The 140,856-nt window shown below is 46.7% G+C and overlaps 6 protein-coding genes and 3 long non-coding RNA genes across 15 annotated transcripts in view; 4 read left to right on the top strand and 5 right to left on the bottom strand.

Moving 5' to 3' along the window:
• Nucleotides 1-21,063: 21,063 nt before the first annotated feature.
• Nucleotides 21,064-29,166, bottom strand: S1PR4 (sphingosine-1-phosphate receptor 4). Of its 3 annotated transcripts, XM_083594748.1 has the most exons (3): nt 29,049-29,166; nt 27,104-27,195; nt 21,064-23,639 (listed from the first exon to the last, which is right to left on the bottom strand). In XM_083594748.1, the coding sequence occupies exon 3, from the start codon at nt 23,279-23,281 to the stop codon at nt 22,040-22,042; it is 1,242 nt and encodes a 413-aa protein (XP_083450874.1). In that variant the 5' UTR covers nt 23,282-23,639; nt 27,104-27,195; nt 29,049-29,166; the 3' UTR covers nt 21,064-22,039. The 3 variants fall into 3 exon arrangements, with proteins under 3 accessions (XP_083450874.1, XP_083450873.1, XP_083450872.1); XM_083594747.1 differs by lacking the exon at nt 27,104-27,195 and having other exon boundaries at nt 29,049-29,161; XM_083594746.1 differs by lacking the exons at nt 27,104-27,195; nt 29,049-29,166 and adding an exon at nt 26,662-26,757.
• A 68-nt stretch (nt 29,167-29,234) lies between these two features.
• Nucleotides 29,235-32,744, top strand: LOC310753610. The gene is made up of 2 exons (XR_014543378.1): nt 29,235-29,368; nt 32,158-32,744. It is a non-coding gene; the product is annotated as an uncharacterized lncRNA (long non-coding RNA).
• A 4,704-nt stretch (nt 32,745-37,448) lies between these two features.
• LOC310753606 lies at nt 37,449-40,117 on the bottom strand. Of its 2 annotated transcripts, XR_014543374.1 has the most exons (3): nt 39,684-39,698; nt 38,910-39,577; nt 37,449-37,995 (listed from the first exon to the last, which is right to left on the bottom strand). It is a non-coding gene; the product is annotated as an uncharacterized lncRNA (long non-coding RNA). The 2 variants fall into 2 exon arrangements; XR_014543373.1 differs by having other exon boundaries at nt 38,910-40,117.
• An 8,815-nt stretch (nt 40,118-48,932) lies between these two features.
• On the top strand, nt 48,933-55,890 carry LOC310753509 (mast cell protease 1A-like). Its single transcript, XM_083594884.1, has 5 exons — nt 48,933-49,226; nt 49,867-50,014; nt 50,603-50,744; nt 53,237-53,491; nt 55,519-55,890. Exons 1-5 carry the CDS (start codon nt 49,112-49,114, stop codon nt 55,654-55,656), a joined length of 798 nt encoding a protein of 265 aa, XP_083451010.1. The 5' UTR covers nt 48,933-49,111; the 3' UTR covers nt 55,657-55,890.
• A 2,205-nt stretch (nt 55,891-58,095) lies between these two features.
• LOC310753231 lies at nt 58,096-60,170 on the bottom strand. Its single transcript, XR_014543294.1, has 2 exons — nt 59,950-60,170; nt 58,096-58,818 (listed from the first exon to the last, which is right to left on the bottom strand). It is a non-coding gene; the product is annotated as an uncharacterized lncRNA (long non-coding RNA).
• A 3,836-nt stretch (nt 60,171-64,006) lies between these two features.
• Nucleotides 64,007-70,212, top strand: LOC310753663 (granzyme-like protein 1). 2 transcript variants are annotated; one of them, XM_083595024.1, is made up of 5 exons: nt 64,007-64,673; nt 65,464-65,620; nt 65,886-65,988; nt 67,289-67,540; nt 68,821-70,212. In XM_083595024.1, exons 1-5 carry the CDS (start codon nt 64,613-64,615, stop codon nt 68,956-68,958), a joined length of 711 nt encoding a protein of 236 aa, XP_083451150.1. In that variant the 5' UTR covers nt 64,007-64,612; the 3' UTR covers nt 68,959-70,212. The 2 variants fall into 2 exon arrangements, with proteins under 2 accessions (XP_083451150.1, XP_083451149.1); XM_083595023.1 differs by having other exon boundaries at nt 64,014-64,673; nt 65,886-66,021.
• Nucleotides 70,213-82,357: 12,145 nt separating this feature from the next.
• On the top strand, nt 82,358-119,827 carry UPF1 (UPF1 RNA helicase and ATPase). 2 transcript variants are annotated; one of them, XM_083594395.1, is made up of 24 exons: nt 82,358-82,883; nt 100,191-100,333; nt 101,244-101,333; nt 102,384-102,551; nt 102,717-102,897; nt 103,697-103,858; nt 104,240-104,324; nt 104,462-104,560; nt 105,104-105,212; nt 105,311-105,470; nt 105,580-105,698; nt 106,322-106,486; nt 106,877-106,991; nt 107,593-107,736; nt 108,267-108,480; nt 109,482-109,599; nt 110,548-110,704; nt 111,312-111,454; nt 112,468-112,642; nt 113,422-113,503; nt 113,713-113,874; nt 115,362-115,579; nt 115,921-116,040; nt 117,301-119,827. In XM_083594395.1, the coding sequence occupies exons 1-23, from the start codon at nt 82,617-82,619 to the stop codon at nt 116,035-116,037; spliced, it is 3,393 nt and encodes a 1,130-aa protein (XP_083450521.1). In that variant the 5' UTR covers nt 82,358-82,616; the 3' UTR covers nt 116,038-116,040; nt 117,301-119,827. The 2 variants fall into 2 exon arrangements, with proteins under 2 accessions (XP_083450521.1, XP_083450520.1); XM_083594394.1 differs by having other exon boundaries at nt 82,374-82,883; nt 105,101-105,212.
• Nucleotides 119,828-124,214: 4,387 nt separating this feature from the next.
• On the bottom strand, nt 124,215-130,549 carry GDF1 (growth differentiation factor 1). Its single transcript, XM_083594809.1, has 2 exons — nt 129,792-130,549; nt 124,215-125,411 (listed from the first exon to the last, which is right to left on the bottom strand). Exons 1-2 carry the CDS (start codon nt 130,075-130,077, stop codon nt 124,618-124,620), a joined length of 1,080 nt encoding a protein of 359 aa, XP_083450935.1. The 5' UTR covers nt 130,078-130,549; the 3' UTR covers nt 124,215-124,617.
• A 764-nt stretch (nt 130,550-131,313) lies between these two features.
• CERS1 (ceramide synthase 1) overlaps nt 131,314-140,856 on the bottom strand; it is a 31,738-nt gene continuing 22,195 nt past the window's right edge. Inside the window, exons 5-8 of one of the 2 annotated variants that reach the window (XR_014543356.1) lie at nt 138,201-138,348; nt 136,955-137,088; nt 132,981-135,660; nt 131,314-132,877 (exon numbers count right to left, since the gene is read on the bottom strand). Coding sequence is in view for 1 of the 2 variants with exons in the window: in XM_083594819.1 (XP_083450945.1) it covers nt 135,618-135,660; nt 136,955-137,088; nt 138,201-138,348 (325 nt within the window). In the remaining variant the exon portion in view is untranslated. Of the gene's footprint in view, nt 135,661-136,954; nt 137,089-138,200; nt 138,349-140,856 lie in introns of both variants that reach the window. The other variant, XM_083594819.1, reaches the window with a different exon arrangement.

Here is a 140,856-nt window from a genome sequence, read left to right on the forward strand (position 1 = left end):
CAGCTCTAAAATGCTCTGTTCTCAAGGGGTGTGTGTGTGTGTGTTTCTAATTCCTTGTGAGTTGGGCAAGGAAACATCCCCAAGAAACAGTCACTGATAGCACAGGTAGTGTGGCATTGGTAAGATAATGGACACCATTTGCTAATTAACACAAAATGCTAATCAACATTTTTATTTAACTCAAAGTCATGGCATGCTATATGGTTCCTTTGATGTTCCTTTGTTCTATGTAATGGGCAACCTTAAGGGCAGTTTCAGAGTCCTCTCTGCTTGATGGATCTTGCCAGTTGTTTTTGTGCTGGCAGTACCAACTTTTCCCCTAGAGTAAAAGCACTGGCTGTTGCCATTCCTGCTGCCAGATCCCGGGTCATTTGCTCTTTTGCATAGGGACTGACCCGTCTTGCCCATGAGAAGGCAGAAGGGCATCTGACAAAGTGGGCTTGACTCCACGAAAGCTTCTGCCATGATGCATTTGTTAGCCGTCCAGGTGCCACAAGACCCTTTGATCGCTTTTGCTTCAAATAGAGCTACTCCAGGATAATGGAGCAGGAAAGAGAAGGAAGATTTCAATGACGCCTTTCCTCTTTCTTATGGTGTAGGGGAGATGTGGGGGCTGCTGCTTTGGATGTTGGGCATGCAGACAGCACAACAACTATTTGTGGCCCAGGACTGAGGCTTCTCCCGTCCCAGGCTGGGGTGTTTGTCGTCTCCCTCCCAAGCTATTTTTGCCACCTTTGTTCCATGTTTTCTCGGGCATCTCGTGGGGGGGGGGTCTGTTCCCTCTGTTTGTCCTGTGTTCTGGTGCAATATATTTCCTCCCTTCCTCTTCACCACGATGGTGTTGCCTTTGCATTAAACTCCTCCACCCGCACGGCCCTGTCTGTCCCTTCTTCACTGAGAGGGCCTCTTTCCCTGTGAGGAGGGGAATGGAGCCCAGGGTGGGGGGGGGTCCCCAGGTGAGCCTCTGGTCTTTCCAGCTAACAAGGATCAGTTGGCAGGGGGGTGGAAGCCCTCCTCTCTGCTTGAGATCCTGGGGAGCTGCTGCCAGTCAGAGCAGGCAGGACTGAGGGGGTGCACAAATAGTTGCCCTGGGGTGAGGCATAGATAGCTCAGCAGTTTGTGCATTCAGACTGTACATCTGCACTGTGCATTGAAAGCACTTTAAACAGTCCTGGCTTCGCTCAAAGAATCCTGGGAACCACAGTTTGCTAAGAGTGTTGAGAATGGTTAGGAGGCGTCTTCCCAGAGCTACAGTTCCCAGAGCTCCCTGGGAAGAGAGAATGACTGTTAAACCACCCTGGGAATTGTAGTAGTGCCTTTAACAAACTGCAGTTCAAAGCAACTAGCAGTTGTAAAATTAAAGCAAGCAAGCAAACAAACAAACAAACAAACCCGGAGACGTACTGTACATTCATGCTCCATGCAGCGTTGATATCTGGTGCTTCAGTGACACTGGGCAGACCCAGTGCACATTTAAAACACATGACGTCCCCCAAAGCATCCCAGGAGCTATAGTTTAGACCTCACAGAGCTGTAATTCTCAGAGCCTGTAACAAAACCAGAGTTCCCCAGATTATTTGGGAGAGATGACAAGTGCATTGGAAATGCTTTAAATGTGTGGTGAGTTTTTTTAGAGTCAATCCTCTGCCTGCCTACCAGATGCTGGGGATTTTAGAGTGAGGTGGGGATATTCCCATCATGCCTTGGTCCTTCTGGGTAAGTTCTATTCAGAGCTAAGTGGACCAATATTCTGAGCCAATTCTTAAAAAGAAACAGTCATTTTGATGTCTCTGGCTCTGGTTTTTTATGTTTAGAAAACCTCTTTCTGTCAGCTTTTTAAGGAGGAACCAGGTTGGTTGGTTGGTTGGTTGATTTTACTTATATTCTGCTTTCCCAGAATGAGCTGAGCCCAAAGAGGCTCACAGCAAACATTCAAAACATCCAAGTTGGGAGCTCTGGAAATAGAAATGTACAAAATGAAGAGCCTGCCAGCAAATCTACAAACAACAAAAAACAACTATTTAGCAAATGCAGAATAAATTCAGTATTATAAAAATAAAAGGTACACCACTATTATAAAAATAAAAGGTACACCACTATTATAACAATAAAAGGTACACCAATGCAAAGCAAAAACGACAATATAGGCAGTTCATCCCAGCTTCAGGAACCACAGATTTAACTGCAGTTGGTGCAGCGGGGGGGGGGGGGGAGTGAATGCATGTACAATAATTTCTACGCAGTCTGCAGCTCCCTTTTGGCATCTGAAACAGGTGCTGCGTTACTGGAACAAATCCCTGACTGCAGTTGGCAAAACAAAAAGGAGGATAATGTGCCAGCTGTGCCAAGCGCACCCCACTTTGACCCAAGACCAGCTGTTTGCCTCACCACGTCTCTCTCCCCCCCCCCTGCAATTCAGCCGGGCTCCATCCCATCGCCTGGAGGACCCTCGTCTCCATAGAAACCAGAGCATTGCGCCAAGAAGGCTTCCTGTCACTTCAAGGTGAAAAGAGGCAGAGATCAGAATTATGGCCCCCTGGATGGCCCTTCGGTGGCTGCAACTGCAAAAGCGGCTTCTTGCTTATATGGGGAGTCGGGGGGGGCTGCCTGGGCACCCAGCCTTTTATTTCACCTCACCCCACCCTTCACCCCAAAACCCGTTTTGCAAAATGTGGTGTGTCCCCCCCCCCCGGCAAGCAACAAAATTCTGCCACTTCCTACTAGCCTCTAGGCTGGGAGAAAGACGCTGTCACTGGACAGATCCAAGGCCTAGTCTTAGTTATTGCATTTAGAGAATCACAGAATTGTGAGTTGAAAGAGTTCCCCAAGGGTCATCTAGCCCAACCCGCAGACAGGCGGCCAGCAGACCTGTTTAAAGATCTCTGCCTCATCCTTTTCTCCGAGGAGCTCAAGGCAACATGGGGCGCTGTTCTCCCCTTATTTCATCCCCAAAGCAAAGGTGGTCAGAAAGGCATCCCAGCGACATCGCTATAACGTTTTGGACTCCACGTGGGTTCCAGCACTCACAACTGACAATAGTGCAGTATTGTTTATTTTATTATTTTATTTACTGCATTTATTCCCCATCTTTGTCTCAAGGTGGGATACGCTGGTTCTCATTTAACCCTCACAACAACCCTGCGAGGGAGGGGAGGCTGAGAGGCAGGGGTCAGTCCCACACTGGCTCTGTATTAGGACTGTATTTTATATATCTTTATATCCCAATTTTTTCTCCCCGAAGCTCAAGGTGGTGTTCAGGGTTCTCTCCCTCCTCACCAGATATCAGAGCCCCTCTCATGACGCCACTGAGAGGACGGAGGAATAGCGTTTAAGTGACCTCCTGTCTGACTGGAATCCCCAGGTCACCAGAAATGTCAAAGAAAGAAAAGGTGACCCTGCTCCACAAATAGTCATACTCTGACACAGCTCACAGTCAAATTCTTCTATTTTTAAAAAACTTTTAATGGACTTTATATTTCCTTGGATACATATTTTAAATTTATAGTTAGTATATTGATTGTTAAATTTCACCGTTTTAATGTTTTTGTAAAAATTATGCTGAATTTTACTATGCTGGCTGTTTAGCCGTCATAATAAACATGCATTCATTCTCCCTCCTCACTGAATCCCCACAACAACCCTGTGAGCTGGGCAGGATTTGAACCCTGGTCCCTCCCAGGTCCTATTCCGTCCCTCTCTGCACACTGGCAAGAGTGCCATTAGGCATGTGCAGAGTGCATCCTGCCCACCCCCAGCACTAAACACAGCTCTCTGCAATAGAACGGAGGGTAAGAAGAAATGCCTCTTAAAATATGAAATAAACTGTAACCAGCTGCAGGCACCAGACGGAGACGGGGAGAGTCAGCAGAAGAAAAGGCCAGGCCAAGTTACGTCTCTCCCGAGACTCGGCTAAGTGAGGGGCAGCGAGGGAGAAGCGCCAGAGGCAGCCCCATTGATCTGCTAGGGCAAGAAATACGCTTTCCATAAGTCCAGGCAGCCTGACTCAGGCCTTTTCCTGGTCTGGATGCCTGGACTGTAAGGGAGAACTGGGGGTGGGTGGGCAGGTCGGGGCTGCGGGGGGAGGAAACCCAGGCGAGAGGCAGCGTGGTGCAGTGGTTGGAGCGCTGGACTGGGACCTGGGAGACCGAGGTTCAGAGTCCCACTCAAGCTCGTGGGTGAAGCTCAGCCAAACCTACACCAGAGGGCTGTTGTTACTTTCGTTGTTACTACTGTTGCTGTTGCTATTATTATTATTATTATTATTATTATTATTATTATTAAATTAGTACACTGCCCTACACCTGTAGATCTCAGGGTGCTGCACAACATAAAATTGCGGTTGTTGGTACTGTGAGGATTACGAGAGAGCAAGAACCTTTGAGCTCCCTGGAGAAAAAGTTGAGCTGCAAACGCAATAAATACGCAATAATAAACCAAAGAGGGAAAGCCCAAAATTCTAGCTGGAGGAAGAGGGATGTGCTCGGTTGTATTGTATCTCTCACATAAAAATAATAGTATCAACAAGAACACCAAACAGTAATCATAACAGTAATGATTAATTGAATAATTACTTCCGTAGCAGGTCCCAGGGCAGGTTGTGATGATTCAAAATTCAGAATTAAAAACAGTTAAGACAAAGAACACTCACAGGAATTGGGTGAGACCTGAAGACACACAGACCTACTTTTACCCATTGTGCCAGGTTTCGTGCAGAGAGCTAAACCCCACGTGATCAAATACTCTCCTCCATGATATGGCTGATCGATCAATCAATCAATCATATTGATTTTCCGGCCTTTTCCTCCCCAAGGAGCTCCTGGGCGGGGAGGGGGCAGGGTTTGCCCCCACCCGCCTCATTTATTCCCCACAACACCCTACAAGGCAGGTGAAGGCCGAGAGGCAAGCAGCAGGGGTGCAAAAGCCATTTTTATTTACTTTAAGTCTTGGTGAGAGCAAAAGGAAGATGGTCCTTGCCCTCCGATTTAAATCTTTAAAAAGACATGGCACAAAAGGAGGATAGAATAGGAGGGAGGAGAAAATAATCAAACTTGGGCAGCAGGTTTTTGACTCGGGGGGCAGACTTTGGTAATATGGTGCCCTGAGTGAGGGCAAAATTTGGTGCCCCTGCCCCTCAATATTTATTATTTTCATATTAATTCCTTTTGGTGCAGTCACTGTTTTTCTGACCAGGACCTAACTTTGAGTAGGTACCCGTATAAATATAGGTGGTGGTGTTATTTTGCACCCCCTCAGCTCGGCGCCCTGTGCAGAAGACCCCCCCCCCTGCCCTAAATCCAGTGCTGCTTGACTCCCAAGTTCCTCTCCCTGCTGGCCCCTTGCAGCACTCTGAGCTAAGAACCGGCCCCCGAGTTTGCTTCTTTCCTCCTCCCTCCTGCTCCGTTTTCCTTTAGCGCTGTGCCTTTTCGGTTCTAAGCCTGAGGACAGGGGCGCAGCGAGTGCCCCGCATCCTTTCCCTTCCCTCATTATGGTGGGCTTTGGGGTGAAGGGCTTCCCCCAAAGATTTCCCCCCTGCCCAATTCAGGAGGCAGGGAAGTGGGGGCTGCAGAGCGACCACCACCTCTTCCTCCTCCTCCTGCTGCCATCAAGGAGGCGTCTGTTAGCCCCCTGCGCCCCCCACACCTGCTCACCTCCCTCAGCCACCCCAAGGTGCCCCCCGTGACCCCCCTCCGGTCGCCTCGGGTCGGCTAATTGGAGCTGAAAAGGCACCCACAGTGCCCAGCGCCAGGACAGAGGGCTCAGGCCCAGCGCCCTGCCTGCGAGGAGGCGGCCGAGGGCCCCAGCTGCCTGATCCATTATTAATCCAACATGCTCCAGCACTTCTCTGGGCTGAATTATTGATAGGCTGGGGGGGCTCATCTGTCTGTAACAATTAGCCTTTTTCGGCTCACAAGTCTTGCAGGGGGGTCTCCTAGGGCTCTTCCCCTCCCCTCCCTTTCCTCCCATCCTTCGCAGAATCCTCTCCAATCACCACCTACATTCTCTGCTCTCTCTCTCTCTCTTATTCTGGTACCTAGAATTTCTTCTCATCTTTGCAAATTTATTTATTTGCTTATTTCACCCAGCAATCACATACGGAGCAGAGGGAACAATTATAATAAGCGATGAAAACGGAAAGGTGGAAAACAATGGCGCCTAAATTTCTGATCCAAAAAGCAAGTTAACCAACAAGCAACCCAAGAACACCATCTGGCCTTTTTAAAATCCCTTTGCACGTGGGGCCAGATCTCTGTGTCACTTGTTTGTTTTTTTTAAATAGCAATTATGGTCAGATGTAGATTTACCGTTCAAACCAATCGCTGTGTTGCAACGAGGCCAGCTCTGAGATTTATCTTTTTTTTTCGCTGTGCATTTTCTTATTTTTAAATATCCTGCTTGATCGTTAAAAACCTCTCAGTGGTTTATGGGGTGGGGATAGAAAATGCAAACAATACTACAACCGGCGATAAAAGACAAAGTTAAAAAGAGGTTTGTTTGGGGGGGGTGTAATTTTTTTAAAAGCAAAATATGAATGGTCTTCTGGGGGACAAATGGGCAGGATCAGAAGCCAAAGGGGGCAGAAAAAGGACTGTGTGGTTTCATTTCTGCAGCAGCCTAGTTTCTGCACACACCCACAGCTCTGTCCACACCAAGGACACATTTCACCCAGGTGAAAATATTTGGGGTGTGATGCAGCCTGGAGAGTCCTGTGCTGCTAGTGAAAGGTGCCTCTGAGCATGTAAGAACAGAAAGAGAGGCTGGATGTCAGCAGCGGGACAGGAATAAATCACACAGAGTAAGTTAAGTTAATTATTTACTAGAAGAAATGGTATGCACAGAAGTGTGAGGCCTAGTGAGCACAGGAACTCGTTTTGGCAGTTGTGGAGTCCAAAGGTCCCAGCCTCCTCACAACGGACCAAATAATTTGCTGACCAAATAATTTGCCCGTCTGTGTACACAGAAAATAGTAGATCAAATCAAAAGGAAAAAAAACAGGGAGATCTACACTGCTTGTTGCAATGCACCCCTGATTATTATAGCTCTATAACAACAACAACAACAATTTATTTATACCCTGCCCTCCCCGGCGGCTAACACCAATAAAATCACAGTAAAAACATAATAGGGGGGGGGAAACCAATTTAAAATACAGGTTAAAATGCAATTTAAAATGCAGCCTCATTTGAAAAGTAGCCCATAGATCAAAACTGTAAGGGGAGGGAAACATAAGGGCCAAACTGAGTCCAGACCAAAGGCCAGGCGGAACAGCTCTGTCTTGCAGGCCCTGCGGAAAGAGGTCAAGTCCCGCAGGGCCCTAGTCTCTTGGGACAGAGCATTCCACCAAGTCGGGGCCAGTACTGAAAAGGCCCTGGCCCTAGTTGATACCAACCTTGAGACTTGGGACCTCCAGAGTGTTGTCATTTGTGGACCTTAAGGTCCTCCGCGGGGCATACCAGGAGATACTGATGGACTCCAACTCCCATCATCCCTCTGGGCGGTCCCGTAGGTGCAAGGGTCCTAGGATTCTTAGCATCATAGGATCGTAGAATCAAAGAGTTGGAAGGGACCCCAACCCCCTGCAATGCAGGAATCTCAACTGAAGCATCCATGGCAGACAGCCATCCAAACTCTGCTTAAAAACCTCAACATCCTTTTATTGCGGCACCCAAAACTGGACTCAGTATAATCTTAGAAGTTTAGTACTTTGAATACCTAAGCTGAGAAGGGGGTGTGCCTGTGAGGGCATGAAGGAACTCTGCACTCCTGTTCAGAAGCACTCTTGCCTCTGACAGTGTGCAAACCTCAGCAATCCCAAGTTGAATTCTTCATAACGTGTTCGGGAGTTCAGTGCAAAGGGCCCCTGGAATGGAAGCGGAGACCCCCCCAACACTTCTTTGTTGCTTTTCAAAAGAGAAAAGGATGTGATGTGAGCCGACTGGGCTGGTGAGAGCCTGCTCTCGGCTTGCCAATTCCCATCGCGGAGGGTTCTGTTCAGGCACGCCTTACAACTGCCACCTCCTTTGGTGGAGAAGATGGTGCCAGAGCCCAGCAGGAGAGAGGATGGGATGGCAGAGAGATTTGTTGGAGAGAGAGAAGAGCGAAAAGAATTAATCATGCAAAAACTGGCATCTGTTTGGGGCCTCTGGGGGAGACTGTGAGGAAATGTCTCTGCAGGGGGCCTTTGAAAGCAATTCATTAACTGGGAAGCCAAAGTCCCCTTTTGCTCAGACTTCATTTTTTAAGGGAAGGGGGGGGAGAAGGGACCCCTCCTCCACCGCCCCAACTTTTCCATTCCGATCTGTTAGCAAATCAAAGGGATGGGACTGTAATCATCTGATGTCGGAACTGCAACGAAGGATAAAGGGGTGGGGAGAGAGAGGGGGGGTTGGCATTGTCAGAAACACAAAACGCCATCCGACCCCTCCTGGGACTCAATCTGCTATTGAGCAGCTGGTCTAATCAAAATTGTCCTGAAAGTGGCGTTTGAAGCTGATATATACGTTTCGTTCTGAAGGAAACGGCCCTTCAGAGTCTTTGATGGCTGGTCGGGTCTGGAAACAATTTTTGCAACTGACTGTGTGCTGCTTCATTTGTTCCAAACCTCATCAAGCCTCTGAGAGGGAACCCTTTACAGAATCCAGGCGGGGAGTGGGTGCATTTGTGCAGATTTGTGGGAGAGCGAGATTCTCCGCAAAGGTGCAGAAGGAGACTGACCACCTTCTCTCAGGGCAGCTGTAGAAAAGGCAAATTCCATACAATTAGGAAAGGAATGGGAAATAAAGCTGTCGGTTCCATTAATGCTGTTATACAAATCTCCAGTGAGACTGCATTTGGAATGCTGCCTGCAGTTCTGGTGGCCTCACCTCAAAAGGGATATTTTTGTGCTGGAAAGGGGTCAGAAAAGGGTGACCAGGAAGGTCCATGGGATGGAGCCACTCCCTTAGGAGGAAAGGTTGCAGCAGTTGGGACTTTATGGAAATGGTGTGAAAGAGGTGTGATAGGAATTTTATGGTCTTAGATATATGGTAATATTCATAACCGCACGTACAGGAAGGCCAACCTGGAACCATTTTGATTCCTAAACTGAGCAAATGTTTTCTCTGCAAGGTCAAACTGGAAAAGCCTCCCCATTGTCTTTTCCTTCACAAATCCTGTCTTAAGGGTATGTCTGTGTTTGAATAAGTATTTATCACTACAAAAGACTGGCCAGGCTCCCCAAGAAATCCAATCAAGGAACCTGCCAGACAGGAGATAAACAAGGAGAGGAGAAAAACAACATTCAAATTTCTGTTTTAAGACCGCCTTTTTGTGATGTTTCAGATAGGTAGCCGTGTTGGTCTGCCATAGTCAAAACAAAAAAATATTTTTTTCCTTCCAGTAGCACCTTAAAGACCAACTAAGTTAGTTCTTGGTATGAGCTTTCGTGTGCATGCACACTTCTTCAGATGCCAACATTTAATACCTGAAGGAGCGTCTCCACCCCCATCGTTCTGCCCGGACACTGAGGTCCAGCTCCAAGGGCCTTCTGGCGGTTCCCTCACTGCGAGAAGCAAAGCTACAGGGAACCAAGCAGAGGGCCTTCTCTGTGGTGGCTCCCGCCCTGTGGAACACCCTCCCACCAGATGTCAAAGAGAACAACAGCTACCAGACTTTTAGAAGACATCTGAAGGCAGCCCTGTTCAGGGAAGCTTTTAATGTTTAACAGACTATTGTATTTTAATGTTTTGTTGGAAGCCGCCCAGAGTGGCTAAGGAAACCCAGCCAGATGGGTGGGATATAAATAAATTAATAATAATAATAATAATAATAATAATAAATAGGAAGTTGCCATATATCCCATCAGATATATTGTTCCATCTAGCTCAGTACTGTCTACACGGACTGGCAGCAGCTCTCCAGGGTTTCAGAAGAGGGCTCATGCTGGGGATTGAACCTGTGACCTTCTGCACATAAACAGATGCTCTGATCCCTATCACTTCTCAGTCCTTTTCTGGGTTTGCCAACTTCACTTGGGCCAGGGCGGTGGGATCTCTGCAGCAAGACAGCACTGGATCTCTCTCTTTGACAGCAGAGAGGGTAAGCTGCTATCTCCCCCAAGGCCCTGAGACCCTCTCTCTGGAGTCGGAGTGTTGCAGCCCAGATGTAACAAATGGCATTTATGAAAAGCCAGAAGACCCCCAGTGCAGGGAACAGAAGAGTCCCCTGCATTCCCTGTTCATCAGAGATAACAGCAAAGTCTGCAAATCCCTTTGTCATTTGAGTTTCAGTTTCTCTCCTTGTCTGTCTCCCTGCCTGGAAACCTCCGCTCCTCTGACCTCACAGCCCTCCCCCCAAACCCTGAAGCTAGATGTCACGCAAGCTCATAATGAAGTTTCCCCATTAATTACCACCATTAAGCATCCAATTAGTGTTTTAGAACCACTGGCAGGCAAGAGAAATGGGGGGGAGTTGGCACAGAAAAGGGGAAGGGGGGGCACCACAGAAAAAAGCTTCTTTCATTCTGCAGCTCAATGCGCCAGCTTCTCATATCACTCATCCCACCAGCCCCCAAACGCAGCTGGCGAGTCTTCAGCACAAGGAATCAGAAATTGATTGACATAAAAGGAGACGGAAGCAGGACTGCTGTGGACCTGCCTGTGGCTGGCGCGAGAACTTTTCTTCCCAGGCTCTCCCTTGGAGCAGGTGCGGCAAATTAAAAGATATGCACCCTGAGCATGTGCAGAGTGCCGCTTCTTGCACATGGCCACTGGTGAATTGCCACAAACCTCTGACTCGTCTGGGTTTAGGAGACCCTTTCCAAGGGTCCGAAGACACCTTCAAGAGAGTGAGCCTGAAGACAAACTTGGAATTGTTCAAAGCTCAAACGGAAACCAACTTAATTCATGTTCAGTTAACTGGGCAACCCTGGGAGCTACATTCAGGTGTAGTTCAGAAGAGCCAGGCTGCTGGATCAGGCCTGGGGTCCCTCTAGCCCAGCCAACCAGATGCCCCAATGGGAAGCTCTAAAAGCAGGATCCGAGCCCCAGAGCAACACTCTCCTCTGGGGGCCTCAAGCAACTGGGATTCAGAAGCCATTGAGACATGAAGGCAATGCAGGAAAAGACGCCCAGTGACTTATTAGGCCCATGACTCTTTATCCCATTATGAGTCAGGGGGCCATGCATGACCTTAACAGGGCTTTTTAAAAAGCTGCTATTTTGTTAATGTAATGACTTTTGCTGTAATTGTGACATTCAGCTTAGTTTTGGTTGTCGTTTTTTTAATAGTGATTTATAGGTTGTGATAGTTTTATTGATGATTGGTTAATTATTTTATATGAGTTATGCTGCATTGCATTGTTCTGGTATGTTTTATGATGCTACTATTATTCACTGCTTGTAAGGCGCTTGAGGTTCCTCTGAATGAAAAGCAGCATAGAAATGGAATCAATCAATGTAGTCATAGAATCATAGAACTGGAAGGGACCCCAAGGGTCATCTAGTCCAGCCCCCTGCAATGCAGGGGTCTTTTGCTCAAACCCACAGTCCTGAGATTAAGAATCTCATGCTCTAACAACTGAGATACCCACCACCCCAGATGTCCCAGTGAGAAACCGACAAGCAGGTCCTAAAGAGCAACACTCTCCCCTCTTGTGGTTTCCAGCAACGGATATTCAGAATTCAGAAGCATCGCTGCCTCCAATTGTGGAGGCTGGGAGCCATTGACAGCCTTCTCTGAATTTGTCTAATCCTCTTTTAAAGCCATCTCTGCTTCTTGTAGGAGTGAGTTCCATAGTTTAACTATGCACTGCTTGAAGAAGTCCTTCCATTTTTCTGCCCTAAATCTTTTTTTTAATACATTTTTATTAGTTTTTTAAACATATCATTTCCAACAATCATATAACTACTTATCTTTTACAATATTTTAGACTTCCGTCAACACCTCTGATGATTTTCTGTTCTTTATCACTTATTCTGCATTTCTGTATCACTCTTAATTATCATTAACTAATAATTCTCCACATAGTCTTTCTTGCAGTATTTCAAATAGTCCTCCTTACAGAACTTCTTGCAGTCCTACTAGCATAATCTGTTGCCCTAAATCTTATTTTTGAAGCAATTCACTGAAAAACTGAACTGATTTGCTCCAAGCACTACACTCGGCCAACAGCTTTCTCTGCAGCTCAGATGCCGGTCCTCTTGCCAGCCCCTCAACCAGTTCTGCAATCGATTCGAGAGGTTTGAAAAATGAACGCCAAATGGTCCGCTAATCAAGATAAATGAAGCCTGAAGGCAGCCACTGTCTCTTCTGGTTACACAGAGAAGCAAGAGCCCCCCTCTGGCTTGCAGAAGGAGGCTTGGGCGACCTTGGCTTGGAACGTCCTTTGGCAGGAAAAACCCTGCACCACAGGCAATGGAAGCAGACAGGCACTGCGGAAATGGCATCTGAACCACAGAGACCTGGAGACCAGGTTTGCTTATTAATCATAGAATTGTAAGGGGGACCCCAGGGCCATCTAGTCCAACCCCCTGCAATGCAGGAATCTCAGCTAAAGCATCCCTGACAGACACCATCCAACCTCTGCGTAAAAAACTCCAAGGAAGGAGATTCTGCCACCTCTTGTGGGAGTCTGTTCCACAGTCTAACAGCTCTCCCTGCCAGAAAGTTTTTCCTGATGTTTAATCGGAATTTTCTTTAACTTGAAGCCATTGATTCAGGCCCTGCCCTCCGGAGCAGGAGAAAACAAGCTTGATTGTGGCAGCACTTTTGATATCTGAAGATGGCTATCATATTTCCCCTCAGCCTCCTCTTTTCCAGGCTAAACATACCCAACTCCTTCAACCATTCCTCATAAGGCTTGCTTTCCACACCCTTGACCGTCCTGGTCACCTTGTTCCAGTTTGTCAATATCCACCTTAAATTGTGGCACCCAGAACTGGACATGGTATTCCAGGTGTGGTCTGGCCAAGGCAGAACAGAGAAGTACTATTACAGCAGGAAACTAATTCTGTGGATGCAGCCTAGAATGGCATTGGCTTGTCTGCTGCTGCATCACACTGCTGGCTGATGGTTTGCCCATGATATTTATATGACACCCAGGAACCCCCAGGCTGACTTAGGAGGCATCAAAATCACCACGAAAGCCCTTTAAAAATAGTGCCATTTGAAAGAGCTTAAAAAATTCAGTTTTTGCAAATTCTGACCCAATTGGCACCTCCTGGCCTGACATAGGAGGCTGCTTTCTACTGAGCTAGACAACTGGCGACCATTGGCCCATCAAGTTCAGTGTTGTCAACACGGACTGGCAGCAGCTTTTCAGGATTTACAAACAGGATCCCGCCCTGCCCTATCCATGGATGTCAGGAATGGAACTGGGACCTCCTGCATGCAAGGCAGATGTTCTGCTGTTGAGCTATTGCCCTCCCCACTCCACACAGCTGCCTGCAGTCCAGCCCTGACACCCTCCCAGGAACTCCCTGTTTATTATATAATGCATTTATATCCCACCTTTTCCTCCAAGGAGCTCATGGCCCTCCCTGCTCCCAATTCAGTCCCCACAACAACCCTGTGAGGTAGGTCAGGCTGAGAGCTGGTGACTGGTCCAAGGTCACCCAGTGAGCTTCAGGGCTGAGTGGGAATTTGAACCTAGTCTTTCCCGGGTCCTAGTCCAACACTCTAACCACTGCACCACACTGCCTCCATGCCTCATCTGGGAATGGGACAGCCGTGTTAGCCATGATGACTCCTCCGCCTCAGCTGACTATAACCAGCCTGTTAGCTTGAGCCTGGCAGTTGCATTCATCAGTAGAGTGTGAGATTCGTGGGTTTGAGCCCCATGTGGGGCAAACAATCCCTGCATTGCAGGGGGTTGGGCTACATGACCCTGGTGGTCCCTTCCAGCTCCACAATTATTTAACTCTGTCTGCTCTGGTTTGTTTGGAAAGATGGATTTGCCTGCTTTGCAAGACAGACCCGGGAAGTGGGCAGCCAGCTCTCCCTGCAAACGAGAGAAGTGCCTTTTCTGTGCCTGGGTGATTCTGAGAATGAGCCAAGTGCGAGCTCAGGAGGCTTTCCTGCATGGGCGAGTTTAAAGCGCCCCCCTGTGGCCAAACGGGGGCTTGCAAGTAAGCAAAGATGCACACGGGCTGATTCCGTGCGAACATTTCCCTCGGAGTAAATACAGTGCCCTGGGTCGTACCGCAATCCATAGCAAATTCGTTCGCCAGATGTGGAGCCCCACACAAGAGGGTGTATTAATTTAAGGCAATCCAACTAGGAAGCTGATTTATACTGAGTCCACCTGGCTGAATATTGTCTGCTCTGAAGTGGTACAGAAATACCTTTAAACCATTTTAAAAATAAAAACATTTAGAATCATGTGTGCCTCTTTCCATGAGGGTGATCCCCAACAGCCAGCCACAAGCCTGCAAACAGCAGCTGTGGAGAAATTAGAGTAACGCTTGAGACTGAAGTAGACCCTGTGCGTGTGAGCTGCATCTGTAATGCAAAGGTTTTTCAAGGTTTGTTTTGACGCCACGTGGACGACTGCGCACAAGGCTTAGCATCTATACATGCATTTGTCTTGGAGGAGAATGCTTTTAGTTTGGTTATTGTTATTAAATTCTTCAGTAAAGTCTGTGAAGAAAGAGGCGAGAGCTTGGAAGCAGCCATTGCTAACCCTAGTGGGGGAGTCCATCATGCAAAATCTGTGGATAATTGCTGCAATGATATATGCCTGTTTGTGCTCATGTTTTGGAGAAAGCAATATCCTGTGACTGAACTTTAAAGGTTTGGGGACTTGTACTGTCAATGAAGCTCGCAGCCTGCTTTGGTGACAGGTTGTGATGGAGGAGAGAGAGAGAAAGGACCACTTTGAAATTTTATTAGGTGGGGCCTGGATCAGTTAAATTCAGTCTGATTGGTCTGGGTAGATGGACAGCAGGGGGGGCCACTAGGTGGCGCATCGGAAGATGGCTGACAATAACATCTCTCCGACCCACACGAGGTAATTTGGAGGCTATGATGGGGGTAATTAGCCTCCTTAACCCCCCCAGGATTATGGGGGGGACGGCCCTTGCCTGCTGTGCCCTATACCACCCCCGAATTTGTGGGGGTGGGGGCGCTAGGCACAAAGCCCTCCTGTGGGATTCCGGCACTCCTTGACGCCGTCTCTGATCCGCGCCTCTAGTTTGCAAGAATCTTCAAAAGAAACAATTTGGACGAGATAAATTGCACATACTTCAAGGAAAAAGGGGGAGTAAAGACTGCTGACAGAAGAGATCTCTGATAACAAGGCAAGAATAAAATATGAGAAGATACGACAAGATACGGTATTGCAAATGACTGAGGGGGGAGGGGGGAAAAACCTTCCATTCCTTTTTACGTGACTTAACAAGAATCCCCTCCCCTAATAAGTCAGAACTTTAAGGACTTAAGCTGTGATTTAAGGCTGTGTGGAGATAAACTTTCGAACCAAAGCAATGTTTCAAGACGAAGCTGGAAAGTTAAGAGTTTTGGAATGACGCAGTTAAAAATGCCGTCGCCATCTTGGGAGGCATTGTTGGAGCTCTTGGGTCTGGGAGGAGAAAGAGAGAAATAGTGCTGTTTACATATCGTGGATAAACTCCTCTGTGGGATTTAAGAGCGAAAAAAATGCCTGATTTATGATGGAAAGAGTGATGTTATCTACGAAGGAGATATATGGAAACCATCTGGACTTAGATTGGAAGAACGGGAAATTCACACAGGATTATTATATTTGCTTATCGGCTTAAGGAGACTAATAGAAGAGATCGTAAAAGAAAAAGAGAAATTTTATGAACAAGATATGATGTGGAAACACCAAGATAAGACTGGATAGAATTATGAACTTTGTCTGGACTGATTGAGACTGATTTGGACACTAACGCAGTAATAAGAAGATGATTTGAATCCCCCTTTGGATCTTGAAGTATGGGTTCCCCCAACAAAATTTAAAAATTTGGCTTTGTAATTTGGAATTTATGTGATGTGATTTAATTTGATGTGATTGGCCAGTTAATAAAAATTATTTAAAAAAAAAATAGATGGACAGCAGACTCTGATTGGCTGGAGGTTCCAGTCAGTCAGTTGGCAGTGAAGTGTCAGGGGGAATAGTTTGGATTTAAGAATCATAGAACTGTAAAGTTGGAAGGGACCCCAAGGGTCATCTAGTCCAACCCCATGTAGTGCCTACCTGGGATGTCTCACTGAACTATGATAATGCCTTTTGCTGGCCTGGATGGCAAGGGTTGTGTAAGTGTCATGTGGTTGAAACGTAGCCAACCACAGGAGCCAACCTCTGGGGACCAGGATCCCTTTGCCCCCCCTAAAATATTTGAGAGGGCCGCCCCCCCCAGTCGATTGGCATTGCCATTCAAATGGTGTGTATATGCCACATCTTGTGATCCATTATGTGGGACAGGGCTTACCTGGGTTGGCCCAATATTTTATTCAAATTGGCACCCCTGTAGCCAAACTTGCTGCCTCTGGGTCTCACCCAAAGCCCAAGCATGCACTCGCCCCCCCCCCCCCGGGGTTGTAATTGCTCCCTGTTCCTTCCTTACAGGGAGCCTGTCTCTATTTTCTGAGTCTTAAAGGAGAGCAGGGAGAAGTGAATTTTGTCAAACGCCCCCTTCCTCTTGCAGCTCCCCACTCATATCTGCTCCAGATATGAGGAACTCTAATGCCATGGACAGAGAGGAGTGGTAGGAGGTGCACCCACCCCCCCCCAGAAAACCCCAGAGGAAGGCTCAGAGCCAGAGGACTGGCGGTGGGACACCAAGGAGAGGTCAGAGGGGAGGAGCAACAGGGTTTAGTGAGCAGGAGGAGTCTGCGACAGGGAGCAGTTCAGACTCTGAGGCTGATGCAGAGGAGGGAGGGGTCAAGAGGCTGCTGAAGAAGCAAGGGAGTCTCCCCGTCTTGGTGCAACAAGCTCCCCTGTGCCCTGGTCTCCTAGAATGCTCAGAATAATGAGGAAGGTAGAACAGAGGCCAGAGATGCACAGACGCAGTTTGAGACTCCTTGGGAAACATCTGGGAGAAGAGAAGCCTTAGAGAGGGACCTTCACTCCTGGCAAATGGCTTCATGGGGCAAGAGTTGTGTGCTGTTTCCTTGAACTTCACTGGAAACTGAGCCTTGCATCTTTCCTGCTGACCTGTATCTGATTCCAGCCCTGACACTCCATTAAAAACAAAACAAAATTGGAATCCCTGTGACTGGTGCAGCAATAAAACTACTCACACATTTGCAAAGCTAAGCAGGTCTGGTATGGTTTCACATTGGACCGGGGACCACATGTGCATTGCAGGGGGCTGGACTAGATTGACCCTTCAGGGTCCTTCCAAGTCTGTGGGGACCTGTGAAAATTACCCCCCATCCGCTCGCAGAATCCAATTGAAAGGGAATTCAAAGGGAGGGATTCCTCCTTGCCTGCAGAAAAAGAATCGTGGATCGGAGCCCTCTTTGGGTGTGCTGCTGGTATGTGTGTAAATGCTACACGTGAGTAGGGACCATCATGCTAAGCTCCTGTGCTGCAATGCCTGTGGCCTTCCTTGAGTTGGAGAGCACAGCGTCACGTTGCACAGTTCGGGTGCTCCAGCCTCCATTAGATGTGAGCAGCATCGTGTTAGATCTTATAACAAACCCGGCCAGCGTGCTCTTTCTGGCTTCCTCCTCTCCCAGGTTTCAGGTGAGGGTCTTCCCCAGCCCTGGCCTGAGTAGCTCAGTCGGTTAGAGCTGGTGCTGAGAATGCCACGGTCTGGCACCTGTATAGGGCAGCTGCCTGTTCCTACATTGCAGGAGGTTGGGCTAGATGATGCTCAGGGTCCCTTCCAACTCTACCTGTCTGGGGTTGAACCTGGGATCTGTTTATTGGGAAAGAGGAACTTTGCCACGGAGCTACAGCCCTAAAATGTAATGTTAATCGTAATTCAGAACCCAAGAGATGGTTTAAGCATCCAAGCACACAGACAACCTTGCTGTTAAGGCTGCCTTTGTTCCCCCTTGTTCAGCCCCCCTGTCCTGAGGGTGAGGGGCCTCAGCAGCTGCAGCGTTGCTGACCACCATGGTTTGCCCATAGTGGGCACAATCGGTGGCTAACAGCCTCTGTTCAGAACCTCTGCATTCCAATGCAGCTCAGCAGTGCCCCCTAGAGGGTCTTGGGTTTCTTGCCCCTGCAGTTTAACTATCTTCTGTGTTGGCTAAGCTTTACTATAAAATGGCTCAGGGCTGAGAAATTCAGCTGGACAGTCCACTAAAGAGTGTCAGGAGGTTCATCCTGCTTGGTGGCCGATTGCAATAATATTCAAGGGGCCCTGTCAGTCCACCCCACAAACCCCATCACATCATAGGGTTTGTATGCCACCAAGGTATACTCAGAGTAGACCCATTAAAATTAAGTATAAGTAAGTAAAGTATGTTTGACCAAACTGCGGGAGGCAGTGGAAGACAGGAGTGCCTGGCGTGCTCTGGTCCAGGGGGTCACGAAGAGTCGGACACGACTAAACAACTAAACAACAACAAGCAAAGTATAAGTATACTACGTCCTTTAATTTCAATGGGTAGGGGTAAAATGGAAATAGCCCACCATTTCTGATTGGCTGATTGCAAAGAAGAATTAGCAATTCACACATCAATCCAATGGTGTTAAAAATTCCACCCTTGGTGGAAAAATCTGGATCAAATAGTTTTCTTGTTCAGACTTGCATATATGTATTTTTAAAAATATACAACAGTGAGACAAAATACACATCCAGGGGATACATTGCAGCAACAGGAATGGCGCTGTCGTTGTAGTGAAGTTGGGAAAGCTTGGTATGTTAAACACTGGTTTGTGCCGGAGTGAGGCATTGTGGGAGAGTTAAAACTGTGGCCTTGTGGGGAATGGATGTCTGGTCTTTTTAAGTATAAAACTCCCTGTTGAAAAATATGGAATATATGGAACTGGGGAATGATTTCTTTAATGGAATTAAGGCAATATATACTGAACAAAAGGCGAAATTGATAGTGAATAATGTGATAACAGAAGAAATCAAAATATCAAAAGGCACTAGACAGGGCTGTCCGCTCTCACCTTTGCTGTTCATAATGGTCTTGGAGGTTTTTCTGAGTTCAGTTAGGAAAAATGAAAGAATAAAGGGGGTGACAGTAGGCCAAAATGAATATAAAGTTAAGGCCTTTGCCGACGATTTGGTAATAATGGTGGAAGACCCGATGAATAGTGCATTTGAAGTGCTAGAGGAGATCGAAAAGTTTGGTGACGTGGCAGGCTTTAGATTAAATAGGAAAAAAACTAAAATTATAATCAAGAATATGGATCAAATAATGATTGAAGTGCTGCAGCAACAAATGGGTATTGAAATCGTCAAAAAGGTCAAATATTTGGGAATATGGCTAACCCCCAAAAATATTGATTTGTTCCAAAATAATTATGTCCCGGTGTGGAATCAAATTAAGAAAGACCTGGAGGGATGGGGAAGGCTAAAATTATCCTTTTGGGGTAGGATATCAATGATCAAGATGAACGTGCTCCCAAAGATGCTATTCTTATTTCAAATGATCCCAATATTAAAAGGAGTAAGGATATTTGAGGAATGGCAAAGAATGATCTCAAGATATATCTGGCAGGGCAAAAAGCCGAGAATCAAATATAAATTACTAACAGATGCAAAAGAAAGAGGAGGCTTTGCCCTGCCAGATTTAAAACTGTACTATGAGGCATCATGTCTTTGCTGGATAAAAGAATGGATAAAACTAAAAAACACTAAACTATTGGATTTAGAGGGCTTTGATGTTAGATTTGGGTGGCATGCTCACTTATGGCAAGGGAAGAAAATGGGTTATAAATCGTTTGAAAACCACATCTTCAGGAAACCGCTAATGGAAGTGTGGGACAGATATAAGAATATATTAGAAATGGGGGTTCCACATTGGTTATCCCCATTAGAGGTTATGGGAGTCAAAAAAATTAATATGAGAAGTAATTGGATTACTTACGGAGACTTAGTGGTAAAAGAAGATGGGAAATGGAGACTGAAACCATATGAGCAAGTAAAAGAACATGTATTTGATTGGTTACACTATTATCAGATAAGTGATATGTTTAAAAAGGAGGTGAAAGAAAGAGGGTATAAAGAAAAGGATTCGAAATTTCAAACAGAAATTATTAATAATGATCATAAGATAATCTCCAAAATGTATAAAATCTTACTGGAATGGCATACGTTGGACGAGGAAGTCAAAGCAGTAATGATTCACTGGGCCAAAGATTTAGGGTATAGTATAGATTTGGAAGATTGGCAAAAAATATGGAATGAAAACTTGAAGTTTACAGCATGTACCACGTTGAAAGAGAATACTATGAAGATGGTATATAGATGGCATATGACCCCAACTAAATTGGCAAAAATGTATAAAATTTGTAACAAATGCTGGAAATGTGGGGAAAAGGAAGGTACATTTATACATATGTGGTGGGAGTGCAAAAAAGTGAAGAGATTCTGGGAAATGATTTACAATGAGTTAAAGAAAATACTGAAATATAGCTTTGTAAAGAAACCAGAATCCTTCCTTTTGGGAATAACTAAAAATGACATAAATAAGAGGGACTGTAAACTCTTCCAATACGCAATAACAGCTGCGAGAACATTGATGGCCCAAAAGTGGAAGCAGGAAGAACTTCCAACCTTGGAAGAATGGAGAGTAAAACTAACAAATTTTGCAGAACTTGATAAACTAACTGGGAAAGTTAGATTTCAGAGAGATAATAAGTTTTTAGAGGACTGGGGAAAATTTAGAGAATATTTGAAAACTGTATGTGAAGAAAATATAACGCTAGTGTGTTTCAAAGAAGCTTTGTGAAAAAATAAGGAATATCGTAAAAATGTAAAAGAGGATGGAAAAATGTATTAAAAGGCGATACTATACTAAGGAATGTGTGGATAGGATGTAAGCATGAATGATTGTCAGAGGAGTCGAGGGAGGTCCACTAAGCTAAAATATGTGATGTTAAAAAATTGTATGATTGGAGATATTACGGAAAAACCTAATAAAATATTTTTTTTTAAAAAAAAAACAACTCCCTGTCTCTAGAAGTGTGAGTTAAATTGCATCCTGACTCTGGGCAGGTTGAGATGTTATCTGATTTGCAGATCCGGGCAGCTGGGGGCTTGAATGTGGATTGGGGGTGAAAAGGTGCAGGAGGCTGGCCAGTAATTTACAACTCAAGAGGCTGGCACTTGTCAGAGAAGGAAGGAGGGGAGAGCCTTTTGATCTCAAGGTCCCTGAGCATAAACAAAGTTCAGCTGTGCTGGACTCCCAACAATCAGGAGATATAGTCTCATCATACAGCCATTGGCAAATTGGTAATTAACCTAAAGAAATGATCCTCTTCGTGGGGTGTTCAAGGATAAAGGGTTTGGGGAATTCAGATGCAAATTGCAGAACATCTTGCCCTGGTGTTTTGCCTGAGAGCGTTTGACCAGTAAAGGGACTTTGACTATTTGCTGTGCTCTGAGCTGTTATTGCATGAGTATGGTTTTTAGTTAGCTATATTTTATAACGTTTTTATTTTCTGTTTATAAACTTTCAAGAACTGTGCCAACTTTTTGAGTGGCCTTTTCAATAAACTTGGAAAAGGACTTTTGCCCAGAGAAGCTAAACCGGTGCCTGGCCATTTAGGACACCTACCTGTTGAATTTCTGTCTGCGTCACGGTATAGTGACACAGGGCTGGGCAACCTGGTAAATATCGAAGGAGGGTTCTCCTCCTGGAGCCCCATCTGAGGGTGGCCCAGGAAAGGAGGTGGCGGCAGCTTTACCCTTTGGCTTGTGACTTGCAACACCTAGTGACCTCTCCCTCTTCCTGCCAGGTCCTGCCAGGGTTAGGAGGACTGGTCAGGGGGTGGGGTGGATAGTCCCCACTATTACTACAGTCGTCTTTGAGGCTTCTGGTCTTCCTCTGAACCACCTGAAGACATGCACAACAGAATCTTTTAGACAAGTTCTGAGGGTTCTCCTCCTCATGGTCTGGAAGAGTGGAGTTTCTAGTCCTGGGTGTGGTGCAGCCCTGAAGTGTCATTGCTCAGCACACTTGAATTGCTGGAGAGAGGTTCCCTGGTTCTCCTGCTGAAGGCTACTGGGCTACGGAAGCTGCCACGCCCTCTCAAGGAGCCTGTGGAAGAGCTGGCATGGATATCGCTGGCAACGAGGCAATTTCGGGGGCCGCGCACCCCAGCCCAGATGCAGCAGCAGCAGAGAAGCTCCACGACAGCCCTCCTCACCTCCTTGCTCCCCAAGGCGTAGATGATGGGATTGATGAATGAGTTGGTCACGGCCAAGGTCAAGATCCAGCCAAAGAGTTTAGGGGGAGCCCAGGCTGTGTTCCCCCAAAAGGTATCTATCAGGAGGAGGATGAAGAGAGGGGTCCAGCAGATGAGGAAGGTGCAGAGGATCACCAGCACCGTCTTCAGCAGCCGCAGAGACCTCTTCCGGCTGCCCCGAGAAAAGGTCTGCTGGGCGCTTTTCTGCACCCAGCAGTAGATGGAGGCGTAGAGGCCCACAACGCCCACCAGGATGATGCTGAAGACGATCACAGTGAACAGGATGTAGTTCTTGTCGTAGAGAGGCAGGAGCGTGGAGCAGCGGGAGACATGGCAGATGCAGTTCCAGCCCAGCAAGGGGAGGAGGCCAATGAGGATGGCCAGGCTCCAGCAGAAGGCGAAGAGGGCCCTCAGGCGGGTGGTCTTGCTGGACGCCTTCTCGGCGATGGGCTTCACCATGGCGCTGTAGCGCTCCACGGCTGTCACCAGCAGACTGAAGGTGGAGGCTGCCAGGGCAACAAAGAGGACCCCCTCGCGGAGGAACCACATGGTGGGCGACAGCTGGAAGGTCCGGCTCCCCGACAACCAGAGGTTGATCAAGTAGGCTGTGCCGGCTAAGAGGTCGCTGAGGGTGATGCTGGCCAGGCAAGAGTAGACCCACCGGCGGGTGCGCACTTTGCGGATGATGGCCAGCAGCACCACCAGGTTCTCCAGGATGATGAGGCAGCTGGCAGCAATAATGACCATCTTCAGGACACTCATCTGGTCTTCCTGGGGGCGGCGATTCTGCATCCTCCCTGTGAAGTTGTAATGGTACAGGATGATGTTGACGTGGTTTGTGTCCGTCGTTGGGTAACAGAGTTCTGGGCGATGGGCCGAAGCAAGTCGGGGGTCTGGGACAGACGTGGGGAGGGCTGTCCAAGAAGAGGGCGAGGAGGTGGAGTTGAAGAGCTCCATGTCAGTCATCTTCTAGATTGCTTGATGGATCAGTACGGAAACAAAACTGGGCCTATTCTTGGGAAGACTTGTTTGAGACAACACAGGAGCACTCTTGGCCTTTGATGGAGGCAAAGCGATGTCCACTGCTTAGGATCTCGCAATAATGGACACAAGGTGTGGTGCTGGTGAAAGTCAGAAGTCTGTGCGTCTTCTTGAGCTGATGGTTGTCAAACAAGGTCTCAAACATGAGAAGAACCAGCAGCTCACTCAGTCTCTGCACCCAGTTGGGAAGCAAGCAGGGGTGACCTCACTATGGCTGCCACAATTTCACCAGAGCCCCACCCGTGGTCCATGGCCGGTCCAGAGTTCCATCTTGGCCAAATTTCTGCAAAATTAAGAGAAGAAAGGAGAGTCAATGAGGAGAGGTTGTTGAAATGAGAAAGAGGTCACCTGAGGTCATGTTTCCTGTTTTTTAAGGATGTGCTCCCTCTTTTCAGCAGTTCCTGGTATTGCCTTTTTTGGGGGGGGTGTTCCGGTGGCATCATTTCAGAGCAGAGCACAACACGTTTTCTGTTCTTACTCATCCGTCAATCACTGCATGACGCTGGATGAAGAGGAATAAGTACTGAGGAACCGCAAGTTCCTTGGCTGCTGCGGAAGGGGTGTGGGAGAAAGGATATTGCTTTGCTGAAAGGAGTGCATACCAAAAAAACCAGCTGTGGGGAAGCAACAACGGCTCACCTGACCTTTCGTTCCCCATGCATTTTGATATTTTATTGATTTACGGAGCAAGATCTATCTATTAATCAAATAAATCTCAAAGTGGCTTACATAAAACGGTATACAATATTCATTTTTTTTACTTATTTCCTTGACGTAGGCTTACATGGCTTTTGTTGCTTTAAGTAGATCCGTTCAGCTAAGTCTTGCTCAGAGTATACCTATTGAAATGAATAGAACATGGTCATATTCATTAATGGGCAGACTAAGTGAAAGGCGGTCAAGTACCACCTGTGGTGTGTAAGCAGATGCCACGCGCTGCAACATTCAACATTTCTCTGCAGATGCCACTCGCATTATTGTTCCTGCCTTACATTGTTCTCTTGGTGCTGCAGTTATTTGCTAAATGCAGTTGCTTAAATGGTAAATTCAGACTGAAAGGCAGCCTGGTCTATTTTTTTATGTCCAAATTGTTTAATTAAAACAAAGCCCCACCCACGGAAAGAGAGTGTGTTTGAGTGTGCATGAGAGACCAGACGGAAGTGGGACCAGGCAGCTTCCTGCGTCCTTAATCTGCCCTCACAAACACCCAGAACTGTGGAGGCACGTGCCTCTTTCCGCTCCTGGGTTCCGGTCGCCACAGAGGAATGTCTAGGCACCATATTCTTCACAGTGAATATTATTATTCATTTCAGAATAATTGGAGGGGGCCATGGGCTCAACGCTTGCTGGGTGACCGTGGGCCAGCAGCACCCTTGGCCTGGCCTGCCCCACAGGGTTGTTGTGAAGATAAAAGCAAAGGGAAGGAATCACGGCACGTGCATGTTCTATACGCCGGCCTAAGCTCCTTGGAGAAATTGCAGGATTTTATTTGTTAAAAAAGAAGTCATGTCCTGTTTCTCAACATCTGCAGAGGCTTGCATTGCAATGTTCTTTTACGATTTGCGCATTGCAACTTTTGCAAGTCTTAATTGAGGCTCTAGGTGCCGGGAAGGAAAAAAACACCACAGCAGCAACCCCCGTGCGTCACCCCAGTTCTCGGATCAAAGTGTTGAAATGAAGAAGAAAAGGCATTAAGCAAAGTAACGCATTGCAGGTGGATGTGGAAAGCCTGGAACCCCAGCAGAGAGACAGAGAGACGTGGGCACGTGAAGAGGGAAATAGATCTGAATGGACCACAGAAGGAGGGAGATGAATGCAGGCGAGGAACCCTGGAATATAGGGAACTGCCTTGCAGTGGGTCAGACTGAGCGATGCTCCTTCTCCTGAAGAGCGGCTCTCAAACTTTTCCAGCCTCCTTGGTCCCATAAACTCACCCCCAGCGCCCACAACCCCTCCCTATAAAAGAGCAGTCAACACAACCCACGAAGGAGCATAATCTCATAGAATCGTAAGGTTGGAAGGGACCCTGAGGGTCATCTAGCCCAACCCCTGCAATGCAGGAATATGCAGCGGTCCCATTTGGGGATCAAACCGGCAACCTTGCCTTTACCCGCACCATGCTGTAGCCAACTGAGCTAACACAATGACATTCGGAACAGTTACAATTAAGTGCACATTGATTCAAAACCCAGTTTACTTGGTTTCATTAATTCGACAAAGCTGATTCAGAGACCAGCTTTTCAAAGTCGGATAGACATTTATTAAAACTTCCAACCCTCCATGCTGCTCCCCCCCCCCCCGGACAGTACCACCCTCCTTGGGCACCTCTGCCCTAAAGTGAGACTCTAATCCTTGTGATTCTAGAAGAAGGACGGTTTCAGACTGGGATACAGGAAGCTGCCCTGTTCTGAGTCCCTCATTGGACCATTTCACTCAGCGTTGTCTAGAGAATCTGCTGTGTCTCTGCAGAGCTTCAGGCAGGGGACATTCCCAGCCCTTCCTGGAGATGACCAGGATTGAACCTGGGACCTTCTGCATGCAAAGCAGGTGCTCTGCCACGGAGCCCAGTGCAAGAGCAGGTGTCCTGCATGCAGAAGGTCCCAGGTTCTCCCTTTATCAAAGAATCACTTAGCAGGAGATGGCAAAGAAGCAGTCAGTGGAGATAAGACAGAAGGATATTATCTGAGCCATTGTAAGGCAGATTTCTGCATTTCCTATTTTAATAGGACCATGAGGACTAGGAGCCCTATCAGGGAAAGGAATCATAGAACTGTAGAGTTGGGAGGGACCCCAAGGATAATCTCGTCCAACATCCTGCAACACAGGAACATTTCCCCCAGTGTGGGGCTCAAACCCAAACCTACTGAGCTGTAGCCCTTGCATAAATCCACCCCCCCCATCCCATCCCTGGCAACTCCAGGATCAAACAGCAAATAAATCTCCTCAACCAGAGGAGAGCCACTGCCAGTCTGAGTAAGCAATACTGGTCTAGATGCAGAATCTGTTGTGAAAGAAGGCATCCTCCGAAGTCACCAGGACTGCAAGAGAGGGACTGCAGAAACACCATGCATTCAAAGCACGCCCCCCTGGAAGAATCCTGGGAACTGTTGTTTGGTTAAGAGTGTTGGGAACAGTAACTCCGTGAAGGCGAGACTGCAGTTCTTGGCTGGACGGAATGTGCTTTAAATGCATGATGTGTGCAATTGTGAAAGCGGGAGCTTATGTAGACAGGTGGATAATTATGAATGGAAAGATGGACAGGAGGAAAGTTAAATAGCTGCCACTCCCCTCTCTTCCAGGCTCACCTGCTCTGATGGATTTGGCCCCTAAGCGCTGGTGGCTGCAGCATCCAGTTCTCTCCCGGCAAAAGTGAGGTGACCAAATTGTTGTGGTTGCTTTTTGTATTTTTGCTGAAAAAAACATGGTGGCATGTGCCCTACCCAGCAAAACAAGAGGAAGGGGATGTTGCTACACACCCAGAACCGAGAAACCACATTTTGGCTGCTGCAGGATGGACCCACCCTAGCGAAAAACAGGGCGGTGGTTGCTGGAACTGTCACAAAAACCTTTAGGTCTGATCAACCTCCCTTTGCTCAAGAACGTGTTGAGCTTGGAGACTGTTGATTCACAGGGATGGCTAAGCAATTACTCCTAAAGAACAATTTAAAAGCCCCAGAAGATTGGGGCCTTATAAGAGCTGAGGCTTACATAATTTAATGGAGGTTCCTTGGGGCAGGGAGCTGTCACCTGGCCTACTCTGTGCTTAGGAAGGTTGCCTGTCTGTTTGTCTGCTCTTCGTTTGGAGACCTCTTAAGGTATCAGATTTTGCATGGTGGTTCCTGAGATCAAGGAGAGGCTTCCGTCTACTTTTTGAATGTGATTGGATGCCATAATGCTCTTCTAAATAGCACTGATGTTTTTAGTTTAGCTAGGCATACATTGTGCAATAATCACAGATGACCCCCCTCCCAAACTCACTCTCCCCAGGAGGTGATGCGGGTCCTTTCCCCCTCTTGAACAGTACACAGAGCTAAAGAAGAATGTTGAAGGAGTGGTGCTCCTTCCCATTTTGGCTGCACACATCAGAAGACCCTTCTGGATCAGGCCAGTGGCCCCTCCAGCCCAGCATCCTGCTCCCACAGTGCCCAAACAGACGACCCCAATGGGAAGCCAGCAGGGAGGGGTCAAGCACAAGGCTCCCAGTACATTTCCAGCACAATTCAAAGTGTTGGTGCTGACCTTGAAAGCCCTAAACGACCTCGGCCTAGTATACCTGAAGGAGCGTCTCCACCTCCATAGTTCTGCCTGGACACTGAGGTCCAGCTCCAAGGGCCTTCTGGCAATTCCCTCACTGTGAGAAGCAAAGCAACAGGGAACCAGGCAGAGGGCCTTCTCGGTAGTGGCGCCCGCCCTGTGGAACGCCCTCCCATCAGATGTCAAAGAGACAAACAACTTGTTGTTGTTGTTTAGTCGTGTCCGACTCTTCGTGACCCCATGGACCAGAGCACGCCAGGCACTCCTGTCTTCGATAAACAACTACCTGACATTTAGAAAACATCTGAAGGCAGCCCTGTTTAGGGAAGCTTTCAATGTGTGACATTTTGATGTATTTTTAATCTTTGTTGTGGCTGGGGAAACCCAGCCAGATGGGTGGGGTACAAATAATAAATAAATAAATAAATAAATAAATAAATAAATAAATAAATAAATAAATAATAGCAGCCCTTCCTGCTCCTGTGGCTCCCAGCATTGCTGCCTCTGGCCGTGGAGGTGCAGCACAGCGACTGTGGCTACTAGCCTGTGGTAGCCTTATCCCTTATGGCATGTTTGCAGCCTCTCTCCTTCAACTCTGATTTTCAAGGATTGGATTAATTCCACTGGACCAAATTTCTACCTGAACCCCCTTGGAAAATCTCTCACTTTCTTTGTGGATTTGTGCTAGTGGGGGGGGGGTGCTCCAGGGGGGTGGGATGGGGGAAGAGAAGTGACCAGAGGGGGTGGCACCCAGGGCACTCACTTGAAAATCCAAAAGTGTCCGCAGTAAGCAAGATTCTAGCACTGCAAGAGCTTCAGGTTTCTGTTTACAAACACACACACACACACACACACACACACACACACACACACACTGCCCAAGCCAGCACAAGACATGGATGGAGATCAAGGACACCCATCAGCCAGGCAAAAGCTCTTGAGAAAGGCCATGTGATCTGCGGAGAGTCCTGAGGACAAGATGAAGATGTCTGGAGAGCTGCATTTGGCCCCCAAGTGTCATGGACTGGTTGGATGCAGAGGAAGGCGGGGAGGAACTATCTGGGGAACCCCCCAAGCGAAGAAGACTCAAAGCCAGGGGACTGACGGATGGCGGGACAATGATGAGTGATCAGAGGGAGAAGCGTCAGGAGCTGAAGAGGCAACAGTGAGCAGGGTGAGTCTGTGGCAGAGAGCAGTCCGGAATCAGAGGCAGAAGCTGACGCTGCCAGGAGGGAGATGAGTCTCGCTGGTGAAGTAGCCGGGGGGGGGGGGGTCTCCCCCTCCTGCTGTGACAATCTCCCCTCTCCCCTCTCATCTCGCAGAAGCAGGAAGAGCAAGTCTCCGCGTGCTTGTAAGAAGTCCTGGAGAGGAGGGAGCATAGATAAGGTTGTGGGGAGGTTGGGACTCTGTCTCGGAAACTTCATCGGGGCAGACTCACCATGCCAAGTCCACGGAGATTGTGTTTTTGCTAATAAATGTTAACGCCAAGTTTGAACAGTGTGATTTGCTGCCGGCTGGCTTTTTGGTGCGGAGGCTCCCTGTCTCCACTTCCCTATGCCCTCAGGCAGCCCCTCCTCCCCTAGAGGTGTGATGATGTCACAAAAGGCAGGTGAGGAAAGGGCCAGTTGGCTTCTCGTGTCAATCCTCCTGACTGACAGCTGAGATCAGTGGCTTCATCTCACTCTCTCTTTCTGCCTTGGCTTCTTTTCGAATCCTGGCAAGTGGAGTTGTTGCTGCAGAGATCTCTGGCTCGGCTTGGTGAGTTGGCATTCCCAAACAGGACAAACGGAGAGGAGGAGCACTTCAGAAGCTCTCCCTCTCTTCCTGTCACTGGGAAGTTTGTGTCTCCTCCCCCCCTTTCCACCTGGATGAGGCCTTTGGGGTGTTATCCTTCCCCTGTCAGAGGCAGCGGGGCGACTGGGATCCCAAGCGGGGACAGCTGCTGGTTCTGCTCAGGTCCTGCCTGTGAGGTTCCCAATGGTGGCATCAAGTTGACCACTGGGAGAACAGGAGGTTGGGCAGTTTTAAACTGTTTTTAATATTGTGTTTTAATAGTTACAGCCCACACTGGGACCTTTGAGTGAAGGGCAAGTAATGCATTTTAATCGCAGGAGTAGAATCATAGAATTGTAGAGTTGGAAGGGAACAGGGTGGTCATCTAGCCCAACCCCCTGCAATGCAGGAATCCTGTACATTTTAGCAAAGCAATTTCTCCTAGCACAGCACATTTTTCCACATTGTGTTCAGTATGATATGCCTCTGTAGGCACACTTTACCCCAGTCCATGCATTTTTGTTCACATTACTTAGGTGGAGAAAAAGACACCAAAGTTCAGAGAGGTGCAAATTTCAAAGGATAGCTTTGTTTCATTCTTTCCGAAAGTGCAAATTAGGTCAGGTTTACCATTCAATGCAAACCAAATCAGGTTGCTCCCCCACCCCCAGTCCCTAGTGACTGATGCCAGACGAAATAAATACAACTTTTGTGTGTGTGGCTCAGAAACACAGACACTTCTCAGCCTTCCTTCTCCTTTTGCAGGATCCCCAAGGTGTCTCTCTCATTGTGCTCTCGGGGGGGGGGGTGTTTGCAAAAGTCCCGTGCTTGGGCCAGGAGACAGGTGCTGCTGCTAACGCAACAGACCTATGCTGTTATTATACAAGGGGAAGGAGCAGAGGGGTGGTGGCACATGATCTCTAGCAGATAAAGATGCTTCTTTCTCAGAAGACCTGCAACTGATGACGCAGGCTTTGTCCCACAGGCTGAGAGCCTCAGATCTTTCTTCAGAAAAAGGAAGTCAACATGTGCCAGCAGTCAAACAGGTGTACGTTGCAGATATTGTGAGCCATATGTTTCGCCGAGCATCAGTGTGGTTCACTGGGCTTCAGTTTTATTTAGAAGGAACCAAGGACAGGGAGCAGGGATGAGAAAGTGAATTCAATGTGCATTTGAAGGCCAATCCATTAAACTGGCACTTTCCGTAACAATGCGGGAACCAAAACACAGTCCTCTGAAATTCACACTCATCTGAAATTTGCAATGCAGGTCTTCAACCAAACCATGTTTGCAAAAGTGCACCTATTATAATCAGAGAACTGTAAAGTTAGAAGGGACCTCCAGGGATCCTCTAGCTCAACCCCCTGCAGGAATCATGGCTAAAAAATATCTGAAAGATATCCAATGTCGTGTTAAAAAGTTCCAAGGAAGGAGAGTCCACCATCTTCCGAAGGAGTCTGTTCCACTCTTGAACGGCTCTTAACGCCAGGAACTTCTCCCTGATGTCAAGTCAGAATCCCAACGGAGAAGGCAAAAGGGAGGAACAACTTCTCTCAATACACTTTCTCCATGCCAAAGACCTCCATTGGCTCCCAGTACGTTTCCGAGCACAATTTAAAGTGTTTAAAGCCCTAAATGGCCTCAGCCCAGTAGACCTGAAGGAGTCTTTTTGTTTTGCCTGGACACGGAGGTCCAGCCCCGAGGGCCTTCTGGGGGTTCCCTCACTGCGAGAAGCAAAGCTACAGGGAACCAGGCAGAGGGCCTTCTCGGTAGTGGCGCCCGCCCTGTGGAACACCCTCCCATCAGATGTCAAAGGCATAAACAACTGCCTGAAATTTAGAAGACATCTAAACTTCAGGGAAGTTTTTAATGTGTGACATTTCAATGTATTTTTAATCTTTGTTGGAAGCTGCCCAGAGTGGCTGGGGAAACCCAGCCAGATGGGCGGGGTACAAATAAATTATTATTATTATTATTATTATTATTATTATTATTATTATTATTATTTTATGAACTTCTACCACGTCACCTTGGTGCTGCTAATGCAGCAACAACAACACAGGAAGCAGCAGTTATGAGTTACCGTCCTTGCAGCCAAGTGGTTTGTATGGACTGGACACAGAGGAATGGTGGGAGGAATAAGCTGGGGAACCACTAAGAAGAGCCTGGAGATGCCTCCAGAGGAAAAAGGGGAACAGACTTGGAAGAGGTGTCCGAAGCGCTTAGTGAGCAAGGGGAGTCTGTGGCAGAAGCTGAAGCAGGAAAGGAAGGACACTTCAGCCTGTGAAGAGGCCTGGGTGTCTCCCCCTCCTGCTGCGACCATCTCCCCTCCCCGCTTGTCTCCTAGAACCAGGAGAGGCATGAAGAGGGCGGAGGAGAGGTTGGCTGCATGCAGGCATTGACTCTGATTGCTTTGGGAAAGCCCTGGAGAGGAGGGGACTTAGATTGGCAGAAGGAGGTGGGGACTCTCAGTCTTGGCAACTGGTTTTCCTGGAGTGAGACCCCTGGGAATGAGCTGCTCTGTTCCTTAGGCCTGACAGGGAACCAAGTGTGTGAAGAGTGTGGTTTTGCTAATCAAGAGTTAACTCAGACTTCAAACTGTGTAGATACTGGCCGGCTTCTTCCTGTGACATAGTTTGACTTCACCCCCATTGTCTCTGGAGACATACAGATGCCGACTCAACCATGCCACCTCCCCTATCACGTATTTTTTGGGGGGGGGAGGTATTTCATTTCCTCCCGGGTGCCACATTCTCTGTCTTTTTCTTTTCCAGCATAGATTTGTGACGTCTCCTCTGCCGCTCCAGTTCCTAGGTCACATTTCGAATTTCGTTCCCTTTGGAAGAAAGGCCTCTTGTCTGCTGGCAGCCTTTCCGATGTGGATGGGGAATATTCATGGACCATTCAAAACCTCCGCCATCCCAGGGAGGCCTTGATCCAAATGCCTCCCAGCCCCAGCAACCGGGGGCGCACCCATCTTCTCAGTCATATGCCGGCTACCCGCCAGGGCCATACCCGTCTGCGTATTCCCCCTACCCGGCGTACACACCGCCGTACGGGTACCAGGGCTACCAGGCCTACCCTGCCCCTCTGCCTTCGGGACTAGCCTATGGGCCTGGGCCTGGACACCCCGTGTACATCATAGAAGAGCGGAAGGAGCCCTCCACCTTGGCCACCTGCCTGGCCGCTTGCTGGGCCACCCTCTGCTGCTGCTGCGTCTGGGACATCTTGACGGCCCCCCGGCTACCATGAAGGGCCTCTCAGGACCTCGGCTGTGGATTCCCATGCCTCCTCCTCCTCCTCCTCCTCCTCTCCAGCTTTGAGCACCGTAATAAAATATTTGATTTGCACAGCAATACAAGTCTGTGGTAGACTTGGCCTTAAGAACTTCGGCATAGGCCTGCTAGGCCAGGCCCACCGAACCCAGCGTCTTGTGGGGATGCCCCAAGGGGAAGCCCACAAGCCCACCCTGTGTGCAACAGCCCCCTCCCCTCCTGAGGCTTCTACATTCATCATCCTGTGGTCCATCAGGACATTCCTTATGGCAGCGGTTCTCCACCTGTGGGTCCCCAGATGTTGTTGGACTACAACTCCCATCATCCCTGAGCTCTGGCCTTGCTAGCTAGGGGTGATGGGAGTTGTAGTTCAACAACATCTGGGGACCCACAGGTTGAGAAAGGCTGCCTTATGGGCTCTTCTATGCTGCTTCCATAATGGACACTGGCCTGAAGGAGGACAGTCGTGTTGTGGGCACCCACCTTTTAAGAGGCACATGCATGGCCATAGAATCACAGAACCATAGAGGGGCTGGAAGGGACCCTGAGGGCCATCTAGTCCAACCCCCTGCGATGCAGGGATATGCCGCTGTCCCATGTGGGGATCAAACCTGCAATCTTGGCGTTGTCAGCACCATGTTTTAGCCAGCTGAGCTGTATGTACCACTGTACGTAAACCCGGCACTGTCTATGGCAAAGTGTAGCATAATGTTAGTGCCATACTATGACCTGGGAGACCAGGGTTCGAATCCCCTCTCGGCCATGTAGCTCACTGGGTGACGTTGGGCCAGTCACTCCCACTTAGGGTTGCTGTGAAGATAAACTGGGGAGGGAGAAACCATGTCCACCCCCTTGGGCTTCTTGATGAGGTAGGAAGGCGTCATGTGATAAAAACAGAAACAAATATTAGCAAGAAGGACATACAGAGGTGCGTCATATAAGGGGAAATCGCTTTGCAAAAATAAGTATTTTGAGGAAATTGCAAGTAAATACATGTATGGTAGGAGAAAAGGGCAGGAGAATGCTGAAGAATGCTGAAGAATGTCCATGAGGGGGTTATGTTTTTGTTTTTTGTATTAAAACAAAACTAGAAATGCAGAGAACCAAACGTAAGATTGGAAAAAATGAGAAACTGAGATGAGGAGATTCCTAATTACTTGCTACGATTTCGGTGCTGTACGACCTTCTTGTGTTTATAGCTATACAGTGGTACCTCGGGTTAAGAACTTAATTTGTTCTGGAGGTCCGTTCTTAACCTGAAACTGTTCTTAACCTGAAGCACCACTTTAGCTAATGGGGCCTCCTGCTGCCACCGCGCCGCCAGAGCACGATTTCTGTTCTCATCCTGAAGCAAAGTTCTTAACCCGAGGTACTATTTCTGGGTTAGCGGAGTCTGTAACCTGAAGCGTATGTAACCCGAGATACCACTGTATGCTGTATTTTGAATGGGGTGTGTGTGTGCTTCTTGCACTTATTTTCAGAATGGCTATTTCCGTCCAAGGGAAAGTTGTTTTTTGCCAAGTCCTTAATGGCAACGGCACCTGCTAGAATTTACACAGAAAGGAGAAGCTGCTGCCTCATGACTCACTAGGAAGCAGGTTTGTCAAGGGCATTGTTTACAGACGGTTGACCCGCAGGAGAATGTCAGCACTTTTGGCATAGCCTTACATATAACTGAAATAACCTTACAACAATCTAAATTCATTTACAGCTTTGTGTGTTCCTATTGGCAAGGGAACCCAATTTTTTCTCCAGTTCTCCAGTGCTTTGACTTCACTCCCGGAGGGGCAGTCCGTTGTCTCTTGAGACAGATGGAGGACAACAACAAAACAACTTGGAGCATACATGGTATTAATACAGTATGTGTTTAAATTACTGTTTAAATTACTTGTATGCTATTTACATTAATACAGTACAGATAACACATGTTAAGCACGTTTAACACGGGACGCAGGTGGTGCTGTGGTCTAAACCACTGAGCCTCTTGGGCTTGCCAGTCAGAAGGTCAGTGGTTCAAATCCCTGCAATGGAGTGAGCTCTCATTGTTCTGCCCCAGCTCCTGCCCACCTAGCAGTTTGAAAGCACGCCAGTGCAATTAGATAAATAGGTACCGCTCCAGCGGGAAGGTAAACGGTGTTTCCGTGCGCTCTGGTTTCCGTCACGGTGTCCCATTGCGCAAGAAGCGGTTTAGCCATACTAGCCACATGACCCAGAAAACGGTCTACAAACGCCGGCTCCCTCGGCCTGAAAGTGAGATGAGCGCCGCAACCCCATAGTCACCTTTGACTGGACTTAACCATCCAGGGGTCCTTTACCTTTCTTTTACCTTTTTATGCATGTTTAACACATGCAGTTTCAAATTTACGCAGTTGAAAGCCTACCAGCTGAAATCACACAAATTTAACGCAAGGAAGGTGGAAAGCTTAACAGCTCTCTTTCTGCAGGGTTTTCCTCACACAGAAACAGCCTCCCAAAGCCTGGTGAGCAAAACAGAGAGCTTAAAAGTGTGTGTGTGTGTGTGTGTGTGTGTGTGTGTGTGTGTGTGTGTGTAAAAGACTAATTCAGTGCGCTGGCTCTAGAAGATAGGACTGCTTGCACCAGGATGAGTCCAAGGAACTGGTTTTGACTATGCACATTTTTGTGTACCTGAGACATCCCCAGAATGGAACTCCTGCACAAGCTGTGAGTAGACGTTTAAAGCAGTTGAGGGGGGACCTGGGTATGTTTAGCCTGGAGAAGAGAAGACTGAGAGGTGACAGGAGAGCCATCATCAAATACCTGACAAAGGGCTGACATATGGAGCGATCTGAACCAATGGATTCAAATGACAAGAAGAGAGATTCTGACTCAACATTTGGAAGAAATTCCGGATGGTAAGAGCTGCTTGACAGTGGAAGGGACTCCCTTGGAGGCTGGTGGACTCTCCCTCATTGGAGGTTGGGTGGCCGCCTGCCAGGGACTCTTCAGCGGTGATTCCTGCATTGCAGGGGTTTGGACTACAGAAATGCTTATGTGATGGACAAGTAATTCCCACCCACCCCTGGTGTACTATATTTGGTCCCTGGTGTGTTCCAGTGTGATGAGAGCCAGTGTGGTGTAGTGGTTAAGAGCGGTAGACTCGTAATCTGGTGAAAGGGGTTCCCGTCTCCGCTCCTCCACCTGCAGCTGCTGGGTGACCTTGAGCTAGTCACACTTCTGGTCCTTGGGCTTGTCTCTCAGCCTCACAGAGTGTTTGTCGTGGGGGAGGAAGGGAAAGGAGAATGTTAGCCGCTTTGAGACTCCTTTGGGTAGTGATAAAGCGGGATATCAAATCCAAACTCTTCTTCTTCTTCTTCCATGCAACCTGGGATGTGGTGGAGATGTCAGGGTCTAGCAGCTGATGGTTTGCAGACTGCTACTGGTCCGCAGACCACCACTTTGAGTAGCATGGGACGAGGTGACCCATGGAGACCCTTCCAACTATTCTATTCTTCTGGGGTTCAGTTCTGCCCACAACCTCTGGACAGAACAGAGCATTTCAGGGGAGGGGAGGCTGTGGGGTGAGCAGCCAAATAGCCATGCAAATCAAGTCTGCGCTTGATCAGGGTCCTAACAGTAGGATGAAGAATTGGGAGCAGACCGGCACATCCTGGAGGAGCGCTTGCTTGCAATTCTGACATTCTCTCAAAGCGAGCGAGCCTCAGGAGTGAGAGTGTCACACCTCATCTTTCAAAGCTTGGCGGGCAGGGTGCAGAAACTGTTGGGACATCTTCGCTACTTCCCTCCAGTCTCGAATGTCTTGACTGATTCCTGAACTGTGGCTCCTGAACTCTGTGTTTGCTGCCAAACTTGTACTGTTACTCGCGGGAATATATATGTATTTAATTTTGCGTAAGAGCCTCAGGCCAAGGCAGAGGAACACGAGGCAGAAGAGCACCCAGAGAAGTGTGGATTTTAAAGGACAGCTGCGTTTCAGTCTATGCATTGGTGCAGGAAGTGTGGATTTGGTAGGCCTGCCTTGAACTGCAAACTGAATTGCATTTCCCCCGTCTCTACTGGCTGGGGCTAGTGGAACAGAGAGGAGCTTTGCAGTCAGAGACACCTGGAGGCTGTTCTACAAAGAGGTGGGTCAGGAAAGAAATGAAGGCTGCTGTCAGGAACTGGCTGGACACAGACAAGTGGTGGGAACCCCCCGAGGAGGAAGGCTCAGAGCCAGGCAATTGGTGGTGGGACACCTAGGAGAGGTCAGAGGGAGTGGATTGGGAGAAGATGCTGGATGCTGAAGGAGCAACAGGGTGTAGTGAGCAGGAAGAGCCTGCAACAGGAAGCAGTTCAGAGGCTGACGCACAGGAGGGGTCAAGAGGCTGCTGAAGAAGCAAGGGAGTCTCCCCTTCTTGGTGCTACAAGCACCCCTGTGCCCTGGTCTCCTAGAATGCTCAGAATAATGTGGAGGGCAAAACAGAGGCCAGAGGTGCGCAGACGCAGTTTGAGACTGCTTGGGAAACATCTGGGAGAGGAGAAGCCTTAGAGAGGGTGGAGAGCAGGGACCTTCAGTCCTGGCAACGGCTCCATGGGGCAAGGATTACTGGGGAGGGTTGCTGAGTTGTATGCCGTTTCCTTGAATAAAGAGTTAACTTCACCAACAACAAAGCCTGATGCTTTCCGTGCTGGCCTGCATCTGACTCCAGCCCTGACAGCTGCTTCCAGACCCAGAAGATTTAGCAGAACACAATCCACACCATTCTTTTTAAAACTCTGGGAGCTTTGGTGGCAAATGCTTTAAACAAAACAAAGGAAGAAACAAACCATGATGCCATCTCTGCGGCAGACTTGCCTCCCTGTTGCCTGCGCAGAGCACAGCATTTATTACAGTGCTTGGAAGCTGTGGAGGAGGCGGAGAGGAAGAAGAAGAAGAGACTACGCAGCAATCCATGCCAGAGGCATTGAGAGGGTCTTGGGGTGCTCAGCTGTAGTTGCAGTCGCAGTCGTAAGTTACCATGTCTATAACGCAGCAGCAGCAAAAGATGGCAGCACAAGCTTTCAGGCAGCAGGTGAAGCAGTCTTCACCCCTGTGCTGTGGGTACGCAGGCCCAGGTGGGTAGCCTCTGTAGCCATACGCATTGCACCTGGGGCAGGACGGGCAAGATCTCAAATACGGTCCTGGAGGGTAGCTGGGATACGGTGCTCGCGGGTGGTATGGGACACTCGGATGCTGGCAGTAGCATTGCGGAGGGTGTCTGTGAGCCATAGGTAACTCCCAAAATACTACTCCTGGGCACAGGACCAGGTGAACTCACAGGTAGGGTAGAGGCTGGAGCAGGTGGTGGAAGAACCAGCAGGGGAGGTCACATGTCTGGGCTGAAAAAGAAACAAAGGGAGAACGTGGTGACTGGGTCAACATACCCAAAGACCTGCACCGCATGGGGTTGGACTAGATGACCATCGGGGGTCTCCTCCAGCTCTGCAGCTTTATGATTCTAAGTCCTTCTTCACTTGGCATGGGGTTAACCTATGGAACTTGCTCCTGCAGGAGGCATGAGGCAGGGGTGGCCACCAGCTTGGGTAGCTTTGAAAGAGAAGTGGGCAAACTTGTTGAAGGGAGGGCTACTGGTGGCTATTAGCCAAGGGCCTTCTGGCGGTTCCCTCCCTGCGAGAAGCAAAGCTACAGGGAACCAGGCAGAGGGCCTTCTCGGTGGTGGCACCCGCCCTGTGGAATGCCCTCCCACCAGATTTCAAGGAAATAAACAACTACCAGACTTTTAGAAGACATCTGAAGGCAGCCCTGTTCAGGGAAGCTTTTAATGTGTGACATTTTGATGTATTTTAAATCTTTGTTGGAAGCCGCCCAGAGTGGCTGGGGAAACCCAGCCAGATGGGTGGGGTACAAATAATATATTATTATTATTATTATTATTATTATTATTATTATTATTATTATTATTATTATTGCTATACCTTTGCCTCCATAGTTGGAGGCAGCTATGCTGCTTCTTTTTTAAAAAAATATTTTATTAAGGGTTTTCTTGTTTTACAGTGTAGGTGTAATGCCTCATATTCCCCCCCCCCCCATGTAACATGGCAGCTATGCTTCTGAGTGCCAGTTGCTGGAAACGGCACAAGAGGAGAGTCGCTGCTGCCCTTGGGTGCTGCTTGCAGGAGCCGCCTGTTTGGGTCATTTGGGCCACAGTGAGAACAGGATGCTGGCCTCAATGGGCCACTGGCCTGACACAGAAAGCTCTTCCCTGGTCGTTGGATTTGGAAACACCACTCACCCTGGGAAGTACGAGATCCATCCAGCAAATTTGTCACCCAGCAGAGAGAGAGAGAAATGGTGGCGCCTCTTCCCCTCTCTCTGCTCCTCAGCTGTCAGTCAGGAGGATGGAGAAGGGAGGGGCTGGAGCCAATGGGCCCTTTCCTCACCTGCCTTTTTATGACATCATCACACCTCCAGGGGAGGGGGGCTGTCTGGAGACACAGGAGAGCAGTGGGGGAGAGCCAAGGGTCTCTCCCTCCCCCAATGCGGCCCCCAAGCCCTCTCTGCCTGGCCCCTGGGACTCACCTCAGAACATATTCAACAAATGGAGACCAAGTGGCTGAAAAGGATGCTTTCGATTTGAACCCCTTTCAGTAGCCATGACCCACAGCTTTCCCCACAAGTGCCACCTGCCATCCCTCCACCAAGGGAGCTTGTGTCAGGTCCTGCCCCTCAGGAGCCCTTTACTCACAGGGAGTCGCTTTATGAAAACCCAGCACTCTAGTCCTCGTGGTCTGAATAAGGGGCCTGCTTTCTGCCAAGTCACTGGTCCCTCTGCCTCTGTCCTGTTTGCATTGGCTAGTCATAGCTCTCCAAACATGATGGATCCTACCTGGAGAGGCCAGGGACTGACTTTGGGATTTTCTCCATGAAAAGATGGTCTGTCACTGGACTGCAGACCTTTGCCTAAAACAGGAACAACGAAATAGAGTGGAGTTTAGGTGCCAAACCAATATGCACATTTCCTTAGCTCAGGGCTTAGAGCGTTCAGAAGGCTTCAGGTTCAACCCACCACCATCTGCAGGCAGGGCTGGAAGAGTCTCTGAACTGCCACCTCCTGCCTTGTTTTTGCTGCATGAGCAGCACCCAAGGGCCACAAGCCCGGGCAGGGTGCCTGGGGGTCCTGGGCTGCCTAGACAACAAGACACACACACACACACGCCAGGAAGCAGAGCAGGACGTTTGGCACCAGCTTGGCTGCAGCAGGAGTTGCCAGAAGGAGGGGATATAGAAGTTTTGATATGAGATTCCCCAAAGGTTTATTTCCAATTAAAAAGTGCCTTGTCATTTATTCTCTTTCCACATTAGCTCAATCACTTGAAGTACAAAGCTCCACCCAACCGCCTTAGGGACTGCACTCTGGATTTGTGTCGGGTTTAACCCTTAGCCTTTACTTCTCCTGGAGATGTCCCTCCCGGAAGGCAGTGAGCGTGGGTTGTTCCTCGGGATTTACTCCACACACACACACACACACACACACACACATAAAATAAATTTAACAACCAGATTATCAATCAATATATCAAATTACATTTCCCTCCCTTCTTTATCCCCTCCCCTCCCTCCCTCTCCACCCCCCAGACTTCCCTCAGCTCCTCTCTCTGGTTTCTTTGCACATATTGTTCTCTGCATATTGTAAAATTGTACATATCATTGCCTTATCTATTATATATTCAACTAATAAATTTGTGGGTGTTTATTCAAAACCTGCCAAGAAGTCCAGATAATTTTGTTGTCTTTTTAAATAATTTGTAAAAAGTTCCCATTCTTCCTTGAAATCACGATTGTCCTTGTCACATAGTTTATATGTCAACTTGGCCAATTCTGCATAACTCATCAGTTTTTCTTGCCACTGTTTTTTTGTTGGGATTTCCTCATTCTTCCATCTTTGTGCTAACAAGACTCTTGCCACTGTTGTAGCAAACATAAATATGTTCTTTATTTGTCTTGGCAGGTCTTGTCCTACAATCCCTAACAAAAATGCTTCTGGTTTTTTTTACAAATGTCATTTTAAACATTTTTTTCAATTCATTATATAACATTTCCCTTTTTTTTAACTTTTCTACATTCCCACCACATATGATACAAAGTACCTTCTTTTTCTGTATATATGTCCTATATCTTGTGCCCATTTGATCATGACTGATTTGACCTCCTCATCTTTCCCCCCCACATTCTAGCAGAATACTATATGCTTTCTTCAGCAGCTTCACTTCTTCTGCTATAACTTCCTTTTGAAATCTAGAAATTGTATAGCTAAACCCTTTCTTATTATCTTCCTTATACATCTCATGTAATTGCAGTGCAACCAACTCTGAAAATGGTCTTTAATTTCCTCATAATCTTTTAATTTCCATTTTCTTTCTTGATCTCTCAGTAAATCTCTATATATTGGCCATTTCCCCTTTTTACCGAGTGGTTTGAGTAACGAAGCTTCAATTGGTGATAACCCCCAGGGTGTTTTTTGTTCTATTAAATCTTTATACCTCTCCTACACCCTCATTAATGATTGGGGTTTACTCCTGAAGCCCTTCTCACAAATGAGTGTAGCCGCAAGGCGGCAGAGGTTTAGGGCCTAGGTGGGCTCCCTTCCCAGGTGGACAAGCCCCACCTGCCGCTCGCTTCCCTCTATGGCACGTGCAGAAACCGCCTGCTTGGCCTTTGGACCTCCTCTTAGTCCCATCCGCTCCATCAGCCAGAGCCCGTCTTTGCATGCAGGCGACAGACAAGTTCCCAACTCAACTACCTGCCCCAAACCCCAGAGAGTAGACAATACTGAGCCAAATGGACCCAAGAGGCAGTTCCCCCATGTTCCTATTTAATTTGAGAATATTGAGGACTAGAATCTTGCTTTGTTTTCAGGGAAAGGAGCACAGCTCAGTGGCAGGGTACCTGCTTTGCTTGCAAGAGACTTCTGGTCCACTCCCTGCCAACATCTCCAGGTAGGGATGGGAGAGAAAGACCCCCTGTCCAAAACCCTGCTGAGCTGCTGCCAGTCAGTGTAGGCAATACTGAGCTAGGTAGACCAACAGACTTCCTAGGTAGGTAAGAAGTAAAAAGGTAAAAGACCCCTGACAGTTAAGTCCAGTTGCAAACAACTATGGGATTGCGGTGCTCATCTCGCTTTCTGGCCGAGGGAGCTGGCATTTGTCTGCAGACAGTTTTTCCGGGTCATGTGGCCAGCATGACCAAGCCGCTTCTGGTGAAACCAGAGCAGCGCACGGAAACCTGCCAGAGCAGTACCTGTTTATCTACTTGCACTCTTGACGCGCTTTTGGACTGCTAGGTTGGCAGGAGCTGGGATCGAGCAACGGGTTTGCAGCAGGTCATAGCAGCAAAAGGCTGCTCTACTAAGTCCTGAAGGCCCTTGCCATGAAGGGCCTGAATAACAGTGAGACTGGAGAAGCCAGAATAAGTTGCAGTTTCAGCTGAATTGGGGGGAACCACTTGTGTTGAGCTATTTCACTGCTTTTTTATTATTTGCTCATTGCAAACCGCTAAAAGCCTGCAGATGTTGAAAATAAACCTAATAATTTATATTGTAAGCGTATCTAAGCAAGGGCACGATGTTCACTGTTATCGGACGGGAAATGGCAGTTTTCTGACAGCCCCACCATGATTCCATCAAGCTGATAAAGGGAACCTCCAGATGCGGTGAGATTCTTGTGCCCCAGCTAACATGGCCAACGTTCAAAAGTGACAGGAGTCAGAACTGGAGCCTATCTGGAGGGTTGCAGGTTTCCTGGGCACGTCACATTATTCAACATGGAGAAATGAGAAACCAAGGGAACAGAAATGGACAGATCCTTCCACCCCTAGCCAAAGCGCAATGGTGAAGCACTGTCACAAACTGGCAGGATGCCAACAAGTGTGCGCCGGGGGGAGTGGGGAGTGGGGCTAGAGTCTGGCTCAGGAGAGGCAGGTAGTGGTTTGTGGGGCACTGTGGTTTGCCAGGGAGCAAGGCGGCAGAAGCTTGAAAGCTGGAGTGTGGAACAGAGGAAGAAGGTTGGAGGAAGAGGAGGAAGAGGCAGGTCAGGCGCGTGAAGGGCCAGGGGCTTCTCAACCCTCTCCTGTACCACTGTCTCCCTGAACCAGGAAGGGACTGAAGAGGGGAGAGCAGAGGCGGTTTCTGTGCAGGCGCAGTCTCTGTCTCTGGGGGAGGGAGAGTGGTCCGCTGTGTCTGCAGCTGCTCCTGGAGCGCAGACCCGGGAATAGGTGCCTAGACACTAGACTGGTGCGCACAGGTGCCTAGAGCTCTAGAAGCAACTGCATGCAGAACATCCCAGGTTCAACATGCAGTGGCATCTCCAGTTGGGACTGGGAAGGTCCCCTGTCAGTCAGGGTCAGCAACACAAGGCTCGGTGGGCCAGCGCTGTGACTCAGAACAAGGCCCCTTCCTAGGCAATCCCTCGTAACTGAGTAAGATTGTCTTCCATAAACACGGTTTTAACAATGAGTCCGTAAGTGACTGTGGAGGCCAATTCTGGATCCACATGTCCTTCCACAGTGGGGACATTGCCAAGCGTGCCTTCCTCTTAGCCTGTTTCTCCCTTTCGTCCTGAGTTTGAGTGTCTTCAAAGCCCATGATACCTTTGGGAAAGGCTATTCTCCAACTGGAGCGTTCACAGGCCAGTGTTTCTCAATTGTTGGTGTTTATACTACATTTTTAAAGATTTGCCTTGAGACAGTCTTTAAACCTCCTTTGTTGGCCACCAGCATTACACTTTCCATTTTTAATTTCGGAATAGAGTATTTGCTTTGGAAGACAATCATCAGGCATCCGCACAACATGAACAGTCCAATGAAGTTGATGTTGAAGAATCATTGCTTCAACACTGGTGATCTTTGCTTCTTCCAGTACACTGATATTAGTTCGCCTGTCTTCCCAAGTGATGTGTACAATTTTTCGGAGACACTGTTTATTGAATCTTTCAAAGAGTTGGAGATGGTGTTTGTTGTGACGTGGGGTTTGTGATTTCAGCTCTCTTGACATAATATGCTGGAGACAGTTCTGTAGTAACACTTCTTTATTTAAGCAAACAAGACTGAGAACTGAGGAGGGGAGAGCTACATTTATAGGGACAGGGAACTAGCTACAAAGGATACATTTTGGAGGGAACAATATCAGGCAATCACAGTCCTGCCTTTTGGAGGAAACCAATAAGACAGAGGATCCAAATACAGCAGCTTAAATGAACCAATAGTAGCTGTACCCTCTGGAACCAAAAGGCAGTTACTTTACCCTAATGCAAATACAGACAACAATAATACAGATATAAAATCCTTTGACTCAATACACAACACCCCTCCCCCCCTAGTGAGCACCGCAGACGTAATCTCTCAGGTACTGTGGGGGCCTACAACTTCTACTTGATCTCCTGACAACAGGTGTTGCCGGTTCTGGATTGGATGTTACCTGTGGTAGGGGGGGTGCTATAGGGGTTTCGTCAGGAACAGATGGAGTCCCAGACATCGCAGGGTCCCCTACCTGTACCTCATCATCCTGAGGACTAGCAGACCCTGGTTCATTTGTTGAAGCCCCTGGTGACTGCACCTCTGGGCCATTTTCACTCTGGTCTTGCAGCTCTGCGTCGTTAGCCAGGGATGAATTATCTGACCCCTCCCTGCTGAGCGCCCGGCGCCTCAGCTGATCTATATGTCTCTTCCAAACTTGCCCATTTTCCAAGGTCACATAGTAGGACACTGGTCCACTAGTCCGGGTGACCACACCAGCCACCCACCGCGAACCTCGTGAATAGTTCCTCACCCAGACCAGATCTTCAGGGGCGAGATACCTTGTTGTGTCAGCCTCAGCCTGGGGGGTTGCTCTTGAATTACGGTTTGGCATTTTATCGGGGTGGACATAATCCAGCACCGTTACCAGTCTTCTACCCAAGAGCAGCTCAGCTGGCGACTTGCCCGTCGCAGTACACGGTGTCGCATGCTGCAAAAATAACATTTGCGCGATGCGAGCTGACCAGTTACCCTCCATTAAGCGCGCAGTGGATTCTTTGGCTGTTCTTACCATGCGCTCAGCCTGCCCATTGGAGGATGGGTGAAAGGGCGCGGATGTGACCCCTCTTATGAAGTTATCAGCCAAGAATGCCCTGAATTCTTGGGATACAAAAGCTGCCCCATTATCTGATACAATGGTCTCAGGTAACCCGTGGGTTACAAACAGCTGCCTCAACACCTTGATTACTGCAGCTGATGCCATGCTACTTCTAACCATTTGGAATATGCATCGACGATAACCAAAAAGACCTTCCCCTGGAATGGCCCAGCAAAATCTAAGTGCAGCCGGCTCCAGGGAGATCTGGACTGCTCCCACCAGTGAACTGGTGCTCTGGCCACTTCTGGCCGCACCTCTTGGCATGCCTTGCATGTTCGTACCCATTGTTCTATGTTCTGGTCCATTCCAGGCCACCACACATAACATCGGGCTAGCGACTTCATCCTGACCATTCCCGGGTGTCCCATGTGAAGCGTCTCAAGAACCCTGTACCCTGTTTCTCAGTGGTGCTGGGATGATCACCCTATCTCCCCACAGGAGACAACCCTTATGCATGGACAACTCGTGCTGCCTTGTCGCATAAGGCCTGAATTTGTCTTCATGCGGACCACCTGGCCACCCCCTCCCCACCCAAGTGAGCACACGGGAGAGAACAGCATCTTTCCTCGTTTTCTCAGCTATATCAGTAGCCGTTACAGGAGCCCCCGGAAGTGTTTCCAGCATCATTATGTGCTCCGCTGGAGCAGGATCCACATTGCTCCCGCCAGGAAGAGGCAATCGACTCAGCGCATCAGCGTGGCACAACCGTTTCCCCGGCACATGGGTCAAGGTGTACTGGAACCCATTCAGGAATATAGACCAACGCAACATTCTGGGGGAGAGAATTTGTGGCGTTTGTTTGTTCGGGTTGAACAACCCTAACAGTGGTTTGTGGTCCGTTTCAATGGAGAAATGGCGACCATACACATAATCATGGAACTTTTTGATTCCTGCCACAATTGCAAGCGCCTCTTTGTCAATTTGAGCATAGTTGCGCTCCGTGGGCGACAACGTACAGGAATAGAAAGAGATGGGCTTTTCCGACCCATCCGGTTCCCTATGTCTCAGCACCGCCCCCAGGCCGTATTGAGAGGCATCACATGCCAGGACCAGCGGCTTCGACTCATCATAATGAGCAAGGACGCTCCTGCTACTCAGCATTCCTCGCAAGGAGTCAAAAGCCTTCTGCTGCCCCTGCCCCCATCGCCACACATTCTTTTTCTGCAACAGTCGATGTAATGGTTCAGCTACCGAAGCTTTCTGGGGTAAGAACGAATGATAAAAGTTAATAAGTCCCAGGAATGACTGCAACTGCGTCTTGTTCTGTGGTCATGGTGCCTCGATGATGGCCTTAATCTTAGCATCTGTGGGGTGGATGCCCGATGCATCAATTTTAAACCCCAAGAAATCCACAGTTGGCACCCCAAAACTGCATTTTTCCTTATTCAGTTGCAACCCCACCTCCTGGAACTTGAGCAACACTGCACGGACACGCGCAACCAGTTCCTGTGGGTCTTTTCCAGCAATCAAAACGTCATCAAAAAATGGCAAGACCCCCGGCAGATCTCTTAACAGGCATTCCATGAGCCCTTGAAAAATCCCTGGGGCCACACAAACTCCAAATTGTAATCTGTTAACTCTGAACGCCCCTTTATGTGTGACAATAGTCTGTGCTTCCGCTGATTGTGGGGTTACTGGCAGCTGTTGGTAAGCTTGTGCCAGGTCAATTTTGGCGAACACCTTGCCCCCAGCCAGTTTAGCCAACAGATGTGATACGACTGGAATGGGGTATGAGTTTCCCCTGAGTGCCTTATTGATAGTACATTTGTAATCTGCACAGATCCTGACTTCCCCATTTGCTTTAAGGGGCGTGACGATTGGAGTCTCCCACTTAGCAGAGTCCACGGGTGAGAGAACTCCCTGCTTGACCAATTTATCCAGCTCTGCTTCGATCTTGGGTTGCAGTGCAAATGGCACTCGCCTTGGTTTGAGTCGGATTGGGGCCACCCCAGGGTCCAATTCGAAGTCAACTGGGGGCCCTTTATAACAACCCAGTTTTCCATTAAAGAGACCAGCAAATTCTTTGCATAATGCCTCGCTCATCTCAGGGCAGGTTTGGATTGAATTAAGCCCTGATATACTCAGTCCCAGGGCGGGGAACCAGTCAGTGCCCAGGAGACTGGGGCGACTGCCCTTCGCAATCACCAGTTTGAGTACCGCCTGTTTGTCCCGGAACTGTACTCTCACGGCACACATTCCCATGACATGGATGCGGCCCGCTGAGTATGACTGCAAGGTTGCCGGGAAGGGCTCCAGAGGGGGCAACTTACCCCTGGGGAAGAATGTCCTCGCGGTCTGGTCCGACACGATAGTGAATCCAGATCCGGAGTCCACCTCCATGTCGCACAGCTGACCCTCAATCTTCACCTTGACGTGTGGCTTGCCTTGCGCTGGAAACTGCACGACCCTCCCGTTGATCTCCGTTACATAGTGGCAGTCCTTTGGAACATGGTTTGCTGTGGACGGTCTGCGATGCTCCAGTCTAGTTGCTCCTGTCGCTCCCAACGCCGCCGATCTACAGACCCTGGCGATGTGACCTGTCTTCCCGCACGTCCGGCACATAGCATCCCGGAAATGACAACTCTTCCGCTCATGGTTTCCGCCACAACCAGGGCACCTGCCTCGGTGATCTTTGAGCACTGTGCAGGCCTGACGCACTGACTCGACCCCACGGACTGGGCTTTGGCTCGGAGTAGCCTCTAGCTCGTCCATGGCATGCACAACTTCTATCTGTGGCTTAGGGGCCTTGCGACTGGCATCAAGCTCCTCTCTTTCATAATTCTCCGTGGCAGCGGCCTCCTTCAAGGCTGAAGCAAGGGTAACCTCTTCTTTAGCCACGATGCGTCTTCTGGCTTTCTTGCTGCTCAGACCACCGATAAACCGATCCAGGAGAGTCTCTTCCAGATCTTGGAAGTCGCAGTGCTGAGCGAGCTTCCGTAGTTCAGCTAGGAATGCAGATACAGACTCCCCAGCACGCTGCTCCCTCTTATGAAACTCCAACCGCCGGGCCATCTTGGTCTCAGTAGGCGCCAAATGGCTTGTCAGGCAGGCAAGAATATCTTTGAGAGGTGTCTCACTTAGCTTCGCTGGAGCAAGCAATGCCTTGGCCAGCTTGAAGGTCTCAGGCCCACAGTAGCTCAGGAATGTGGCCCTTCTTTTGCTGGCATCGGTGATCCCTTGAGCCACTGCGAAGAACTCAAAGCGTTCGACGTAGTCTTCCCACGTGTGGGGCTCTGATGGCTGGAAGGGCTCCAATACCCTTGGACTCTCCATTGTCCTGTGGGCAGGGTCGTCTTCTCAGCCGGCCAGTGAGTCTTGTTCTTAGCTACAATCCGGACTCTGAGGCAGGGCTGCGTTTAACCGCTCCTCAGCATTCCGGATCCCATCCTCGTCGCCAGTTGTTGTGACGTGGGGTTTGTGATTTCAGCTCTCTTGACATAATATGCTGGAGACAGTTCTGTAGTAACACTTCTTTATTAAAGCAAACAAGACTGAGAACTGAGGAGGGGAGAGCTACATTTATAGGGACAGGGAACTAGCTAGAAAGGATACATTTTGGAGGGAACAATATCAGGCAATCACAGTCCTGCCTTTTGGAGGAAACCAATAAGACAGAGGATCCAAATACAGCAGCTTAAATGAACCAATAGTAGCTGTACCCTCTGGAACCAAAAGGCAGTTACTTTACCCTAATGCAAATACAGACAATAGTAATACAGATATAAAATCCTTTGACTCAATACACAACAGTGTTTATAAGTGGTCCATGTTTCACAAGCGTACAGTAAGGTTGGTAGTGCAATAGCTTTGTAAACAAGCATTTTGGTTTCCCTGCGAATGTCCTGGCAGCCTTCCGAGGGCCACATCCCAGTGGTGGGCAGGCCCTGAGGCAAAAGTGGGCGGAGCAGCAAATGCAAATTCTACTTTTGCTCAGTAGGGTAGTTCCTAGACCAGGGGAAAACTTTGGGGGGAAATCCCAGTAAAAGCCCAAACACTTCAATCCTAAAAAAAGCTCTTTGGTCGGCCCTCATGCATGTTCACTTCATCCAATCTGGCCCTCTTTGAAAGAAGTTTCACCCGCTTCATCCTCCACCCAGGCAAGCAAGGGCCCATGTTTAGCCAAAAGGCATGGTCAGGGGAGAGTCACAAGGGCCACACGCGACCCCAGCCCAGCTCTATTATCTTGCTCAGCGCTTCCCTTCCAAGAAGTAAGCGTCTTGTACCAACGATTTTCGGATCCAGATCACAGATAAAGGAAGAGGAAGATTAGGTGGTCGTGCAAAACCGTTTCCAGCTGCCGGTAGCCAGTCTATAAAACATGATGTCACATGAAGAGAGCCAGTCCGGTCCCTTCCTTCAACTTCAGAGGCAGAACAATGGAGCAGCCGGGAAGATTCTGCTTCCTCCTCTTTGCCCTTCTGTCTGCCCACTTGGACACTGGCGGTGAGTAGCGACTTCATCCAATCTGATGGCCAGAGCCGTTTGACCATGGAACAGTCTCCCTCGGAAGGCGGTGGGCTCTCCTCCACGGGAGGTTTTTAAGCAGAGGGTGATCTGTCAGGGATGCCTCAGTAGAGATTCCTGCATTGCCCTGGGGGTCACTGCCCGCTCTAGGATTCTGCAATTCTATGATCACTGGGTTGAAGCAACTGCCCTATGGGGAAAGGTTGCAGCATTTTGGACTTCTTAGTTTACAGAAAAGGCAAGTGACTTGATGGAGGTGTTTAAAATGGCACATGGCAAGCAGAACGACAGTAGAGAAAGGTCCCCCCCCCCGCCCCTGGTGTCTCGTAACTCTAGAGATTGTGGACATCCAATAAAGGCAAATGCTGAGGAATTAACGGCAGATAAAAGAAAGTGCTTCTTCACTCAGCACATAGTTAAAACTATGGAACTCCCTCCCACTAGAGATGGTGAGGGTCACCAATTGGGATGGCTAAGATTCTTAAAAGATATGCTGGATAGACAAGCCGACAAGTCCACCTCACAAGACTCCTTCTCCCCCAAGTCCTACCTACCGGTTCCGAGATTGACGCCATTTCACGGTGTGGTGGAATCGGTGATTCTGGTCTCTCTCTTCCAGGCAGCCTCCGCAGCAAGATCGTCGGGGGTGGTGAATCGAAGCCACATACAAGGACATATGTGGCAGCTCTGAAAGGAGGCAGAGGTTTCATGTGCGGGGGATTCCTCGTGGCCCCTCAGTGGGTCCTGACTGCAGCCCACTGCAATGGGTGAGTCGTGGTAACGCAGAGTGGGTTTGAATTTTTAGACTTTCAGCTTCCAAAAATGAGGGGGGGCTAAAAAGTTGACTTTGGAATTGGAAAGGTTTTTAGACTGGGTAAGTAGAACGTGTGTAAAATTGCATAGAAATAATTAAAAATGTACTGTATGTGCTGTATAAAGGTAAAGGTAAAGGGACCCCTGACCATTAGGTCCAGTCGTGACTGACTCTGGGGTTGTGCGCTCATCTCGCTCTATAGGCTGAGGGAGCCGGCGTTTGTCCGCAGACAGCTTCCGGGTCATGTGACTAAGCCGTTTCTGGCGAACCAGAGCGCGCACGGAAACACCGTTATATGGACGGTATACAGTATATGAAAGCACATTGTAAAGATTTGAAAATGTTTGCAGCTTTGATTTAAAATATTTTGTAATGTTGATTTTTGATACCGGTTTACAAATACTAAAGTTAATTTCTCTAAGCATAAAAAGAAGGTAAATAGGGTGATGGAGAAATGCTAAGGTGAATGTGATTACATATGGAAGCCGGGGGGGGGGGGGAATCGGCTGTGGCTTTCTGTTGATTCTCTTCTTGTTCAAAGAGATATCTCCGTCATTCTGGGTGCTCACGACCTGAAGGCTGTCGAAAGCACCCAGCAGGTGTTTGGAGTCAAAAGTTACCATCAGCATCCGGATTATATGGTGGTTGCTGGAACCCCCTTCAACGACATCCTTCTGTTAAAGGTATGGAGAAAGATTGTCAACTGGTGCTTTCGCCCGAAATGCATATGTCATTATTTTTGGAACTATCAAATTTCAGGTTGCAAATAGCGTTCTGTATCCACATACAGAAAAGTAAGATGACAAGTCAAGTCAAATAGGTAGTAGGTTGATATTCTGTGCAGCCCACTACTTGCAAGGGGTGGGGAATAAATTCAATAAATTTAGTATTTACAGTGGTACCTCCAGTTGCAAACAGGATCCGTTCCAGAGGTCCGGCCATATCCCGAAGTTTTCACAACCGGAGAGACCACTTCTGCGCATGCGCGCGGGGAGTAGCACTTCCAGGTTTGCCGCTTTCGCAACCTGCAGTTTACGTTACCTGAGGGTAACGTAAGCTGAAGGTCCACTGTACAGGCACACATACCAATTGGCAATTTTGGAATAATACATAAACCCAAACACAGCCACCTTTTCAAAATCAGCACATCTCTGAAACCAGCAATGTATTTCTCCAGTCAAGTTGTGTCTACAGAAAGGCATATACTCAGGTAAAGTGTCTATCGGAGGACATTTCCACCAAAATTCCACCCCACCCCCCATTTTATCTGATCTGTGAAAACAAACAAAAACCTCCAAAATCACAACAAAGGCATGTTGCCAGCAGGGAGGCAATCTGTCCCTCTTAGTTCCTCCACATATCTTATTTTCCTATTCTCCACATTTCTATATCAACTTGCATCTTTTTAAAACACTCTCTTGAAAACTCACCAGCAGTTGTGTGCAAATGCAGTTTTCCTTAATATGCACATTTCCCTAACCCAATTTCCCCCTAATAGAATGCATTCTTGTTTTGCTGTTTTCATAGGATCATAGACTTGTAGAGCTGGGAGGCCTCACCCCAAAAGTCACCCAGTCCAGCCCCCTAAAAAGCAAGAGTCATAGCTAAAGAGTCTCTGCTATCCAAACTATGTTTAAGCTCCCCCACCGCACCACCCCGTGAAGGAGAGCGCAACACTTTCCCAGGTTCCCTTGTTGAACAGAGCCACTTCCGCCCTAAAAGGAGGTGGAGTTGTGGGCTTCACGGCCCCACCACGTGCGCGGCGGCTGGAGTGATTGGGGGGATTCCCAGCCGCGTCATCCCCTGGCCAGCCAATTGGCTGGTTTTGGGGGCGTGGCCTGACATACTTAAGCCAGGATGCGGCCGGGGATCTCCCTCTTTCCCCGCCTGCCAGCTATTCCTGTTTCCCACCCTCCCACCCTATAAGGTTTTCATTCCTTGACCTTGCTATGGACCTTGGTTGGTCGCCATTGAGGGGCCTGGTAGGAATTTTTGCACTTGGCAAATTGGCACCAGCCACTTGGTTTTTGCCTACCTCGTAGCAAACCGTCACAACTTTCTGGGTATTGGCTGTTAGGCATTGGTATTGTTCTGTAGAAGGAAGACGGGAGGAAGCGCCATCACCTGCCCCGCACATTGAAGGGTAGTCCGGTAAAGGATTCTGGGGGGCGTGGCCCTGTCCAAAGCCTAGGGAGGTGAGGGCCTAAGGCACGCCCCCAGTGGGTGACCCCGGGGCAGTTCCTAGTTGATGTGCATCAGCAGGACTCCCCCGACTGGTGGTTAACCTTTCCCGGACTTCAAGCAGACGGGCTGAAGTCAGATATAGTCTGTTAGGACCAATGCCTAAGCCAATACTGCTCATCACCTGTAACCAATAATTGTGCCACGTGTCATTATTTCACTGGGGGGGGGGCTGGGAACTCGCCACACAACTCTTACCTAGTCACACTTCTCTGAAGTCTCTCGGCCCCACTCACCTCACAAAGTGTTTGTTGTGGGAGAGGAAGGGAAAGGAGAATGTTAGCCGCTTTGAGACTCCTTTGGGTAGTGATAAAGCGGGATATCAAATCCAAACTCTTCTTCTTCTTCCTTGTCATTTGACTCTATCGGTTCGGGTTCTGCCCTCTGGAGCAGCAGAAAACAAGCTGGCTCCGTTTTGTGTGTGACAGTCCTTCAGCTCTTTAAAGTTGGCTCTCATATCTCCTCTCAGTCTTCTTTTCTCCAAGCTAAACATACCCAACTCCCTCAACCATTCCTCATAAGGCTTGTTTTTCATGATTATATGCACTTATATGCATACTTTACCCTGGTATATACATTTTTCCACTCTACGTGCACATTACTTGGCTGTGGAAATTTGCACTACAAAATTCAGAGAAGCATGAATTTCAAAGGAAGGCCATGTTTTGATGAATGACTTGGGTTGTATTCAACTTTAGACTTGGATTGGGCAGATTAAAATTAAAGGACATGACTTACTTAAATCTATCAATCTAGAACTTAGCTAGATACCACCCATTATTTCCAAAAGCACAGATTAAATTAACGTTAAACGTTAAGTGGATAAAGTTTCTCCCCCACCCTGAGCTATCAGTGCCCTCTCTGTGATGTCTCATGACTCTCTGGAAGCAGGCTGGTTTCAGACCATCCTCTTCTCCTCCTTCCTCCCCTGAAGCTCGACCGTGAAGCCAAGATCAACAAGTACGTCCAAGTCATCCCATTACCGGAAAACGAAAACGACCTCCTCAAAGACACAGAATGTTTTGTGGCTGGATGGGGCCGCATTGATGCGAGATACGAAGGCAGCTCCAAACTTTTTGAGACCAATGTCACCGCCCTTGGCCGCCGGAAGTGCCTCCAGTTCATTCCGGAACTCACTGACAGGATGGTGTGCGCCGGCAGCCGGGCCAAGCTCTGCGACGTCAGCAACGTAAGCCCACATGTCATTGTCAAAAACAAGGAGAATGCAGAACAAAAGCCCCTGCATTTTACAAAATTGCACATGCTAATTCATATGCAATTTTTAGAAATATTTACTAAAAGTTTTGGGGCTGCCAACATCTTTTTTTTAGGCCCATGGGCTGCTTTGGATCTTTGAGTGAGGGCTGTTGGTGCCGCCACCTCTGGTCCCTTCCGGTGGAGTTCATCTGAGCCTTGCAAAGTCCATAGAGTTGAAAGAGGAAGTGGGGAAGGAGCCCCCCTTGCCCCCTTTCAGCTCTGTATACTTTTCAAGGGAGGAAAAGGCACCACCAGCACTAGGGGGGGGAGAACCCAGAGACCCCAGGAAGACCGGAAGAGTACTACTGCACCCATGGGTGCCACTTGGGCGATCCCTGTGGTGATTTAAACGGAAACAGAGTGCAATTGCCTGTTGTGGGCAAGGCGAAGAGCAAGGATGAATCCATGTTAGTGGTTTTTCTGCTTCTTGCAATTCACACAAAAAATGCCCCAACTCTAAAAATGTCTCCACTTTGCATCCTTCTGTGATCTTTCAGAAGACTTTTACGCCAACGTTTTAAAACGGATTGTGTTGTTCTTGCATGACAGATTATCAGTCACATGCACACAACTTCCCCCACAGAAACCTGGGAACTGTAGTTTGTGGAGGGGGTTGGAAATCAGAGGTCTGAGAAGGGTGCACAACAGGTCCCAGGGTTCACTGGAAGAAGCCTGTGCATTCACTGAGCTCTAAATGTGAGTGGTTTCAGTCCTGCAGAAGCAGATCTATCTTTCTGCAGCTTTCTCCCCGCCCCCCCGCCCAGAACTGCTCAATCCACAACTGTTTGAATCCACCCCCATCAAACTTCCTTTTCTGCAGGGGGAGGCAGAATTGTGCTTGTGGTGGGGCCTACTGGCATTGATGGAGGTTAACTGGGAGAGGGGGAGAGGAATGGAGGAGGCCATGCCCTCCCAAGAGTCTATGACAGTGGTGGCCAAAATTGGCCCTCCAGCTGTTTGGGGACTACATTTCCCATCATCCGTGACCACTGGTCCTGTGAGCTAGGGATGATGGGAGTTGTAGTCCAAAAACAGCTGGGGGGCCAAGTTTGGCCACCACTAATTTGTAGGCGCTTCTGCCGGGATGAAGCTTGCAAGCCATCTATCTATCATCTATCTATCTATCTATCTATCTATCTATCTATCTATCTATCTATCATCTACCAGTGCTCTCGTCCACCCAGATGTTCAAGCCCTCACCTGAGTGGGATAGGCAGGCACACCTGGAGACTTCAGTTCAGACTGAGACCCAAGAGACCACGGCTCAAATCCCCACTTGCTGTCCGGGAGTGGGCAGAGGAGGAATGGTGGAGACCCCCTGCCCAGCTTGACCCTTCCAGGGAGGAGGAAGAGGAAGACTGTTTAGATTCACATCAGGGGTCACAGCTCAGAGGCGGATGAGGGGGAACGTTGAGAAATAATGGGAGAGGAGGAGGAGGAAGCACCGGGGGGGGGGTGACAGCTGATGGACACCGTGTCTTTAGAAAGCATTCCAGACCCCCCTCTCCCAGAACCCGGCAAGCCTTGAAAGCAGGAGAGCAAAGAGCTCAGACAGAGGGCCCTTTGCAGCACCCATGGGAGAGACGAATGAGGACGTGGGCGAGGGGGGGTGGAGATTCACTCGGGACAACGCCATTATCCAAGAGGCTGGGTTCTATAGCCCTCTCTGTAAATACTGGATAAAAACTGGTTGGTAAGAAACACTCACTTGTCTTTGTACTTCCCTGAGCAACCAGCCAGGAGTTGCTGGCAGCAGCCCATGAAACTCGCTGGGTGACTTTGGGACAGTCACTCCATCTCTCAGCCCAGCCTACCTCGCAGGGTGGTTGTGAGGGAAGTGTTGCGTCAGCTGCCTGGAACTCCTTGGAGGAAAGGCGGGATAGAAATACAATGGTGAATAATAATGGGAAATAAGTCAAGTTTCTCTCTCCCCTCTCCAACCCCATAATTCCTGCTCAGGGGGATTCCGGGAGTGCCCTGGTCTGCAATGGAGTTGCCCATGGAATCGTCTCCTATGGCTTCCAAATCCCGCCATCAATTTACACGCGTGTTGCCGCCTATCTCCCTTGGATCAAAGAGACAATGAAGGAAGAGTGAGGCCAGCAAGGAGAAAAGCAGCCAGCAGCTTCTTGTTCCCAGCTGGATTCTTCCTCCCTTGCTAGAGAGAGTCAGATACGAGAGACGCGCTTGGTCATTGTGAAGTCAGATGCACAGGCAACTCCTCCTGTGGATCGATCACGGCTTTCCCCAGAGAAACCTCTGCCTTCTTCTGTACTGCTAGTGCTTACTGTTGCTGTATTGTTTCCTGAAATAAACAAACTTCATTGCAAACTTCTGTCATCCTTCTGACGCCCTGCCTCCCCTTTGCTCATCCCACCGACCCAGCATTCCCAAAACCTTGGACACCCCGCAGCACAATCCTAGGCATGTCTACTCGAGAGCAGGCAAAAGTGAACCTGGCAGTGTCAGTTTCTCATTTCTTCCTATTTCAAGTCAGTTCTCCATATTTTGGGGTGCAGGGGTGGGGATAAATGTTTTCTTGTTTCCCCTTATTTACCCAAGAAACGAACCATCAATATTCACAGAAACCTCAAATGTCTATTTAATTACATTTACCTAAGTTGTTTTTAGGGACGCGGGTGGCGCTGTGGGTAAAACCTCAGTGCCTAGGACTTGCTGATCGTAAGGTCAGTGGTTCGAATCCCCGCGGCGGGGTGAGCTCCCGTTGTTCGGTCCCAGCTCCTGCCCACCTAGCAGTTCGAAGCACCCCTAAGTGCAAGTAGATAAATAGGGACCGCTTTATAGCGGGAAGGTAAACGGCGTTTCCGTGTGCTGCGCTGGTGCTGGCTCGCCAGATGCCGCTTCCTCACGCTGGCCACGTGACCCGGAAGTGTCTTCGGACAGCGCCAGCTCCCGGCCTCTTGAGCGAGATGAGCGCACAACCCTAGAGTTGGTCACGACTGGCCCGGACGGGCAGGGGTACCTTTACCTTTACCTTTAAGTTGTTTTACTTTTAAAACAGAGGTATCACTCCACAATTTTGCCTAATGCAATGGGTTTTGGTGCATTATTGTCACTGGTACAGGCATTCAGGTTTACAATTAACCCTAGCAGATGCTCTGCCACTGAGGTCTAGCCCTCTTCTTAAAAATAAGGATCCCAGTCCTCGTGGTTCTGGATGAAAGGGGCCTGATTTATACACAAACCTATTTAGTAAGAGCTTATGTGAATGGGAGTAGATGATGAGATAAAGGCAACTTCCTGTGTTCCTGGAACTTAGCTGGACTCAACGCTCACTGTTTTAAAACTTGGTTAGCTGCTTTGAGCAGGCCTCCAGCTGGAGAAGGAGGCAGGAAAGAATAAATCAATGTGATAAAGAAACGAAAGTGTCTGCTTTGAGTAAGAGCAAATGGCGGTTTTCCAGGGTGGGGAGTCGTTAGGCAGGGGCAAAACGGTCAGTTTCAATTTCTCTCACTTTCTCATTCCCTGCTGTCTGCAATGCTAAATTCAGTTCTCCGCATTTCCATGTCAGCTTGAATTTTTTAAACAAATGGTCCTCATTTTAGTGCAACTTTTTCCTAAAACACACATTTTTGTATGAAGTTTTGCCTGATATCCCCCCCCCCGAGCAATTTCCTCATCTATAAGGCACTTTTGTATGTCACTTTCATAAGTGCATGCATTTTATACCCTGGTGTGTACATTTGGGGACACATTACACGGCTAGAGAACTGCATTGCAAAATCTCCTCTGGCTTCCTCCTCTTCCTCCTCCTCTGTAACTGTCCTAGAACTCAGCTGGGCAAAGGAAGATCCGTCTTTCTCTGCCTCTCTCTGGGCTCTGGTGCCCCCTGCTGCTCTCCTCTCTGACTTCTCCAGCAGGCTCTTACGTTGCATCAAGCCTAGATGTGCCACTGGCCTGATGCAACACAAAAGCCTGCTGGATTGACAGGAGCAAGCCAGCAATAAATCACACTGAGCAAGTTGGAATTAACTCTTTATTAGCAGGAGGGGGAGCCTAAATGCCAAACACTTCCTAAAGGGGTTTCTTTAATGATGATGTTATGTGCCTCCAAGGTGACTGTAGAATTGCTGGAAACTGAGCATCAGTTAGTGTCAGAGTTCCCAGGAATCAATCCCCTCCCAGGCCCTGTGCAAAAGACACACACACACACACATATATATATATGTGATTTTTATTTGTTTTACAATCACATTACATAACATCATACCCTCTTGTTTTATCTTTTTGGCTCAACTGAGCCTAATGACTTCCCTTCCTGACGCGCAGCATAAATTAAGAATGCAGAGTTTTAGAGAATAAGAGCTTTACTGCGTTAAAATCAACTTCTTCCTAAACAACATGCTTCCAAACAGTCTGACTGAGATTCCATACCGCTCAGAACTGAGGCGACTGACTCTGACTGACTCTGACTGACATCTTACAGAGAGAAACTGGCCGCCAAGTCCCATGACAGGGTGACTCCCCAGTTGGCAGTCAGGCCTGGAGAGCTTGACTCGGCCCCAATGCCTGGGCAGGCCCAGCACTTCCCAGCCTGCCTTGCGGCTTCGGCTCTCAGGTGTCTTGGTCACATGACACTTCCTCCCATCTTATGGTTTAAAAAATTAAACTTGACATCTTTACATTTCACTTTGTTTCCAGTCCTTGTTATATCATTACCTAAAATATTATATTACTCAACCTGAACAGCTAGCAATTTCATCACATCAACCTTGTCTTAGCCCTAGACTGATTCAGGGCAGATTCCCCTCTTATCATATCACTGCTGTGGTCTGAAATCTGCTCAGAAAAATGCAGATAATATTACAAGCTATAAACTTGCATCACCACAAAGGGCCATAGTCTGCCACCATGTTACCTGCAGGGCTATGGTCTTCCTCTATTGTTCACCACCCCCACCCCCAAATCTGGCTTTCATCAGATATTCTGGCTCTGAAGGTGGAGGCTCCATTTCTCCTTCCCAAAGGAACCATTGATAGATCCCCATGAATTAATCTACTCTGTTCTGTTGGAAATCCAGTGGCTTGGAATAAACCAAGGAAGACCGAAAGGGAAATGAATGGGAATCCTGGTTAGCCAGTGAATTGAGTGGATTCACTGGAGACAAAGGGAATGACTCTGGATTGCATTTGTTACCTGTCAATGGCAGTTCACCTCAGTTCCCCCGGCTGCTTCCTGCCTCTGGTTCATGGGTGGCGCCATTTTGGCAGCATTAGCAAAGGTACATCCACCCACACCCTGAACATAGGAAACAGAAGGAATTATCCAGTGTCCTCATCATCATCAGTAGTAGCAACACTTCATGATTATTGACAGACCAACTCTGTGCTGCAAAGATGTCTGCTGGCAACATCATCCCCGCTGTGTGGGAATCTCTAGCAGACGACTGGAGACAAGACAGGTCGTGCATCCACAGCCGTGACCAGAGGAGGAATGGCGGCTGGGAGGAGAGCAGCGAGAAGAAATGCCCTGGTGCATCTGCAGCGGCACAATTGGATGCCTTCCTCTGGCCCTGCTGCAACAAAACATGTCTCTCCTGCGTGGGTCTCTACAGCCATAGCAAGCGCTGCAACCTTCCAAAAGCTTGACCTCAGCCCCAAAGGCGCACCCCTCCATTGTTTCCTGAGACAGATGGATGCCAAGCAGCCCGCCCTTCACCCAGCGCAAGTTACAACATTAAAACACAAGGTCTGCTTAACAATTTAACTTGGAAGGGACTGGTTCAATAAAGCTCAAAAGGAAGGTTTGGACAATTAATGATTGGGAGTTGCTGCGCCATTAAAACTTCAGATCAGACTTGGACAACATCCCGGACTGGAACAGAGTCAGAGGAAGCTGCGCTGATAAAAAGACAGTTGGAAAAATATATACTAAGCTGTATTCAATGGATGAAAGTATATGATGTTTGACATGATTGAGAATCATGGACTCAGGGACGGGAATTATAAAGCGTCAAAATCAAGATGTGAAAAATATGGAAACAACAAGGAGAGGCAGGAGTGAGATGTGGAGATATGCTTCAGATATCCAGACCGTGGGGAGCTCTGAAAAATTAATAATTATAATTTGGACTATAATTTGGTCTTTTTTATTTTAGTTTTTTATTTTAATTGGAGTATTATGATTGGCTATATTAATTGGATGTTTTTTATTGGAAAATCAATAAAAATGATTTAAAAACAAAACTAAACACAGTATTATGAATAGCTTAAAACAATCTACAATCAAAGATATAAGGTGGGTCCTAGAACTATGCACCTCAAGTGTCACAAACCACCAGAGTAAAGGTACGTCTTCAGCCTTCTCCACAAGTTGTATAATGAAGGTGCCAGACGCACCACTTTGGAGAGGGAGTTCATTGAGACTCACCTGGTTGGGCCAAGGAGAAGGACAGGAGAAGACAGGGGCAGCAGAAGAGGCTGGTGGAGTCTCCACATCCTGATACTTGCCAAGGAGGGAGGTGCCTGACATTTAGCTCTCCCACCTCTTGACCCCATAGCTTTTTTTTGCCACCACCCGATGGACTCTGCCTCCCGCAGGAAGCCACAGTCTAGACTTGAGATCTTGACAGGTGAATCTCAGCAGGCCATGTGACAGATCCCCCCACTAGAACAGCAATCAGATAGTGAGATGGTCCTGGCAGGGGCAGATAAGGAGACCGGGAAAATGAGGAACCGAGAGAACCTGAAATTGGCAGGGCTGCCCATCCCTTGCTGGGGCTGAAAGGAGCTGGAGTAGAATAATGTCTGGAGGGCCAAAGGTTCTTAACCTGTGGACAAATGGGATGACAGAGACCATAACAGCCTGAGCATTTGTTCCCTAACTATGCTTGTAGCTCTTGCCTTGCCCCTTCCAGAAGTCAGCCAGGTGGAGTAAGGAGGCAAAAGTAGAATGAGTTTGCCTGATATTGAATATACTGCCCCCTACTGTTTGCGCTCCCTGATTTCAGCCCCACCAGCCCCAATAAGCTGTATAGGGTGTTAGGGGAGGGGCAGTACCTCTATTGTATTCCTCCTTCTGGGGTATTCTGTCCACCTTTGGTCCCCACCCTACGCTCTGCTCTCACCTGTGGCTCCTAAGTGCTGTCAGCATGGGAACTGGGCAGCTAAACCAAGTGAGGGCAACCAATGGGTCTCAAACTCTTGGTGAGTTAGGGGCTTCCCCTGCATGCGAAGACAGGCTCCAGCAGACAGAGTGGACAAGACAAAGAGTTGGTGGGTCCAATGATTAAGAGTACATGACCCAGACTTGGATCTTGGCATCCCGGAATTCTTCATACATATCTGTCTGTCTGTCTGTCTGTCTGTCTGTCTGTCTGTCTGTCTGTCTATCTATCTATCTATCTATCTAATCTCCTTGCACCAACACTTAGCCCTCAGGCAGGTTTGTAGAGGAAGATATGATCTCTCAGGTCATCTGGCCCATGCAGGGCTTTATAGATCACAACCAGCCCTTTGAAGGGTGCCTGGAAACAGACTAGCAGCCAGGGAAGTTTTAACAAGGGAGCAACAAGTTCCCTGTCTCTGGATTCTGGACTGGCAGAAGCTCTAATTTTTGTGTTTTTATGAGAGAAGGAGGAAGTCTTTTCTCTGCCCACTGCCTTCACGCCATGCACGATTTCATGAACCTTTGTGTTGTTGTCTTCCCACCCAGCTGGCAGCAAAACTAACACAAAACAGATTTAAAGGTGTTGCTGGTGAGCCTCTTGAATTCAGCACAGATCCCCCCAACTCCCAGCACCAGGCATCTTTTAATCCGTTCCCAAATGGACTGGAAAGTCATTTTCAACCAAGAATCTCCAGAAACTGTTAGGAATTCAATGTCCAATTGGAAAACAAGGGAGGTGAAACCAGCTAAATGTAAAGACCAAATGATATTTGCAAAAGTTTAACTCTGATTTTTTTAAACAAAACAAAACAAAACAAAACAACCTCAGCCATTATCTTTATTGCTCAAATTTCATTTGCGTCAAAATCTTAAAAGTCTCTGCTGCCTCCCCAGTATATATATTGACCTGAACAGTTAAGGCCACCTCCTGTCTGGGTTTCACCAACTTATCAGAGAACCAGAGGATTTTGGAACTGAATGAGATCATGCCATCCAGCAGATCACAACTTCTCTTGAGCTCCTTTCATTTCACTGGAAACAAACTGCAAGTTCCAAAGTCACATGTACAAAATAGTAAATAATATCTGGCAGCTGGGTGATGTGGTGTTGCAGACGCAGTTCCTAATAATAATAATAATAATAATAATAATAATAATAATAATAAATAATTTTATTTATACCCCGCCCTCCCCAGCCAAGGCCAGGCTCAGAGCGGTTTACAAGCAATAATAAAAACAAGTTGATTGAATACAACTTAAAAACAAGATTAAAATACAACATTAAAACATCAAAACATTAAAATGCAGCCTCATCACAGGAGAAGAAAGGAAAAAAGAAAGAGGAGGAGGGAATCAAATTGGCTCCAAGCCAAAGGCCAGGCGGAACAACTCTGTCTTACAGGCCCTGCGGAAAGAAATCAGATCCTGCAGGGCCCTGGTCTCATGAGGCAGAGCGTTCCACCAGGCTGGAGCCAGAGTTGAAAAGGCCCTGGCTCTGGTTGAAGCTAATCTAACTTCCTTAGGGCCTGGGACCTCTAGGGTGTTGCTATTTATGGACCTTGAGGCTCTCCGTGGGGCAGACCGGGAGAGGCAGTCCCGTAGGTACGAGGGTCCTAGGCCGTGAAGGGCTTTAAAGGTCAAAAGCAGCACCTTAAATCTGACCCTGTACTCCACCGGGAGCCAGTGCAGCTTGAAAAGCACTGGGTGAATCTGCTCCCATGGCAGAGACCCCGTGAGGAGCCTCGCTGCAGCATTCTGCACCCGCTGGAGTTTCTGGGACAGCTTCAAGGGCAGCCCCGCGTAGAGCGAATTGCAGTAGTCAAGCCTGGAGATGACCGTCGCATGGATCACTGTGGCCAGGTCTCATAATAAGAGATTATGCTTCGCAGATATTGTGTCAGACCCTCATGGAGAACGCAAAGGCTGAAAACTGATTTGGCAGCTGCATGGTCAATTAGATTTTCTTGTATTATTATTATTATTATTATTATTATTATTATTATTATTATTATTGACCCTCCACGTCAGCCTGGTTTAATTTTTAAAAATGAGAAGTCACCTTCCTCCACTGGCAGAGCAGAGGTCCGCGGAGCAAGCCATTGGCTGCCTCTCTCTGTGTCTGCTCCAGTCACAAGGGCGGTAAGAAACACTCCTAGATAGCTTTGTCCACCCGGGAAGGGAGCCCACCGAGGGGCACAGTCTAGGAGGACAGCCGTTTGTGAAAACGGCTTTGGGAGTAAATCCCAAGGGAAAATCTACCCACTGCCTTGCAGGACATCTTCGGGATGTCGTAGGACCCCCCCCCCCCATCATTAAGTTTGTACAAACTCCACACACACACACACACACACACACACACTCACACACTCACACACTACATACGCTACACTTCTATTACAAATTCATAGAAAATCAACCATACATCGCATCTGCACCGTTCCACTTTTATTTTACTCCATGAAGGAAGGACTACAAAATGGGGAAGGTTTGATACAGGGCAGCCATAATCCCTTGAGCATACCAGCACATACACGGGAGCCCTGCCCAGTTGCTATGCCAACCCTGATGGTCCCAGACAGAAGACCATCAAGGTCACAAAGAACTTGCATATGGGAGTGGATTCAGCACGGACTGGAACAAAGGACAATAATCAGCTCTTCCCTCTGGGGGCAGGAAACTGCAAACTCCCCTTTGTCACCTGGAAAGTACTCATGGGGGGGGGGGGGAATGGGGAACCAGCCAGGTGACAGGACACTCAGGTTACCTCCACAACTCCTCCCTCAACCCCTCCTTTTTGTGATGTAGTTGTGATGTAGTCTTAGGGGTGTAGTTTGGGGGATTAGTAACTAATACAAGTTGGGGGTCTTCTTTTGTTCTGGGCTTCCATCTTGTTTCACCTGGTGGCAGGTGGGAGTCCTGTCGCGACAGTCTTCAATAAAGACCAAGCCTACAGGCTGCTGTTTTGCTCTGGTATTCCTGGCTGGTATCCTTGTTTTTTTGTCCAAGGGAGCCCTCAGATTTCTCCATTAACAGGGAGAAGAAAAGGCCAAAGAGGAAACCCTACATAAACCCGGATTGGAGGTTGGACGGCACCTTGTCTGCCTCCTTCTGGCAACTCCTCCAGCCAAGCTGGCGCCAAACATCTTTGAATGCTACTAACACCGCAGAAGTGGAGGCAGCAGTGGGGAGATTCCCGTCTCTGCAGCCACAGCGGCCCCTGTGCTGTTCCCTCTTCCAGTCACATAGGAAATGACCACATGTTTAGCAAGTTAAAAACAATTTAATGACAAAGGTCATAGGTTTGGCCTTCCCCACATCGTTGAACACCAACTCCCATCCGCAAAGTTCTGCCATTTTTCTTTTCTTTATTATATGCCATTATTCATGAAAAGATCTCAGGGTGGTTCACAAGATAAAAATACAAAATAAAACCACAAATAAGTAATTAAAACAAAAACAACAGCAAACCCCGCCTCTCCAAAGAACACATTTCAAAGGCTTTACAATATTAACCTCCCTTGGGGAGAGCATTCCACAAGTGGGGAGCCACTGCAGAAAAGGCCCTGTTCTCATGTTGCCATCCTCTGGACCTCTCATGGAGAGGCGTGTGAAGAAGGGCCTCAGAAGATGAACACAGAGTCCAGGACGGTTTATATGGGGTGAGGTAGTTCTTGAGGTATTGTGGTCCTGAGCAGTTTCTGGGTTCTCTCGGTTTCTTATTTTTCCAGTCTCCTTATCTGAACCCACCAGCACTATCAGATTGCCGTTTTGCCACATGGCCGCCATCTCAGCTGAGATCCATCTATCAGATCTCAGGTCTAGACTGTGGCTTCCTGCAGGTGGTGGAGTCCAGTGGATGGGGGGTGATAAAAGCTGGGGGACGGAGGGACTGGGCAGCTGAGTGCCAGGCAACCTCAAGCATCGAGATGATGTGGAGACTCCACCAGCCTCTTCTCCTGCTCCTGTCCTTCTCGTTGGCCCAAACAGGTGAGTGCAACCCCCACCCCACCCCCACTTATGAGCTCATTTTGAGCACCTTTGGGGCCAAGCCCACCTCATTCCGTCTGATGCTTAGGTCATCAAGGCAGCAGCACCAGAGGCAGGTGACAGCAGCGAGGGCAGAAACTGAGCTCACCTCTCTTGGCTCCTGGAGAAGTCTGACCCAGAGTCCTGCTCTTGGTCTCTGATGAATCCACCCTCTCACTTATCCAGGCTTTATCCCAAGCCCACTGGCTTTACAGCGCTTCCCCCCCCCCCACAAAAAGAGTAGACAAATGACCCTTGGTTCACCAGCTAACCAGGATTCCCACCCATCTCCCTGTCGGTCTTCCAGACTTTGTTCCAAGCTCCTGGCTTCACAGGGCATCCAAAACAAAAGGGACGGACAAATGAATAGAGATATGTCAATGGCTTGTTAAGAGGGGGAAATGGAGCCTCCCTCTTCAGGACCAGAATACCTGATGAAACCCAGACCCGGGGGTGAACAATAGAGGAAGACCGCAGGCTTCTCATGACTTTGGGATTAAGAGGCTGAGCCAGGAGGGTGAGGGAACAGAGAGGTGCAGTCAGTGCAGACAATACAGGCAGCTTCCCATGTTCCTATTTACGGTATTTCCCCTTCATCGACTTCCTCACTGGCAACACAGATTGTAATTGATTGTTAGCCTAGTGGGACGGTGGCCTTTTGCTGCCCCCCTGACTCTGCATATGTGGGTGATACCCTAGAACTTCCAGGAAGGAGCTGCAGGAGCTGATTTCTGCAATACGATTCTTGCAGATCCATTGCGGAGTCAGATTGTTGGGGGGCACGAAGCCAAGCCCCACTCCAGACCCTACATGGCTGCCTTGAAGGACAGCACAGGCAATTTCACCTGTGGCGGATTCCTCGTGACGCCCCAGTGGGTCATGACAGCTGCACACTGCAAAAAATACGGGTAAGTATCACAAATCCCTCCCTGGTTTTTAGGAGGGGTGATGAACATTATAGAATTGTAGAGCTGTAGCCCAACCCCCTGCAATGCAGGAATCTTCTGAAAACATGAGATCGAGAGTCTCATGCTCCACCGACTGAGCCATCCCAGCCCAGCTGAGTCCAGGGTGAAGCTGGAAGGGCCAAGGTGTGGAGTCTGGTCTTTTGCCCAGGGGCTGGGGGGGACTGATGCCTGAGGGATGCAACCCTAACTGACGCTTGGTTCCCAGTATTTCTAGAGTCGTCTTGGGTGCACATGATATCTACACTTCAGAGGACTCTCAGCAAGAGATCAGAGTTGCAGCTTCCCACCCACATCCAGAATATAATGAGGTCACGTACTCAAACGACATCCTTCTGCTTAAGGTAGCTTGGTCCAAGAAATCTCTCACTCTATCAGCTCCCGGAGGTCAGGGATCCTTAAGGCAGAAGCAGCCAAGTGGTTCCTTCCATCCCATACATGCACCATAATGAGCTAGAAAATGGGCAGTTTACTCAGGACAAATTCCTGTCCCCAGATACCCTGAAATTTATCTGCTTTTTAGAAGATTGTTTTTAATTGTTTTTAGGATTTTTAATTGTATTGTTTTAGTACTGACAAATTTGCTGCCCCAGGCTCCTCGGGAGAAAGGTGTAGGTTACAAATTGAATTAATTACCATTACATAATGGGGAACCTAACACCCAGCAGGAGCGATACCTCAATGCCTTCCTCATGCGCCAGAAAGATTTTGAGTGTCACATGGCAGGACAAAGAAAGATGTGCTCTCCCAAACACACATTCCCAGCATGTTTGCACTCCTCCTTCAGCGACATTTATGCTGGCTTGGTCATGTCCATGTGACATGAAGGCTGGCACCATCAACCCCGCCATGTGGAAATCCCTTGCAGATGGCCGCAGTGCCTGGAGAAAGACCATCAGGTGGTGCATCGGCAGCAGTGACCAGAGGAGGAATGACCGCTGGGAGGAGCACAGAGAGAAGAAACGCCCTGGCGCATCTGCAGCAGCAGAACTGGACGTCTTCATCTGCCCCGGCTGCAATGAAACATGTCTTTCCTGTATCGGTCTCTACAGCCACACCAGGGGCTGCAACCTCCCAACAAGGCTCACTCCATTGTCTTTCGAGACAGGCAGAGGCCAACAACTTGCTTACTTACTTAACCCAGCAGCAGGCGCTCTGACGATAAGCAGCTTCAAAATTTAGAGAGGATGGTTTCAGAGACTGATTTCATGGAGGGCAGCAGTGAAATCTTCCATTAGCAGCAACAGTGAAGGCTCTTTTGCTCTTGCTACTTATTAATGTTATTCAACATAGCATTCAGAGATTGCTCCATCAACGCAAGGTGTTCTGCTGGCCTGATGGAACAATCTCCCCTCTTTTCTACCCAGGCATTATTCTCAGGGTTTTTATGGCACCCCCAAAGCTAAATTACGGGTGCAGGGGGAGGGAGGACGGGGGCCTCCATTGCATTAACAGGACTCATTGCACTGACTCCTGCTAGGGCAACCATTTAGTTTTCTCCAAGCTGTTAATCACTAATATTATTATTAGAGTCATATTCTAGAGGCACAGGGCTTCCTGTCGCAATGCTAAGGTCCTCATCTCTTCCTCATCTCCCTCTCCTTTCCCCAGCTGGATTCCGAGGCTGCTCTGAATAAAGACGTCGCTCTCCTGCCCTTGCCAGAATCCAGCAGCGACATCCCCGGTGGGACACCCTGCAGCGTGGCAGGCTGGGGCAAGATTGAAGACGGCCAATACCCAGGGAAACTCTATGAGGCCACCGTCACCCTCTATGACCGTAAGAAGTGCCAGGAGCTCATGCCAGATACGGATGATGGAATGATCTGCGCAGGTGACAACAGGCAACCTCAGGATGCCTCCGAGGTGAGGATTGGCAGAAACAGCAGGTGATGGGATCAGAAGTGGGGAGCCTGGGCACCTGAGTCAGGTCATTGGGTCCATCCTGCTCAGGCTTTCCCAGATCTATCAGAAACTGGGATGGAAAGGACCCCGAGGGTCATCTAGTCCAACCCCCCACAGCACAAGGAACTCAACCAGATCCTACATGACAGATGGCCATCCAGCCGTCTAGGATTCTAGCCCTCATGGTTCTGGTTAAGGGGCTGACTTAAATAGAAACTGAAATCGCTCAGTATTGTCTACTGACTGGCAGGGTTTTCGACTGGAGTGTTTCCTAGTCATAGCTAGAGATTCTGGGGATGGGGCATGAGACGGGTGGAGAACCCTGTGCTGGAGCAGAGCAAGGAAAGGGGATAATTCTGCAGTCCAGCAAAGTGGACATGGGCAGACACTTAGACTTGGCCTGACCAGCCCAGTGGCTCTGGATCCTGTATGCCAGGCATGGCCAAACTTGGCTCTCCAGATGTTTTGGGACTACAATTCACATCACCCCTGAGCAATGGCCCTGTTAGCGAGGGATGAAGGGAGTTGTAGCCCCAAAACATCTGGAAGGCCAAGTTTGGCCATGCCTGCTGTACGCCAATCCACATATGAGGTTGTCAAAGGCTGCTCTAGGTCTGGTTCACATTTTAAACGTAAACTGAGCTTTATTTGCCCTTCCCAAACTCAAACCAGAACCGAAATTGAGCTACTCTTTGAAGCTTATTTGATAGTGGCCCAAAATACACTTTCAAAGAATGGTGGACATTCAGCAGAAACCACCCGTGGGAATGCATATACTTGTAAAATTAATGTACAAAAATGCATTACATTATAGGGAAATTGTCTACCAAAAAATTTATCTTAAGAGAAACATGCACAAGAATCCCCACTCAGCTCCCTGGGAAACCTTGGTGGCTTGTCACTAACTCAGCCTGGCCTCCCTCACAAGGGTGCGGGGTTTGTTTGTTTTTTGGTTAACAGGGAGAGGAAAGGAGAAGGCCACCTTGAGCTCCTTGGAGAAGGCGGCCAATAAATGCAATCAATATTTATTTTGGGTAGACTCAAAGAGACTGCAAAGTGATCCAGGAAAAGCGGCAAATCACATTTTATACTGGAATAATTAGAAAGCAAAGTTGACAGATCCAACTACCCTCAGCCAGGAAGCCTGCTAGGTCTCTGTCCTGGTTCAAGACCCAGATTCCCCACAGGGTGGATCCCGATCTTCCCTCAGCTGTAATCTCTGTTCTCTCTCCCTCCTGCAGGGGGATTCGGGTGGCCCCTTGGTGTGTGACGGCGTGGCACAAGGAATTGTCTCCTTTGGCGACTCTTCCTCTCCTCCAGGAATTTACACTCGTGTCACCCACTACCTTTCCTGGATCAAGGAAGTCATGGAATTGTGAAGAGAAGAAGCAACAGCAGTGGCATAATTACTTCCTCTTTTTCAAACGCTTCTGCTTCCTGTCTTAGCTGCTAGGCTTGCATTCTGCAAAGAGACCCCTCAAGGGCTGCAAAAAAATATGATACATCTATCAGATGTTTAGTACAGGATTGTGTTTTCACAAGTGCCTGCAGTGGCTCCCACCCCCTTCAAGAAAATCCTTCAACCTCCTCCCGTATTCTTCCCACCCTTATTTCCCATCATACCTCTTCCGGTGACCTTTGCTGTTCCACTTCTCCCATCCTCAGGTGCCCAGAGGTCTTTCCTCTCCCTTAAAACTATTCTGCCCCTTCTCCCTCCCTAATCTGGAAAAATGGGCCTTGTGATTCTGCTCCCTTCTCCTCCAGCAGTTTCCTGTAAGTGGCAATCTCCATATCAAGAGCCATCTTTGCATTCAGCAGGTCTTGGTACTTGGGCAGATGGGGAGCCATTTCTCCCTCTCAGAGCTCCATAGATCTCCAGCTCCCTCAAGTGCCTTGTCCCATTCTCCCTTGCTTTCCCTTGTGCATAGATGGGGACCTGTGGCCCACATAAGGCTGTTGAACTGGAACTCGCATCATCCCTGGCTTTTGGTCATGTTGGCTAGGGCTGATGGGAGGTGGAGTCCAGCAACATCTGGATGGCCAAAAGGTTGCCTATGCCTCACTTTAGATGATTCCACTCCCTCCCTACTTTCTCTTGCTTAAGCCTGGAGATCTGACCCAGAGCCCCATAAATCTGCCACTTGAGCCTTGCACTCCAGGACAGGTTCGTGTTAAGCCACTTAAGGTTGTGAACTGTGGGACTTTGTTGTCTCTTTCAGCTGAGGCGGTGGGGTGTGTCATTTTATTTCAGCCCTAGAAGATTTCCTTGATGCCCCCAAAAGACCTTCCTCACCTCTAGGATTCCTTGGCACCCAGAACATCTTAAAATGGGGGATCACAGTTACCATTTCACACACCAAGCCACTTAAGGGTACGTGTGATGGATTGTAGAAATTTAATTCAGCCAAGATGTAAATGTAAACTTCTCTGAATTTTGCCGCATAGGTCTCCAGCCAGGTAATTGTGCACAAGTAACGTGTGTCTGTTAATGCATGTAATAGTGAAAACAAACATACCAAACTGCATTATTTTAGGGGAAATTGCTTTGCCAATATGTGCATATTTTGCAAAATTGCATGTGGAATATATCATGAGCAACTTGAATTAAAATGCTGAACATTTGCCATGTCACATATTACTGCTTTATACTGTATGTGTTGCCTAGATGGGGCCTCGATCTGGATCCAACCCTATGCTTATTAACCTTCTTAGAGGTGATAGGACCCACTTAAACTCTCTGTAGGGAATGGGGGAAATTCAGTTTGCTAACCCCACCTACTTCAAGCTTCCCAGAACAAACAAGAATTAACAAAATTGTCCATCTCTACTGAGAATCTGCTGGCACCCAAACATGAGATAGAAGGCATCCCCCAGAGGCATCTAGCAGTCCAACCCTCTGCAATGCAGGAATCTCAACGAAATCATCCATGACAGATGGCCGTCCAAGCTCTGCTTAGAAACTTCCAACGAAGGAGAGTCCACCACCTCTTGTGGGAGTCTGTAAAACACACAGATATCTATCTATCTATCTATCTATTTGAAGGCAACAGAGATATTTTCATGAGTTACTTGTCAAAATAGAGCAAGAAAGATAATGAGAACTTGCAGATAAATGCTTGCAAGTATCAAGTGCCCCAATCAGTACATTTCCACTGGTACAGCTCTCATTTTCTGAGCAGATTTCAAACCCATTAACTGCTGTGTGAAAGCCACTTTGGGTCTTTCTCTTCTGTGTGGCAAGAGATTATCAGTTGGGGGGGGTTAGGGGTAAGGGACCTGTGCCAAATTGATGCAGCCTTACAGTTAGGGCTTGACAGGACTCTGGAAGACTCGCTAACAAGATTCAACCGGCCCCATCAACTGCTTTGAGGGGTCAATTCTGTTGCTAGTTGCTTGGAAATGCAACAGTCAATTCTATGTACAGTATAATATCAGAAGCTACCTGCCCTGCCCTCCAGAAACTGACCTGGGACTCCTAGAGGTTTCCTCATTCACCTTTACTGAAATAAAGCTTTGGTACATTAGCCCCTCAAGGTGCTTCATCCGATACACATAGATAAGCCCGTTCTTTGCTACACAATGCAAGCTTTGGTCATCCCCTCTTTTAATGCCCCAGCAAAAATATAGTGTCCTGATCAAGGGAAGTCATAGTCTCGCTCTATTCTGCCTTGGTCAGACCACACCTGCAGTCCTGTGTCCAGTTCTGGGAAGACCTGTTTAAGAAGGATGTTGACAAGCTGGAAGGTGTGCAGAGGAGGGTGACCAAGATGATCAAGGGCCTGGAAACCAAGCCCTATGAGGAACAGTTGAAGGAGCTGGGTATGTTCAGCCTGGAAAAGGGGAGACTGAGATATGATAGACAGCTTCAAATGTCTAAAAGGCTGTCACATGGAAGATTTCATTTCACTTTTAATCTGTATACCGCAATTCTATATTACTTTTTATACACAAAGTGGTTTTTTTTAAAAATAAATTTTTATTAATTTACATCAAAAAGCAAACAAAGCAAACAAAGAACAGGAAAAAAAACCATATTAGTTTCACATCAAATTTTTCACAGCTTATTCCTTTTCTGGACTTCCTTCAGCTTTTCCGTAAATCATCCATAGTTATTGTTTATATTACGCATTTCTTAGTTTTATATTGACATTATTCATGTCTTACTTTCTATTCCCTTTAGACAATATTTCTTAATTTTTCACAGTGCTTCTTTAAATCCCATTAGCGTTATCTGTCCCTCACTTATATATTCCAGATATTCCACAAATTTCCCCCAGTCCTCGATGAACTTTTGGTCTCTTAAGTATCTAATCTTTCCTGTCAATTTATCCAACTCCGCCTAGTCTAACAGCTTTATTCTCCATTCCTCCACAGTCGGTATTTCCTGTTGTTTCCATTTCTGGGCCAGTAGCACTCTTGCTGCTGTTACTGCATACTGCACAAATTTGCAATCCTTTCTTTTCATCTCATTTCCTAATATTCCTAACAGAAAGACTTCTGGCTTCTTTATAAATGTGTATTTTAAAATCTTCTTCAATTCGTTGTATATCTTTTCCCAGAAGTCTTTCACTTTCTTACATTCCCACCACATGTGGTAAAAAGTGCCCTCTTTATCTTTACACTTCCAGCACTTATTACATGTCTTATACATTTTAGCTAATTTTACAGGTGTTATATACCACCTGTAAAACATTTTCATGACATTTTCTTTTATCGTCATACATGCGGTAAATTTTAGTCCCTCCTTCCATAGTTTTTCCCAATCCTCAAATTGTATGTTATAACCCACATCTCTGGCCCAGTGAATCATTACCGACTTAACTTCTTTGTCCTTTAAATTCCATTCTAATAACAACTTATACATTTTGGATAAAGTTTTTCCATCCTTATCTATAATTTCCATATAAAATTTAGAATCCTTGTCCGCATAACCATGTTCCTTGCTGTCTTTTCTAAACATTTCGTTAATTTGGAAATAATGCAACCAATCATATACATATTCTTTAACCTGCTCGTATGGTTTCATTTTCCATTTTCCTGCTTCTTTAAATAACAGTTGGCTATATGTTATCCACTTACTTCTCATATTAATTTTCTTTACACTCATGACTTCTAAGGGGGATAGCCAGTGTGGAATTCTAGGTTCTAATAGGTTTTTATACCTATCTCATATTTCAATTAAAGGACCTCGGAAGATGTGGTTTTCAAAACCTTTATGGACTTTCTTTTTCTCGTACCATAGATACGCATGCCATCCAAATCTGTTGTCAAACCCCTCTAAGTCAAGCAATTCCTTGTTTTCTAATTTAATCCAATCTTTCAACCAGCAAAGGCATGATGCCTCATAATACAATTTCAGATCCAGCAGGGCAAAGCCTCCCCTTTCTCTTACATCTGTTAACAACTTAAATTGAATTCTCGGCTTTTTGCCCTGCCAAACATATCTTGAAATCGCTCTTTGCCATTCTTTGAAAATTCTGTTTCCTTTGATTATGGGGATGGTCTGAAATAGAAACAGCATTTTTGGTAGCACATTCATCTTGATTGTAGAAATCCTTCCCCAAAATGACAGTTTCATTCTTCCCCACACCTCCAGATCTTTTCTTATTTCATTCCACACTGGCTCGTAGTTGTTTTTGTACAAATCTATATTTTTAGATTTGTTACCCATATTCCTAGATATTTAACCTTTTTAACCACCTCTATCTGTGTTTGTTGTTGCATTATTTCTATTGCACTTTGATCCATATTCTTTACCATCATTTTTGTTTTCTTCTTATTTAGTTTGAACCCTGCCACTTCTCCAAACTGTTCAATTTCCTCCAATACTTCTTTTACTGTAGTTATTGGCTCTTCAAGCGTTATTACCAAGTCATCTGCAAATGCTTTAATCTTGTATTCATTTTGGCCGATTGTCACTCCTTTTATTTTCTTACTTTGTCTAATTGAGTTCAATAGGACTTCTAACACCATTATAAATAATAGTGGTGAGAGTGGGCATCCCTGTCTTGTTCCTTTCTGTATCTTTATTTCTTCTGTAACTACATTATTTATAATCAATTTGGCTTTTTGTTCTGTATAGATTGCTCTTATTCCATTAAAAAACTCTTTTCCGACTTCCATGTATTCCAAATTTCTCAACATAAAATCCCATGCTATGTTGTCGAAAGCCTTCTCCGCGTCCACAAACATCATTATGGCTTGTTTATCATTCCTGGCAGACAAATATTCCATCATATTTATTATATTTCTTATATTGTCTTTCATTTGCCTGCCTGGAAGAAAACCTGCCTGGTCCTTATGAATAATTTCTAATAATATATTCTTCATTCTCCTTGCAAGAATTCCTGCAAATATTTTATAGTCTGTATTTAACAGTGAGATCGGCCTGTAATTTTTGACTTGGGTTAGATCTGAATCCTGTTTTGGAATAAATGTAATATATGCCTCCTTCCATGTTTCCGGGATTTCTCCTTCTCTTAAAATATTGTTCATCACTTCCTTCAATGGCGTCATCAAAATAGATTTCATTTCTTTGTAATAGCACGCGGTGAATCCATCTGGCCCTGGAGCCTTTCCCCTTTTTAAATCTTTTATTGCTTCTTTAATCTCCTCTATTTCAATTGGGGTATTCAGTTGTTCTTTTTTCTTTGTCGGGATCTTCTGTACCTCTTTATCTTTCAAGAATCTCTCTATTTTCCTCAAATTGTTTCTTTCTTTATTTTTATATAATCTTCTGTAGTAGTCCAAGAACCCCTTTCTAATATCCTTCGGGTTGGTTATTTCTTCTTCTTCTAATGTAATTTTATTTATTGTATTCTGTTCCTTTCTTTTTTTGATTTGCCATGCAAGCCATTTTCCTGATTTGTTCGAAAATTCGAAGTTTCTTTGTCTCAATTTTTTAATATTCCATTCCACTTCTCTGTTTATTATAGTTGCAAATTGAGCTTGTAAAGTTTTAATATTTTCTTTTATTTTCGAACTATTTGGTTTCTTAATTAGTTTTTGTTCATTGTCCATTATCTGTTTCAAGATTTCTTCTTTGCCTTTTTCTCTGTTTCTATTTTTAATTGTGTTCTGCTGTATGAAGAATCCTCTCATTACTGCCTTGCTTGCATCCCATACCACTTTTGTCTTTGTACCTTTATTACAGTTGTCCACGAAATATTCTGTTAGCCTCTTTTGCGCTTTTCCACAATTTTCTGGTCATCCAGGAGATAATCTTTCAATCTCCACCTAAAAGTTATTTCCTCAAAGCTTTTCAATTTGAATTCTATTGGGCTATGATCGGAAATTACTTTCGGTTGAATTTCTATTTGTTGGATTCTTGGGATCAGCTCGTTCGAGATCCAAATCTGGTCTATCCTTGACATTGACTGATTTGGATCGGAGTAGTAGGTGAATTGTTTGTCCAGCGGATGTCTAAGACGCCAAATGTCTATCAAATTACAATTTTTTATCATTGAAAAGAAAGATTTAGGTAGTTTCCCTTCTTTGCTTGCTCCTTCTCTAAGTCTGTCCATTTCCAACGAAACCACTCCGTTCATTTCGCCCATTAATATGATTTTCTGATCCATATATTCAAATAATTTTTCTTCTAGGGTTTTGTAAAATTCAGTCTTATTGCCATTTGGTGCATAGATCCCGACTATAATCAAATTTTCTCCTTGCCATTTGATTCGAACCGCAATTATCCTTCCTTCTTCATCTTTGAAAATTTGTTGAGCTTCAATTTTATTTTTAATATACATAACCACTCCTCTTTTTTTCTCTTTATCTGAAAATGCAAATTCGTTTCCCAATCTTTTATTGATTAACACTTTTTTGTGACTTCTTGCCACATGTGTCTCTTGTAAGCAAATGATGTCTAAATTTTTCTTTTTTAAAAACTGTTCAATTTTATTCCTCTTCTTTTTTTCATTCATGCCATTAATGTTCCAATTCCAAATTTTTAATGCCATGATGTCCATATTTTAAATTATAATTTGTCTAGCTCTTCTTCTTCCTCCTCTTCTTCTTCATCTGTCTGTTTTCCATTCTCTCCCTCTTCTTCCTCTGGTTTTAATTCTCCTGGTGTTCTTCCCTCTGCTCCTTTGGTTTCTTCCACCTCTGATCTTAATTCCTTATATTTTCTCAAAAATTTCCCAGTTTCTTCTGGGTTTGTCAGTCTGTGCCTCTTACTTCTATACATGAATGAGATTCCTTCCGGGAACTCCCATCTGAATTCAATGTTATTTTTCTTCAATGTCTGTACCAATGATTTATAGGGATCTCTTCGTTTAAGTAGTCTAATTGGTATGTCTTTAAAAATAATTATAAAGTTCCCATCTATATTCAGTCTTTTTTCTCTATTCTTCTGTAAAATCATATTTCTCATTTCTCTATCTTTGAATGTAATCAAACAGTCCCCTGTAAATCTTTTTGCTTTTGTTGTTTTTACTCGCATTCTAAATGCATTTTGGACAGTTTTTGCCATTTCTTCTACTGGTAGTTCCATCCATTGCGCTAATTCCGCTATCAGTTTCTCCTTGATATTTTCTCCTTGTATCTCTGGCACAGCTCTGAGTCTCAAATTCACCTCCCTCTGCCGCAGTTCATTCATAGCTATTACGTCCTTCATTTCCTCTTGTGCTTTGTTTAATTCCATCATCTCTACTTTTATCTTTTCTTCTTCCCGTTTGACATCTTTCATTTCCAGTCTTGTCTTCTTTAGTCCCTCCTCCACAGATTGGGTTCTCTTAAACACTTCTTTTATTTGCCCTCTCAGTTCATTAACTGTTTCATCAATTTTTTTATCCATTTTTCCAATCTTATTATCCACCTGCTCTAGTTTGGACTCTAAATTCTTTTCACTCTGTTTAATTTCTGCAAACATTCTTAGAATGTCTGCCTTAAAGTCTATTTCTTGTTTAGATCCTTTCCTTTCAGCAGGTGTCCCCCCATCAATCCCTTTCTTCGATGGATTTGACATTTTACTCTAATTAGTCCCCCCAATACAACCACAACCTCTTGCCACTCCCTCAAAATTTTACGCTTTCACAATTATTCAATTTCAAATTTGCAATTATAATTATTTAATCCTCAATATCAAATTTTACCCTCTTGATATTAATTGTCATTAAATTATATGTGTCATCAGATGTCAATACAGGGTTCACAGTATCATCTTCTTGCCTCCACTCAGGCTAATCCACCTTGTTATATTGTTTTCTTAATGGGATTCAACCAAAAAGAGAGAAAGATAAAGTTCTTCAAGTTCGGGAGCAGTATGTATAATAATCCAAGCAGAAAAAAAAAAGAAGAGAAGATAATTCCAAATCCAATTTCTCAAGTAGCAAAAGATGACACAGTTATAAATCCAGAATACTTTAAGTGTCCAATTTATATCCAATGTCCAATATCCAATATTATATCCAACTTACGACAACCCTCAAATAGGAAGTGAAAAACAAGTCCCTCAAAAAGGAAAAAAAAAAGAGAAAAACAAATTGTACTGTCTTAATCCATCCACTAGAGGTCTCGGAGCCTCGTTGATGTGGCGTTTTACAAAAAGAACAAAAATATGTACATATCTCCAACAATTCCTTCTCTTATATCTCAAAGATTCCAAAAAACAGACAAGAAAGACAAAAACAAAAATAAGGGCAGTTTGCAACAGCTAGATGAACTTGCCGAAATATATTTATTCTTCAATAGTATGTCTGTTTTACTATGCTTAAACTTTTTTAATGGCGTCGAAGCCTTCTCTTCCGTTTCACTATCCTTTGTTCTTTGAAAGCGAAAATAGAGAAGCACTTCCTCCTTCTATTTATGCCCTCCGTTACACCAAGGACTTCAATTTTAAACAGGTTACTCTTCTGTTCCCCCTTTTACTTTGATAATGTCTTTAATATAATGTATCCTCATAAAAAGTTACTTTTTAGAAGAGTTCATAGGGGAGAAAAAACAGTAGCCGCTAAGGCAACTCACTTTCACTTTCCCAGCTCTGCACGTATCTCTGCGTCTAAGTTGATTTCGGCTGTCAGCTGAACTCCACAGACTTCTCTTTTCTCTCCGGGACTTCCTTGTTGTTAAGACTTCGAATTTATACTTGATTTAGCACCAGATTTCTTTAATTTGAGAGCGTAGCACTTCCTCAGCAAGCTCGGGGCTTCGCTATTCGGAGGTAGACAATGGCTTCCCTCGACCCGCTGATCTGCTCCGCCGTTCTCTTCGCTTCTTTCGAAGCTACCTGACGGCCGGGCTGACCGCTTCTGGTCCCGCCGGGAACCTGACCTTCTGGACACCCACCAGAGGTATTTTGGGGGGCCACCGCGCCCTGTAGCACCCCTAATCCTCCAAAATAGCCCGGGATTCCCCTCTCGGTAAAATCCCCGCTTGCGATGAGATCGCGCTGCACCGGAAGTCCTCCATACACAAAGTGGTTTACATGCTGGAGAAACAATAAAATAGACAGCAAGTATCACACATGTAATAGCAATCTAATCCAATACAAAAAAGTCACAATAACTTTAAAAAAGAAACAACACATCAAATAAAGAAATATTAAATCATCCGTTAGAATATAATGGTAAACAGTTAAATTAAATATCAGCTGGACGATGGTAATAAAAGCTATGGGGCCAAGGGCTGGACACTTAAACACCAGGCATCTCCTTCCTTGCCAAGTGGGACTTCAAGATGTGGAGATTCCAGCTGACTCCTCCCCCAAGAAGCCCCAACGGCCAGGCTTGCGATCTGATAGCACGATGTCAGAAAGCTTAACTGGCCGGTCACATCATCATAGACCACCCACTAAAACGGCAATCTGATAGTGAGATGATAGAAGTGGATTGATTGTGGCAGGACCTCAACAGCCAAACTGTGAGAAGAGCCCAAAATTTGATCTTCTATAGTGTCTATAGCAGAGATTATAGAACTGACCCCTCGCCCCCAGGTAGCCCCCTGCGGAGAGAAGAGCCCACAGCATCCATCAACAACTGTGATCTAGTGAGACAGAAGGATGTCAGAAAGCTTAACTGGCCAGTCACACCACAGATCACCCGCTAAAACAGCAATCAGATAGAGAGATGGTGAGATGTTCTTCTTGTTTTTTCCATGCTTAAGCAGTTCCCCACATTTCCACACCAGTTTGCAAATTACTTTTTTTAAAAGATCCATGTGAAAAATTCTTCATCATTTTAAAGCAAATTTCTTGCATTTTTATATGCTGTTTCTGCTAATATACAAGCAGCTAGGAGTAGTAGGGTTGGGGGTTTTTTTAGATTTTGCAATAAAAAAGCTCAACAACTTATGTGTCCGGATTCTCACTTTCTGAAATATGGCAACCTATATTAATTGCATAAATCATGTCACAACTGGATGACAGCCAGTGATGGCAACCCAGAAAAATAGAGCTGGTGTCTTTCTCTCTTTTCTGTACCACATTTGAGGTGCAAATCCTGTAAATCATTAGGAAGAGAGCAGGAAGACTTTTCAAAGCCACCATCATGCAGTTCCAGTTTCTCCTCTCACGATCCCTTGGCTCTTGGGAAATGTAGAACCGTCAGATTTGTGACGGAAGTTGGAGGTTACTAGTAGCCCCCTACTATTAATGGGGTAGGGAGAAATGACTGAGCAGAGTTGCAGTTGGGGGAGTGCGGGGGCGGCACTGGGCACCACACCACGGGGGGCGGCACTTACTGTGCCAAGCCACGCATCTCTCCCGGGAGTGACATGGTGGCTCAGGTGCCTGCAGGCTCATGCAGCATGGGGCTTGTGTCCACCACCCCCCCCCCAGCCGCCCTACAGCTGAGGGGGAGGCTGCAGGCGGACTCTCTGCAGGCTCCACACTGCTCAAAAAAGCAATGCGGACCTGCAAGGCGCTGGAAGGGAACAGGGCTCGGGCCCTGGGATTCTGGCACCCTGTTCCGTCCCTGCAGGGGCACGCATGCCACCCAGGCAACCAAGCGAGAAGCCTAAGATTATTCCTGGTGTGGAGAAAGTCTATGCAGTGAAGCAGAATGGCTTGGCCAAGTAAATTTTATTCCAAGTGCATTCATCTAATTCAATGGACCCGAAGGTACATGATTCCCTTTAATTTCATTGAATCAACTTTGAGTATGACTAGCATTAGATACAGCCCTGAATGCTGGAATCCAATTCAGGCCAAAAAATTGTAACTTTTAACACAACACATACTTAACACTGTGGCTGGGCTGAGCTCCCCCAAGAGACAGTGATGACCGCCAACATAAATGGATTTTAAAGGTTAGATCAATTCATAGGGGATAAGGCTATTGGTGGCTAGGTTCTGTCTTGTGATTCCGTTTGGTCTTCGTAGAATTGTAGAGTTTGAAGTAACCCTGAGGGTCATCTAGTCCAACCCCCTGCAATGCAGGAATCTCAACCAAAGTATCCATGACAGATGGCCTGCTTAGACCTCTGCTTAAAAACCTCCAAGAAGTGTCCACTATCACCTGAGGACTCCATTCCACTGTCAACTGGCTCTTATCATCGTTTATTTGTGTAGACTGCATTAAATTTTATCTAAGCAATACAATTTTTAAAAGAAAAAAGATTTTTACTCCTGATGCTTAGTAAGATTCTGGTAACTTGAATCCATTGATCTTGTGTTTTTTTTAAATAATCTTTATTACTTTTAAGACTTACAAGAAAAGAAAAAAAGAAAAAAGGGAAAAGAAAGGCAAGAGAAAAGGACAAAATAGAACAAAGAAAAAAGAAAAAAGAAGAAACAATACAATACAATACAAGACAAAACACAACCTTAACACACAAAACAAAACAAAACAAAACAAAACAACAATTTAAAAACATATACCATACCATTTCATTACTCTATCTTTCATTCCCTTATTTCATCGACCTCCTCACACCTCCCTTTTTGTATTCCACTTCTGTTACTTGTTTCAGCAATTCCTTTCCATCTTTCTCTATTTTTATCATTATGAATATCTTAACATATTTTTAACCTTATTTTCCATTAATACTAAAGTACTTATTTATACTTAACTCCTTATAACATTTCTGCTAAAGCCATAAAGTTTCATTCCAACAATTTTCTAACACTCATTAATTTTACAATATTTCTATATATAAACTTTAAACTTTCCCAATCTTCTTCCACCATCTCTTCTCCCTGGTCTCGGATTCTGCCAGTCATTTCTGTCCATTCCATATAGTTCATCAACCTGGAGATCTTCTGTCCGAGGCTCTTAAATCTTTTCCAAGTCCCTTCTGCAGTTCTTCTTCATATTCTTTGATGCTGAAGATGCTAATGATACGGAAGGAAGGGGGGGCATGCATCCCTTCACCCTCCGCCGGTCACCAGAGGGTCCGAGGCGATGACCTCAAGGGCACCCAGCCCTACACAGACCCCTCAGCCCCCACACCGTTACACAAGCACCACACTCTACCCCAAGCCCCATAAATAAAGTGCCTTTCCCTTTCCTATGCGGGCGAAATAAGCCCGAACTCTTAGGCCTCCTTCCCGCCCTATCTTTACTGTGGGTAGACCGTACAAAGTTATATCCCCATTCGTTTCAATGGCTGCGTTCTATCCAATCAGAACCATGCATTCGTTTTGCAGAGCTAGCTCAGCGAGCTCTTGCACGCCTCATTTAACCTCTTGACAAGCTACTGACGGCTCCCCGCTGGGAGAACAATGGAACCGAAACTTGTGAACTGTAAAAGTGTCAAATCTTGCAACAATGTATCCATTTTGTTTCCGACTTCAATTACCAATATAGAATGAACTAAAACGAACTAAAAATCTTTAAAAAATCGTATAAAATCAACGGTAACTCCAATTTCCTTGGTTTTGGTGTCGATCGACTCAGTCTCTTCAGGACTCCATGACACCTCCCCTGCCTCCATAATCCCTCAAGCGAGATGTCACGTACTCAGGAAGACCCTAATCTGGTCAAATCGCTCTGCCCGGCCTTTCCTCTGGGCAGTGCCAGGCGGCAGACTTTACATATTCGAACTATTGTCTTCTCATCACCGGTACTCAGGAAATGTTTATCTGCGCATATCTCCAGCTCTGCATATTCCCCCTCCCTCCTCTGTATGTTAATCCAGTGTAACCCAACCTCCCTTTAATGTATTCATGATGTCATCTGTGTAACCCAACCTCTCTTTAATGTATTCATGATGTAGCTATGATGTATTTTGCACTGTATTCTGGGACATGGAGGGAAGTTTCAAAGGCTCATGTCACCCCTTTCCCGCTGTTCAATCTCGCCTTGAACCTGTTGCGCAATAAACGTGGATCTTCTGCAGCTTGCTCCTGTCTCCGGCTGAGCTCATTTTTCCTCCGCAGGGACCCGCGGACTTAGTCCGACGAGCTGGGTGGCTGAGCAGCCTCGCACCCATATTTTTACCGGAACACTAAAGAACAGGTCTGGGGGGGGGGGGCACCCAGCCATGCCCCCATTCCCTCCCGACAGACCAGTAAACTCTCCACAGCTAGAACCAAGGTCCATACAATATCTCAAATCATGCTTCCAAGCTCCTCCAGATCCAAAGGCCCCCACAGCTCCAAACACCTCCTGACCCAGATTAAATTGAGGAGAGGCGGGCTTTAAGAGCGAGCCACAGAATCCTGATTGGGTTAAATTGAAATGAGGCGGAGCTTAAGGGACGCCTGGCCCCGCCCCGCCTTTCCTGAGAGCGAGCGAGGACCCCAAAGCGGTTGTGTTCGACGCGCATGCGCCCTCTCTTCACGCGCGCCAGCCCCTGGCAACCCCCGCGCCTGCGCACCGAGGACTCCCCCGCCCCTTCCGCCCCTCGCCGCCTCGCGCCACTTCGCCGCGCAGGTTGGCCCGCCCGCTGATTGGCTGGCTCCGTCCGAGCGTCCGGTCGGCGGCGGCGGTTGAGGCCTAGGCATTCCGCGCAGGCGCAGGAGGCGGCTCGCGCTCGTTCAGTCGCTGGCTCTGAGGGGCGAAGAGGCCTTTTCTTCTGCCGCGCCGTTTGCCGCCTCCGTGAGGGGAGAAGGGGAGGAGCCGCCGCCACTGCCGCCTCAGCCACCGCCGCCATCATGAGCGTGGAGGCGTACGGGCCCAGCTCCCAGACGCTGACTTTCCTGGACACGGAGGAGGCCGAGCTGCTGGGCGCCGACACGCAGGGCTCCGAGTTCGAGTTCACCGACTTCACGCTGCCCAGCCAGACCCAGACGCCGCCCGGAGGAGGAGGAGGAAGCGGCGGGGCCTCCGCGCAGGGCAACCCCGGAGGAGTCTCGGCAGGAGGAGGAGGAGCCGGCGGGCCGCCCTCCGTCGCCCTCTCGCCGGGGCAGCTGGACGCCCAGGTGAGGCCTGCGTGGCGGGGGCGGGTTGCGACTACAGGACTTACTCGGAGAAGACCCATTGCTTTATTATGTGGGAAGCCGCCCAGAGTGGCTGGGCCAACCCAGGCAGATGGCGGGGGTACAAATAATAAAAGTACTTAATAGCAATAATAACAATGGTTATTAGCAGCAATGGGCCTAAGTTTGTGGTCCCGCTTAGGCATGACACACCTAACACGCCTGTTGGTCCTGTCAGTCCACGCGGATGTGTTGGGGCCAAGAAAGGCCTGCTCGGAGTAGGCCCATCGAAAAGTAGCCCAAGTTAGTCGTGCCTGTTAGCTTCCACAGGTTGTGTCCATTTAAGAGCAGACCTGCATCTTATTTAGTCAGGTGCATTAATTTGCTATGGGTTGTGCCCAAGGTGAGTTCTACACAGTGTAGGCCCATTGGAAACACTGGTTGCATTAATCATAGGATTGTAGAGTTGGAAGGGACCTCGATGGTCATCTAGTCCAGCCCCCCCCCCCAGTGCAGGAATCTTAGCTAAAGTATCCAGGACAGATAGCCATCCAGCTTCGGCTTAAAGACCTCAAGGAAGAATATCAGTGGCTTGTGTCTAAGTCTTACTCAGAGCAGACCTGTTGAAAATTACGTAGCTAAGTGAGTCATGTCCATTATTGTCAGTGGGTTGCATCCATTTAAGTTGAACACAGAGTAAACCCATTGAGAAGGATGGACCTAAGTTCATCAGCTGCATTAATTTGAGTGGGTTGTATTTAAGTAAGGTAAGCTAAGAGTAGGCCCATTGAAAACAGTGGGCCTAAGTCATGTCTTTTAATATCAGTAGGTTGTGTCCAATTAAGTCTACACAGAGTAGGCCCACTGAAAATAATGCACTTAAGTTAGTCATGTCCATTAATTTCAGTGGGTTGGGTCCAAGTAAGTTCTGCTCAGAGTAGGCCTTCTCTGAGTAGAACTTTAGACATTTGAAGTCCCTAGTAGCCTATTGATTTCAGTTGGTCTGTGCCAACCACCACCTATTTTTAAAAAATACTTTGATATTGTATTTTTAAAGGGGGTGGGTTGTATTCAACATTAGCCCTACTCAGAATTAGACTCATTGAAGTTAATGGGCAAAACTAATAAGCTTAATACTAGATGTAGCCCATTACTTTCAGCTGATCTACTCTGAGGTATGACTAATGTTGGATACAGCCTATTGAAAATTAGTGGATCTAATTACGTTGCCTCCTTTAAGGGGTCTGCTCTGATTATGACCAACATTAGATTTCTCAGCTGTCTTCCATCATGGAACCCACATGTACTTCCCAAGAGGCCTCCTGGCCAGGCACTTAAGCCCATATTGTTGGGCTCCTAACTCCAGTCACTGACCATGGTGGCTTTTGGCACTGTAGCTCAGTAGTAGAGCACTTCAAAACTCTGGTGAGCTGTTGCCAGTCGCTGTTGGCGGTGCTGAGCTAGATAGACCCAGTAGTCTGACTCTAAGGCAGCTTCCGATGTTCTTATAAGGGAGCTGAAGTCCTCCAACAACATCTGGAGAGAAACAGAAATCCCCAGCCCTTCTTTGGACGTATACTCAAGTAATCCTTTGTGTGGCACTTGGGGAGGCCACAAGGGAAGGGCCTTTCTTGACCCACAATGGGAGAGGCCAAATGCAGATTTTTTTTATACCATTGTGCACTATTAAAAATAGATACATGCCTATGTTATGTAGCATTTTGCTATTAAAAACATCATTTTTTTCACCCTAGAGTTGAGGCATAAGGAATTATGGGAGAATGTATAGCACACCTCAGTATAAAGCTATGTCATGTGTGTGTGTCACAGATACATTTGTATGTGGTTAAAAGTAACTTTCTAGAAAGGAATATTGGGGAAGTGTATGCAAGATGTTGCTTGGTTAAAACAACACTTTTTTCTCTAGGTGGAAGGCAAAAGGAATATGAAAGAAATGTGCCCACAAAATTGTTAGTGTATATGTACACTATAATAAAATAGTGGAATGGATTCAACTAAAAAATACTCAGAGCAGAGCCATTTAAATTAATGGACCTAAATTAGTCTTGTCTGTTATTTTCAATAGGTCTGCTCTGAGGAGGACTAGCATTGGATGCAAGCTAGTATTTTTAGCCACAAAGAGGTGAGGTGAAGGCAATAGTGGGGGTAGTGCATATACAGTGTGTGTCTGTGTATATTAGTTTGTAATTAAAAGCAGTGTTTTCTAGAGAGGAGGTGGAAAATATATCGGGGAACTATGAGTATCTGTCCCCAAGTATTAATGAGAATTACTGGGCAAGTTAAGAAATACTTGGGGAGGGGGTTGTCAATAACGGGCATGTACAACTTCTCCAAGTCAAGTTGCAGGGGAAAGTGAAGGAATACAAGGCAGTATGTGTGCCTAGTTTTAAAGATGGGGGAAGGAGAAGAAATAATGTGGAAGAGAGCTTCATTTGTGTGTATGTAACCTTTCCTGGTTGAAAGCTGTCTTCCTAGGGTTGATGAAAAGAAATATGGTATGTCTCTGTATTAATATTAATGCTCCTGAGAGAAGGACATGGTGGCTTTTCAGTGGAACTTGGTCACCACTAACCTGTAGCTGAGTTGGTACCAGTGTCTGTAATATTGTATTAAAGAGCCTTAGAGTGGGGGTTGACGAAACGTTTCCTGTTTGTGTGTAAATTAGGCATAAAATATTAGAGGAATTCAGTAGTCTTGCAGATAAGTCCCCCAAAGTCACAAGTCCTCAAGCTGGTACTAGTCTGCTTCTTATTATCGCTTAACTTCTAGCCATTTTGTCACTGACCCAGGTCCCTCCCATTTTTTAAAGGCTTCCCTGTCTCATTATCTGAAGGCAACTCTTACTTGTCACAGGTGACTGAGTAAATGACTCTTTACAAAAGCAGAATATAGTTGTGTAGAGTACTTTGTGGTTGAGCAGGAAACAGTGGGGGAGAGAGACTGGAGGGAGCAGAGAGGAACAAATACGTGGCAAATACAACATAACCGTTTGTAGTTAAAGCAACCTTTTAGAGGCGAGGCAATATTAATATTGGGGGCAGGGCAGGCAGTAGTGTACAAGGTAGTTATAAAATGCATATGAGCACTTCCTGGATTAAGTCATTGCTCCTGCAGTAAGGACATGGTTTCTTACCAAACTATGTAAGAGCTTTATTAATGTTCTGTGGATACAGCAACAGGGAGAACAGTAGCTGAACCTCTGAATAACTGGGTGTGGTGTGAACCGGGGGGGGGGGGCAAGGTGCACTCATGCTTAATGAACACATCTTCCCCACACAAGTGCCCAGCTGGCTAAGAGGAGATTCCCAGCCTGCTCTCTGGATTTCCCCTGCCTGGCTGTGTTTGAGGGCTCTGCTCTCAAACCAGGCTTTCTTACGGATCCTTCCTTTGGAGGAGAGTTTAATTGCCTTGTGTGGGTTGTTAAAGGCAGTTAAAGTTTTTCGTTGTGAAGGGTAGAACTTCTGTCTGTACAGGTGTGAGTTTTTGCAGGCCTTCTCTGATAACTTTGTGACTCCTTTATAAGAATCAAATTGTTGGCACACGTTACAAGGTAACCTTGGTGATTTGCCTTTCTATGCCTGTGCATTAATAGAGCTTGATAGATATATTACACGTGGCCTTGTCACTTGGTTCCACCCCACCCACCTTTTTTGACCATATAGATTCAGGAATAATTTCCTGCACTGCTTATCTTCCCCAATAAGTGGATCTTGGTCTGTTACTGCTCCTACAAAAAGAATATTTTGTAACCAAAAAAAAAAGTGTTTTTAAAATGTAAGCCAAAAGCCCTGTCAGCTAATTTCCCTAACACAGTGTTACCTCAGGTTAGGTACTTAATTCGTTCCGGAGATCCGTTCTTAACCTGAAACTGTTCTTAACCTGAAGCACCACTTTAGCTAATGGGGCCTCCTGCTGCTGCTGCGCCGTCGGAGCACGATTTCTGTTCTTATCCTGAAGCAAAGTTCTTAACCCGAGGTACTACTTCTGGGTTAGCGGAGTCTGTAACCTGAAGCGTATGTAACCCGAGGTACCACTGTACAGTAGTGCTCCCTTGTTTTTTTTAAAAAAAGATATTTATTGGAGTTTTACAAAGATATAAATTTAAAAGATCATATAAAAAGAAAGAAATACAATAAAAAAACATAGAAAAATACATAAAGTAAGAAAAGGAAAATAAAAACAAATCCATTTTTGTAACCCTAACTCGTTATCTTATTTCCTTGGCCTCCTCACACCTCCCCTTTTTGTATTCCCATTTAAATAATCAAGTCAGCAAATCCTTACCCTCTTTCGTTTATCTTAACTCTATATCTTAACATATTATAACTCTATATTTTCATCCATTTATCAATTCATTTTTGCATATTCTTATTAACTTTGTTGCTAATGCCACTTATTTTCAGTCCAACATCATTTTAAGATTCATTAATTTTACAATGTTTCTGAAGATAGTCTTTAAATTTCTTCCAGTCTTCTTCCACCAACTCTTCTCCCAGGTCACGGATTCTGCCAGTCATTTCCGCCAATTCCATATAATCCATCACCTTCATCTGCCACTCTTCCAGGGTGGGTAGCTCTTGTGTCTTCCAATACTTTGCAATAAGTATTCTTGCTGCTGTTGCTGCATACATAAAGAAAGTTCTATCCTTCTTTGGCACCAATTGGCCGACTATACCCAGGAGAAAGGCCTCTGGTTTCTTCAGGAAGGTATATTTAAATACCTTTTTCATTTCATTATATATCATCTCCCAGAAAGCCTTAATCTTTGGGCACGTCCACCAAAGGTGAAAGAATGTACCTTCATTTTCTTTACATTTCCAACATTTATTATCGGGCAAATGATAAATTTTCGCAAGCTTGACTGGGGTCATGTACCACCTGTAAATCATTTTCATAATATTTTCTCTTAAGGCATTACATGCCGTAAATTTCATACCGGTGGTCCACAACTGTTCCCAGTCAGCAAACATAATGTTGTGACCAATATCTTGTGCCCATTTAATCATAGCAGATTTAACCGTTTCATCCTGCGTGTTCCATTCTAACAGCAAGTTATACATTCTTGAAAGTATCTTAGTTTTGGGGTCTTAACAATTCTGTTTCCAATTTTGATTTTTCCACCTGGAAGCCAATTTTTTTGTCCAAATTATAGGCCTCTCTTATTTGATAATAATGAAGCCAGTCTCGCACTTTATCTTTTAATTTCTCAAAACTCTGCAGTTTCAATTTATCTCCTTCTTGTTCCAAAATTTCCCAATATTTCGTCCATTTGGCCTCCATATTGAGCTTTTTCTGAGCCTTCGCTTCCATTGGTGACAACCACCTTGGGGTTTTATTTTCCAATAAGTCTTTATATCTTATCCAGACATTGAGCAATGCTTTCCTGACAATATGGTTTTTAAATGCTTTATGTGCTTTAACCTTGTCATACCACAAATATGCATGCCACCCAAAAACATTATTAAAACCTTCTAAGTCCAAAATGTCTGTGTTCTCAAGAAGCAGCCAATCTTTTAACCAGCAGAATGCTGCTGATTCATAGTAAAGTTTAAGGTCCGGCAGGGCAAATCCACCTCTTTCCTTTGCGTCAGTTAGTATTTTAAATTTTATTTTATTCTGGGCTTCTTGCCCTGCCAGACAAATCTAGAAATATCTTTCTGCCACTTCTTGAAACAGTCCATCTTGTCCAAAATTTGCAATGACTGAAACAGAAATAACATTTTTGGCAATACATTCATCTTTATAGCTGCAATTCGACCCCAGTAGTGCTCCCTTGAACCAAGTGTTTGTTTAAATCATATTAAGTGACCCAAACTCCATTGGAACTTTATTCAGACACAAGTTTGAAACTGGTGTGTTCAGTTTGTGGAAACACTCTTCCCAGAAGCAACAGCCATATAAGGCAGGGACTGATGTGAGCCTGGCTTTGCTGGTGGACGCTGATGCAGGCATTGGTAGTCCAAAACATCTGGAAGGAGTGCCAGGCTGGTGAAGGATGGAATAAGCTAGATGCAAGGGGTAAACACATCCATGCCCCTTCCTGAAAATCAAAGGCCTTTCTGGGCAGAAAGTACAAAAGTGAGATGCTTGCATTGCCTTTGTGGAGCAAGAAGACCAAAGCAGCTGTGAAGCCCACTTGTAGCACCCAGTTCAAGCCAGCTGCAGCTTTGAAATTGACAGCTTAGTAAGCATTTCCATCCTTGTCATAGCATATGTAGCCCACTGTATAATTGGTTGGATGATGGGGAGGAGGCCCCACTGCCTTGCCTGTCAGTAATCTCGACAATAACATTTCTCTTGAACTGTATTTGCTCTAGAGATCACACACAGCAGCAGACTTTACACTGCATATTTTCTTCCTTCCTGCTTATTGTTTGTTGTTGTTGTTACCACCACCACCCGCATGTCAGAACCTCATAAGAAATAGAGAGTGAAAGTGAAGCCCTCTTTTCTGGTCTGATGGTGGTCAAACTTGGCTGTCCAGTTTCTAATCTATTAAAAAAACAAAAAAAAAAACCCCAAGATTTACCAGTACAGTGATATCTCGGGTTTCATACGCTTCAGGTTACAGACTCCACTAACCCAGAAATAGTACCTTGGGTTAAGAACTATGCTTCAGGATGAGAAGAGAAATTGTGCTTTGGCAGCGGCGGAAAGCCCCATTAGCTAAAGTGGTGCTTCAGGTTAAGAACAGACCTCAAGAACGAATTAAGTTCTTAACCTGAGGTACCACTGTAAACCCCTAAAAGTGTAAAGGATACCCTTCATAAAAAAAGTAAGTTATGTATAAAAAGTACATAGCAAATCCCCCACCTATCTGACCTGCTGTAACTGGTAATTCTGTGTAGTAGGTAGTCTTCACTGTGGAAAGAGATGGGGCTGCAATCCTAACTATGCTTACTCAGGTGTAAGTCCTATTTAATTCAATGGGGTTTACTGCCTTTTAAGTGGGGGGGGTTAGGATTTGCAGCCCTAACAGCTAATGAGTGAGCTCTTCGTTTGTGGTTTTTGCGTTTTGATTCATGTTTTTGAAAAGCTTTGTATGGGGGTTAGATCTAAGATGGCGTCGTTAGTGGTAGCTCTATTTTGTGCTCCGCGTTGATATATAGTTTTATCAGTATTTATCAGCTCTTCTAAAGCTTTTTTTTTTTTTCTTTTTCCTCTTTTTTAACCGAGCTTAGCAGTTTTAAATTATCACTCTTTTTTATTAACTGCCAAAGGCCTATTTTTAACCAAAAGGGGCTCAGCAAGCCGCCCTATCTTCACGAAGCTGGTAATTAGCAGACGGGGGAGGTCAGCTACTCCTTCGGAAGGACGCCGAGCTTTTTATCTATAAAAAAAGGAAGGAATTGAAGCTGCTATAACCCCAAGAAACACAAGGCAAGTTCAACCCGATAATTATTCCAAGGGACTTTTGTTTTCTTTTCTTCTGCTTCGTTATACTGCCTAGCTACTTTACTGGTTACGCCGTGAGGCTGTTGAATGAGGGAGAAAGACCTAGCTGAATTTTAAACGAAACAAGGCACAGTGTGAAAGCTTAAGACCAGTAATATTTTCTAACATTTTAAATGACTGATACCTCACAAGCCCCAATGTAAATTGCTGGAGAAACTAACAAGTTGGAGAGGTTGGAGAGGTTTAGGAGGCAACTTCCACAAATCGGCACTTCTGCTACTGTTTACTCCAGCTTAGAACAAGAGATAAGCCGCCGTTAAGCAAGCACCCCCTACCATACATCCATATATACCCATATACCCACTATGGTCCTCACCAGGAAAAAATACAAGGACCAAGGAATTTTGCCTAATTCACCACAGAGCCCGATGGAGCGACGAAGGAGACAAAGTAAAATTACCAGCTACTTTCCTCAAAAAGACTCGAGCAAGAGAACTCAGAATGAGAGTATCCTAGATGTAGCTATGCCTTTGCCACTCACAGTGTTGGATTGGTCAACACAGCTAAAGGACTTGCAAACAAACAACAAGAGGACAAACCACCCAACAAATCTGGCCCAAGAACTTGCCATAGCAGAGAATGCTACAAAGGTTAACACAGCCAACACACCTGATGCCAATCCTCATTCGTCACCGCTGGAACTTGGAGGTAATCTTTCAACCCATTGGTTGAAAGCCAATGACTGCGGAACAAAAATGTGGGGCGATTATCCTCAGGAGCAGATATACCAGATTTCTAAGGATCTCCTTAACGTTAAAAATTTTTTAGCGATAACAAACGGGCTGCTCCTGACCCTAGTGGATAATTTTAAACAACATGTGAGCGCTTCAGACCAGAATACAAATCCCCTAGCCAGCCCGGATCCACCACTCCCCAGCAAACCCCGGAGGAAAAAAGCCGAGCCTAAGATGAAGAAAAGCAAAAACATGAAAAACCCAAGGCGGCTTAAGACAACTCACCGCACCTGTAAAAAATATTGGCAGAAGCTCTTTAACCTTCTTCCATCTCTTTCCATAAGTGGAACAAACAAATCCAACTCGAGTGCCATCAAAGAGACACGTAAAGTAGATACACCCATAAAAGAATCTAAATCAAGTTTTGAAGAATCAACACCGAGCAGGGACAAAGGAACTAATCCATCTGCAGTTATACCGCCCCAGAGTCCTCTTATGGCCAGCACAGAATCTGTAGACAGAGGTGAGCAGGCGACCCAAACTACTGAGGGGAACCACTCCTCCCAAGTTCGACAGATGTTGTGTCCCAAAAGAGAATGGAGTTTAGTCCTAATCCCACAAAAGCTTGTCTTTGCTAACTACCCTAAACCGCATAAATTTTATGCAGGGTTGGACCGTATAGACCACTTTTTGTTCATTATAAGTGGCATTCTACCGGGGGTAGTAAAAGCAACTGACATAGCCGCTATAGAGTATCTACATCAAGATGATTGCTCGGTACGAGCATTGATTACTTTTTTAGATCATAATCTGGCCAGTTTCATCTTTAGAGCTAAAAACCTATTCAAAAAAGAAAGAATAGTCCTATTAAGAATATTTGAAAATAGAGCACCTGCAACCTCTCTGATGGGGCCCAAGAGCATAGGAATGGAAGTTCACAAAGGGGAAAAAACCAACCACCAAAACCATCGAAATAGAAAGCATAAGCTCCAGCAGGATCATCCCCACCAAACAGCACCAAATGAAAAAAAGGAAGCCTCACATCCAACTAGCGTCGGGCCTCTCACGTGGGATAGTGAGGACTCCGCTTGGGAAGAAGAACTCTCGCTGATAAAGCGATTCTGGTCACTGCATTCCCCAGCTCAAGCTGAGATCCTGAAAAGACTTGATTTACTTCGAAGCAGACTAGAAAAAAAGGATGATCAAGGTGAGACAATGAAGGACCCTTATGTGCAACCCATATCTCCCAAATGTCTGGTGGATAAGAAGACAGTGGGAGGCACCTTTAAATGTGTAGACGTGGAATTACAATCTGAGCCCCCTGTGATGTACAATAAAGTAAGACCAAATCAAGGTGTGAAACCTCAAAGCTCCTGGCACAGCTATCTCAAATTGTCTTCGAATGAATTAGCTTCCCCCCCAACTCCAAAAACTAGCCCCAAATCACCAAGAAAAGAGGACCACTACACTCTCTCCAAGCAGTCAGCCCCGAAAAGAGCCAACGGGTGTGTTTTTTTAGACACCAAAGAATTGCTGGACATGGTGGTGTCATAGATCCAGCTCCCCGAAGGGCCCGGGGCCTAAAAGTGCTGTCTTGGAATATCGCGGGTTGGCACGCCAAGAAAAATAATCAACAATTTTTGTGTTACCTTAAGCAATTTGACATCATCTTCTTTCAGGAGACATGGCAGAATGACCCTATATTTCTTAATGGGTATAACTGCCACTACCTGCCTGCCTCTCCATCTCTGAGGGGCGGCAGATCTAGTGGTGGCTTAGCTTGCTTCATTTCCACGGAGCTGGCGCATTCTCTAACAGCCCTACCTAACTGCAATTCTGTAGCAACAGCCGCTCTACTTAGCTTCAAGAGAACTACTCTCTTGCTGGTCAATGTCTATATTCCCCCAGGCCAAAAAAACCCCGTTGTCAAGGCTACATGGGCTGAGCTAGAGGCGTTTTTAGAGCCTCTCGAATCTACTTACCCGTCTGCCCTGACCATTGTGTGCGGAGACTTCAACGCTCGCATAGGAACAGATGACAACAGTCTATACACTCATTTCAACCAATTTATGGACCCCGAAGAACAGACGGATATTGACGCGACACGACTGTCCAAAGATAGCAGAAGTAATTTCTCAGGTCTCTGCTTAGTGCAGGCTGCCAGACGGAGGGAACTGCTGATATTAAACGGCAATATAGAGGGGGACCGCCCCGGGGAATATACCCATTTCTCCAAGGCTGGGGGAAGCGTTATAGATTATATCTTAATCTCAAGATTTGCTCACAGCTTTGTAAGGAAGTTTCAAGTGGGCCACAATACTCTGAGTGATCACCTGCCTCTAATTTTAGAGCTTGCAGGTCGGCCTTTTGACTATTCTATTGCCGAGCCACAATATATACCTTCTGCAAATTTGGTTATACCTGCCCCCAAAAGACTCAAATGGTCCCCAATACTGAATGAAAACCTAACCCTCCTTCTTCAGTCAGTAGAGTTAAAGCGTATTCGCTCCGCTATCGTATCAGGCAATTCAGTAGCTGCGATCATGGAACGCTTTAAATTACTTTTGGAAAGATTGAAACCCCATTTAACAACAGTGATACATTGCTCCGCTACAAAGAGGGCAAAGGACGGAGCTAGCTGGTTTGACCTGGAGTGCAGGCAAACAAGGAGACAAACGAGAACAGCCTACCGGAGATACAGGAAATCAGGGACTGCCCTCCTACTTAACGCTTATATTTATCTGAGACGGTCTTACAAACAATTACTAAGGAGAAAGAAATTGGAAGCTGAAAGAGCCGCTTGGCACAGTTTGGTTAAGGCATCGCACGAGAAAGATACTACTTGTTTTTGGCGAACCATATCTGGTCTACTGGACCAGGAGCGTACTAATTCCATCTGTACAGTGGAACCAATGGAGTGGTTGCGCCATTTTCAATCGTTGTTCTATGACCAGGAAGCCCAACATTACAAACTATGCATCCAATTGGAGGACCTACCTCATTGGCCACCAGTAACTGCGAAGGAAGTTGAGAATTTAATCGCACAACTAAAGAACAACAAGGCCCCAGGGAATGATTACATCCCTGCCGAACTTCTGAAGTCCAACATTGGCTGGTGGGCCCCCCTGCTGGCGTCTTTATTTTCTTGGATCGACTCAACGGGTTTACTCCCAGATGGTTGGACTGAGGCAATAATTATCCCAATCTACAAAAAAGGACCCATGACAGACCCGGCGAGTTATAGACCAATCAGCCTTCTGCCTATACCCAGCAAACTATATGCTAAACATCTTTATACCAAGCTAACTAGCTGGCTGGAAACTGAAGCCATTCTAGCGGAAGAGCAAGCGGGTTTCAGGCAAGGCAGATCCACCATAGACCATTGCTTCATCTTAGCCTATTTAATTGACAAATATGCTAAAAAATCCCGTGGGGTGTTATATGCAGCCTTTATCGATCTAAAGGCTGCTTTCGATTCAATTCCACGTGTAAGACTCTGGGATAAATTGAGCACATCAAGTATAGACAAAAGACTATTATTTCTGATGAGCTGTTTGTATAAAGACACGGTGCTGCATGTAAGAACTTCGTTAAATGGCCATCTTATAGGACCAGTTCCTGTCAGTAAGGGGGTCAAGCAAGGTTGCATCCTGGCCCCAGTTCTATTCAACATCTACATCAACGATATGGTTAACTGTTTGTCATCTCCGGACTTCCACGCCCCCAAACTGGCTGACAAAGCAATATCAGTGCTTTTGTACGCCGACGATGCGATACTCCTATCCCGAACAAGAATAGGCTTAAATAGGCTCATAGGTGAATTCTCAGCATACTGTAGGAGAGAGCAACTTGCAATAAACTATCAGAAAACCAAAACTATGGTTTTTGCAAGGAAACACAGACAGTATAGCTGGAGGATGGATAACCAGACAATTGAACAAGTCAAAGCCTTCAAATATCTGGGTATCGTTTTCCAGTCGACTGGGTCCTGGGATGTCCATCAAAAATGTGCCAAAGAAAAAGCAGCTCAAAGTATCAAGATGCTGTCCCGCTTCTTCTACACGAAGGGGGGCAGATACATCCCAGCAGCCCTTGAAGTTTATCAAGCAAAACCTCTGGCGCAGTTACTGTATGGGGCGCAAATCTGGACGGGGAACCACTGCTCCAGTCTTGAATCTGTCCAGTCTAAATTTCTAAGGCAGATTCTCGGTGTCCCCTCCTGTGTTCCAAACGCAGCATTAAGACTCGAGACCTGCCTTCCATCTGTGGAAACTCGGACTTGGCAGAGAACACTCAACTATTGGCTTCGTCTTAATCTGAATCCACCTGGTCTACTGCCTTTAGTAATGCAAGACTCTCACAAAAGCAAGTGGTTCAAAACCGTGCATCAAAAACTCCTTACATGCGGTCTGCACTCACAGTCCCTATTATCAATGGGCCTCATCAAAGCAAAGAGTCTAATAGGCCAGCGCCTGAAAGACATCGAACGACAAAACAACCTGACCATCTTAAAGAAACTGTGCCCATGGTATACCTACTTTCCCCCTTCTCATTTTGACTCTCCAGCTTCATACTTGTCTAAACTAACCATCCCGAAATACAGACGTGCCTTTACATTGGCTAGATGGGATGTTCTCCCCTCTGCTGTACTCGAAGGTCGTTACCAAAAGACTCCATTTGAAAAACGACTCTGCCCATGTGGAGATGGTAACACGGAAACAGTGTCTCACGTCCTTCTTTCTTGCCCCCTCTACAAAGACCTAAGGAATGAGATTATTACTCCACTCATTCTCTCCAACCCCGGCCGTTCATCAGACACTACACTGTATTTTCTATTATCTGATACGGAAAGTCAGATAACAGAGAAGGTCGCGAGGTACATCGAGAGAGCTGCGAAATTGAGGGCCACCATCTGAGTGACAGACTTGTTCATCCGACGGACCACCTTTTGCCTGTTCTTTTCTTCCTTTTATCTCTATTTTTTACTTTTAACTCTTGTACAGCTGTGGCCTGTTGGCTTTGCTAATAAAGTTTTGTTGTTGTTGTTTATCTTGACATATCTTTGTATGGGTGTTTTTTTGCAAACCAAGCACTACATAGTCAGATTATGTTTTAGTATGCTGGGTTTCCCCAAAAACAGCTGCTGCCTTTTCCAGGATCCATGTGGACATTGCTGTCTCCATTGTAACTGTGCACAAGTCATTCTCTCTCACATACAGATACACACACACCTTAGCTCAGAGCTTTCCAAATTGTGTGTTGTGACACGTTAGTGTGTTGGCTGCAGTGTGTAGTGTCATACAAATGCTCCCTGTGTTCCTCCCGGGGCTGGAAAGCAGTGTTAGAAACCTATGAAAGCTAGGAGGTAAATGGCGCCTTAAACCTAGGTTATGGGTGCAACAGTGGAATGTCTAGGCACACTTTTTTATAACAAGAATACAAAGCTGAAAATGAATGAACTGCGGCTAAAATATTATGTTCATTTTTCAAATGGTCTAGTCCTTCCCCTGCCCACCCCCTATTATTCTTAAGGGGGTCTCTTCTCCAGTCTTCAGAGAGTAGCTGGAAGTGGGGAGGCAGAAAAAAGGTCCTCCTTTCCTTCCACTATGCAATTTTAATCTGAAATCTTAGGCACAGGGCTGCTGCTTTTTCAGCCAATCTTGCCTGCTTTCTTTTGGCTCCTCCAGGGATCTTCAGTAGCCCAGAGCGCAGAAACTGCTTGCGCTAATGAAATTCTCTGTCGCAAAATGCACCTAGAACAATGGGAGTTTCAAACATGGCTGGAAAGGGGTTGGTTTAACCTCCAGTTTGCTAGTGAAACTGAATTACTGTGTCGCAAAATGATGCATGTCTAAAAAGTGTGTCACCAACTTGAAAAGTTTGGAAAGCTCTGCCTTAGCTGATGAAACCCCATCCCCTTTCTCCAATACTTCAAGGTGTGTGTGTGGTGGTGGTAGTTGTTTTAAGAAAAGAAACAGGTGTGTAGCTGAATATAATCTAATTACCTGTTTGGAAAGAGTTAAACATAGTAAACAATCACCCTGGGTTTTTTATAGTTTGCAGATTCTATATATTGGTTCAAGGAGTTCTCAGTGGCAAGCCAAGGTAAAAGAATCTTTTCAGATTGGTTGTTATGGTTTCTTATCTCTTCAGGTTGTATAGGGCTGCTGCTCTTTCAGCCAATCTTGCCTGCTTTCTTTTCCTCCAAGGATCTTAGTTTCTTTTCAGGTTTAAAAGCAGACAGCCACTTTTCACACTTAGTCTTTAAAAAGAAGTGAGCAGAATCCATCTCTGTAATTTGGAAGGAAATCTCCTCGGCATCTATTTGAGCAGCTAGCAATATGAAATTAATGTAATTAGCACTTCCTTTTTGCTCTGTGCCCTCTCCTTCATTTCACCGGTGTGCTGATGTCCTTTTTGCAAGACATTTGCCATGCTTGAGGGTATAAAATGTGTTTCGGTTTTGTGTTTTAGGAAGGATTTTTAAGAAGGATTTTTGTGGCCTTTAAACATAATCATGCTTGACCAGCCAAAGTGTTGGGGGTGGATATGGATAGCCCTGCACACTCTGGGTGTGGAGTGGTCTTGATCAAGTGTCCTCTTCCCAGGACTCATCAGAGGCTCCAACCAGGTCAGGATGTTGCAGAGATGTAAACTATAAAGTACTGTTAAAACACCCAGTCACAGAACTTCCTGTCAAAAACTAGTTAGGACTAGTGTCCTATACAAAGGCATGTTTCCATCTGCTTTTTGAGGTATTTACTTAGTGCAGTAGGGTGATGAACTGGCAGAAATGGCTCCCCCCAACCCCCACATTGTAGCCAGTGTTAGAAACTGAGATATATAAGCTGGGAACCCAGTGGATCCTTAAACCAAAGTTACAGTCACCAAAATGGAATGTCCAGTTGCGATTTTTGGGCAAGACAGCCCTAAAGTCTTATTTTTCAAATTATATACTGACTGTGATTGATTCTCAGTTAAACATTGAATAGTTCAAATGACAACCTTGAGCTAAGGTAAGAACTTTGAGAACTTAAAGAAGAAAAGTCACTTGATCGAGAGACAGTCCACATATATATATTTCAGAAGGTTGACTGCTCCTGCTCAGAATGCACAGAACAAGCATTTTGGTTCCTGATTGTGCAGGTAAAATATAACGGATAGAATTCTACAGGATGTGGTATTAGTGTATGAGAACAAGCGCTAGAATCCAAGTAGAGGCATCCTTTGCCTCAACCTGGCTGCCCACTGACTCCATGTGCATTATGAAACACTCCTCCTTTCATGCCCTCGCACTGACTCCGGTGCAGTGATGAAATTTCATTTTGCTGACTTATTACAAGCAGCCCCAAAAAGGAATCTCTTCCCATATATGCACACATTGCTAGAGTCGAAGAGGGTTTAGAAGAGCCTCCCATTAGGAACAGCTGACGTGTATCATCCCTGTGCACAAGTCAGGACTTGAAGCTGTGCACCATGGAGACACCGAAAATCGAGGGCTCTTCCCAAGCTTCTCTTGCTGCTCAACTAGGTGGTGGGGGGCATATTAAGGGGCCCTTTGGCCCACCATGTGGAGAAGCATTGCTGGCTTAGCCCCTTTTAAAAAATAATGGCTTGCCAAGCAACAGTAGGCTGAGCAGCTGTAAAATTTTCTGTGCTTGTTTTGTAGGTGAAAAAACTCCCCTTTTGTTGCTTTCAGCAGTGGTTTTCAGCCAGTGTGCTATGGTACCCTGGGGTGCCCTGAATGATGGTCAGGGGTGCCGTGGGCAGCACTGGCCACTGTTCCTCTTTCTTTCTTTCTTTCCCTCCCTCTCTCATATGCCCTCTTGCATCTCTGCCTCCCAAAGGCTTGCACAGCTGTTTATTGCAGCAGCCCTGGCTCTAAGCTCCACAGGTGAATGGTGCCTCTGAGAGGCATTTCTCTTTGGGGCAAGGGGGGCGGCTCAGAGACCAGGAGCAACAGCAGCAACTGCCCGGAGGGCTCCCAAGGAAAGGGGAGAGGAGAGGAGGCTGAGGGAACACCCCCACAAGGGAGGGTGTTCAAAAAAGGGTGTGAGGCTGCCAGCTCTGCAGGCAAGGGGTGACATAACTGGGCTCCTGAACCCCACATGGGTGCCACAGAAAGAATGAAGTTGGTTAATGGGAGCTGTGGTCTCAAAAAAGTTGAAAACCTCTGGCTTACAGGACAAGTGGCCTCCTCTCTAAATTCTCTGTGTCCTTATTGGCGCTTTGGTGGCCTATGATGTTGAGCTGAACCTTGTGCTGAGGGTAGATAAGGAATGACGGGGGGGGGGGGGGAAGTGGGGCCTTAGATGGCCTGTCACAGCACAGTCTGGCTTGGGAAAGTGTTTCTGGCACTTGTGGCTATTTCGAGGAATCCGTGTTTTGTGATGTGCAGCTCTTGAAGCGCAAGGCTGACGACTGACTGCGTCATGAAGAGGGGTTTGAAAGGGAATGGAGGTGGGGGGAGAGGGGCAATAACGAGAGCCAGAAGGAAATAAGACTTATGTGGAGGAGTGGGAAAACTAACTTTAAACTAAATCTTTCGTAATAAACTCGTTGGAAGTCTTTATAAAATATTGTTTTATAATGCCTTTTTGATCAGGCATTATGGTGATGAATTCAAGATTCTATGCACTTGACTTCTGTTCATAAGAATTGTCTTCAGGCAACAGAAGTGGGCAGCTTAATAAATTGCTACATGGGCCAACGGCTGCATTGCAAGTCTGCCCTGCTTCATATAGCATTAGCCAGAATGGAGCAGCTGGGTCTGCTCTTCCACCTGCAAGTCTGGTTGTTTGTGGGTTTTAAACAAACCCATGTGTCCAAGTCTTTTGTTCATGTGCACCTGACATTTGGCAGCTTCATCACTCCTAGCTCTTACTTCTGTGAACATCTAGTCCATGGGTAGGCAAACTAAGGCCCGGGGGCTGGATCCGGCCCAATCACCTTCTAAATCCGGCCTGCTGGTGATCCGGGAATCAGCGTGTTTTTACATGAGTAGAATGTGTCCTTTTATTTAAAATGCATCTCTGGGTTATTTGTGGGGCACAGGAATTCGTTCTTTTCTTTTCTTTTCAAAATCTAGTCTGGTCTGAGGGATGGTGGACCAGCCCCCTGCTGAAAAAGTTTGCTGACCCATGTCCATGTTTTGCATTAGGTGAATGGGCCTGACGGCATCCTGCAAAATGGAGCAGTGGATGATAATGTGCCTAAGACCAGCCAGCTCCTTGCTGAACTCAATTTTGAGGAAGACGAGGAAGACACTTACTACACCAAGGACCTTCCAGTGCATGCTTGCAGGTAAGACTGTGTGTATGTGTGTGGACATAATCTAAAATTCAAAGCAGAGTCTAGGAGCCACATGTGGGCAAATAATGGCTCTTTTGGTTGGAGGAGGTCCTCTCACTTGCCTTTTTCACCTCTATTTAAACCTTCATGTGAATTAACCACACACTTTGTACAAATAATCCTCTTGTGTCCATGCAGCAATATAAGTTAGGAGTCCTGGGCATTCTAGGATGTCTTTCACATGACAAGGTGGTGATAGTGGCATTTCTGAGATTTCTGAAGACTTTTCTAGCTAAACTGCTGTCTTCTATTCATGCAAAACAGTGCACCCTCTTTAATTATCCCAATTAAACCCTATTTTCCTGCATTCTTGGTATCTTTACCAGAGAGCACAGATGGGCACCTGTTGGCCTCTGCCACAGGTTTCTTGAACCCTGTTCAGATGCTGCAGCATTTCTCTTTCAATGCTGGTATATTCAACACTCTGACAATGTGCATGTCCTGTGACGACTTAGCAGATTGCACTGTGGTGTCATAAAGCAGAACTGGGACTTGTACTGCTTAATGCCAGCTCTCAGCAGCATGGAGAGAAGGTCTATCTGAAGGTAGCCCTGTTTAGGGAAGTTTTTAAATGTCTGATGTTTTATCACTTTTATTATTAATTCTCAATTAATTCTCATCAATTATATTGGGAGCCTCTCAGAGTGGCTGGGGAAACACAGCCAGATGGGCGGGGTATAAATAATAATAATAATAATAATAATAATAATAATAATAATAATAATAGGTGAAGCAAGGGTGCAACCCAACCAACTTTGGAGGTTTTGGTCTGGGTCAACTTGAACTAGAGAGAACCAAAGGGAAAGCACCCTGGCTTGCCATGCCTTTGAAGCAAAACCTAACAATGTGTCCTCTTCTTTAGCTACTGTGGCATCCATGACCCAGCTTGCGTTGTCTACTGCAACACCAGCAAGAAGTGGTTCTGCAACGGGCGTGGGAATACATCTGGCAGGTGAGCGATGCAGCCACAGAAGTGGTGATGGCAAGAAGCATTGGGGTTGTATCGAGCTACGTTCTGCTCAGGGTAGACTTATTGAAATTAGTGGGCCAAAATTTGTCGTGCCCATTGCATTCTGGGTCTACTCTTGAGTGGGATGAACACTGGATACAAACCTTAGGCGGTTGCCTCACACTGTGAGCCAGGTCACTGGTTCACATAGCCCAGTACTACATAAGGTGGCTGGGATTGGATGTGAGATCTCTTCTCTCGCTGTGTGTGTATGTGTCTCATGCATGTACTGTTACACGTCACCATTCATTTCCTTGCTGCCTTTTATGCAGAAAAGCCATCAAGGCTGCTCACACAGTTTAATCCAGATAAAGCAGGCATAGGCAAACTTCGACCCTCCAGATGTTTGGAACTACAATTCCCATCATCCCTAGCTAACAGGACCAGTGGTCAGGGATGATGGGAATTGTAGTCCCAAACATCTGGAGGGCCAGAGTTTGCCTATGCCTGAGATAAAGAATTACAACAATATAATAAAATACACTGCTTGACAACATTTTTTTTAAAGAGCAGTATGTCCACATCATATTTAAAAACCTGGAATTTGGATTGAAAAACCAGTGTGCCCCCCATGTTATCCATATACAGTGGTACCTCGGGTTACATACGCTTCAGGTTACAGACTCTGCTAACCCATAAATAGTACCTCGGGTTAAGAACTATGCTTCAGGATGAGAAGAGAAATCGTGCTTCAGCAGCACGGCAGTGGTGGGAGGCCCCATTAGCTAAAGTGGTGCTTCAGGTTAAGAACAGTTTCAGGTTAAGAATGGACCTCCGGAACGAATTAAGTACTTAACCCGAGGTACCACTGTACACACACACACACCAGGACTTCTGATAAGGTTTCCCAGGCATGAGGTGGCACAGAGTAGGTATAAAAGCTCTCCCTTGATAATCGGAGGTATCCTTCCATGCTCCTGCTTGCATTTTTACATTGGTAGGAAAACCAATTTGCCATTCAACCCAGCCTGCCATTCTTCTGTGTCTTGCCAGCCATATTGTGAACCACCTTGTGAGAGCCAAATGTAAGGAAGTGACACTGCACAAGGATGGCCCTCTGGGTGAGACGGTCCTGGAGTGCTACAACTGTGGCTGCCGCAACGTCTTCCTCCTGGGTTTCATCCCTGCTAAGGCAGACTCTGTGGTCGTCTTGCTGTGCAGGTGAGACATTTCCTCTCTTTATTTTGGAAGCAAATTGCTGGTCAGTCTCAAGTCTTAATGGGCCATTGATTTTGAAAGCATTTTTTAAAAATACTGTTGATTCTCTTTTTATCCCCTACGTGTGCCTGTCTAGTAAAACTATTCTCCCCTATCTTGACTATACAGGCAGCCTTGTGCCAGTCAGAGCAGCTTGAAGGACATCAACTGGGACAGTTCTCAGTGGCAGCCTCTGATTCAAGACCGCTGCTTCCTTTCCTGGCTGGTCAAAATCCCTTCTGAGCAGGAGCAGTTGAGGGCGCGTCAGATCACTGCCCAGCAAATCAACAAGCTGGAAGAGCTCTGGAAGGTGCGTGGAAGTGTCTGCAGCAGAGAGCAGAGGGACGACCGAGAGAGCCCAGGAGGGGATAAGCAGATCTGTATCGGGGTGTGCTGTTGGGTGTGGAATTCAGCTTCCTGACAACTCCAGGTCCCTTCATCATTTTCTGAGGCCTTGGCCATACAGCTTGGGAAATGTACGAAGCCTTGGCTTTACGGCTGGAAGCCGAAATCTGTGATACTAGAGAGGAGGCTGAATAAGATTGAGAGTTGTGGGTTAGTCTAGCACAATATTAGAAGTTGAACAAATCTGCCTAACAGCACAGCTTGCAGTATTTGCCATAGCACAGATCTTAAGATTGTTTGGGTGCAGACTTCTTAAAATGTTTTGGGCATGTTTGTGCAGTTGCCAACAGAGAGAGCCTGTCTTTTCATGAAACACCTTCTTTTTGTTACAACAAGACACAATTGGTAGTCAAAATAGACAAACCTTGCAAATTCACCAAAGCCACCAGTCAGCCTACCCCAGCATAGCTGTGTTTATAATAGAATCATAGAGTTGGAAGGGCCCCTGTGGGTCATCTAGTCCAACCCCCCTGCAATGCAGGAATATGCAGCTGTCCCCTACGGGGATTGAGCCTGCAACCCTGGCATTATCAGCACCCTGCTCTAACCAACTGAGCTAGCCAGTTGCATCCTGGAACGGTTGGATTTGGAAATACCTTCCATTAGTTTTCCGTCTTGATTTAGGAAGACCTGTTCTGAAACCAGCTGATGGGAGGGTTGTAGTTGGTCTGTTCTATTTAACCACCTCTTCTTTGTAACTGCAGGAGAACCCCTCTGCCACCCTCGAAGACTTGGAGAAGCCTGGCGTCGACGAAGAACCACAGCACGTCCTCCTCCGATACGAGGATGCTTATCAGTACCAAAACATATTTGGGCCTCTGGTCAAACTTGAGGCCGACTACGACAAGAAGCTGAAGGAGTCCCAGGTAAGATTCAGGCCAAGGAGGATGCAGCCACTTTGAAATGACATGGCCCAGTGGGCACAACAGTTGCTTTGGAGTAGGGTAAGGGCTGGATCTGAAGAAGGCTCAGTTGCTTCTCTCCAGAAAAGGAACAGTTTTGACAAATTGTAGAGTTATCAGCCCACTCTCTTTCCTTAAAGGTAGCTCCTCTTAGGGATCCAGCAACTGCTAAATCAGCATTAGCTTTGAAGTGTTGCCAGGGGTGGTTTAGCAGCCCTTCCTGTGATTGTTCAAGCCAGCTGTGCAGTGCTAGGGAGGGCAGGCAGGAAGCAGAGGGCCAGGTCTGCTCTTGAGTATCGTTTTTGTCTGTGTTTGCAAAGTTAGAATATCTCTCTTTATGTTTAGACACAGGACAACATCACTGTGAGATGGGATCTGGGCTTGAACAAGAAAAGGATTGCCTACTTCACCTTGCCAAAGACGGATTCAGGTAAGAACAGGAAATCAGTAAAGGAAGTCTGGCTCAAGGGTCTCTTGATTGGCAGACTCTGAACACCATTAACATTCACAAACAGTGAATTGGTGTTTGCTTTGGAAGAACTGAAAGCTTCTAACTCCTCTTTTCAGATATGCGCCTGATGCAGGGGGATGAGATCTGCCTGAGGTACAAAGGGGATTTGGCCCCGCTGTGGAAAGGAATCGGCCACGTGATTAAAGTTCCTGATAGTATCCTTTTAATTTCATGAGGCTGTAAGGAGGACTCCAACATCTCAATTGCACAGTTGAGATTATGTCAAGTGGAGCCCTTGGAACATGTTGAATGCCTGGCATTTGAAGCAGAATTGTGGGAGAGAATGGACAACTCTTCTTGTGCTCCCTTAGAACAACTGTGTTTATCTGGGGGCACAAAAGAAGCAAAAGGTTTCAATTTATGGTTTGTGTAAACACACACACACACACACACACACACACACACACACACACACTATCCATATACTTGCGCCTCCATTCTTCCTCTGAGAAGGAGGTCAGAGCCCCTTCACATGCCATTCCCAGGCTGATTCCACATCCAGGCAACTAGCAGGGATATCCAGCTTAGCTTGGGCAGTTGAAATGGTGGTGAGCCTTCAGCTGGCACCTTCTCTGTAGACTTGCAGCACTAGAACAGTCCCCCGAGGTAGTGGTGGGCAGGAGGTGGGAGGTGGGGTGGGACTCTGAAAAGGAGCTTGCAACTGTTCCACGAAACTGCTACTTAACGAGGTTTTGAAGATTACGGTGACGAAATTGCGATCGAGCTGAGGAGCAGTGTCGGAGCCCCCGTGGAAGTGACCCACAACTTCCAAGTGGACTTTGTGTGGAAGTCGACTTCCTTTGACAGGTGGGTGAAGGCAGCGTCTCTCTCTGTCTTGAGAAGCCGGTTGCATAAATGCTTGAGGGATGACCTGGTTTGTGCTTGTGCGCCCACCTCTTCTTCAGGATGCAGAGTGCCCTCAAGACTTTTGCTGTGGATGAAACCTCTGTCTCTGGCTACATCTATCACAAGCTCCTGGGTCACGAGGTGGAGGATGTCATTATCAAATGTCAGCTGCCGAAGCGCTTCACAGCACAAGGACTTCCTGACCTCAACCATTCTCAGGTAACCTTATCCCGCCCAACAGCAAAGGCAGGAGTTGGGTCCAAGAGCTTCCAGTGTCAGTTTCGCAAACTGCTTCCCCGTGTGGAGTTAATGCAATTTCTTTTCCCAGGTGTATGCTGTGAAGACTGTCTTGCAGCGTCCCTTGAGTCTCATCCAGGGCCCTCCCGGAACAGGCAAGACTGTCACCTCGGCCACCATTGTGTACCATCTGGCTAGGCAAGGAAATGGGTAAGAGCAGGAGCAGAGATTGCTCTTGAATCTTCTTGGTCAAAAGAGTGCAGCAATTCAAGGGCTGTTGAGATAATTTTAGCACCCATCTGGAAGTTACAGCCTGGTATAGGTGAAACACCCCATGCGATTGATAAATAGATTGATTGCTTTTCTATCTCACTTTTTTCTCCAAGGAGCTCAAGGTTCTCCCCTCATCTCATTTATTCCCCACAAGAACCCTGTGAGGTAGGTTAGGCTGAGACAGTAAGCGACTCAATGAGCTCCATGGCCAAGTGGGGATTCAAACTCTGGTCTCCCAGCTCCTAGGCTGGCACTCCACCACACTGGCTCTCAGACTTTCAGTTTCTTCTCATGCACAAATTCCCCTCTGATGACATTGACTGCATTTATGGGTTATGCCTCTGCTACCCTTAACCCAAGAGAGCATTGGCCAGTGTTGGCAATCAACCTCAGCCTCTGATTAGGTCTTAATGGAGTGCCTAATCCACTTCAGCACCTTCTTAGCATGAAATCCATGGTTCCAGAGCTGATGCCAGTGGTAACCCTTAGCCCTCGCCTACAGTGATAAAGAAGGAAGAACTCTTTGCAGGATTTTGTTTTATTTCTCATTTGTTTCCAAGGCCCGTGCTGGTTTGTGCCCCGAGCAACATAGCCGTGGACCAGCTGACGGAGAAGATCCACCAGACGGGGCTGAAGGTGGTGCGCCTGTGTGCAAAGAGTCGTGAGGCCATTGACTCCCCCGTCTCCTTCCTCGCCCTGCACAACCAGATCAGGAACATGGATAGGTAAGGCACTTCCTCATCCCATTGCTGCTGAGCCAGAAGCCAGCCTTCGCTTGCAGTTCTGTCACTGTCCCTTGCTCATTCCCTCCCTGCATTCATCCCAAACTTAAAGCCTGCCTTCCTTTTTCTGGAGAGTGCAAAGATAGGTGGGGTTTTTTTATATATAAAAAAAATAAATCTAGTGGCTTCACTTAATGACACTGCCAATACTGCCTTTATTTTTCATCAGCCACTACGTGGATTTATTTTTTTAAATATTTATTTGATGTCCATTGATAGCCACTTTGGAAGTGCATTGTTACCAAATTCAATAGTGGAGTATAAGATCCTTAAGCAGGGATCTTGTAACCAGAACATTATATAGCATCCCAGAGATGTCTGTTTAATCCTCAGCATGCCTGAGCTCCAGAAGCTGCAGCAGCTGAAAGACGAGACTGGGGAACTGTCCTCTGCAGATGAGAAGCGCTACCGGGCCCTGAAGCGGACGGCGGAGCGGGAGCTGCTCATGGTGACATTTTCCTACCTCTTATATGGGGGCTGTTGTTTACTGTTGGTCAGACCAGGTGTGCTACTTGTGTTCTGTGATCCAGGAGGCTGACTTGTCTCCTTTTTCATCATCGGTTCTGTAACAGCAAAGGGATAACCCTACCTTAAACAATGAATAATCCCAGAGGCTGCAACAAATATTGCACACACACACACACACACACACACACAACCCCGCACATAATGCTGAAGACTGGCTGTAGGCAGGACTGGGGAAGGATCATAGCTAAGCTGTGCAATAAGTCCAACCTCGATTCTGGCTTCTCCAGGTACAGCTGTTTGAAACTGTGGAGAGCCGCTTCCAGTCCTTATAAACAGTACTGAGCCAAATGGACAAGTGGTTTGGCTTGGTACAAGGCGGCTTCTTGTGTTCCTAATTAAAATCACCCCCTTTAAACAGAACCTTGAGAACTGGGATGTTTTATTTTTAAGGAAAGGGCCTTAGCACTGTGCAGAGCACCTGGTTTCCATGCAGATCAGTGGTCTTAATGTAGAAGTTGCTTCCTATGTTCCTTTTGTAGATAGTTTTGTAGCTCCTGAATTTTTGCTGCTTCATCCCTCAGAATGCAGACGTCATCTGCTGCACCTGCGTGGGAGCCGGGGACCCAAGACTGGCGAAGATGCAGTTCCGCTCCATCTTGATTGACGAGAGCACCCAGGCCACGGAGCCAGAGTGCATGGTGCCAGTTGTCCTTGGGGCAAAGCAAGTAGGTTCAAGCAGCCGAGGGGGGTGGGGGCAACTGTCTCTTCCGGTGTTGCCACCATCTTTATATATCAAGCAACTTGGGTCTGTGTGAGCTTTTAAAGCCCTCCTGCATTGTCTTAAATGCTTGCATTTCAAGCCTTTAGGAAGAAGACTTAAAGCATTCACAGCCCGTGAGGTCTTGTGTCCACTATGAATAGGAGCAGGAAATGCAAGCTATGGAAGGGAAATCCCAAGAGTTCTGGAAGCTTGTAGAGAGCAGAGGTGGAACTGCTGAGGAGGATTGCTGATGGAAAGGCTTGAGTGGGTGGGGCAGTTCTGCAGATAATTCTCCAACTTCAGCGCCTTAATTGCTTGAACTCAGAAAGCTAGAAGCTTCCCTCAAGCAGGCTTTAGATCCCCAAACTGCCCTTCCCTTTTGTAGGCCATCACCTCCAGCCTTCTAGAGATGCAGCAGGGGCTTGGCCTGGCTGTTTGTGTGTTCACGCTCATGTGTGCGGTTCCTCCTGTTGACCTTGGGCTTCATTTTCCCAGCTGATCCTGGTGGGCGACCACTGCCAGCTTGGCCCCGTTGTGATGTGCAAGAAGGCGGCGAAAGCAGGCCTGTCCCAGTCGCTCTTTGAGCGGCTGGTGGTGCTGGGCATCAGGCCCATCCGCCTGCAGGTGCAGTACCGTATGCACCCAGCCCTGAGCGCTTTCCCATCCAACATCTTTTATGAGGGGTCTCTCCAGAATGGTGTCACCGCAGGTAAGAAGGGGCAGGGGGAGGGTGTGGGTGATGGAGGGGGCCAGCAGGAGTGCCAGGCAGTGTCCCGTTCAGGACCTCTAAGTGGGCCTTGTAGCTTCAAATCAGTGGTGTACAGTCAGTGGAATAGGGGGACTAGGCTAGTCTCCTAAATGTTCTCCGTATTCTATCAGAGTATTAAACCTGGCGCTTCTTTCCCAAAGCCTGGGAAACTTCTGCCCGGCTTTTGGAGGGAGACACAATGTTCTTGTCAGGGTCCAGGAGCCCTCCTGCCACCTTCCCAAAGCCCACCCAGCTTTGGGAAGGACGCGGAAGGGCTCCAGCATTCTGTCAGAAGCTTCTGCTTGGCTTAGGGCAGGAGACAAGGTCTTAATGCACGGCAGCGTTGGCCCCCCCCCCAAATATCGCCCTCACAGGCTGGCACCTTTGGCTCTAACTGTTCCATCTATGAAAAATTTCACTGAACACCACTGCTTCATACCAATCCTTGCCGTAGTCTTCGCGTTGGGAGGTCTGTGGATTTTGATAGGTGGTTCTCGCTGCTGTTCCAGCCTGCTCTTCAGGATGGAAGGACTCCATTTTAAGGCTAGGATCTAGCCCTGTGCTTCCCAAAGTGGGCAGTATGTACTGCCCTTCCGCGGTGGTATTAGCAGGGGAGGCACTAAGAGGCAGGGGAGCATTGAAGATGTAGGCGGCTATTGGACTTTGAAAAGCTAGTCTCACTGGTTCAAGTTCATCGGGGTTTTTTGAATTAATTAAAGTACTTTTGAATCAAAGTGCAATTAATTGTTGCTGTTTGGTATGTTACAGTGTTACAGTCTTCCTTAGTGTGTTGTGCAAAGCGCTACAATGCTTTTTATAGGGTGGGGGGCATTGGGATGAGTTTATGGGACCAAGGGGGCAGTGACCTAAATGGTTTGGGAACCACTGATCTACCCAAAGGAAGACCCAGGCCTCCACAGGAGAAACATACGCTAACAGGCAACTTACCTGTCGCTCTGCAGCGGACCGTGTGAAGAAGGGATTTGACTTCCAGTGGCCCCAGCCAGACAAGCCCATGTTTTTCTATGTGACCCAAGGGCAAGAAGAGATTGCAAGTTCTGGGACTTCTTACCTGAACAGGTAAGTCATGTGGGGAAGAGGAGAAGGGGGTCCAGCCAAGTCTCTGGGACAGAATGTGTGGGTGCCTTGCTTGGGCAAACATCACGTCTCTCTCTCTCTCTCTCTCTCTCTCTTGACTATTCATTAATTTATACACCAGTTATATGCCAACACGACATATTTCAGTTATGTGTGGATTTTATAACTTAATGTTTTAGAAGCCATATTAAGCTATAAAATCCATACATAATTGAAATAACACAATAACAGTTCCATCAAAGCAACTGAAGCATCCTTAATTAAAATAGCCTGCAATAAATGAAGCCGGTTAAAAGGCATGACTGTTAAAACAGTTCTAAAAAGATAGGATCAGTAGTTCAAGGTCATCCCAGAGTGAAGGAGGTGAGGCTGGAGAAGTGATGGAGGCCAAGCATTTTAGTTCTCCAAAGGGTGGGAAGCGGACAGGAAGGACATGGTCCAGCAGTGGCATCTCTCACCCATATACAGTCGCTGCCGCGCCCCCCCCCAATAGTATTGTCAGATGGAGACTATTCCAGGTAGCTTGATCTTCCTCTGGTGAGCTGAAGGTGGCCTGGAACTTTGAAAGGGAGCCAGTCAATTAATTCCATTTGTGCCTGAAGACTCTACTCAGTAGGATTGGAATAGGACATTTGGGGGATGGTGGCTGATACCCTGCACGTGCCCAGGCCCATTATTCCAACCTGAATAATGCCAAGAAATGTGCCACATGTGGCTTCTGTTGTGCCCTTTCCTTTGTCTGATGCACTTTTCTTTTCCTCCCATGCTACTTTAAAAAAAAATAATACTTAAACATTTTGTCGCAGAGTGAATTTGGGCATTATACATAGATTTATGGTGTTGAACAAGCTCTGAGGCATTCTGGTTACCTTGGAGACTGTTTCTTGGGCGCTGCTCAAGGGGAGGGACTGACTCCTCTTCCCCCTGCAGGACGGAGGCTGCCAACGTGGAGAAGATCACCACCAAGCTGCTGAAGGCTGGTGCGAAGCCAGATCAGATTGGCATCATCACCCCCTACGAGGGCCAGCGCTCCTACCTGGTGCAGTATATGCAGTTCAGCGGCTCTCTGCACACCAAACTCTACCAGGTACGGCTCTCCCTGTGTTGTCTCTGGGCTTCGTGCAATCTTCCCAAGTCAGCATTAAGCCCATCCCCTCTCCCTGCTCCCTGATTCAGAGCAACCCAACTTGTATTTGCAAATGTTTCCTTGGAGGCAGGGTGCATAGAAACCTGACCCACCTATACCATACAGCACAGTACCAAACAGGACTTTCTGCAAATGTATAGCCTCACCTGCTGAAGAGAGTTATATGGAGAGTGGGCTGCTCCTTCTCATACTTGTGTTGGAGAGCTCTGTGCTCACTGGTCCTTCGCCACCTCCAGTTTAAGGAAGGGAAAGGCAGCTGAATTAATCAAACTGGGTAGCCAAGAAATCGCTAACTTGCATAGCAGTAAATTTATGGACAGCCAGGTATATTAGCCTCCCTCCCCAAATACGGAGTGCGAGCGAGGCAGGAGATTATCCCCAGGACTGGAAAGTAGTTTGAAATTGATTTTCAGGAGGTGGAACCACGTGGACATCATGTAATGCTTCCTGGCTAATCGTCACTCTCTCTGAAGGAAACTCTCTAGAGATGTGAGTCATTTAGAACGTGCTTTAACAGAGTCCTTTTCTCTCCCTGTTCCCTTCCCAGGAAGTGGAAATAGCCAGCGTTGACGCTTTCCAAGGGCGCGAGAAGGACTTCATTATCCTGTCCTGTGTTAGAGCCAATGAGCATCAAGGCATTGGCTTCCTGAATGACCCCAGGCGCCTCAATGTGGCTCTCACCAGAGCAAGGTACAGCGGAAGCCACTGAGTGTGAGACAGCTATGTCTGCCAATCCCAAAGAGCTCTTTGCTTCTGTCTAGCTAAGGAAATTATTGTCTTGTTGCAGCAGGGGAGAAAGGTGCAGGTGACTTGCACCTTTTTTCTTACCCTTCTGCTTGGAGTCAGGGTGGGGAAAACAACGGGCTTTTTGGAGTGAGTTTTCTCTGTACAGGCTACAAACAGCTGAGCTGATAATAAACCAACTGGCTTGTGCAGGCCAGTCTTACGTAGAAGGTCAGCAGTGTTGTGTTAAGGCCTTTAAGTTTCCAAACCCAGTCAGATGGGTGGCATATAAATAATAAAATTATTATAATAAACTGCGCTCTGCATGAATTGGATTCATGTCTCTCTTTAGCTGGCAAACTCTTGAGAGCGCTTTTTGCAAGATCATGACAACACAAATGCAGTTCTCCAGCTGAGAAAGCCTGAAATGGAGAATTTAAATCTAGCAGAGGCAATAGAGCAGCATGTATTGCCTGAGGTCCTTCTCCAAGTGCCTTCCTAATCAGAAGTGTGTGAGATAAGCCCAGGAGAGGGGCCCACTTCCCTAAAGCGGATGCCTGTTTTGCAAACCTCTTGGGACCAGGCTGCAACATTTTTATTTATGCAGGCATTTTTTAATTTGTTAATGTTGGGCTAGATGATCCTCAGGGTCCCTTCCAACTCTACCATTCCAGCATCTATAATCTGCTATATTTCACTCATGTGTCTTATTGGGCTTCAGCTAGTCCCCCCTGGGAGAGAAGTATAACTATCACCAGGGTGTCACAACTGAGAAACACCCCTTGCCTGCCTGGAATCAAAAGGCAAAGGCCATGGAGATTGGCACCCAACAGCGAGTGGAGCACTTAGGCGGGTTCCTACGGCCACAATTGGTCCTTCGGGTGGCCGCAGGGTGCTGGTAGGTTCTGAGTGCCAACCAGGTGGTGAACTACGCGACAATGCTTTGGTGTGGACTTCATTCTTTCATTCATTCATTTAAGGTATGGTGTCATCATTGTTGGGAACCCGAAAGCACTTTCCAAGCAGCCCCTCTGGAACCACTTGCTGAACTACTACAAGGAGCAGAAAGTGCTGGTCGAGGGGCCCCTGAACAACCTCCGTGAGAGCCTCATGCAGTTCAGCAAGCCTCGGAAGCTGGTCAATACCATCAACCCCGTAAGTGCCACTGGTGGGGCTGGAAACCTACACCTGTGCCCTTCTTTAGAGATTAGGCTTCACTGCCCTTCTCCAGCACCCTAGAACTGCTGAGGCTGTAAACTGCCCCTCCCATGTTGAGTAAACCTGTTCAACTGCCTCACACTCAGCAATGCAACTTTTGGAGTTCCTTTTGCCCAGGTCTTTCAGACAGGGTCCCATTTCACAGGTGAAAGGAGAAATAAGGGGAGGGGAAACAGCTTGAAATATTTCGCCCATGAGGAGTTCCCATTCCCAAGCATCCTGCCTTTTGGATCTGTAAACAACCTTGCCGTGGGGGTGGGGGTAATAATAATAATAATAATAATGCAGTAATAATAATAAATGATCTGGTTTATTATTAGTAAAACAAGCCAAGGTGAAACAGCTGAAAAGTCAATCCACAACACACAGCAGGCAGGGTTAAAGAACACAAATAGCTTCACGCAATCATTGAGCCATCTGCCTGAAAAGACGCCAGAGGAGAACCTGATCCACCCTCTTTGAGAGGAAACTCTGCAGTTGTGGCGCCGCCACCAATAAGGACCTGCCCCTCTTCTGTTCCCACCAGGCATGCCTCTCTTGGTGGTAGAATGTGGAGCAGGGCCTCGGAAGGCCTCTGTGATTGGCAGGCAGGGAAAAGCCATCCTCTTTGCTAAAGGAAAGAAAGTTCCAGAAAGTTCTTCCTCATGTGAGCCATCAGAAACAGTTTGTGTGAACATATTTTAAAGTGGTCTTTAATTTCTGCCCCCCTTTCTTAGGGAGCCCGGTTCATGACAACTGCCATGTACGATGCCCGTGAAGCTATCATCCCTGGATCGGTGTATGATCGCAGCAGCCAAGGTGAGAGAACCTGGGCAGGGGGATCTCTCCTCGGTCCAAAAGAGAGGCGGCTTTTGACTCCAGAGCTGTTCTGATGTCTCCATGGACCATGTATCTGTGGTGGGTTGAAAGGCCTGGTGAAGAGAGCCTTGTGCCTGCGGCGTTGCTGTTCCCTCTCCTTGCTGCCTTGGGACTTGTTCCCTCTGAGCTCTTCCCCCCTCTTCCCTCAGGCCGGCCCTCCAACATGTACTTCCAAACACACGACCAGATCGGGATGATCAGTGCCGGGCCCAGCCATGTCACCGCCATGAACATTCCCATCCCCTTCAACCTGGTGATGCCTCCCATGCCTCCACCTGGCTATTTTGGACAGGCCAATGGGCCTGCTGCCGGTAAGAGATTGTGCCGCACAGACAGGCACTCCCATGGCTTGTATGACTTCAGAAGTGCTCAGTGGCAAGGAAGGGGGTGGGGAGGGATTTTGGGGTAAGGCTGCAGCTTCTTCCATCCTCCCAGCAGTGCATGTTTGAAAAACTCATCAGGCAGGTCTCTTGATAATAACAATAATTTTATTTTTTGTACCCCTCCCATCTGTCTGAATTGCCCCATCCACTCTGGGCAGCTTCCAACATATATAAAAACATAATAAAACATTACACATTAAAAAACTTCCCTATACAGGGCTGCCTTCAGACATCTGCTAAAAGTCAGATAGTTATTTATCTCCTTGATGTCTGACAGGAGGGCATTCCACAGGACAGGCGCCACTACCGAGAAGGCCCTCTGCCTAGTTTCCTGTAGCTTCACTTCTCGCAGTGAGGGAACCACCAGAAGGCCCCTGGTGCTGGACCTCGGTGTCCGGACTGGACGATGGGGGTGGAGATACTCCTCCATGTACACACCAGTGGCAGAAGCAATCCATATTGTGAGCTGATGGAAGGGCATCCTCCCTCAGTTGAGTTTACATTGAGATTTATTGCTGCTGCTTGAGGACAACCAGGAGAATAATTGCAGGCTTCTTTAGTCGTCTTTTGGTGCTTACAAGGCCAGATACTTTAGAGCAGGTTGGTCAAAAGTCCGTTTCAGGGGCCTAATCCAGCCCACTGGTCAGTTTAATCTGGCCCCTGTTTATTTCCTGGGGTAAAATCCTAAGAAAACCCTCAACAACTTCAATCCTAAAAGAAGCTGAACAACTTCAGTCCTAAAAAAAGCTCAATAACTTTGGTCGGCCCCCACAGCCCTTCACTTCATCAAATCTGGCCCAAAGAAGTTTGGATATCACTTCTTTAGAGAGTTGATGTACCCAGTTGTCTGTCAACTGATTGGGTAGTAAAAGCTGAGTTTTTGGATTTTGCTGCCTCCAGCTGCAGAGGCAGAGCATTGCCATCATGGCTACTAGCTATCAATAGTCATCTCCTCCGTGAATTATTCCAGCCCCCTTTTAAACCATCCCATTTGGTGGCCATTACTAATTCCTGTGGGAGAGAGTTCCATAACTTAACTATGCACTGCATGGAGAAGCTCTTTCTTAAATCAGTCTTGCTTAAATATAGTGAATTAATCCCAGTCAATTAGTTGTGATTCCTTATCAATAACTACATAGATTTTTACTTATTTTATTATTCATTCATTCAATTTATATGCCACCCTTTATCAGAAGATCCCAGGGCAGTGTACAAAATTATAAGCACATTATAGGCATACTGACAGACAGCCTGTATGGGGATTAATTTAATACAGTGAAACGGTTTATATATTTATCAGATACAGAGGACGCTTTTTGCCTGCTTTCCAGCCTGGCTGCTCTCCCAAGGGCACCACAGGGTCATGCTGACTGCATGAGTGCCTTCTCTGCGTTGAGATTTGTTTTCTCTTGTAGGACGTGGGAACCCAAAAGGCAAGACCAGCCGTGGTGGGCGCCAGAAAAACCGCTTTGGAATCCCAGGGGCTGGTCAGTCAAACCTCCCCAACAGCCAGGCCAGCCAGGACGTGGTCTCCCAGCCTTTCTCTCAGGGCCCTTTGACTCAGGGCTACATCTCCATGAGCCAGCCGTCTCAGATGAGCCAGCCAGGCTTGTCCCAGCCAGAGCTGTCTCAGGTAAAGGAACTTATTTAAGGTGCTGGTGTATTGTGTGTGCTCCAGAGTACAGATATTTACACATCAACACTTCTGGAGGTGAATTGAGGCCAGAAAGAAATGGCCCCTTCCTTGAACTGGAGGTCAGGAGCCCTTGCCACTCTCTGCCTCACAGGTAAGTATGAGATATGCATCCACCTGGCCCTAAAATTGTATTTCTGTTTCAACTGCCTGTTTAAACTCTGAATCGTTCTGCTATTCAGTGTATTCTCTTTGGTCTTCCCTCTCTCTCCCCACTCTCACTTCAGTCTCTCAACTGGAAAATAATCTCTCCTCTCCTTCCTCCCACTTTTTCTCTTCAGGATAGTTACCTTGGTGACGAGTTCAAATCTCAGATTGACGTGGCCCTGTCGCAGGACTCTACTTACCAGGGGGAACGCGCATATCAACACGGAGTGACGGGACTGTCACAATATTAGAGTGTAAGGTGCTTTTCCGATAATAAGAGTTGGGGAGAGAACAGGGGTGGCGGTCTCATCAGCACCCCTCATCTCTGTGCACATGCCACTGAACGCCCGGCTCAGTCTTTTGTTGAGTGGGATCTGAATGCTGTGCTCTCCAAATTATAAGCATTGGAACTGGGTTTTTCCTTTCACGTGTGCCCCGTTTGCCAGCGGAATGGTCTACCTTGTTCTCTTGGTTGTTGCTGGCTTTGACTGGGAGGTTTTAGCCTATCCAGATGTTGCTCTCTGGGGGGAGGGAGATGAGCTGCCTTGGGTGATGACACTTGGTCCTTGATGCTTTGTTAAGATGCTGGGAAACAGTGAAATCTACTCAATTAAGGACTGGTCAGAATTCAGGGGTCTTTTGTGAAACTCCTCACTCAAGGCAGGGTAAGCTTGTGGAATTTGGTTGCCACAGGGTGTAGAGGTGGGCACACTTGGCACCTGGAGGTCATTCCTGCCCATGGAGGCGGAGTGGCTCTTGGCCCTGATACCTGAATGTCACCCCCAGTCAGAGGCAGCAGTCCCAGATCTGGAGAACCTGCTGGAGGCAGGCATCTTCCTCCCACCTGGCTTGTGAGCTTTATCTAGAGGCATCCTAGATAAAGCACAATTCAAAGTGTTGGTGCTGACCTTTAAAGCCCTAAACAGCCTTGGCTCTGTATACCTGAAGGAGCGTCTCCACCCCCATCGTTCATCCCAGACACTGAGGTCCAGCTCCGAGGGCCTTCTGGTGGTTCCCTCACTGCAAGAAGTGAGGTTACAGGGAACCAGGCAGAGGGCCTTCTGGGTAGTGGCGCCCGCCCTTTGGAATGCCCTCCCATCAGATGTCAAGGAAATAAACAATTATCTGACTTTTAGAAGACATCTGAAGGCAGTTCTGTTTAGTTCGATGTTATGTTTTTATATGTGTTGGAAGCCACTCAGAGTGGCTGGGGCAACCCAGCCAGATGGGTGGGGTATAAAGAATAAAATTATTAATAATTATTATCTATCAGGCACCAGCGGGGAGGTGGAGAAACTCTTGCCTTAAACAAGTCTTGTATTGTGTGGTGGAGAAAAAATGGTACCTGCTGGGCCTAATAGTAGAGGCTGTTTGTAGCCACGGAATCTGCATCCTCCAGACTCCTTTGGGTTCTGCCCACTGAGCCATTTATGTGCTCAGAGAAGCCTTTCTCGCAACCCACAGCCACGGCTTGTGACAGTAATGGCATTTCCCCTTTTCTTTCCCTGACTTAGGTTGAAGGAGAAGAGCTAAGCTGATGTGGAGCTTAGTTCAACAGCATTTTATTCTGGGTAATAAAAATAAAATAAAATGGATACCTGTTTTCCACTGCTAAAACTGAAGCAACTCTGTGAGAGCAACAGGAGAGAGAGAGGAAGAGGGAGAGGAAGAGAGAAACCAACGGAGAGGAGAGCGAAGAGCACGCGAGCGAGAGGAAGAGAGAGAGCCCACTGCTAGCTCACTGAGACAAGGAGATTGACCAGACGGAGGTGGGAAGAGAGAGAGCAACGGAGGATCGACTGGCGCCTCGCTGGGAGGGGGAGTCAACTCGCCCCAGAAGAGCAGAGTGGTCAGCAGAGTTCCCTGTCCTCCCCCCGTCAACACACACTGAGAGAGAGAGAGAGAGATTCAGAGAAAGAGAGAAGAGCCTTGGAAGCAAGCTTCTGTTCTTGTGAGCAGGGCGGGGAGAGGAAAACCCCCATCTCAGAGTTGTTTGCGTACCCATCTCTCTTTTCCCCCTTTTAACCAGAAGTGGCATCTGTTGGCATCTTCTTAAAGGAGCAAGTGTACCATCATCATCACCAGCCTCGTCCACCCAAGAGGACCCCAATCCTCCCGAGCTCGTGGGAAAGCCAGCCGGCTGGTACCCTACTCTGAGATGTGTGGTTTTGCTGTCCAGGATCCAGCTTCGAACCTCACATGTGTGTGGTGTCACCCGCGTCCTGAATGGACTTAAATAAGATGGGGTGTTTCTTTTTTTCCTTTTTTTCCACTTAAAAAGAAAAAGAGATTCTTGCAAAAGAAGCACTGGATATTTTTTTAGAAGTTTGTCTCTGAAATCTTAGTAGTGGACCTGGGCGGGGGGGAAATCCTTGTTCTGAGAAGCTTAAAAAAAAAAGATATATATATATATATAAAGTTTAACGCTTAAAAATTAGAACACCACTCTTTTTAAGATCTTTTTTCAGTGTGATTTCAGTCAATCAGCCTCTTCTTCAGATGGTAGGGTAGCAGTGAGCAAGGAAAGCCAGCACATCCCTGCAGCGAGGCAGAAGATGGTTCAAGTGTGTGTTTTTTTGTCTTGCTTTCAATTGGCTTCTGCCTGGGCTCTGCTCTGTGTGATGACAACAAGTGGTTGTTGTTGTTTTTCTTTTCTGTAAGACTTTCCATGCGCTTCACGAGAACAGGGAGTGGGTGCCTGTGCCCTTTTGCCCACCCCCGCCCACCCCCAAGAGGGGGGAAACAAAAAAGGACACTGCTTTTTCTCGCCTCCCACCCAAAAACAGTAGTGGAAACTGGGGATTATATTGGTTTTGAAGTAAAGACTCTTAACAAAGATACTTTCGAGGCAGGTTGGGTGGGGCGGGCAGGCTGAGAGCGGGAGGTGGCTGCAGAGAAGTGGGTCTCATTCTTGGAGCATATATCGGGGTGGGGGGTTGTCGTTGGGGGTTTTGTGCAGCGTTGCGGCGGTGGAGTGAGTTCAATGCCAGGCATTTAAACCAATCTTGAGGCGACGTCTGGTGGGGGGGGGGTCACAAGCCTTCGCTGGTGGAGTCCTTCAAACTACAACTGCTATGAATCTGACTGGGAAAGGACACCCCCTTGCGGGGAGGGAAAACGCCGCCTTGCTGCACTTGTAGCAAAAAGCATTCTTTTATCTGCATCAAAAGCTTTCTAGGAAAAAAAGCTGAAGTAGGATTTCCTGTTTAACCTCCTGCCCCCACCAGCCTGGTGATCCATAAATGTCGCAATGCCCTTTACCTCTCTGAAACAGTTTGATCTGCCTTCTAGATGTGATTCCCCCCCCCCCTTCTTTTAAACCACTTGTGAATTAATTTTCCCCAGTCAAAGGGCTCTTAGCATCTGTTTAGCTTTTGTGTGTACTGAGGAACTCGAGGTGAACCTAACATGAATGTACTTAAGAGAACTCCCTGTGCTTTTTTTCTTTTTTCTTTAAAAAAAAGAATAGAGATTTTGGAATCTCGTTCCTCTTCTTCTCCTACCACCCCACCAAAGAAAAAGAGCAGCCCTACCCCATCCTTCTGCAAGAAGTGTGCTTGGCCTCCTTGGTATCCATTAGACCTGACAACCTGTAGGGAGGTGGGGGGCAAGCAGGGAGGCTCAGAGGGCCTGGTTCTGCAGTTCCCACCCCACTGGGTAGGCTATGTTGGCTGTGTAGGTTTTCAAAGCTAGACTTTTAAGCGCTATTGTCTCTTTTTTGTGCAAGGCGATCTGCTGAGTAAAGATATTCCTTCCCCCCACCCCCAAATCCTTCTGTGGCTGCCCGATTCCTCCCTCCCCTCCTCACATTTTGCTAGTTAGCACCTGCTTGCTTCTGCTTTGTGCTGGGTTAGTTTCCCCCTCCCCTTTGTAGCAGTTAAAATGAAATCCTTTTGAGTTTTTATATAAATCCATTTAAAGAAAAAAGAAAAAACATCAGTGCTAGCACCGTGTTTATTTTTTTTTATTTTATTTTTTTCCATCTCAAGTTTGCTTTAAAATCTGTTTGTCATCAAATTAATAAAGAGCCTCTTGCATTCAGCCTCTGGGGACTTTCTTACATTTTGTAATATGATGTATGGTTTTTTCCATATGCACTTTTTAGTTTTAGAAGCCTGAACGTTTTCTGATCCAGGTTGAACCCAATCTGATTGGGGGTTTTCCAGGGCAGTGCTGTCTAATCTGTGGCCATTCAGCTGAACTCCCATAGGATGTTGGAGTCTGGCCACAGTTTAGCCACCCTTTCTTACAGACATAACTTGGTAATCTTCTTCCAAATGAACACTCAGAGACAAATAATGCACATGTGACAGAATTGCACTTGTGTTTATTGCCCAACCTGGATTTTCACTCTATGATCCCTTGGCGTGCTGGAGGTGGGTGACACATGGGTGCTGTTCTACATATTTGCAGAGTTTATATTCTGGCTTTGGGTAAATTGGAGTCCAGGAACGATTACGCTTCCTTAGGTCACATACAGTGGTACCTCGGGTTACATATGCTTCGGGTTACAGACTCCACTAACCCAGAAATAGTACCTCGGGTTAAGAACTTTGCTTCAGGATGAGAACAGAAATCGTGCTACGGTGGCAGCGGGAGGCCCCATTAGCTAAAGTGGTGCTTCAGGTTAAGAACAGTTTCAGGTTCAGAACGGACCTCCGGAACGAATTAAGTACTTAACCCGAGGTACCACTGTACTTAGATGCTTCCCTGCACGCTAGGGGGAAAAGGTTGTAAAATCTTCTGCATGATTTGTGCATCATTGATGGTACAGTCCCCCTCTGGCATGTTGTAGGCTTTTTTTACCTTCCTAGGGAACTTTCCCCTTTGTTTTAATGACAGCTAATATTCTCTAGAAGTGGACATTGGCACGTAAGATCCCTCCTGCATGCCACAAAAGGCCTATCTCAGCTGGTGGCAGATCAGATGTCCTTGGCAAAACTTGGTATAAGTTTGCTCACGGCTGAGCATCTATAAAGAGTGTTGACAACTTGTTCATAAAGTTGTCTTGCTTTTAAAAAGGGGAAAGCTTTTGAACTTTCCATTGATGCAAAACAGATGAAGCTGGTAGACAGCCACCACCCTGGAGGTAGAATTAACCTGTGCCTCCGTGGATAGCTGAGAGTCCAAAATGACTCCCAGGCTGCACACCTGGTTCTTCCGGGGCACAGTGAGCCCACGAAGGACCCATACCTGCCTTCCCCTGTCCACCAGAAACAGTACTTCTGTCTTGTCAGAATTCAACCTCAAGCTGTTTACCGCCATCCATTGTCCAGTCTACCTCGATACAGTCTACAAAGACTGGCAATCTCATCAGGGATTTATGGACAGGAAGCCTATCTGATGCTGCTGCCAAGCAGGTACTCCACCCATGAAAGTACACGGCACCTTCAGCTCCTGCAGAGGAAGGCTGCAGGGTGTAAGGTAAAGGTAAAGGTACCCCTGCCCGTATGGGCCAGTCGTGTCCAACTCTAGGGTTGTGCGCCCATCTCACTTAAGAGGCCGGGAGGCAGCGCTGTCTGGAGACACTTCCGGGTCACGTGGCCAGCGTGACGAAGCTGCTCTGGCGAGCCAGCACCAGCGCAGCACACGGAAACGCCGTTTACCTTTCCGCTATAAAGCGGTACCTATTTATCTACTTGCACTTAAGGGTGCTTTCGAACTGCTAGGTGGGCAGGAGCTGGGACCGAAAGACGGGAGCTCACCCCGCCGCAGGGATTCGAACCACCGACCTGACGATCGGCAAGTCCTGGGCACTGAGGTTTTACCCACAGCGCCACCCACGTCCCCTGTATGATAATACAGGGTGAGTCTTTTAAAAGAGGCCCTGTGGAACATGTGTACTCTGTATCCATGGGGCCTCTCTTAAAGGACTCACCTTGTATAAAAAAATACAGATTATTGTATCCAAAATAGGATGCCCTCCAATCCCTTAAAACCCCGATGGTTCCCATGCAAAACTAGACAAGCCTAATTAACCAGTGTTGTGTAGTGGTTAGAGTGTTTGCATCGGACCTAGAGCAGGGTTTGAATCCTCTCTCTGCCATAAAATCTTATTGGGTGACCTTGGGAGCCAGTCGCCCTCTCTCAGCCTAAGCTACCTCCAAGGATGTGGGGATTAAATGAAGCAGGCAGAACCACGTGTGCCACCTTGAGTTTGAGGAAAAGGAAGTGGATAAATGTAACAAATGATTAATAAATTAATCACATAGAATTGTAGTTGGAAAGGACCCCGAGGCAGTGTTTGAAATTAGCCCGGTGCCAGGCACAGTTTGCACTTGGCTGTTGGCCACTGCGACCAAGTGAAGGTGCCAGGATGGCGCCTGACGTCTCCACCATCTGGAGGTGCCTGCCTGGGGATGCTTAGATCTGGACTGTTTTCACACACTAATACCCATCCTGTAGAATCTATTTTATCTGCACAGTCAGAATGAATTTCAAGAACCAAAACGTTTTTTCTGTGCAGCCTGAGCAGGAGCAGTGAACGACGATAGTTAACCGGTAATTGTCGCTTGTCTTCACTTACCTCACCTCACTGCCCTGCTCACAGTTGTGAAGAATATTCGTGCGTCACCACTAAGAAAAAGGGGTTGGAATAGGCCAGTGTATATGTAGATTGTCTCTGGATGAAGTGACTTTTCTTTCAGTTCCCAAAGCTCTTAACCTCGCTCAAGGTAGTCATCTGAACTAGCGAGATATTTAACTGAGAATTCATCAGTCAGTCCATCCTTTGAAAAATAAGGCTTTAGAGCTGTCTTGCCCCAAAACAGCAACTAGATGTTCCATTTTGGTGACTAACCTTGGTTTAAGGAACCATTTGGCACCTGGCTTACATATCTGAGTTTCTAACACTGCCCAAGCGTCAACCAATCCAACTCTGCAATGTGATATGTTACCAAAATAGCCTTCAGATGTGCTGGGGTTTCCTGCGACATTCCAGTTATTGGGGCACCAGCTCCTGTCAACCACATTTGACATACATTTAAAGTGCTCTATAAGCTATCATGGATTTCCCCAAATAATTCTGGGAACTGTAGTTTGCTTAAGAATGCTCGGAGTTGTTGGGAGACCTCATCTATTGGCCTCCCCTCTATTAGCCATGAAGTATATATTGGTATGATGACACTGGAATGGCTCAATCAGAGCATAAGACTCATCATCTCTGGGTCGTGGGTTCGAGCCCCGTGTTGGGCATTTGTTTTTTTTTTTTAAAAAGATATTTATTGTGATTTTACAAAAACATAAGTTTACAAAATAGAAAAAAGTCATAGAAAGAAAAAGATACAAAAAAGAAAACATAGAAAAATACATAAAAGAAAAAAAAGAGGAATAAAAATACAAAATACAAAAAACAAATAGATAAAAGAGAATTAAAAAACAAATCCGTTTTTAGTAACTTTAAACTCATTAGCTTGTTTCCTTGACCTCCTCACACCTCCCCTTTTTGTATTCCCATTTAGATAATCAAATCAGCAAATCCTTACCTTCTTTCGTTTATCTTAACTCTATATCTTAACATATTATAACTATATTTTCATCCATTTATCAATTCATTTTTGCATATTCTTATTAACTTCGTTGCTAATGCCACTTATTTTCAGTCCAACATCATTTTAACATTCATTAATTTTACAGTGTTTCTGAAGGTAGTCTTTAAATTTCTTCCAGTCTTCTTCCACCAACTCTTCTCCCAGGTCTCGGATTCTGCCAGTCATTTCTGCCAGTTCCATATAGTCTATCACCTTCATCTGCCACTCTTCCAGGGTGGGTAAATCTTGTGTCTTCCAATACTTTGCAATCAGTATTCTTGCTGCTGTTGTTGCGTACATATAGAATGTTCTATCCTTCTTTGGCACCATTTGGCCGACCATGCCCAGGAGAAAGGCCTCTGGTTTCTTCAGGAAGGTATATTTAAATACCTTTTTCTTTTCATTATAGATCATCTCCCAGAAAGCCTTAATCTTTGGGCACGTCCACCAAAGGTGAAAGAATGTACCTTCATTTTCTTTACATTTCCAACATTTATTATCGGGCCCGTGTTGGGCATTTGCAGTGGGTTGGACTAGATGACCCTTGGGGTCCTTCCCAACACTACAGTTTTATGATTCTATGTGAAGGTGGCCAAATGCCAGCAGTGATGGGAACTGCAGTCCAGGCCACAATTCCCCGACGCCTAACCTAGAAGGTGGTTCCCACATTAAGATAGCGCTCTCTCCCCACCTGCTACTTCAGTAACCTTCAGCCAGTGAGCTAGCATTTGTTCTCCAGGTGGAAACTGACCAAAATCACATAGGTATGTAGTCTTTGTTGTTGTTGTTGTTGTTGTTATTTGTAAATCACTCTCCATTTGCAGCTCTTAACCCCCCATTGATTAAAGGGACCCCAATCATCACCTTTTGTTCTGCTTTAATGACAAATTGCAATTACCTTTTAAAATCCCTTCACCAAAACCACACAGGCAAAAAATGAAGACCCCCCAACCCCCATGAAGCTATTAATACATTTCTTTTTAAAAATCCCCAACAACTTCAGATTTCTTCATGTCGTTCACTATTAGAATTAAAACTTTTACAATAGAGTTCCACCCTAGGAAAACAATCTAGAAGCGATTGGGTAGTGTTAAAAACCCATGTGCAGTCTTTGCTTTGGTGCAGAAAATAAAATACAACTCTGTTTAAGCGAACGCTGCTCCACATCTAAAGCCCAAGGGGCCTTGAATGCAGGATAATCTGGTTCTCGATGCAGAGCTCCAGCAGGGAGAGGCTGGCCAACGCCCCTCTGCGCGAGTGCCCCACCGCAACAAAGCCATGCCAGGGAACACCCCACCCCCTTTACCGGCACCCGCATTCGTCCACCACCATGTCCTCATAGTGCCTCAGCACAACATTGTCGTCGTTGTCGTAATACAAGATGGAGATGGGCGAGAGGCGGACAGGGACGCAGCAGGGCTGGGGGGTCCCTTCGGGGTCGAGGGAGTGCACCACTGTCTGCAGAATGGCGTGGTTGGTGCTGTTGAGGTCTTCGGCCAGTGGGAAGGGGCACTCGCCCAGGCAGTAGTTCGCCAGGTAACCCTGGGGGGCGATGATCCAGTCTTCCCAGCCAACGTCGCGGAAGCTGATGTACAGCCGGCGTGGCTTGCAGACGTTGCTGGCGGCCGTCGGGACGTAGTAGGTGCTCCGCCGCTTCCGGGTTCTCCCGCACTGTCCGTGCGCCAGGGAGACCACAAGGAGGGAGGTGTCAAGGAAGGAATCTGCACCAGAGCACAGCTTCCCCCCGGCGATTTCAAGCACCAAGCCCAGGTTCCGGGCAGGGGTTTGCCACACCTTTGCTGCCTCGGTCAGGTTGAAGACGAAGGACTTGTGGAGATGGATGAAGCTTTGCTCCACCAAGAGCTTCCGGCTGTAGGCGTGTGAGGACATCCCTCGCAGAGCTGCCTGGGAGGCCTGGTACAAGCTCAGCTCCAAAGGGTGGCCCGGACTGGCGACCTGGTACTGGTTGTGGCGGAAACGGATCTGCAGCTGCGCCATCATCACCTGCTCCCCTTTGTCCAGGGTGGAGAAATTGAAGTACAGCCGCTTCTGGAGGCACAGCCAACTCCGTGGCTTGTCGCTGTGGATGAATTGGCCTAGGAGAGGAGGAACAACACTGAGGCAAGAGTGAGCCAGCAGTAAATCACACGGTGCACTCCTTATTAGCAAAAACAGGATCTGCACAGGAGTATTAGCCCTAATGAGCACAGCAACCCATTCCTGGTGGTTTTACTCCATGAAAATCAGTTGTTGAGACCGAAAGGTCCCTCCTCCCCACAGCTGTCTCCAGGGTTTTCTTCAAACAATCTGAGACTGGGCTTGCGCCTTTTCATGCCTCTCCTGGTTCTGGGAGACCAGCGGGGAGGGGAGCTTTTCGCAGCAGGAGGGGGAGACCCCCATGGCTCTTCCCCTCTCTGCCTCTTGGCCTCCTTCTTCTCCTGCTTCAGCTCCTGCCTCTGAGTCTGGACTGCTCTCTGCCACACGCTCTCCCAGCCCACTAAGCCCTGTCCTCTTCTGATGACATCTGCTCCCAGTCTTCTCCCTCTGTCTGCTCATCACTGTCCCACCACCACTAGGGTTGCTATGTCTTGAAGAACAGGTCAGCCTGAGCTGGTGAAGGGGCTGCAGGCACTGTGCCCACGTACCTCTTCCCCCAGCTTGGGCTGGCAGTGGCTGCCACCTGCACAGCAACCCAAGCGGAGGCAGGACCCCAGCTCCTACCTGATCTTTGCTGCGACAGCCTCACTCTTCCATAGCGCTTCCGCTTCTGGGTCACAGCGCCCTCCCAAACATGCATGTGCACCCCCAAACCCCTTCTGAAAATAACTAAGAAACCCCAAACCAGACATTTCCTTTGAAATGTATAAATTAGCCCGGGAGGACATGTTGGTTCCCCCAAAAGAGGACATATCTGGGTTATATGAAGCACCACTCCCTGGGCTCTGAACCTTTTCCTCTTGAGGGTCCCCCAGCTGGTTCCACCCACCATTCCTCTGTGTCCAGCCAGTCCGTGACACAGCCCTATTGTTGGGCGGTTGGCATGGCGCTCGGAAAGCCAGGGGTGTCGTGGTTAGAGCATCAGACTAGGACCACGGAGAGAGCAGGGTTCAAATTCCCCCTTGGCCTTAAAGCTCCCTGAGTGTGGCCTTGAAGGCCACCGGTCTCTGCCTCTCCTAGCCTAACCCACCTCACTGGGTTGTTGTGGGGGATTAAATGAGGAGGGGGAAAGAGACCTCAAGCTCCTTGGAGGAAAAAGGCAGGGATATATAAGGCATTAAATAAAAACAAATAAATACTGACCAAGTGGGTTTCTAAGCTGTTTTAAGAGTATCAAAACCCATTTCACTGAATATCTTATTGTGTCTTATTGTGTTTTAATTTGTTGGAAGCCACCCAGAGTGGCTGGGGCAACCCAGTCAGATGGGCAGCATATAAATAATACAATGTATTATTATTATTATTATTATTATTAAAGAGCCTGCTGCTGGATCAGGTCAATGCCCCATCTAGTCCAGCATCTTGTTCTCACAGGGGCCAACCAGATGCTTCCAGCAATTGGTATGCAGACACATGGCTGCCTCCCACCTTGGAGAGCCAGCCTCTGGACCAGATGGGCCATTGGCCTGATCCTGCAGGCTCTTCAGATGCTCTGATGTGCCTGTTCACACCAAGAAACACCTGTGGCACCCAAGTGAGCAGAGCCAAGCATCCAAAGCTATCTTTAAGAACAGTTGAGTTCACAGGCATTGAGAAGGCCCATTATCGCCTGGCTGTGAGAAGTCTCACCAAGGTATAGAAATGGAGGAAGAGGCCACGGCTCTGGTTTCTGCAGTCTTGGGGAGGTGAGAAGAGCAGGCCTTCAAGGCATCTGGTCACAGAGCAGCTTCTGCTAAAGATGGTCAAATGCTGGTGGGGAAGAAGGATTTCCCAGCCACCAGCAAAGCCCTTTTTAATTTTGCATACAAACGACCTGCAAAGTTGGAGCAGTTTTCCTTCAGTAAGATTGGAAGGGGGGGCGGAGGGACCATTTCAGCTTTGCAGTTTACCATGCCTGACTTCTTATATATATGGTATAAATGTATGTGTTTAAATCAGGCTTGCATTTTATGTATAAGCACCATAAACACACACAGAGAACAGTAAATGAACACACAAGAAAATATTAATTTGTCATCAAGTTAAGCTATTTAAAAGACAGAGATTAATTGATTAGCCAGTCAATAAAGTAACAAATTAGGAAGGGGAATGGTTAAGAGGAAACAAAGGGTTAAATCCAATATGAGTTGCACTGATAATTGAAATTAATGGACATGATTAACCTAAGCTCACTGGGCTGCATAGATTTGCTCTGAGTAGAACTCAATTGAGCCTATTAGCATGTCTATTGCTCTACTCTGAGTAGAACTTGTGGCAACCCCCAGGCCACTATCCCATAAGAAAATTTACTTGGAAGTAAGCTCAACTGGGCCCAGGGGAATTTAATCCTTTGTGTGTCTACTCATATGTAAGCTCCGCTGAGTTCAGCTGGACTTCCAAGTTAAGTTTGTGTAGGATTCCAACTAGCCTCATACACAAAATACGCGCCAAATTATGCAAAGATCACTTTGAAGGCTATCAAATTTGTGAGGGAATAAGCTTTTCATGGACCCTAGCCCACTTTCATATTAGGCATGAGGTGAAATCTAAGTTGGCAGGTGTGTGTAAAATAGGGATATAAAGGAGAAAATGGGAAGGTGGAATAGTGGAGAAAATTAGTCAGTGATAAACTGGATATTAAATACAGTCCTTGATAGTCTGCAGATCATAACTCAGTGGGTGGATCATGAGACTCTTAATATTAGGGTTATTGGGCAAGAAGATTTGGGGTTCAGGATGACCTTAACAGATTGGAGAACTGGGCCCAAACTAGCAAAATGAATTTCAAAAGGGACAAGTGTCAGGTTCTGCACTTAGGCAGGAAGACCCAGCTGCACAAATATAAGATGGGGGAAACCTAGCTTACTAGCAGGACATGTGAAAAGGATCTCGGGGTCTAGGTGGACCACAAGCTGAACATGAGTCCACTGGGTGATGCAGCAGCAGCAGCAACAAAAAAATTAATGCTGTTCAAGGCTGCATCAACAGCAGTCTAATGTTCTGGTCAAGGGAAGTAAAAGTACTGCTCTGTTCTGCCTTGGTCAGACCTCACCTGGAAGACGGTGTCCAGTTCTGGGCACCACAATTTAAGGATATTGACAAGATGGAATATGTGCAGAGGAGGGCAACCAAGACAACCAAGGGTCTGGAAACCAAGCCTGATGAGGAATGGTTGAGGGAGTTGGGGAGGTTTAGCCTGGCAAACAGGAGATAGCCATCTTCCAATATCTCAAGGGCTGTCACATGCATTTTGATGGTCATCTGTCATGGAATCTTTAGTTGAGATTCCTGCATTGTAGGGGGCTGAGCTACATGACCTTTGGGATCCCTTCCATCTCCACAATGCTATGAAAACTTACAATGCAATGATTTAGCTCACAAATGAGGACATCAAACTTCCAGCCCATTACAAGTGTTAATACAACCATCTCAAGAATCCTGGGCTAAAAATTTGATGCCATTACCTGGAGGGTTGCGAGAGATAAAAGGCAATGATCAAAGGAGTTTGTAAAGCCTGGGGGGGGGGGGGAGAGGAATCTCTATTTTAAGGTTGTGCTTATGAAACTGAACATATAGTGAACAGCTGACTATTGTTTTCTTATGAGTCTTTATTTATAATATTGCCCAATCCACACTCATGCTAATTTATTTATCTTTCTTTGTTAATCACTTTCCACACAGGGGTCTCAAGGTGATGTACAGAATGCAGTAAAAATGCCTTTTTAAAAAATCCTTGGGTGAAAATAAGGACAGGGAATAACTGTGGAAATACCACAGAGGAATGATCAGCTGCGATGTTTTTATTGTGATTTCATAGAATCCTAGAACTGTAGGGCAGGAAGGAATCCAGAGAATCATCTAGTCCAACCCCTGAGACAAAGCGCAGCTTTTATAATAATTGCAGACTACTTTCAACACCTCTGGCCTGATGAGTAGTTATTTAAAAAGCATCAATCAAAACAAAGTTTGTTTTTGTCCTGGATTTGGGACTGTGCTCTCTGGTGAACTAAGTTCTACTCAGAATAGACCCAATGAGCCTTGGTTAGCCATGCCCAATAATTTCAACGTGTCTACTCTGAGTAGGACTGACATTGCTTACCATCCTGGGCTTTTATTCCCCAAACTGGCCTGATTTTATTAATTTTAGGAGAATTTAAGGGGATGCAGAATCCATTTCTGGTTTTATTGGGTGAAGAAAAGCAAGCTATAAAATGATCTCAGTGGGACTTGCTTCTGAGTAGACCTGTGCAGGATTCTATCCCCAGGGAGAAAATCATGGCCATCTCAAACCAGAAACCCATCAATCAATCAGAGCTCCCAAAAGCTTTCCAACAACGTACCTTGGTCTGGGAAGACTCGGATGATATTTCCAGGCACCCTGAATTCTTCCACCCAGCAAGGCGTCCTCCCTTCCTCGGAAGCTGGAGAGAGGCCGGCTCTCTTGTGGAACATCTTCCAGAGCAGATGGGGCACGGGAGGGGGCGATCTGGGGCTGGGCCTGGTCGTGAGCCCCAGAGATTTCAACACCAAACTTTCCTGCCTTTGCAAATGCATCCCTCCGACCAGCAGGACCCAGAGCATCCCAGCTGCTCCCAGAATCAGTTGGAAATAGTGCGAATGCGCCATTCTATTCTAGTCTGTTTTTTGGAGACGCCTGGGCTTTCAGAGCACCCTTTGCTGGCGATGGGGAGAAGTGGGGCCAGAAAAGTGGTCTGAATACTTGCTTTGGGGGAGATAAAGGCGCGGAGGAAGAGGCAGCTGATGGGGGTTGATTGGCTAATGGGGCCCTTTGATCTTTGGGCAGCTGGCCAGGGGCCGAGGGGGCTTCTGGGTAAGGACCCGACTTGAGGGTCCGGGTGATGGGCGCATCTGGTTAACCCTTCCCCGCCCAGGGCAGAGGGGACTCGCAAGCCAGGTGAGTTCAGTCCTGGGTGCGCAAAAGAGTTTTGCTGCTTTTATTTTACTCAATTTATCCTCCATATATGGATGCAGTTGTTTTCAAAGATTCACAACACCCCTGCGAGGTGGGCTAGCTTGAGAGACCCCAGGTGAGATTGCACAGGATCATAGAATTGTAGAGTTGGAAGGAACCTGAGGGTCATCTAGTCCAACCCCCTGCAAGGCAGGGATCTCAGCTAAAGCAACCATGACTGATGGCTGCCCAACCACTGGAGGGATTCCCCCCAAATCCCCCCCTGTAGTCATGGAGGGGGCTTTGGGTGTTTTTTGTTTCAGTGTGCTTACCTATAATCTTTAATGTTTTGTAAAGTATCCTGGGAACCCACTGAAAGGTGGAGAGAGGCAGTGTGGTGTAGTGGTTAGAGTGCCAGGCTGGGGCCTGGGAGAGACCAGGGTTGGAATCCCCCACTCCGCCATGAAGCTCACTGGGTGACCTGGTCCTATGTGTGGGGATTAAAGGAATGTGGGGAGGGGAGAGACCCCTGTGTGTCACCTTGAGCTCTTGGAGCAAAAAAACTGGAATATAAATGCAATAAATTAATAGTGACAAATCAAATTGTTATCAACCTATTATCTTGCAACCTTGGTTCTCCTTTCCAGTTAAGATGCAGCTCTCTCCCCATAGCTGTCAACTTTCAGAGTTGAAAATAAGGGATCAGCAGCCTCACCTGTCTTGGGGACAGTCTATGGGATATCTAACAATCCGGGATAGCAGCGGGAAATGGCGCTAGAATAAGGGAATTCCACCCCCCAAAAAAAAGGGAAGGTTGACAGCTATGTCTCTCCCCCATCTTGTCCTCTTTTAAACACGTCAAGCAGCAGCAGAAATCCCAATTCAGGAATACAGAACTCTACAATGAACTTTAAGCGGCTAGAAAGGTAATAAACAGCCTTTACGACAAATGCAGTTTCTCCTTCTTTTAATGAGGATTCCGCCACAAGAGAGTTGGCATTTAAATTAACACAGAAACAAACACAGTGTCTCAGATCCCTCTCTCACAGACAAACACCTTTCTGAAGCAAAGCCACAAGTCATAAAAGAGCAGGGGAGGAAGTGTGAACATGGGTGCAAGGGATGGATCCGGACCAGGCCTAGAAGTCTGGAGAGCTTTGTCATAAGACTCTCCTTGCACCAAACAGGAACCTTGTGTGTGTGAAGACATAATCCACCTGGATGGGATTTGACCCCCCCCCCCCAAAAAAAGCTTGCCTTGTAACTTACTCAAGAGTAGACACATAGAAGGGAATAGGCATGACTAATTTGGGCCCATTAACATCAATGGGCTGCATCCACTATCCAGCATTGAAGCTAACGAACACAACCACTAACACTAGGACCACTAATTTCAATGCACCTACTCTGAATAGGACTACCGCCAGGAGCAACCCATTGAAGTTAATGGGGCCCATTAGTCACATCCATTCATTTCAATGGGTCTACTCTGAGAATGATTCAGTTGGCTGCAACCTTGTTTTGCCCGGAAGCATCTCAGATCCCAAAGCATGCTAGTCCCTTTTACGGAAAGCCCAGTGGATTTGAAGCCTTGTTGGGTTCTCTGGTGATCCCTGTTTCACATCACGCACGGTTGCGACCAGAAACCTTTCCCCACTTACTCAGAAGTCAGCTGCAATGTGTTGAACCGGCCTTTAGGATCGCAGCCTTAGAAGGGGAGATTTCTGCCCACTCACTGGAGATGGGGGCAAATTTAACTTGACAACACATCCTCACATCTTTTAAGCTAGTTACACTCTTCCAGGATACCCATTGCAGATGGAGAATCTGGTGTGGTTCCTGAAGTCTGAACATTTATTTATTTTTTAAATATAGGCTTTGGGGTTTTTTAAGGGAAATACCTGGCAGGGTGCCACCTTCTTTCGTCCCAACATCTGGAGAGTCGCCAGTTCCCCATCCCTGTTGCACCTGGGTAGCCACATGAAAACAGGGTGTTGAGCTCAATGGGCCCTTAGTGACCACATTTAGAGGTTCACATATCCATCCCCGTCTTATTTTCCTTCCAAGGGAAGACTCACCAGAAGTCAACAGGCTGCTGTGGACAGGCATGGGCAACACTCAAGTGGCAAGGGGTCCTCTCTCTCTTGGCCTTGGACAGATTTGGTCAAGGAACAAGCCGTGTCACCAGCGCAGTCTGACTACAGGACACAATTTATTTAAGGTATTCCTAAACTTTTGCTTAATGTTTAAAACCTCTGAACAGTGTGCAAAACAAATTACAGTGCAGGAACACCAGGTGTGTTTGAGTGCAGCATATTGTTTGCGGCATCTGGCTTGCAGAGAACATGGGCTTTCACTAGAGAAACCAAGGTGCTAGCCCTCATGGATGCAATGGTATCCCCGAATCCTCAGAAACAGGAGCCGTGCACCAAATATGATTCCCAGTGATCGGGAGGGGTTTGACGCTCCACACTTCTTCCCTAGGAACGAACCTCCAAACCAGGGTTTCCCAAACTTGGGTCTCTGGCTCTTTTGGGACTACAACTCCCATCATCCCATGCTAGCAGGACCAGTGGTCAGGGATGATGGGAATTGTAGTCCCAAAACAGCCGGAGACCCAAGTTTGGGAAACACTGCCAGGTGTGCGCAAAAAATCAGAGAACTTGTTCAAATTCTCATCATTTATGCAAGTCAGGGAATCTAACTCTCCCCCCGTCCCCGCGGTGGGGAATTCTACAGTTCTTGGTGCTTTCAATTCTTCCATGGAGGGGAAAGGGAGAGGCAGAATTTTTAAACCTGGCACACATATGCAGGCTGCTGTGACTATGGCCTCATCCTGCACCACCAAGCAGAAGGGGGCTGAGAGGGCAAATGGATGCAATGGCTTCCCAGATGTTTTAATTATCAAAAGAAGGGCTCGTTCACACAGACTCCAGCGTCCCGACTTGTGTTGGAAGTGTGTACGCTTGTTGGTTGGTTTAAATCGACCAGACTGCATTTCTGCTGAACAATACATGTGGATAAATGTCCACATGTCCACAGACAGAAGTTCAAAGATTGTACACTTCTGGGATGTAGTGTGTGAACACCCTGAAAACACAACTTCTGGATCCAGGGGTGCTTTCGGTTACAAATGTCCCCATCTGCATTACAAATTCCTCTCCCTCCTGCGTCTTCTTCCACCTTAGCAAGCAATTGTTTGCGTCCACATCTACTGTTGCTAACTCAGGGTGAGCAGAATGCGAGGAGCACCAGGAGCTGCCCTATACAGCGTCAGACCATTGGATAAAACGAGATCAAGACTGTGTGCAGCTCTCCCAGGTTTCAGGCCTGGGGGCTCTCTCCCAACCCAAACTGGCGATGCCGGGGACTGAACCCCCGGCCCTACTGAATGCAAAGCAAACGATCTACCGCTGAGCTGTGGTCATTCAGTTTAAGGTCATTCTGGTCCTCATGGAATATAGAGCTGGCTGAAATAAGCTGCCTTCTGTTGCATCAATGGGTCAGCGGAGTTCAGTAATGCCTACACTAATTGGCAGCAGCTCTCCAGGCTTCCAGACCCGGGGTGTCCTTTCACAGAGATGCTGAACCGGGGACCCTCCACATGTGAGGCAGCTGCTCTAAGCTTAACCCTTTCCTGGATGATCTCTTGGAGATGGGCAACTGTTTCCAACTCTGGGGCAGCTGTTGGTAGAGCAGAAGACTCTTAATCTCAGGTTCCTGCATTCCAGGGGGTTGGACTAGATGGCCATTGTGGTCCCAGCTCTGTGATTCCGTCCCCTGCCAGCCGTGCATTTGCCACTCGGGCTTTCCGCCCCCAAAGGATTCGTACCACCTTCCTCTGCTTTTCCCTGGGGTTAAGGGTTGGGGGGGGGGGTTAATAGCGTGACATGGATGGGCGCTGCCCCAAAGCCAGCTCTGGGGCGCCCAAGTGAGCCACAAACATCAACTGGCGCTGTATTAGGGCCCTGGGACTGGCAGAACCAGTTTGAACCTCTGCTCACCTGCAACACCTGTGGTGCCGTGAGATCTTTGGAGGCTGGATAGGGTAAAGATAATAAATCTGCCACCAGAGCTTGCATTCTATACCCAAACTTCATTGGAGATCTATGCTGGTGCTGCTTCAAGGTATTCCCTCGCAGGAGAGAGAATGCAAAACAAGAGTCACCTCCATCCATCTGGACAGAAAGACAGACGCCAATGGTTTTGGGCTGTCTGAATGGCACCTACACGCCCTGGCAGGAAAAGAAGCTGCCCAGCTGCCTCTGCTCATTGGGTGCAGCACCTAGCTCACAGAGACTCCTTTTTCCTTGTGGGGCGCTGTGGTACAGTCCTTGCAGACAGACAGACTCTGAAGGCAGAGGCTCCACACAGCCCCCTCAGGCAGACACAGCCCCAGCCCTTCTGTCTCCCCGCATTCCTGGCGCCCTGTTTTTTCATCACAAACATTTTAGATATAAAAACAGGCAGCCGATTTCACCATCATCTCCCCCAACCCGTGCTCTGCCCTTACAAACAGAATGTTTTAAAAGTCTGTTTTCAGAAACTAATTTGGAAAATTACAGTAGTTTTGGATACTTCCTTTGCACAGAACAGGAAAAAAGCACACCCACCCTGAGACAGGTCCAAACACCCTTTCCCCCTTCTGCTAACGATATCCAGTAAAATATATATTTTAAAAAGGCGGGGTGTGCGTGCTTGCAAGGCGAGGAATAAAGTGCCGCAGAGCATTGTGGGATAGCCGTCCCCTGGTGAACACCACCACCCCTCCTGTCAATCAATTCACATGTGTGATTCCCCGCCCCCTCAATCTGATCGGCCACTTGCTTCGCTTAACCAGGCAGGGCTCTGGAGAACAAGGAGGGTGGGGAAAGCTGTTGCATCCTCTCGGGGCCACCCCAAAGAAGGCTGCGCAGGGCAGAGCTGGTCTTTACAAGGGGGCGTTGGCGGAGGGGGGACTTTTGCCGCTCCCTTGGTGGGTCTCTCCGCTGGGCATGCCGCATCCACCCCAGGTTTGTGAAAAAGGCCCCTTTTCAATCCACTCCATGGGCGTCCTTACTGCCAGCGCCAACTCTGGCCAAATGCAAGAGTTTTTTTAAAAAACAATGCAACCGCCAGTGAGTTTCCTGAAGACTCTTTCCCCCTCCCCACCCCACAGCTCTAGGTATCAAGATGGAGGGGTGGGGGGCGGGCTCTTCTCTGGGTTGCCAAACAAGCTGGGGGTCCTTGCCAGCAGAGATCCGGCGGGTGCCGTCTACAACCGCTTGTCTTTCACGAGTCCGTTCTTTAAATGTTTCCTGTGGAAGAGAGAGCAAGAGAATCGTTGACACACAGCTGAACCCCCTGGAATTAATGGGCCTAAGTCAGCCCTGTCAAAAGAAGGGAAGACTAGCCTGCCGGATCAGGCCCAAGGGGGCCCCTCTGGTCCAGCATCCTCTTCTCACTGCAGCCAACCAGACACCCGTGTCAGGAAACCCGCAAGCAGGATTGGAACCCCAGAGCCCTTTCCCACAACAGCATCTGGGATGCAGAAAGATTTCTCCCTCTGAGCATCACCCTATTGGCTAGTAGCCATTCCTCTGTGAGTTCATCCAATCCTCTTTTGAGGCCAGCCAGGTTGGTGGTCATGCTGCCTCCTGTGGCAGAGAGTTCCATAGTTTAACTAGGTGCTGAATCTCCCAGCCTTCAGCTTCATTAGATACTCCCAAGCTGTAGCGTTAGGAAAAAAGGTCTTTCTCCCTCTCGCCTATAAACTTTCTCTATCATTTTTTAATATCAAGCTGCCTCTTATTCACCTTTTCTCGAATTGAAAAAGCCCTAAACGCTGCAACCTTGCCTCATAGGGGAGCCAGTCCACCCCCTTGAGGGAAAGGGCCCTTTCTGCCCATTCATTTCAATAGGACTACTCTGAGTAAGACTAATGTAAGAACACACACCTATGCTTCCGTACAGCAACCTTCCAGAGGCTTTAGTACAGCTTTTGTGTGTTTTAAATTCATGCCACAACAATGAGCTTTATAATTCTGTGGCTGCAATTTACTCAGCGTGCTAAAATTACAAACCACTTTGCGAAGCTTACGCTCCAAAAACCCGACTGGGAATAGTTGAAACTAAAATTCAGATAAAAAATATGCATTTGTCAAACCCTTAATAGTGGGTCGCCACGCTCCCCTGGCCTGGCTCTGCCTCCCCCTGGAAAAAACACCCCACTCCTTTCAATGCCAAAGAGCTGAATCCACATCCACATTCAGACACAGTCTACCTCGGAGTGGTTTACATGCTCCGCTTCTGGGCTTCAAACTAGCAGAATGATGCCCACGGCGAAGGGTTTCATCCAACAAGACGATTCTTGTGGAGGATAGTTATATCAAAAGAACTCCACATTCAGGTGCAAACTATCCCTGAATGCTGGGGGGGGGGTTGTAGGGGGGCAGCTAAACATCTGGGAGAGGGTGGGTGCTTTTGCACTCCACTTGTAGGGTTTCCAGAGGAGCGTGGCTGTCCACTGATGGAAGCAGGGAAGCCAGGCAAAATGAATGTTGGTGCGAATTTGATTTTCTTCCTCCCTCCCTCCCTCTCTGGCACACTAACCCTTCCTTCCAGCAGCTGGGGGTGTGAAACTCCCTGTCTCTCTTCTTGCAGGCTGCGTCAACATCATATTCCCGGACGTCGTTCACTTCCCGAACTTGCCCCAGCAAGACCTTCACTACGAAGAGGATGATGTACTGCAAAGAGGAAGGGAGAGGGGGCAATCATGGAAATGTAGAGTTGGAAGGGAACCCCAAGGGTCATCTAGCCCAACCCCTTGCAATCCAGGAATCTTTTGCCCAACATGGGGCTCGAACTCATGACCCTGAAATTAAGAACCCCATTCCCCGCTCCCCACGATGCTTTGCACTACATTACCCAGCCCCCCACTTTCCTGAGAACCTGGTTCATCCCAGCCGGGGTGACGTGGGCCTAAGATGGCCTGCACTCCCATGATAAAAACATAATAAAATAGCCTTTATGATAACAGTCCTCTTCCCCCACACTTTCTCAGGCAATAGATTATTGAATAGCCATAGGCCTGGGTAAAGAGGAATGTTTTTGCCTGGCACCTAAAGACATGTAATGATGGCTCCAGGGGAACCTCTGGGGAGAGCACCCCACATTTACTATGTAAGTAAAGCCAACTTTTACTTTTTCACAAAGCAATGTGTGTGGCTGTTATTTCTAAGGGGGAGAAAAACGGCAATACCAGGCAAAATCCAGTCTGCCTTAAAGCATCCTAGATTTTTTTTTTAAAAAACATTATTTATTAATTTTTCACATAAAAGAAATCTTTACATATTTTAATATAATCCATAAATTACTTTATCTGTTGACTTCCTGTCCTCCATTTCCATGGTTTTCATATTTACCCTTAAATGCTGCATATTTTGCCTATACTATTCAATACAAACAATTTTACATATTTATCTTAATAATTTGTGCTGTCACTCATATTTCAAGTCCTGGTCATCTCACTATAGCAGTTCTTTAAATCCCCAATTAAAAAAATCCAGTCCTCAAGGCATTTTTCATCATTTTGATCTCTAATCTTTGCTGTTAATTTTGCCAGTTGCACGTACTCCATCGTTTTAAAAAGCCAATCTTCATTTGTTGCTAGATTGGAAACGAACAATCATCCTGGACTATTGTTTCTAGAAGGTTAAATCAACCTTGCCTTAGCTTCCAAGTTTATCCTGCAAAGGACAGTCCTCTGCTGACTTCATTCACGTGAGCAAGGAAAGGTAATAACTAAACAGGTTCCCAACTCCTGCAGGGCAAGGCGATGGTGAGGCTCGCTACTCACCAGAAACCAGTAGATGTTCATCAGAGTCAGGACAAAGAGCAAAGCATTGAAAAAGAAGTAGAAGGGGATGTCCGGGACAGTCTGGAGGCTGGTGTGGCAGGTGGCGTAGAGCACTTTGAGAGGAAACCAGTACAAGCGGAACCAGAACCTGCAGGGACAAGAGACCTGGTCTAGGAGGACTAGAATCTTGTTCGTTCACTTAATAAACTCTATATATGTTTTTTTAAAAAATATAAAATATTTATTGAGATTTTACAAAAAACAAAAGTTTACAGAATAAAAAGAGAACATATAGAAAGAAAGAGATAAGAAAAACATACAAAAATACATAAAAAAGAAAAAAGAAAAAAGAAAAAGAAAAATACAAAATGCAAAAAGCGAATAGGTAAGAAAAAAAATAAAAACAAATCCATTTTTCTCCATATCTTTACGCTCATTTGCTTGTTTCCATGACCTCCTCACACCTCCCTTTTTTGTATTCCCGTTCACATAGTCAGTTCAGCAAATCCTTACTCTCTTTCATTTATCTTAACTCTATATCTTAACATATTATAACTCTATATTTTCATCCATTATCAATCCATTTTTGCATATTCTTATTAACTTTGTTGCTAGTACCCCCTATTCAATCCAATCATCATTTTAACATTCATTAATTTTACAGTGTTTCTGTAGATAGTCTTTAAATTTCTTCCAATCTTCTTCCACCAACTCTTCTCCCTGGTCTCGGATTCTGCCAGTCATTTCCGCCAGTTCCATATAGTCCATCACCTTCATCTGCCACTCTTCCAGGGTGGGTAAATCTTGTGTCTTCCAATACTTTGCAATCAGTATTCTTGCTGCTGTTGTAGCATACATAAAAAAGGTTCTATCCTTCTTTGGCACCAATTGGCTGACCATGCCCAGGAGAAAGGCCTCTGGTTTCTTCAGGAAGGTATATTTAAATACTTTTTTCATTTCATTATAGATCATCTCCCAGAAAGCCTTAATCTTTGGGCACGTCCACCAAAGGTGAAAGAATGTACCTTCATTTTCTTTACATTTCCAACATTTATTATCGGGCAAATGATAGATTTTTGCAAGCTTGACTGGTGTCATGTACCACCTATATATCATTTTCATAATATTCTCTCTTAAGGCATTACATGCCGTAAATTTCATACCGGTGGTCCACAACTGTTCCCAGTCAGCAAACATAATGTTATGACCAATATCTTGTGCCCATTTAATCATTGCAGATTTAACCGTTTCATCCTGCGTGTTCCATTTTAACAGCAAGTTATACATTCTTGAAAGTATCTTAGTTTTGGGATCTAACAGTTCTGTTTCCAATTTTGATTTTTCCACCTGGAAGCCAATTTTTTTGTCCAAATTATAGGCCTCTCTTATTTGATAATAATGAAGCCAGTCTCGCACTTTATCTTTTAATTTCTCAAAACTCTGCAATTTCAATTTCTCTCCTTCTTGTTCCGATATTTCCCAATATTTCGGCCATTTGGCCTCCATATTGAGCTTTTTCTGAGCCTTCGCTTCCATTGGTGACAGCCACCTTGGGGTTTTATTTTCCAATAAGTCTTTGTATCTTATCCAGACATTGAACAATGCTTTCCCGACAATATGGTTTTTAAATGCATTATGTGCTTTAACCTTGTCGTACCACAAATATGCATGCCACCCAAAAACATTATTAAAACTTTCCAAATCCAAAATGTCTGTGTTCTCAAGAAGCAGCCAGTCTTTCAACCAGCAGAATGCTGCTGATTCATAGTAAAGTTTAAGGTCTGGCAGGGCAAATCCGCCTCTTTCCTTTGCATCAGTTAATATTTTAAATTTTATTCTAGGCTTCTTGCCCTGCCAGACAAATCTGGAAATATCTTTCTGCCACTTCTTGAAACAGTCCATCTTGTCCAAAATTTGCAATGAATGAAACAGAAATAACATTTTTGGCAATACATTCATCTTTATAGCTGCAATTCGACCCAACAAGGAAAGCTTCAAATTTGACCATATTTCTAAATCTTTTTTCACTTCTGTCCAACATTTCTCATAGTTATCTTTAAATAAATTTAAGTTCTTAGCAGTCATATTAACCCCCAGATATTTTACTTTCTTAACTAATGTTAAACCTGTCTCCTTCTGAAACCTCTCTTTCTCAATTGGTGTTAAATTTTTCTCAAGAACTTTAGTTTTTGACTTGTTCAGCTTAAATCCTGCCACATGACCAAATTCTTGAATCAGTTCTAATACTCTTTTCGTACTAGATTCTGGCTCCTGTAATGTCAAAACTAAGTCATCTGCAAAAGCTTTCAATTTATATTGTTTGGCTCCGACCTGGATACCATTAATCAGACGGTCCCTTCTAATCATATTTAGCAAAACCTCCAGGACTGAAATAAAAAGCAATGGGGAAATTGGGCAACCTTGTCGTGTACCTTTCTCTATCTTAAACTCCTCTGTCATCACATTATTGACTATTAGCTTAGCCTTTTGTTCTGAGTAAATTGCACTTATACCATTTTCAAACCCTTGACCCAACCCCATCCCCTGGAGATTTTTCTTCATAAAATTCCAAGAAATATTATCAAAGGCTTTCTCCGCATCTATGAAAATTAAAACTGCTTTAGTATTAATATTCACTTGCAACTTCTCCAAAATG

Source organism: Podarcis filfolensis (assembly GCF_964270895.1).
Source record: "Podarcis filfolensis genome assembly, chromosome: 18".
Taxonomy (NCBI): domain Eukaryota; kingdom Metazoa; phylum Chordata; class Lepidosauria; order Squamata; family Lacertidae; genus Podarcis; species Podarcis filfolensis.

Coding starts and splice junctions, on each gene's coding strand:
- S1PR4 (XM_083594748.1), bottom strand. CDS start 23,281: ATGACTGACATGGAGCTCTTCAACTCCACCTCCTCGCCCTCTTCTTGG.
- LOC310753509 (XM_083594884.1), top strand. CDS start 49,112: ATGAAGAGAGCCAGTCCGGTCCCTTCCTTCAACTTCAGAGGCAGAACA. Junction 49,227..49,866: donor TGCCCACTTGGACACTGGCG/GTGAGTAGCGAC, acceptor TCTCTCTTCCAG/GCAGCCTCCGCAGCAAGATC. Junction 53,492..55,518: donor AGCTCTGCGACGTCAGCAAC/GTAAGCCCACAT, acceptor ATTCCTGCTCAG/GGGGATTCCGGGAGTGCCCT.
- LOC310753663 (XM_083595023.1), top strand. CDS start 64,613: ATGATGTGGAGACTCCACCAGCCTCTTCTCCTGCTCCTGTCCTTCTCG. Junction 64,674..65,463: donor CTTCTCGTTGGCCCAAACAG/GTGAGTGCAACC, acceptor CGATTCTTGCAG/ATCCATTGCGGAGTCAGATT. Junction 66,022..67,288: donor ACGACATCCTTCTGCTTAAG/GTAGCTTGGTCC, acceptor TCCTTTCCCCAG/CTGGATTCCGAGGCTGCTCT.
- UPF1 (XM_083594394.1), top strand. CDS start 82,617: ATGAGCGTGGAGGCGTACGGGCCCAGCTCCCAGACGCTGACTTTCCTG. Junction 103,859..104,239: donor AGAAGCTGAAGGAGTCCCAG/GTAAGATTCAGG, acceptor CTTTATGTTTAG/ACACAGGACAACATCACTGT. Junction 108,481..109,481: donor CCAGAATGGTGTCACCGCAG/GTAAGAAGGGGC, acceptor GTCGCTCTGCAG/CGGACCGTGTGAAGAAGGGA.
- GDF1 (XM_083594809.1), bottom strand. CDS start 130,077: ATGGCGCATTCGCACTATTTCCAACTGATTCTGGGAGCAGCTGGGATG. Junction 125,412..129,791: donor CCGAGTCTTCCCAGACCAAG/GTACGTTGTTGG, acceptor CTCCTCTCCTAG/GCCAATTCATCCACAGCGAC.